Source organism: Artemia sp. Qi Xiang Cuo, chromosome 21 (genome assembly GCF_049724085.1).
Source record: "Artemia sp. Qi Xiang Cuo chromosome 21, ASM4972408v1, whole genome shotgun sequence".
Taxonomy (NCBI): domain Eukaryota; kingdom Metazoa; phylum Arthropoda; class Branchiopoda; order Anostraca; family Artemiidae; genus Artemia; species Artemia sp. Qi Xiang Cuo.
The window spans coordinates 44,316,760-44,447,069 of record NC_142814.1 but is presented as its reverse complement, the minus strand read 5'-3'; the positions used below and the strand labels follow the sequence as shown (position 1 = coordinate 44,447,069).

Sequence of the window (130,310 nt, the reverse complement as noted above, 5' to 3'; positions counted from 1 at the left end):
CATGCGTTGGAGAATAGGATCGTATGGATACACGAGTCTGTTATTTGCTATATCCAATAACACTTTATTAGATTTTAGGAAATCAGCACCAATTATAGCCTCGTATGGGAAATTTTTGCAGATTATGAAGTTTGTAGAAAAGATCCTATTGTCTTTTGTCACATCTAGACGTATGGAGCCTATAGCTTCCAGCCTATGACCCGTGACACTTTTTAAACTGGGAATGGTGCAGTTTTTCCGTCGCTTAATATACACTGCTAGTTTATTAAATACGCTCGAATTTATTATGTTAACTGATGCACCGGAATCTATTAACGCTTTGAAGTTAATACTTGCAACATTAAAATTATTTAATATAGGTAGTATATCATTATTATCACTAAGAGAAGGTACAATTACTGGGTGGGACCTATGAAAAATGCTGGCCTCCAGGGTCCCGGTTATTTTTCTTGGGGGCTTAATTCGTTTCCCTTTGCGCTTATTTGGTAAGTTGGGGTTTGACAAAGGGGTTCGGCGGGAAGTGAATTAGGTTCACTAGCAATTGAAGTGCCGAGTTGATTGATATTTGATTTTCTTGGTTGCCACGTACTATTACGTGGGTTAAAGTTTCTTGTGCCAACGGCTCGCGGCATTTGTTCATTTTGTATTGACAAAAAGTTTCTTTTGTTTTCCGTCGGAAAAAAATATCTTCTGTCATCGCTCGTATTCCTGTTAATTCTAGTCGGATACACTGTCCGTGAATTATATTGGTACATGTTTTGTCGCTTATTTGGGTTGGGGAACCGACAATTATTTTGCCAGTTGAGGGAAGGATTTGAGTAGGCAAATCTTTGTTGGTAGGGGGTGCGGAACTGTGGGAGGCGTGGGGGGTTATTTCTATAACTACCTGACCCATTGGCATTTAAGTTTGTTCTCCTGAACAAACGGTTATTAAAACTGGGGGTTGTTGGTGTAAAATTATTTCTAGCACGGCATTCCCTGGCAATATGTCCTTTTTTATTACATGCATAGCATATAATTGAGGGGTTCCGTACGTTGTTTTATATTTGTGGGTACAAAGCGTACTACCCTTTGACTGGTAGGGGTTGGAGATCTAATTTGGTTCTGTTTGGGTGAATTATCTCTCGAAAAGAAATATGGGGAAATTGCTCGTGATCGTCCCGGAGTTGAAATTTCTGCGTTATTTATTTTTGACTTATTGTGATTCGCCATAATTGAGTCAATTTCTATCATTCTCTCTACTTCCTGGACTAATAGCTCTAATGTTTCGATATTCTTTGATATCAACATTCGGTACAGTTTGGGGCTTAACCCTTGCATGAAAGCATTTAGTACAATTTTATCATATAAAGGACCAGATTCTTTTCCGTATTTAGCCTCAATGGATACCATTATTTTGTGCAGATATTCTCTAGCATTTTGGGTTTCGTCGAAACAAACCGTACCATGCTTTAGTTTGTGTGTTGAACTGGTTTCAACCAATCTCTCTCGGAAGGCTTTTAGCAATTTTTCAATTAAGTTTATTGGAAGATTGTTATCTTCCCCTATCGTATTTTCTAACTGTTTCAAGAATGTTAGTGCTTGTCCCTTAAGTCTCATCTACATCATGCCAACTAATGAATTTAAGTCCGTTTGAGTTACCTCCACAAATTGATTTAATTGGATAATAAATTCATCTACATCCGAATCTTCTTCATATGGGGGTATTGACATTGAAATTTTCACTGTTTTGGCAATAATTTTTTGCTTTAATAATTGTGCGTTTTGATCCAACGACATATTGATTTGTTTTTTTTGTTGGGTTAAAATTCGGTACTGGTTTTATTTGTTTTGATATTATTTAAATTTGATACTTTTTAATTATATGTAATTTTTTTTGCTACTATTTTTGGGGGATTTAGGTTTAACCAAATATTGTACTTCAAAATATGCAGGAATTATGACACTTCAAAGCATGCAAAAAAATATGACACTTCAAAGCATGCGGAAAAAATGGTACTTCAATGCATGCACGCTTTCCCTATGTGTAATATTTCTCAACAACCTTTTTTTTTCAATCTTGTCGTTATGTTTTTGCTCCTTTAAACAGGCTGTGACAATTGTAATGGGGGGTTTTATAAAAAAGTTATTTATTCATATATTTTCGGATGTTTCCTCATTAGGGAAATTTCAATTAATGAATTCAATGGGAGAAATTAGTTAAACTCCAAACTGGTGGTTCACGAGTAGCATACCTAGATGGAGGCGGGACTTCATGTGTAGGGAGCTTAAATTAACGGTACAGACTGGGAGCTTGCATTAACAGCCATACTGAGTCGAAACCAGATTGAATGGATTCATTTTCCCTTGGAAGCGAGTTGAGCCACAAGGACAAGCTAATTTCGAGAAATACTAGCATAAAGAGAATAAAATAAGAAGATGATGCATTTATTACTCACAGAACTGGAACAGAGCTCGGTATATCAAAATATTTGCAGTAAATGGCACTAAGTTAAAATTGGTCATTGGTTCAATACTATTGTTCTGAACTGACAATCGACTAACTAGATAAGACTCATTCCCAAATAAGACTGTCATAAGATTCCAAAGTTAAGACTCACACAATAAGACTGCTCCAAAAAGACTGCTTTAAAATTGCTAAGTTCTCGCTATCTACTCATTCCAATTTCACCAAAGGTTACGTCCGGGCGTTACTAACAAGTATACTATTCTGATCCTATTGGTTTCCCTATCCGTCATATGTTACTATTGGACCAATCAGCTAGTTGATTTTAATTAACTTTTGAACCGGCTTATGATTCTTCTAGAATTTCGCTTCGGAATTCTTCCCAGCATGGTACAATTTTTACTAGATACAGAGTTTAACATTGTATTTAATTTATACAATTTTTGACATATTTTATGCAAATTTCAAACCTAAGATTTATAGTTACAATTATAGCACAATGTTTCGCTACTTTTTAAATTTGACAATTAATTGTTACTTAAATTGTTTGGGTTTACATTCTGGGCATTATTACTTGGAAAATTTTAGGGTATTGGAAATTGACTCCATTACAAAAACCTCAATCAACAAATACCCCCTAACTAAACCGCAATTTTTAAACAACTTCAATATGGATCATATTACTGACTCAGAACTTAAAGATAAATTATGTGAATTATTATGGAATTTTAGATATGCATTTTCAGCGTTTGAATACGAAATTGTACTAATATCATTCTATTAACATTCAATTTTAACAACCAGCAAACCTGTCGCGAAACAACCATATAGGTTCCAGTATAAACATAAAGAGTGGCTAAAAAATAAAATTCATGAGTTAGAAAAAAAATGAGATTATACGCACTAGCATAAGTCAGTATTCAGTTCCAGTAATTTTAGTCCCAAAAAAGAATGGCGATATGAGACTCTTTGTCGATTATAGAGCTCTCAACGAGCAAGTAGTGAGTGACAAATTTCCCTTGCCGAGAATAGACGAAATCCTTGACTCTATTTCAAGCAAAAATAAAAGTTTTACTTCTTTGGACCTCACCCAAGGCTACCACCAAGTGAAAATAGCCGAAAAAGATGTCTATAAAACTGCATTTTGTACAAGCGAATGTGGTTCATATGAATATTTAAGAGTACCATTTGGACTTAAAACGAGTTCAAGTGCGTTATGTAGACCTTTGTTGCATTTGTTAAGAGGATTAAAAGATATCATTCATTTCGTTGATGATGTTATATGCGTGGGAGAAAATGTGGAACAACATCTAGCAAAGTTAGCTAAAGTGTTTGAAAAATTCAGAGAAGGCAATTTAAAATGCCGGCCTGGAAAAGTTAATTTATTACAACCAAATATTCAATTTCTAGGAATGGTAGTGACGCAAGGAGAAATATCCCCGGACCCAGATAAAATAAAATGCGTCGAAAAGCTCAAGCCCTCTAAGACTATGAAGGAATTAAGAGGAATTTTAGGCCTTACTGGGTTCTTTAGAAAATTTGTACGAAATTATGCCCAAATTGCGAAACCCCTCACGGAATCAACCAAAGGGAACTCCCAAAATGTTGCCTGGTCCCAGGAAGCCCAAACTTCCTTAGACTGTCTCAAAAAGACTCATCTCGGAACCCATATTAGCACTGGCTGATTTCGAAAACGGAAGGTTCATAGTTACAACTGATGCCAGTTCAAAGGGCATCGGCGCTATCCTTTCACATATAATCCCAGTAGAAAACCCCAATTCTCTAGAGGAAGCGTATAAACAAAAAGTATTAGAAAAGGTTATATGTTATTCAAGCAGAACCTTAACAAAGGGTGAAGGTAATTATTCTGCCACCAATCTGGAATTATTGACTATAATCCATTACTTGGATAAATTTAGGCACTATTTGATTGGTAGAAAATTCATACTACGTTCTACCACAAAAGCTTGCAGTATCTGCGCACATTTAAGAACCCCACGGGAATTTTAGCTAGATCGATTATGAAAATCCAAGATCTTAATTATGATTTTGAATACTTAAAAGGCAAACAAAATGCAGCGTGTGATTTCTTGAGTAGGTTTCCGGAAGATGTACTTTCGGAAACCGAACGGAAGGGAGTTAATGCTGTTAATACTAAGATTAAAAGTAAGAAAAACAAAATTAAAGACTCAGTGAAAGAAAATAGGGTTAATAACTGTCCCTTGTCTTTGGAAAATATGAAAATAAAGCAAAATAAACATGAAATGTGTTTAGCACTTACTAATTTTTTTGTGAATGATGATACGTTACCAGATAAATTCAAAACTCTTAGAAAAGAAATAGATAACTTTTACTATGATTTCGATGAAGGAATAATATGCAGAATCGCAACCGCTGAGGCAAATAGAAACCAAACTTCAATAACACCTGTATTACCCCAAAATTTAATAATACCTGCTTTCGAATATTTTCATTCGGATGTTGATGGACATTTGGGAATAGAAAAGACTTTCCATAAATTATAACAATGTATCTATCTGCCAACGGCGTTAGCAAAACTTAAAGAATACGTAAGTAAATCTGAAAAGTGTAACTTGAAGAAAAGTCCCCAAGCTTACCCTAGCCCCCCTATGGGACGAGTTCCGGTGTCGAGATTCCCTTTTAATATCGTTTCGTTTGACCTATATGGAACGAGTGGAGGTTTACCTGTTTCTAACAGGGGCCATACTTGTATTCTTTCGGTCATAGATCACTTTTCTGGATTTACCTTTGCAAAAGCTTAAAAAATCAAGGCGCTTATGCCACGAGTAAGGCGTTAGCGAAATTGTTTTTAAAATTCGGCATCCCACACAAGGTCATAAGTGACAACGGAAGTAATTTTGTTTCAAAAGTAACAAAAGACCTAATAAGCTTTCTTAATATAGACAAATTGGTAACATCTCCCTACCATCCCCAAGCTAATGGAAAAATAGAGAATAGACATAAAATATTTTTAAATGTATTAAGTATTTACACAAAAGACAACAGAAATGATTGGGACCTATTTCTACCTTATTTAACGAATGTAATTAACACTGCCTATTCAGAAGCAACTAAAGACAATCCTTTTTACTTACTCTTCGGTTGTGATTTTAGAATCCCATATGATGAAATTATAGAGTCCCGGCAATATTATAATTACTCAGAAGATTATAAACAAGAATTCATAAATAGGATGAGAAAAACTTATAAAATAGTAAGACAAGAGTTGCAAAAATGTAAAATAAATCAAGAGCTAAGAAACTTACCCAAAGTCAAAGGAAACATAAATTTTAAGATAGGAGACTGTGTTTACCTAAAAAATGAAGCAAAAACGGAAGGCAAGAAACTTTCTAATAAATATTCCGGACCGTACAGAATAGTAAAAACGTATGGTAACGATTTCACATTCAAGATGGTAAACCCCGATAATGGAAGAACCTATAAGGCACATGTTAGCCGAATAAAAAAAGCCAAATTTCTTGAAAAATGGGTATCGCGTCCCTCATCCACTGAGTCATCAGACGCAGAGTATGAGCCCCCTAAGTCAAGATTAGCAGAGCTAAAACCCTTCAATCTCAAACAAGATTATTTCGAAAACGAAAGTGATCAAGGGAACTTTGAAGAATTCTTAGCTATGAAAAACCTAGTTATTCCAAAAAGAAAATCCCTTGTACCAGTGAGAATAAAAACGCTAAAAACCCCAAAAAGTTCATCGTCAGAGAGTGCAGGAGAACTAGACTATACGATATCCCCTAAAACACAATTTTTCCCTGATAAAATTTCGACTCCTTGTCCCCCCCAAAGATTTCCAGACGATATGGTTTCCCCCGCAACACCAATAGAGATACCCCTGTCACTACAGGAGGAATTGAACAGAGCAGTGGAAACCCCGGGTATCATTGTAAAGAGAACTTCTCCTAAAGATTCAATTAGGACAAATCTGCGAGAAGCGATGGATTTAATAAATTTTCCCATAAAAACTAGGCAAAGTACATTGCCCTGGACTCAAACCCCCAAGGACGCCCAGGAAGGACAGTATCATGATATAACCGTATCCAAAGTTAAACCCAAACAATGGACTTCATGGAGGGAAACACTAATGCAGAGAATGCCCCATCCCCCTGAGGACATGGCATTTAAACAATGGAGAAACCCCGCAAAAACTTTTGATTCTTCCCAGAGTTCTCAAGAATCTTTCAAATCTCCCGAGTTGAAAACGCAAAGCGAGGAATTAGAGAATAAACCCTCTACCTCCAGAGGAGTAGAAATTTACGAAGGAAGGGCAGGTGATACCTCAAGAACACGAAGTGCCACCTCGAAAAGTTCTAATGTGGAATCATCGGAATCCAGTCCCGAAGAGTCTGACGACGAATCAGACCATATTATAACAAAAGAAATAGGTAAATCGAAACCTACTTCAGCGGCCGCAAACGAAAAAGAAACAAAATTGAAAGGTCAATAATTTTTTAAAAAAAAATATAAGAAATTTGACATCATATCACTACCCAAACATAAAAAGAAAAAACCACAACAAACAGAACAAAAATTAACGACACAGTCAGGAAGAACGGTTAAAAAACCTGACAGATGGAAATATCCCTAATCAACATGAAGTCAAATGTTCTTATCGTAGGGAGGTTGTGTCCGCAACCTTCAATTAGTTAGTTCTTTTTATTACTCGTTGAAGGGGGCGGATTTCAAATTCCTTATGAGAATCAACTTGTGATCATCATAATAGAGTTAGTAGTATGCAAATAAAGCTAACCAAGTCAATAGTGAAAAAAAATAAATAATAATAATACAAGTGATGTCAAAGCGTTGGCGATCAGGGAGAAAGGACTAACATGGGAAGCTCGTGGTTGGCCGAGCGTGACAAGTAGTGTTTTAAGGTCCTATTTGGCACATTCTGCCTACTAGGTAGCTACCATATGAAAATCAACTATACCCCTGCAAACGTGAATTAATCAATTTGATAATCTATAATATAACCGGTCATGGACATCAATGACAGAACTAGCATCATGGAAAGTGAACGTTCAGTTTCCCCCACGGACAGCGTTTTATTCAGTACTTGGGAGAAACTGTGCCTATACTCCTCCGTGGAATTCAACTTATAATCCTACAAAATAAACCATGGAAACCATCCCCTGCTCAGTATTGAGCTGTGTAGTCAAACCTAGATTGATATTATCCAAAACAAGAAATCACCAGTAAAAAAGTGTCTAATTATGGACTGAACATTTTCAGATCATGGCAACAGAATCAAGGCCTATCCGTAAAGCGATAATAAATACTAAATTTATTACAATAATGAATGCAAAGGAGAATATAATATATTCAGCAGCTTTCCTTGTTCGTCGTGGACGAACAAGGAAATCAAATATATGCGAATGAATGGGATTTAACCTACAACCTTAAAGGATATGCACCCCACACTTATAAGTACGGATTAGCACTCGCGAATACCCCTAAATATCGCCCAGCTAGAGTGGAAGTTAAAACAAGATATAGGAAAAGAAGCGCAAAACACCTTTGTTGTCTGCAGTTATAATAATGGGACGCTTACAAAAGAATCTCAATATCAAATATTTCTATTCTAAGGTACCTACTCAAAAAGACCTATTGCTCTTTGATAAATGTAGAGCTCCAAAAATTTATTATAATTTAGAGAAAAATCCCCAATGTGTTAAGTATAAAGGCATACATCATCCCCTATCAGAAATTCAATACTACAAACAATTTTTATTCGACCCGGAATCTGAGGAATACAAATCCCTAGGTAGTAAATTATTTCTGAAACGTATGAAAACACACCAAAGAAAAAGAGACGCATATAAGGATAATAGTAAGAAAATTAAAAGAAGAGTCTAAACTGTAAATTTAAAAAAATACAAAAAAAAACACAACAACAATAATCATCATAGAAACCCCAATGCAAGAGTTATTGTAGCTTCACCCGCAAAGTATTATTCATTAAAACTAAAATCAAAAACTTCTAGATATACGCTGACTTCTGACGATTGCTCACGCGTACAGCCTTCACCGAACCAACATAAAACGGAAATAATGATTTCGCCAGTCTCTTCGTCGAAAAATCAGAAAGAGATAACCTGCTTGGAATGTTACTAACCCTTTAGGTAGATAATTAATTTACTAATAACATGAAGAAATTTCCTAGTTGCCCGCAAATAAATCTAATGTCAGGAACAGTACATAATATTTGTCCACAGGGTTTCACGTATAAAAAATGTCATAGTCTAAATAACGTAAATGAATTATTAAGCGAATATGTATTAATAAGAGTAGTAGAAGAATTAGACTTTGTCACGCTGCATTTCCTCCTAAAACCACCTAGAAGTCCCCTAGAAGACAGTGTCATCTCAAGGATAATGGCAAGTTTAGTATATTGTAATTTCATTCCAAGGATAAGGCCCACAACAATAGAAAGAACCAGACTGGCGGCTAACATGACATTTAGAACTCTCTTACATAAAAACCCAATGTCAAAATATCCCCTAATTGCTGAATTTATCGCGGAAAATCTGTGGCAAACCCAAGATGAAAATGGTATCGCCACAATATGGCCCTTTAAATTTCTCACATTACTAATCGATCGAGGGTATAACCTGCTGAATGGAGGAAAATTCATCACAAGTTAATATAAAAATTTCTGGAATTTTGACGGCATAAACCCCGAAATAAAATCCAATACATTGGAAGTTACCACGCGAGATTATAATGACATAAAGAAAATCGCACTAAACCTTTTTGAAGAAGATGAAAGTTTTGGATCCAAAACATTTCCCAATTTTGATATTATCGTACGTGAACAAAAATGTTGTAATGCCTCACATATACAATTAATTTTTAGAGTAGTAAAAGTTTTAAATAATCCACTTTCCCTAGCCGAATAATGTCGAAAGGTAATTCGTAAGAATATGCAAAAGAAAAGTATATCGAATACGTTGATAAACCTAGAACTCCCGATTTATCTGTTGGTCTATTTAATGCATATGGACACAAATGAAAATAACGAAAACAACATAGTATTTGAATTGAAGTTTCTAAGCACAAATGTGTTATCATGGGAAGTTCATCGCCTCAATACCATGGTAGCACGATTAGAAATACACGAAGCACTACCGAAAGATACGGCAATATTGAAATTGAACATAAATGAACATGGAAGGAATCATATATACAAATAGAATTAAGATAATACGGAAATACAAAAATTAAAACAAAGTACGACGCGAATTTTTGAAGTATTTTTACGAAGAAGGAAATATCGGAGATCCACAAGCCTAATCCCCATCATCGGAGAACTCGCCTCCCGCCTTTTTGGTTTAACAACGGAAGAAGACCTGAATATCCTAAGGGAAATTGTGAAAAAGTTAAATAATGCCATGAACATAACGTTACACGTCCAAAAAATACAAGCAAGCATAGCTAACTACCAGAGAGATAAAGTCGAAATGATGTCCAAGAAAATCTCAAAAACTGTATATGTAATGAATTACTTAAGGAATAAAATGGATCGTGTGGTGACAGACGCGAGCTTCGCCTTGGTGTCACTTGATGTAATAACCATGTCATTACTAAATCTAGCGACAGATGTTAGCAAGTTCGAGTTCGCATTCTTTTCCCTCACGGGAGGAACTTTATCATACGACCTGGTAGACCCCTCCAACTTAAAAAGCATTTTAGATGAAATGAAAACACATCTAACGTTTTGTTTAAATTTAACCATAGAACAAGAAGTGTCAAACTTATTCCTTTATTATACAAAGCTAAAAGTTCACATCACGGAAATAAATGAACAATTGTTCGCAATGGTGACGATTCCATTGATAAGCCAATAATCCATATATGACTTATACAAAATCTCGACCTTTCCTGCTAATATACAGAAAACGAATTCATTTATGACTATCACACCTGAAGCAAATTACCTACTCGTTGATCAAGATAGACGAAAATATGCCCTAGCGAACCCCCAAGATTTAAAAGAGTGTGTGTCATTCAAAAACCTAGTTTGCCAACTCACGTTACCGATTTACAACGTCAAGTCAGGATCCTGTATGTTGGATATATTCTTAAAAGACACGCAACAGGAAGAAATACCCAATTCTTGTGAAGCCTTGATAGGAAGTAATAAACGAGAAATATTCATACATCTTAGAAATGACCTTTGGTTATTTTCTGTACCGAAGGAAACTGTTGGAACTTTATCTTGCTACAATAATGCCGAAAAAATTGATCCAAGTTACAGGACCAAATTACTACTACAAGATGTGGGTACGATAGCCATAAAACAAGGATGTCGACTTGTAACTAAAGAATCAACAGTTCAAACGCCGTTAATTAGCACGAGTACAAATATAATAAGTCCTAAAATAATCAATTTTAAGGAAATCGACCTGTCGTATACTATTCCCAATATAGAGCGTGAGGAAATAAAAACCTCAATATGGTCCAAAATAGAAAAGAATAAAGTAACGTTGCCACTTACAAAAATAAGAGAAGCATTAGACTCCCAAATCTCCCTATTTACTAATGAAGACCAGAGATTAATGTATGTAGATGAGAGATACGGATTATTCTCAACGAATTTGTGGTGGAACATACTACTGACTATATGTGTCGTATTAGCGATTTCCTTGACTATGAGAGCCTTACTGACTTTCGATTATGGAAGAATTTTGAGAGTAAGAAGGCAAATCCAAAAGGAAGACCACGGAGAAGTGGCAAAAATGCAAAAGTTAAGCCCAGAACCCCATTAAATTGTCTAGGCCAAGAAAAAGGGAAGACATTAGAAAACGAGTGTGTATAGAGGTCTCCATTCGTCCTTACTATGTCTATCTCCCTCAACGTAGTATCGTTTAAGTAAAAACGTGTGGCTATGAAGCAGCAACAAGCGTTTCTTATAAATTACGGACGTGCGTGAACAGTGCAGGCATGAAATGTGTTGTAAAGTCAGACCTTAAATTTAATGATGTAGCGTAGAATTTGTTTAAACGATTATTGTAAATCTATGTAAAAGTAGTTAGGCGTTAAAAGAGATCTAAATAAAGTGTATACAATAGCGTATGCTAAGGAGCATAATGAGAAACCTTATTTCATAAAAATTAATCTCCTGTATTGTTATTATATCATGATAACCTAGGAGAAATTTCTAAGTTTAAGAAGTTCCAATGGAAGCCTCATAAGTGTTTCCACACATGTAATAAAATGTCATTTCGTTAAGAATCAATGTGTGTATATAATAATGTCTGTGCATTTAAGTTGCCTTATAGAGCAAAATGTACCCAATCGATGCATGACCTACTTGTGTCGTGACTACTCATCTTAAAGAACATGTGATTCTGCCGAGTTATTTTATTTCAGAAATTGGAACTGCATGTCAAATACTAATCAGGCCAATGCATAAGCCAGTGCAAGTATAGCCCAGTAGCACCTATTTCAATCACGTCTCGACCAACGAAGAGTACTCGCCATAAATCCCAAGAAACTCTCATCCAAGCTTCGCCCACCAAATTACGGATACCTTTTGATCATGGAAACGATGATCGTTCAACGAAGAATAATGTCTTCAATTACAAATTGTATTGTGTATCAGGTAACAAATCTCAGTATCCAGTACTTTATAAGAATAACAATCCTGAGAATTCAATAATCAAACATAAAATGTAAATGAATATATCATCCTTAACAATAAGATTGATGAACCCAATTTAACATACCTAACGTGTTGAAGAACACAATTCAGCAGAATTTTTACATGTCGACGATTCACATGTCAAAATCCCTTCGACCATGTCTCCATTATAAACTACAGAGACAACCGAAATAATACATTAATTATTATGAGATAAATTTTGACAATGCCTTGGAGACGTTAATCGTTTCTTAAATTCAAGTTCGTTAAATGTTACAATGGTAATCACAGTAAATGACCCCTGAGAGAAAATGTATTCCATCCGCAAGTCGAAGACAATATGTTAAAGGAGTTATTGAAGTTTGTTGTTGACCCACCCCAAAGTCAAACATCATTTTCCCGCGATTTACCAGGGAGCCACCATATAAGTTAAGGGATAATAGCCATGCTCGAACGATTTCATCAATTACAATATTTAAGTGCAAGAAGGACCAGTATTACATGAAAATTACATTCTCTACATAATTGAAGATAACCCAAAGACGATACGCTATATCCCGTTGTCTTCAAATAATCAACATTTCTGTCATCAACATAATTCCAGTGCTCAAAACTTTAACAACAAAGCGCCCTACAAGACATTTAAAAACAACAGGTGAGAACCAACCCTATTGGCGAAATTCTACGCACCTGCAATCAAATTTAATAATTAGAAAAATCATTTTGTCTGAGATGAGCGCATCTATAATGTGATATTAACCTGTGGAAAAACTATATATGAAGCATCTTAAAAATTCTGTTTCAAAAAGACTAGCGGAGGACCATAATTTAAAGTAGAAAAAGTGAGTATACTAAAAGTCCCGTATAGTGGTATAATAGGTGTGGACTGATATTACGTTTTATTATCCTTGACAGCGCAACGATATTAATATTATATTATTGATGTTTACATAACAAACGACCCCAGTGAAAGTGTTTCTATTACCAGTGAAAATGGTAATCTAATATTCAGTGTTATAAATTATACATGTGTGTATTTCTATATGTTCAGGTAGAGTTATGTGTAATATTACAATGTTATTCGTATAATTTAGCATAAGATAGGAAACATGATTATTCCGTAGCTAGCTTAAGATAGAAAAATATATAAAAGATGAACCTTGAAAAAAAAATTTTAGTAGTAGTAGAATAAGATCAAACTTACCAAATATTGTTAGAAATATAGCAAATATCAGTGTTAGGGTGTAGAAAAATCAAAAACCTTGGTGTATGTAGCCATCTTAGTCTGGTAGAGGAAACTTAGCAGACTATATGAATTAAAGTAAGAAAAGTAATATAGAAAGAATTTTAATCGCTTCTGATTAAGATCAAATAGACTTATAATAATATAAAATCAGTTAAAATTGTATGAAACGAACAGTAGACAAATTTCAAAATAATAAAAAAAAACCTAAGAACAAGCAAGTCATAATGACGGGACGTCATTCAAAAACGGGAGGGGTGATATGTACCATGTACAATGTTTACTTTAAAATATGAAAAATTTATATTATTCTAAATACATTTCCGAGGTAGATCAAACTCCCTTAATTAAGTCTCAAATTCTGTTTTAAACTCTCATTTATTTATCAGCCGAATATCCCTTTAAAAAGCTCAAAGCAAGAGATAATTAATTCAGAAGTATTTCATGGCACTTTGTAGAACTTTTGTTCAACGAAACAAAAGGCTCTTGAACATTCCTGACACTATTGACAAATTTCAAAGGCGAAAAACTGCGTGCTTTTGCACGCACCAAATTAATGAAACGGGTTGGAATCTAGCTGAAGTATTTTCAAAAAACAAAGTAGGACATTGTTTAAAACTTAGTTTGGTAGTTTTTAGAAGTACTCTCGGGAATGTGTATGTTTAATGATGAGAATTTTACAAATAAACTATTGGGTAATCTGTCAGCATAATAGTTTGATTTTGTCAGCATAAGAGTAAAGTGGCACGCCCTCCATGAGGAGATGAGCCAATTGGAAAATAGTGATTATGGCTCAGAATCAGAGTTCACGTTATATGGTAGTGAAGAAGTGTTTTTAGGATTATTCTATTCAATCCTATTCTAGTATCAGGATCACAATCATTCTTGTATTGAACATTCTTGTATTAATTCTTGCATTACGAAGTTCGATGCTGTATCATTAATCATGTAAGTCTAATAAACCTATTACTTTTCTATTTTTACAGTTTCATTTTATATGTTCGTATCTAGTTTTCAAGAGTAGCCTTCTAGTTCGAATGCTGTCCATTGGTAACGCTCCCAAGGTATCTGACAATTTCATGAAGGATGTTTACGTGCCTGGATTGATGGCTCTCTGGCCAAGTTGGTCACTTCACAAGGGAGTTCGAATTTATTAATTAACCTATTTTTATTTATCCCAATAGGGAGTGGTGCGGTCAAATATATTACTCTCTCCCCCATAATTGTAACGCCACACATGGCGCTACCATAAACTCAATCATAACATTAATTAACGCAAAACCCCACGTAGCATCTAGCATCGAACACCCCCCCCATAACAGTGTTTTCAAAAAATCATGGCGTAATTGCTTTGGACTTGTCGGGGACCCAGGATATGAGCATAGTACGAACAGGGAATGTACGTTTAGAGTGTACATTTGCCGTTGCTTTGACTGAGAGTATCACGCTAATATCATTGAGTCAATTTGAAATCTATTGGGAAATCACACCCGACGGCAGTGTCCTACTAGACCTAGCACCATGAACACAAACCAAATAATCAACGTATTTAATATGGATCCATGCATGTCCCAGTACAAGTCCTATTGCATACCATCGGACTTCATTGAAAAATTCCAAGTGTTAACAATACCCTAATCATTGTTAATAGCAGTCCATCGACTTTGAAGACAGGCCATTGGCTATGCATCTTTCAAACAGCGAAGAATATTGAATTTTTGATCCTCTTGGCCTATCGTATAAATTCTACACTCCATACATCAGCAACTTTATTGAAATCAGTGGAAAAACTATTATTCAAAATCAAAGGAGAGTACAGGATTTAACGACTAAGACATGTGGCTTTCATGCTCTACTCTTTTTCATGTTCAGATGTTGTGGCTATACCTATAAGCATTTTCTCAACATTTACGTTGACTTACCTCGATTGAATGACTTTCTAGTGGAAAATATACTTACAGGCGTGTTTAATATTGATTTTAGTGCCCTACGAATAAAATGTTCTAAAAATCTATGTGAAATTGTTTATTAATAAGAATAGTGTATGTACATGATAAAAACGACTTTTCTACTCTTTACATTTCATCTTCTACTAGGTATAGGTACTTGTCAAGAACAACTAATGCAGGTAGATTATCCGAATTCACGGTATACTGATCCTGATGTGCTGCAATGTCATGGTTACATTTTCTACAATAGAGTGTAACTTCACTCTCATCATATCTCTTTGTATAGTCAATGATACTATTCTCATTCATTTCATAGAATTCACATGTTTCAATTTGTTTATTTCAAGCAATGTCACAAACACTGTCCTCAATTAGCGAGTCACATTCCGTCAGATATAATGAAAAATCACGGGGATTATAATCATAATACCCATTGTTTTCAGAACGATGACGTAGAAACCGAATTCTTTTGGTGTTCCAACAGCCGAATCGCTGACCCGTCTCCTCCTCCCAAAAAAATCTAAAACCACGACGATACCAATCTCTTAGCAATAAACTAAAATCACGCTTAGGATTCTTTCCGATCATACCAGGATATGTATTCTCCCACTGATTACATTTATCAAAGTGGCAATTTGAGCTTAGGTACCCTCTAGGATGAGAGTCACACACCTCTTCAAGACAGGAATTACAACCTTTAATTTGTACAGCATATTCTCTATGCGATTTACACGGGTTGCATAATCTGCATTTTTCATCATGCTCGTCAATCATTTTGCAATTCTCTCATGATGACCAGCTGCCCCGTGCGGACATGCATAGTGGACATGTATGGAAAATTTTTTCATGCGTTGACACTCTCATCGCCAAAATAAAACTGAGCGACTATCAAAAAATTTAGTGGGATTGAGAGAGAAAGAGAGAGGAGTCTATTATCCTTGAACTCCATCTTTCTAATGAAAAAAAAAAGTCCTAAATTTCTAAGTTAGTGTTTAAAAGCATATCCACAATATCTTTTGCTGTGTCGTGATTAATATGTCAATAAATTGTGTAAATGCTGTTGGTCCATGACGTAAAAGCTTCATACAATAGTCTAATGATGGAGAATCAGTTTTCATTATATCAACAAGCATCCCCTGAGAAAATTTCTTCCTTTGAATAGACAGCTATACAAAATCACAATCTAAAATCAAACGTTTTTCCATAAAAGCAAGATTCTCTATAATTCACTTTTTTTCAGATCCATCTATTTTTTTAGATTCGTAACAGTGTCACGGCCACCTTGAAATTGATCAGATTTTTTTTCTACTCTAAAAATACACGCTTACCTACAGTAGAAAGAAAAATATAATCTACGTAGCAACAGTTATGTGGAACATAAGTACAACAATAAAAATAACCGACTAAATTTATTTTTGTCAATATATTTCACTAGTATATTTAATGCCACCCGAAGTCTATTTAAGTGCAGAATGTTCAGTTTCGCAGCAAAACATAAATGCTCCTCCATTTTAAATTTACTCAATGATATCACGTATCTACCATACATATCGTCCCATTCAAGGCTTAGTCTACTTCCTCATTTTATTTCAACAACCAAGTTTGGTACTCTTGTATCATTGCTGCTACTACCTGCTCCACCATCAAGCTCCAATAGTGTAAATGCTCCACTCATTTTCTCTACTAATATCATCTCAAATAAACTATTCTCTCTGAATTCAATTCTCTTACTAATATGAATTGCAATGAAAATCACTCCTTTCATTTGAATCCAATTACTAATCAAGTTATCGTATGTGGAGTAACCTCCACTCTCTGTGATTGGCCCTAAAAAATGGTTGTTGCCTCAAAAACCAGTCTGGTTGCATTATGCAATCTCAATTATAGTTTCAAAACGTGTTTGATCACTTTGCTTGGAAAGGTACCAAGAAACATAGGTGTGAGAGGATACTCACTCTCTTTGAAAAGGTGTAGAGCCTCAAGCAAATAACATGGTCCTATGGCCGTCAGCAAGTAGCATGGTAATTCCTAGGGCCTTCAGCAAAATGGTACTTAGTACTCTACTGTCATCCTTTGACCATGCTGAACAAAATGGCTATCTCATAATTTTGATCGGGTGACTTTGGGAAAAACATTAGCGTGAGAGGAGGCCTAGTTGCCCTCTGTTTTTGTTCGGTTACTTGAAAAGGGCACTAGAACTTTTAATTTCCGTTCCAATGAGCCCACCCACGATATTCTAGGACCACTGGGTCAATACGATCCCCCCTGGGAAAAAAAACAAAAACAAATAAACACGCATCCGTGATCTGTCTTCTGGCAAAAAACGCAAAATTTCACTTTTTTGTATATAGGAGCTTGAAACCTCTACAGTAGGGTTCTCTGATACGCTGAATCTGATGGTCTGATTCTTAAGATTCCAATTTCACTAAGATTCTACGACTCTCATGACAATTTCCCCCTTTTTTCAAAAATTAGTTAAATTTTCTCTTTCTCCTAACCTTTGATGAGTAAAACTAAATTTAATGAAACTTATATATTTGAAAGCAGCATAAAAAGCCAGTTCTTGTGATATATTTATTGGTATCAAAATTCCGTTTTTTAGAGTTTCGTTTACTTTTGAGCCGGGTCGATCCTTGCTTACAGTTGGTTAGGACGAACTGTTTGATTTTTCCGAATAAAATATGCACACAAAAAAGTTTTAATTTAGAAAACAATGAATTTAATAGAAATATGATTTTAAAGAACTAAGTAAAACTATTACAAAAAAGCACGAATACAGAACCACCAAGTGCTTCAAGTAAAATCACAAAAGGGTAAAAGACCCAGGACTCGTTTAAATACGGAGAGGAAAGAATTTTAAAAAGATGAAGGCTATTCTTATATGGACCTTAAATTCAAATTAAATAAAAAAATTGATGTGTTCAAAAATTATTCAGAAAGAACGGAAGAATTTACGAAAATTAGGAGATTTCTATGGGGTGGACCCCAAACCCACCCTCATTCCTCATCCCTTCACATTGCATTGAAAATCGGTTGGAATTCTACTGCCAAGCCCACTCCAAAGTGTCGTTTATATTACTAATCTCACTGCTTTTTTTCCCTTCAAAGAAAGCCAATCAGGCTGTTTCCCCGTGTCACACAATTGGGTTGTTGTTGTTTTTTTAAATTTTGATAATGCAAAATTTGAGAAAGGGCAAAATTTTGAGAAGAGCAAAAATGTAGTATTTGTTGTCCTTCTCATTCCTACTGTTTTAATCTTGTGCTCATACACTCCTTATTTATTACTTGAAATTTTGTTCTGGAGACCTTAGAAGGAGGGGGAGAGATTTAAGTTTTCTTGGCATTAACGATTTTTTTCGAAAAATATTTTTTGGGGGTTTTTGAAGTGCTGCAAGTAATTTTGTTTTTATGTTCTTCAACCTATCGGCATAAGTAAAAAAGAAATATATCAACCCTTGAATATTTCTATAAATTCATAAACAGAAACTTTAAAAGCTGTACAAAAGCTTTACAAAAGCTTTTAAAGGCTGTACTTTAAAAGCTTTAATTCCAACCATTATAGAGCTAAGGAAATAAATCGTAAATTTGAACAATAATACCGAGTAAATGCACAGAAATTTGAACGGTGGTTTGCTTAAAAATTATAGAATTTACAGGAGAACAAAGAAACTGAAAAACGTCAGTGTCATTTTTGATAATAACAATTTTAATTGTCATTGTTGAACCTCTGTTTGTACAAAGAAAGTTCATTTGGCTTTCATAATAAGTCAAAAATTGTTTTTAGATTCAAGGCTCAAAGTTTTGAATTTTCTTGCTGTTTGTGAAAATAGATGTAAGACATTTGGGAAACGTGACCCATTTGAGACCCAAAAAGCAATTGTCTATAAAACTAATATACGGTTATGTAAATGTCTATAAAACCCACTGATGATAAATCCTCATGTATTCAGGACTATTCAGAACTAGCACTTTACTGAAAACACAAAATAATATATGATGTTTAGTACAGTAGAAACATGAATTCATTTAGGAAGTTTTTTTGTAACATAAAAGTAAACTATATATCGCACATAGCTTTTTTTTTAGCAAAGAACCAGTTTTCAAGATTCAACGCACATATAAACAAATCTTTAGTCAGTTGTTTTTTGTTTTTGTTTTGCACAAGGGCTGCAAATGTATGTCACAGAGGCGGCAAAACAATAATTTTTGTCGATTTTCAGTTTCAGCTTCGCTCTTTAGTTTCCCCCAAAGGACTTTTCCTTATTAATTTGGCTTATAATCATAGACTAGACTAACTGTCTTAGCGCATTTTTTCAAGTAGGGCGGGTTCTAAATCCCCCATTTAAAAGAGGGTCATATAGTGCCTATTGAGTTATACAAATTAGCAATATTGCATCGCTGTGGAAGAACTAAAAAGTTACTTTACTAATTTCACAAGAGTGATTTCTGATACAAATTAATTCAGATTTATCTCCATAGTGATAAGCTTGAACTGAGATTCTATTTGTCTCCATAGGAAATAAAGTATCCATGCCTACGAGAACCTCAGATTTTGCTATATAAAAGTTAGTCTAGTATTATTTTATGTTTAGAAGATAATTCATATCTGAACCTACAATTGTGAAATATACATAGTATTGCTTCAAGGAATATGGATAATAGAGAACTCGGCAATACGTGTTTGTAATTGTACATAAACACTTTTAGTCCCTTTATTTTTTCCTTGAGCACCTTGATACGTGCGTCTGTTTTGGACTTCTATATGCAGAGTCAATTGAGAAATTAAAGTTTGAAGTGCTGTGTGGAGCTTCAGCATTTTTATCAAACTCTTACAGAACAAGTCATTTCTGAACTTAATACCAAGGAATTTATGCAGTTCTTTAGTGCTTCGTAGAATATGGACAATGTAACATTTACGAACTCGGTGTATGGAATTACATGTAAATAGTTCAAGCCTCAATTTTTCTCAATACGTTAAGAGGAGACAGATCGTAAGCCTTGTTAAAGCTTGCAGATTATCAACAATTTATGTAAGTCAAACTTTCACTTGTGAAACCAAAGTGGATTAAGGCCTGAGCTAAGTTTAAACCTGAGATATTGGATGGAGTTTAAGTGTTTTGATCGGTTACTTTTCAGCATATTCAGCTTCAATCCAAGTAAAATGTTTTAGCTCCTATATCTCTGAATATTTTAAGAATAATTAGTTTGTATAACCTTGTTAAAGCTTGCAGATTATTAACGTTTAATGTGAGTCAGATTTACGCTTGTGAAGGCAGAGTGGATCCTGGACGGAACTAAATATAAATCAAACCTGTTGGGTGCAGCTTCAGCGGTTTTCATCAGCGATTCATCAGCTTATAGCCAAGTAAATAGTTTTATCCCCAGCATTTCTAAATTCTTTAGTAAGGATCAGTTCATAAGACCTTATTAAAGTTTGCAGGTTATTATCAGAGTGGATCAATAATCTAAGTTTAAATCAGAGATAGTGTGGCGTTTCAGTGTCTTACATCTGCTTATACATCTTGCTTATACATCTCTTGCTTCTTACATCTGCTTATACTAATCAGCTTAATGGTTTTTATCCGCTATTTAAATGTCTCTATGGCTTTCCATACTTTAAGCAAACCACAGTTTATAGAATTATCTATAAACTGTGAAGCAAACGGACTATCATAACATTGCTGTTTTAACTATTCCAGTAAAAAAGCGTGAAGTAAGTGTTGAGTGAAGCAGACTGGACCTCTAAAACAATAAATAGCAAATAGGTAGCCTATCCTTGTGGGTATTAACCTCTAAGTTTACCCCTGCGAAACTTATGTGAGAAATCTTGTTTTCGCAATGCCAGTCAACAACCCTTATCCAAGTGTAATTTATTACACAAGGGCTCAAGATGATGTTGGTTTGAACTGGGTATGGTTTAGAACTATTCCAACACCAGTAACTGGAGAGGATCGACTTCCTGTCGTAGACTTATCAAATAGTAAAACAGATTACTATTCAAATGAACATTCATCAGTATTTATACCCTTTACACAAACATTTAATGATAATGCTGATAATGAAGCCTCATACTTTTACGCCAGTAAGCCTTTCATACCCACCTCATCTGCACATGAAACTATTCTTAGTGATGAGACGTATCTTGTGACGAACTTTGATGCCTTAGAACCAAATCAAGTTGTAATTTACGCCATTTTGTGCTTCTATATATTGACTACTATAGCGTTTTTAGTTAATATCTTAATCGCGTTTGTTTCATACCAAAGAAGAAACTCGCAATATGGACTGATGAAAATATTTTTTACCCAGTGTGTATGTGGCTGCACAATATCGTTCTTGAATATTTTAAATTTTCAACTATTCTTTATAACAGAAAATGAATTCATCTTAAAAGGTTTACTAAGCTTGTGTTTATGTTTGAACTGCATAATATCACCACTTCTAATTGTGTTGCTTAATGTCATGTCAATCAAATTTAATTCAAAAATTGAAATTGAGCCATGTCGTTGTAGAAAAACAACATTTTTATTTATATATATCATATGTTTGCTCGGAGTAACTATATCCTCACTATCGCTCGTATATCACCTTAAGTACTCACTACCTTCAAAAACTGTAGTACCTCCCTTTGCTTTTTTGATTTTGGTAGTATCATTGTCATTGGCTACTTTAACATCTGTGTTCCGGGGTGTACTTACTTTTACAAATAAAAATTCAGCCAGGGTATATCCCTTCACGGTATACCATAGTTGCAATGCAGATTGTCCTTGCAGTGATCCCCAGTCTTTGGAAGACCTTTCCAAGATTCCACAGATAGTCTTGCCACTAAACGTCAAGTCGAAGTTATTTACGGCAATCTGGACGCCACTAGAGTCTCTTCAGCAGACGGAACTCCTAAGCACTGAACAGGAAATGATGGAGGTGAAATCTATTAGTGACATTAGCGGATATCTAGGTGATATAGAGGTGGCTACAAAAATATCTAGAGAAGTTAAAAAAGAAAAATTCACAAAGAAACTAACGCAATCAAAAGAATATGATATTGAAAGCATAAATGAAGTTGTTAAAGTAAATAATTTCGAAAGACGAAGATGTAAATCACGACTAGCTGGACTCCTAAAATTTGGAAATCTTTTACAATTTAGAAAGCCATTAAATTTTGTGTTTCTGATTGGCACAACTGTGAGTTTCTATCCAGTGATTTTTGCTATAATAATCCTTAAAAAAACTGAGGTTTCATTTTCAAACCATATACTGATTACACTTATTCTCAATTCCTTCAGTGTTCTATTGCAACCGTTTTTATTTAGCCTATCGAATCCGATGCTACGAACACAAGTGAAAAGACAATTGAGAATAATTTTAAGAATTGTTAAGAGACGTTTACATTTGTCATGATAGAAATTTTAAAATAGAAGAAATTTAAACATAAATTTGTGATATTTTTGGCACCGTCATCTATAGGATTATAGCACATTTAAATAGCAATACTGCTATTACTACTACTGACAACAACTTACTACAGAATCAAGCTGCCAGAGGTCAACACAGATCTAAATGCTTCTGTTCCGATGCAATTTGTTTAAAGCTTCACTCTTTACCCCTCCTTGATGAAGGGCAAATATCTTTTAAGTTACTCTTCATGATTTTTTCCAAACTTATTCGAGGTCGACAACTTTTTGTCTTACCCTAGATGGACCAATCCGATCGATGGCATTTGAGACAGAGTTTCACAACAGAATTTTTTATTGATCTTACTGTATATTAATTGTATTGTCTAAAAATAATAGCTTTTGAGCAAGGAATATTTATTAAAATGGTCAGACAAAGCTGAAATTATATTAGATGCAGAGACAGTTTTTAAGGAGAAAACAGAGGAGGTAATTGTCCCCGACGCTTCTTTTTAGTGGCACAAAATTTACAAAAGAGTCTAATATTTATAATCATTTGTAATTTTGAAATTTTGTTTCTATTAAAACAAAGTAGAAGGCGCAATTAAAGTAAAAGGTAAGTAGAAGCAAATTGAATCTGAGATTTTAATTTTCCGATGTAAAGTAAGAAAAGTCAGATTTGAATAGGCCTAAATGATTTTTTTTTTCATAAATCAATATTTTGTTAATAAATGTAAGGTTTGTTAAAATTTGGCATGAAGTTTTTTGGGAGACAAGGGGGAGGCATATATCAGGATTTTATCCCGGATACAAGATAGACTAGAACCACCACTGGTTAAGTGAGCATCCCACTATATAAAATGGTGTTGCAGGCTAAATTTACTCATTATCACAATTTTACTACTACTCTGATAGCTAATGCTACAACTACCAAAGTAATTACTGCTACAGTATCTACTTTTACCTTAAGAACGACTACTGAGGAATACTGAAATTACTACTTATACTGACTTCACAACAGCTACTAGTGCTGCTACTACCAATACTACCATTAAATATGTAGATATTTGAGAGATTTAGCTTTATTTTAGTGTTAAATCAATATGTAACGTATTTTTGTAAGTCACTCCTCTGTGGAGAGACAGATAACCCTGCTTTTTATAATCTCACTAAACATTCATTTAGGGCCTAGCATTATGCTAAATATATATAAAGCATCCAATTATAAAAAAAAAAAAAAAAAAAAAAAAAACAGAAAAAAACGCAATATGCTTCCATGTTTAATCAATATGTGTTTCAAAGAATGAAATTTTGATGTAGCAGAATTAAGTAATACAAGACAAAGAAAGCCCTTGAAAAGTCTTTATAAACCGTTGGACAACATCGAAAAGAAGGTTAAAGCGGTGGGTGTAACAAAGGGGATAATGGTGACAAAAGTAAACACAAGGGTATGAAATTAGGCTTCATAATGGTCCTACGATTGTTATTACTATTCCGAGCCCAAATAAAAATATTACTTCAATTAATATACAAATGTCACTACTATTAATATAAAATAACTTATTTCTGTAGTATATGAAAAGCTACGGTACATTAATTAGCAACTGAGGAACAATTAACTTGGAAAGATTACATCCTGCCTTAATGAGAAGCATGCTTGTCTTGCTATAAAGCGACTTTCCTTGTTTCTCAATATGAGAAAACCCAAAACCTCATTTTGAGGGTTTTAGACCACGCGAAACTGATTGGCTACCTTAGAATTAATTTACACTGCCATTTTAACGCTCTTCAGGTTCCGCACCGCAAAATAGCATCAACAACGTAAGTAGTTACTGCAGCATTCATGACATTATCAGATGACAATTTATGAATAAAAACTGAAATTGCCTAGTAAATCATTTCATAGTCCTAGTCTGAATACTAGAGCAATTATTTTAAAATGGGAGGCTGGAGAATTTTTGTTTAGGCTTTAGACCTTGAAAAGTCTATTGACTATCTTATAATTGAAATTTCCTGGCATTTAGACCCTCTTTGGGGAAAATTAGATATTTTGGGCATCAAATAGTAGAAAATACCACTTTGCTTTGGAACAGTCTCTTTTGTTACTGAAAAAGTAATCAGTTGCTGAATATTTATTAAAAACCTTGGTAATTAAGGCATTACTCCAGTCAAAATCAGCAGACGATGTTTGAATATGCACGGAGCTCACTGCAGCATTCACCTTTTTATCTGAAAATTTTCAACCGTGAACTTAATAGCGGTATCCTTTTCATATGTTCCTGCCTTTCATGGTTGCAGCAGTTGCTGCAAGCTAGTAAAGATCGAACCACGACCTTTAATAACCAAAGGTTTAAAAATGCACTGTTTAAAAAAGTGTCAAGTGAAAAAAATTGCCATTTAGGTATGATAATTGTTATGTCGATTGATCTTAATAGTAAAATGTTATTTTGAAACCAAATTTACAGAAATTTTGAAAAAGAGCTAGAAACCCTCTCAATAATGGCTTTAGATCAAAACAAAGTATACCATTGGAATCATCATTGTCGAAAACATTATATGAGAAACTTACAGCCTTTTGTTCTTTTCTTTTTCTTGGTCACTGGTGTGATGCTAGAACATCATAGAGAGCTTTTCCAAGGTACATATAAAATCAAAATTTCATACTTGATTGCTTAGTATAAATTGAATTTAATAAAAACACATCATAAAGGGCCTTATGGTATCCACAAAGTGTGCTGTGGTTTGTTCTTCCAATTTTTTCATAAAAAAACGCCAAAACAGGGCTTTCTCTAATGAAAAGAACTAAAAAAAAAAATTCTTTTCCCAAAACCTAAGCAGCAAGAAACCAGGGGCACTGGAGCACCCCCAGTCAATTGTTCCCACTTGAACTAGGACCCAGGCAACGACTTTGAAAGATCTTAGGCTAATTTAAAAACCAACTTTTGGGCTTTTTATAATCACTTGTTATAAATTTGGCATGATAATACTATCATAAAGTGTCATACAGCACCCGAAAAGTGAACTCTGGTTGCCATTTCCGGAATGGAAAGGCTAAAAGGCTAGAAGAAATCTAAGGGATTTCAAGATACAGTGTGAAACCCCTCAAAAATGCTCTTACATCGAGTGCTCGTGATTGTGCTCTCTTCTTTATATGAAAGGGGATGTCCCCTCCTCAACACCTCGCTCTTTACGCTAAAGTTTTGTATTGTTTTAAAAAATAGAGTTGCGAGAAAGAGTCTAACTTTAGCGTAAAGAGGGGGCGTTGAGGACGGGACAGCCCCTTTCATATACAGAATAACTTCTGTTCATTTTAAGTTTTAATGTCGCTCCTTACTTTCAGTTAAAGAAAACTTTTTTTTTATTTAATTTTTGAACGTTTTGAATTAATTCAGCTTTGATTTTGCCTCACCGTACATGAATAATTAAAACATAATTTGCATATTAATTTTACTTTTTTGCTAAATAGCTTTCTCGAAATTTTGTTCTGACGTAACTTACGAATTAACTTACGTAACGAACTTCTATATTCGTATTTTTATTATGTATATTAGGAAGTTTGCCCCCTAGTCGATACCTTGCTCTTTACGCTAAAGTTCAAATTTTGTTCGAATCACAAACCCCTGAATCACAAAGGCTGGTTAATTAGAATAGATAGCTCTTTTGAAAATACTAAAAAAAAGCTTTAGCGAACAGGGCAAGGTATTGACTAGGGGACGAACCCCCTCATATACGTAATAATTTCTGTTTGTTTTAAGCTTTAATGTTGCTCCTTACTTTCAGTTGAAAAAAAACTGGTTTTTTTTATTTAATTTCTGGTCGTTTCTTAAATAATGTTTCAGGTTTTTCTTCGTTTCTTCTTTGTTTCAGGTTTTTGTGTTTTTGGTGCCTGGTTATGGCCCCATTATTTCCTAGGACCTTGATGGTATAATGAAAATTGGGGGTAAGTTAAATGGTTTTGTTTCTCTCGCTTCATTCTCTTGCCCGTCTTTGATGTTTGATTTTGGTTGAGATAAATTTGAATAGATTGGGGGAACTTGAGAGTCGTCGTGTGGATTTTTCAAAGATGAGTGAGGGTATCATGAATGAAGACCAGGTTGAGGGTGGAATGAATGTTGAGTGTGCTGATTCAAAATATGTGTGCCTGAATGAATTGAATGAATGGAAAGTTATGCAGGAGCTGAAAATGTATGGTATGAATTGTCGTGGTTTAAATAGTTCGTTTAATTATATTAATGAAGTTTCATCTAGGCTGGAGCCTGATGTAGTGTCTTTGACAGAAACTTGGCTGAAAGACCATAACCCTTCATTATTGGATATACCAGGCTATAGGTTGTTTCTTCGGAATCGAGTGGAAAGACAGCATGGTGGTCTTGCAATTTCTGTGAAAAATAGATATAATGTTAAGCCAAGGCCGGATATTGCTGTATATCGAAAAATGATTTTTGAATCAATGGTGTTAGAGGTTTCATTGTCTGGGCGTAAGTTATTTCTTGTTGTTGTTTATAGGCTCCCTTCTGGAAATGTGGATGAGTTTTTGGACCTGATGGATAATATGTTGGATAAAATACCGGATTCGCGAGTGCCTTGCTTTATAAGTGGTGATTTTAATATTGGTTTGAATACTGTGCAACGTGTGAACTTGAAGGCAAGAAGTTTTTTGAATCTTATGTATAGTTATGGTCTTTCGCCTTCTGTTAATATTCCAACTAGAATAACTGGAGCTGTTGCATCTGTGATTGATAATCTGTTTTTGAATGTTAGCTGCAACTTGTTGCGAGTGTTAGTGAACAACGTTTCCGATCACTGTGCTATTGTGATCCGTGCAGCTATTAGTTGTTGTCGTCAAGGAGGTGGTATGACTGGAGTTAAACAGCCTGTAATTGATAAGAAAGCTATATATAAATATAGGACTAAACTTATGAATGAGTCATTTGAATGTCTTGATGGTACTGATTGTGTTAATGATAAATTTGGTAAATGGTATGATAAACTGATTCAGATGTTATATGAAAGTCTAGAGTTCAAACAAAAGCGTACACGTTATGATGTTGCAAAGAAACCATGGATATCGAAAGCGCTACTTAAATCGATGGATAAAAGACAAGAGCTCTATGAAAGTTCTACTAAAACTGGATCTCAATCAGATAAAGATATTTACAAAAGTTATAATAGAAATCTTAACACCCTTCTAAGACAGGCTAAAAAGCTCTACTTTGAAAATAAATTTAAAGAAGCAGAAGGCAATCCTGCGAAAACGTGGAGAATCATCAAGTTGGTAGTGAACCCTCGTGCTGCCCCGACTATCCCTGACATTCCTCATGCTCACTCGGATAATCAAGTTGCTAATATAATGTCTGCACATTTTACAGATATTGGTAAGAGTGTATCTGATAGTGTTGCGCAGTCACCAAGTGATGGCTCTTATAATGATTTTCTCGATGAGGCAGCTGAAGTCTCTATATTCTTAAGACCAGTGACTCTTGCAGAGCTTGAGACGACAGTGAAGTCAATGAAAAATTCAGCAACTAGGTCGAATTTTTTCAGTGTTAGAATTCTTCGTTTAGTTTTCTCTACTATTTCAGGTCATCTGTTGTATTTGATTAATTCATGTTTTAAGAGTGGAGTTTATCCGGATTGTTTGAAAATTGCTCATGTGGTACCCCTGTTTAAGAGTGGTGATAAGAATGATATGAATAATTACAGACCAATATCAATGCTCCCAATAATATCGCGTCTGTTTGAAAAACTGATTTATGTAAGAATGGTAGATTTTTAAATACAAATTCTTATGTTCACCCTACTCAGTTTGGATTTCGACATGGGATGTCAACAGAGCAAGCTTTGCTTTTTTTAACAACCTTTGTCGATGATTCGTCGGATGCAGGGTTGAAAGTTGCGTCTATATTTCTGGATATTATGAAAGTATTCGACTCTGTTGACCATAGTATATTATTATCAAAATTAGAGCATGTCGGTATTCGTGGTAATTTCCATAGTTTGATTTTGTCTTTTTTGAGTGGAAAAAAACAGTGTGTTGGGGTTGGGAGTTTTTATTCTGATTATATGAATGTGGGATATGGAGTATCACAGGGTTCTGTGCTTGGACCTTTGTTGTTTTTAATCTATGTGTATGATTTGAATGCGTGTCTTAAAAGGATATTTAGTCATGTGGGACCTGCAGCTAGAAGGTCAAAGATGATATTGCCTAGCTTCGCTGATGACACACAGTTTTCTGTGGCATCTGTGACTGAGGCAGATTTATTTCTGCTTTTAAATACAGGAATGAGTTGTATTGAAAGATGGATGCGTGTAAATAAATTTTGTTTGAATCATAGTAAAAGTAAATTTATTCTATATGGAAGAAGTACTAATTATTATCCTTGGATCCATGGTATTCAACTAGAAAGTGGATATCTCCAGAGACATAGTTATGTTCAATATCTTGGTGTCCAAGTTGACGAGTGTCTTAAGTTTAAACCTCATATTGAGTGACTGTGTACAAAAACTGTCAAGAATGTTGGAATGCTGCGGAAATCGAAGTATTTTTTCCCGCCTAAAATTTTAAAAATGTTGTATTTATCGCTGGTTCATTCGTATTTGTTGTATTGTGGAAGCGTTTGGTCGGCGACGTTTATTACTTATATACTGCCACTGAGGGTTCTGCAAAATAAAGCTGTTCGTGTTTCATCTGGAATGCGAGGTTCTGATTCCGTTCAAAGGCAATACGACGGTATCAAGATTCTGCCACTGTTCGGCCTAGTTAAGTTTTACACGGCATTATTCATGTTTAAAAGAATTAATAACCTGCTACCTGCATGTTTCTCGATTGCATTTACCGAAGCTAAACACAGGTATGAGACAAGAAATGTCCATTCAATACGAACCCCGTTCCCTGTAACAACAAGGTCTACATTTTCTATCCGTTTTTCTGGCCCGGCTGTCTGAAACAAACTTCCCAAGGAGGTAAAAAATAAGACAGATCTGGATGAATTTTGAAATTCCGTCAGAGTAAGCTGTTTTTCTCAATATGTAAGATTTTAGTGGTTATGTGTAGAGAATGATTGGTTGAATGTTGTTGGTGAGATGATTGTTTGGGTTTTGAATGGATGAGTGATTTATTTCCTTTTTTTATTTATTTTTTTCTTCTCTCTTTTTGTGAATGTTGTGAGTTGTGTTAGGTTGTTTTCTTGGATGATTCTCAAGTTCCCACTTTTTTGTTGGAGGGATGGGAGAGGGAGGCGAGAGAAGATATTTATTTGTTTTTGGGTTGGACCCTTTTTGGGTTATATTAGGGTCCGAGGAAATAAAAGATAATAAAAGAAAATATTATATATTTTTTTAAAGGGTTTTTCTTTTTTTTCGGGTTTTTGTCCGGCATGCAGTAATGCATTGGATTGTGTTTTTTAAATGAGAAATTTGTTTATTTATTTATTGTAACCCGTTTGTAAATAAAAAAAAAATGCTGGAAAATCCAGCGCCACCTTCATTGAAATGTTACTTCCCTCAAGGAAACCTCCCCCATGGAAGGATCCTCCCCCGTAGCCCCTCCTCCGACCCCACCCCCATCAGAAAAAAAATACCTCCTGAAAAGTCTTTATACTTCCCATTAACCAATACTATATGTAAACAATGGGGAAATTTCATAACTTCCAGCCCTTCCCCCGGGAACTGTGGGGGATTAAGTCATCCTCAAAGACATATTTATTAGATTTTCGACTATGCTGAACAAAATGGTTATCTCAAAATTCTGATCTGATGGCTTCGGGAAAAAATGAGCGTGGGAGGGGGCCAAGTTGCCCTCCAATTTTCTGGTCACTTAAAAAGGGCACTAGAACTTTTAATTTCCGTTCAAATAAGCCCTCTTACGATATTCTAGGACTAATGGATCGATACGATGACCCCTGGGGAAAAAAATAAATAAACACGCATCCGTGATCTTTCTTCTGATTAAATAAAAAACAAAAGGAACGACGTTGAAACTTAAAACAAAGAGAAATCATTCCGTATATGAAAAGGGCTGTCCCCGACTCAACGCGTCGCTCTTTACGCGAAAGTTTTTTATTGTTAAAAAAAATTTTATTTATAAAGAAAAAATTTAGCTTAAAGAACGAGGGGTTGAGGAGGGGACAGCCCCTTTCATATACGGAATAATTTCTCTTCGTTTTAAGTTTTAATGTCGCTCCTTATTTTCAGTTAAAAAAAACTTGTTTTTTTATTTAATTTTTGAAAGTTTTTGAATTAGTGCAGGGTTTGATTTTGGCTCACCGTACATGAATAATTAAAACAAAATTTACATATTGATTTTACTTTTTTTGGTTAAATGGCTTTTTCGAAAGTTGTTTAATTTTATTTATGAACATTTTTATTAGTAATGAATATACGTAACTTACGAATTAACTTACGTAACGAACTTCTATATTCATATAATTTTAAAACATATATTAGGGGGTCACAAAGGCCGTTATTTAGAATAAATAAATAATAAATAGGTATTGACTAGGGGGTGAAGCCAATCATATACGTAATATTTTCTGTTCGTTTAAGTTTTGATGTTGCTCCTTACTTTCAGTTGAAAAACTTATTTTTTTATATTTAATTTCTGATCTTTTTCTTAAATAATGCTGGAAAATCTGGCGCCCCCTTCATAGCAATGTCCCTTCCCCGATGAAAACTTCTTTCATGGAAAGGTCCTCCCACATAACCCCCCACCTACCCACCCCCCGCTACCAGAAAAAAATGCCCCTGAAAACGTCTGTATACTTCCCAGTAACCAATACTATATGTTAACATTGGGTAAAGATCATAACTTTAAGCCTTCTCCCCAGGGACTTCGGGGGATTAAGTCATCCCACAGGACATATTAATCATATTTTTGACCATTCTGAACAAAATGGCTATCTCAAAATTTTGATCGGGTGACTTTGGGAAAAAAATGAGCGTGGGAGGGCCTAGTTGCCCTCCGTAATTTTTGGTCACTTAAAAATGGCACTAGAACTTTTAATTTCCGTTCCAATAGGCCCTCCTACAATATTCCAGGACCACTGGGTCGATACGATCACCCCTGGAAAGAAAAAAAAAAATAATAAAAAATAAAAACGCATCCGTGATCTTTCTTCTGGCAAAAAATGCAAAATTCTACATTTTTGTAGCTAGGAACTTGAAACCTTTACAGTAGGGTTCTCTGAAACGCTGAATATGATGGTGTGATTTTCATTAAGGTTCTAGGACTTTTAGGGGTCTTTTTCCCTTTTTTCGAAAATCAGTCAAATTTTCTCAGGCAAGTAACTTTTGTTTGGTAGGAATAAACTTGATGAAACTTATATATTTGAAATCAGCATTAAAATCTGATTCTTTTTATGTATCTCTTGGTATTCAAAACCCATTTTCTAGAGTTTCGGTTACAATTGAGCCGGATCGCTCCTTACTTACATTTCGTTACGACGAACTGTTTGACAAAAAATACAATATTCCACATTTTTGCAGATAGGAGCTTGAAACTTCCGCAGTAGGGTTTTCTGATATGCTGAATCCGATGGTGTGATTTTCATCAAACTTCTATGAGTTTTTGGGGGTGTTTTCACCTTTTTTTGAAAATAATGCAAATTTTCTCAGGCGCGTAAATTTTGATTGGTATAGTTAAACTTAATGAAACTTATATATTTGAAAGCAGCATAAAAATTTGATTCTATTGATGTATCTATGGGTATCAAAATCTGGTTCTTAGAGTTTCGGTTACTATTGAGCCGGGTCGCTCCTTACTTACAGTTCGTTACCACGAACTGTTTGAAAAATTTTGATTCATTCGATAGCGCAAAGACAACAGAGCCTTATATCTTCTTTGGGCTCCATTTTCCGGCTCTTGAATCAAGGCCTTGCAATTATAAAACTTGACTTTTTTCTCCCTTCTATTTTTATTTTTCTTATACTTTTTTTTGTTTTAGGGTTCCTAAAATGCTGAACCCCAAGAAGTGAAAATAGCGAACGTATACTTTCTTCTGAGAAGCGCCAATTTTTACGTTGTAACGCAGCAGAAACTTGCAATGATAATGACATAAATTTTCGATATTACATTAACTACGCATCCTAAATTTGTTTAATGTGCTTCAGTTTTCTAAAATCTTTATATATATATATATATCCCATTTTTATGAAATATATATATATATATATATATTATATATATATATATATATATATATATATATATATATATATATATATATATATATATATATATATATATATATATATATATATATATATATATATAATATATATATATATATATATATATATATAAAGAAAAATATAAAAGATATATATATATATATATATATATATATATATATATATATATATATATATATATATATATATAATATATATATATATATATATATATATATATATATATATATATATATATATATATATATATATATATATATATATATATATATATATATATATATCATACACAAAAATATTTCATAAGAAATGGGATTTGCATCTTCATATTTGTAAAGGTTCCAGGGATAATATAATCCTTGGACTCTTTGTTTCACAAAATTCAAGATTTTGTGGGGAAAGCTTAAGAGAGATGTGGTTCAAAACCTATATATGAATAATGCCTTATTTTACCAAAAGCTCTTGTAACTTCTTTAGTTCAAGCGCCTCGAAACAAAAATGTTTGATCTAAGGCTTGCTTAGTATATTTTTAAAACCTGAAAACAAGCGCTGATTAATTAAGAAAAAACAGTTTTTTGATGAAAGCAAAGTTGAAACTTTGCTTTCAACGAATAAAAATTATTGCTTTGCAGTCTGTGCAGCATATATCTGTCATATTGCTAAAATTAAACTGACTCGTAATATGTCCCGAAATTTTTAGAATTCTCAAAAACCAGTACTTCGCTGAAAACACAAATTTGACGCAACAAATCAAGTTTAAGACTAGAAATTAAGTGCCCTACAAAAAATAAAAGACCAATTTATAAGGTTCTCAATAGTCTTTCAAAAATTAGTTTTAATTCTTTCAAAACCGTTGTAATTCTTTCAAAATTTAAAGTAAGTTAAGTTTTATCTTTGGTCTTTACTTTCATCAGGAACAATTGTTATTATTTTTTTCTAATGAATCAAATCAAGAAGCGGCACCAAAAAATGTCATTTTTGGTCCCTTCTAACCCTTATGATGGCGTTAGCAAGAAGAATTTACAAAAGTCAGATAAATAAGATCAAGAGCTATGAAATGATCTGTTAAATATCTCTTTATGATACTGCAGCAAGGTTCCCACCAGGTCTAATACAAAATCATTAAAATCTTGAGAAAATAATCAAATGAGTCAAAAATCACTAAAATTGTTAATTTGACTGCTTTTATCGTGTAATTTTCGATTATCTAAGCATTTAGAAAAGTTCAAGGCAGTTCCCCTTAGGAAATATGAGGTATTTTATATGGAGATCAACACTAGCGTCAACTCACGAAAGTTATGGACGGGGGCATTTTTTCTCCAAAGATTTGGAGAAAAATTTGGACGGGGAGTTCGTTTGTTTTTTCTAATTCTAATTTGTCTATTTTTTCAATGAAAAACCTAAAAGGAGATTTTCAAATGAGAATGCTAATATAAAACATTTTCCAAAATTTAAGGAGGGCAAAAATTAATCTAAAGGGGGTTGCGCATGCCCCCCTCCTAATTGACACCAATGTACACCAAAATAACATGTGCTTGTTGATGATGGTGATGCCGTTCTGTCAGAGGATGTTAGTCGGAATACTGTCATCCAATTGGGGGATAAATAAAAGTACAGAAATAATGACCGCAGTATGCCTCAAAGAGTTCACGTTAATGCCCAAATACCCTAAACCTCGTTGATCCTTCAGGTAAATTAATTAAAAAACTTTTTTTCCACAAAATAAGTTTTTCAAAGAAAAGTAAAGAACTCCATTAAACAAAAAATGAGCAAAAATAAAATCAAATAATCTACCAAGCGAGAAATTACCTTAAACCAGCATCGATAAATAAATAAAACCCAAAACCAATAGAAAATACAATAAATAAACGAGTCAAACTCAAAAGGAGCAGAAATTAACATAAGTTGGGCTCAAAACTCCTTTGTGTTCCCAAGGCCAGAACAAAATTTGCACTTTACTGAAAAAAATATAAATGTATTTACTTTTATAACTTTAACACTACTACTACTAACAACTCACCGCATCACCAAGCCGCCTGAGGCCAACACAGCTACGCACGCTTCTCCTCCATCCCAATCTATTCAAAGTCTCCCTTTTTACACCCTTCCGGGAAGTTCCCATTTCCCTTAAACCTTTATTTGTAACTTCTTCTGACCCCAGACGAGGAGGACCTGCTTTCTGTTTAGCTCTAGATGCTTTTCTAGGAAGGATACTCTTTGGCAATGTATACCCTTCACCCGCAGAACATGTTCTAGCCACTTAAACAATTCTTTCATTACAGCCCTAGAAAGCAAGATTGACCCACGCTTTTCGCACATTCTGCTCTTTGAAAAACAATACGTTCAGTCAGCCGGGCACCTAGAACAATCCTTTAGCAATTTCTCTGGAAAACATCTAGCAAATCTTTGTCCGCTTTTCGGAGCGCCCATGCTTCGGAGCCATATTTGACCACTATCATCACTGTAGCTTCTAATATTCTAATCTTGGTTTGCAGACTTATCTTCCTATTCTTCCAAACTTTTTTTAACTGTAAAAAAAACACCCTGGGCCTTGACTATTCTACTTTTGACATCTTCACTGCCCCCACCATCTTTACTAATGAAACTACCAAGGTAAGTGAAGCTGTCCACCTGATCAATCTTTTCATTACCCAACTTCACCGTTTCATCTTCACTTACTCCTAGCCTTAGTGACTTAGTCTTCTTAACATTAATTTTCAAACCTATTCTGGCACCCTGAACTCGCAAAACCTCTAAAACTTCATTCATTTTGCTCACACTTTCATCTAGGATGCTTAAATCATCAGCATAATCTAAATCCAGGAGATGTTTTCCTCCCCATTTATTCCGTGGTCACTCATTGCCTTTCCTGTGCTCCTTAAGGCAAAGTCCATCAAAATAATCCATATAAATAGGGATAGAACACAACCCTGCTTAACTCCTGATTATACACAAAACAAGCTGCTAACATCATTTCCTACCTTAACCGCTGCAGTGTTATTCTCGTACATAGCACTAATCACTTTAATGAATTTGTCTGGTATACCATATAAGGATGAAACCTTTACTAAAGCTCTTCTATCAACAGAATCGAACGCTTGCTAATAATCTATAAAACTGAGGGACCAAAGGTATTTGGAAACTCAGGCACTTCTAAATTATTAACCTAAGAGTGAAAATTTGGTCGACATATCCTCTACCTTTTCTAAAACCACACTGTTCTTCTTTTAAAACTTTGTCTACGGCATCTTTCAATCTAAAAAGCATCATGTTACTAAGTAATTTACTATCTACAGACACCAGACTAATCCCTCGATAATTACCACACTCACTTTTATCACCTTTCTTATAGAGTGGCATAATTAAGGTTTTCCTAAAATCGTTAGGTACTTCCCCTTTTTCAAAAATCATATTCTAATCTTCAGTAACTTATTTCTAACCTCAGAGCCACAAAATTTAAGAGACGACTCATTTACCACCCTATCAGCACCTAGAGCTTTATTATTTTTTAGTCCTTTTAGTACTGTCACTAATTCCTCCTCACAAAACAAATCTTCTTTCACATCCAAGGTATCACAAACTTTTTCATTTTCCTCTATATCTCTTCCTTCAACTCTATGGTCAACTCTATAACTTTAATAAATCAAATAATATTAACATTTTTATTACTAAATTTCAGTATATGCATATTAAACTGACAATGCGCATTCCTTTGTATTTTTTTCAGTAAAGTGCAAATTTTTTTCTGGTCTTGGTAAGGCATAGGGGTTTTGACCCCTTCTCAGGATGATTTTTGCTTGTTTTGAGTTTGACTCGGTTATTTATTTTAATTTCGATCCGTTTTGTTTTTACTTTATTTGTCGATGCTGATTTGCTGTAGTTTCAATCTTGGTAGATTATTTTACTTTAATTTTGATCATTTTTTATTTAATGGAGTTCTACTTTTCTTTGAAAAACTTGTTTTGTGGAAAAAGTTTTTTAAATTAATTTCTGTTCGTTTTTTATTGGCATAGTCTTTTCAGGGAAAAAGAAAATAATACTTTAAATCTTTTCTTTTTTTTAAGACTTTATAGTTTGGCCTGCTATTTGAATGCTGGTGAAAAATTTTCAGCGATTTTTAACAACATACACCCTTTTAAAAATCTGGACACAAATAGTAGTGTTTAATTTAGTGTCACACCTCTTCTAGTTGACCTGAAATGAAAAACTTGATACCATTCGCAAAAAAAATCTGTTTACTTTCTTTGATAGCTTGGATACACTTACTCTATTTTGATTTGGTTAAATTTTAAGAGCAGAAGTAGACCCGAAAGTTTGAATATAATACCCTCAGTCGTTTTTGGGATACTGTTGAAATGCTTTATTGGGAATTAGCATTAACACAGTGCATTTTTATTTAATCTTAAGGTAACATTTATTTTTTAAACATAATGGGCAAAAAGGGGGGGGGCGTGGGAGGGGAATTAGTTGCATTCCAATCACTTTTGACTATTAAAAAGGGCATCTGCCCTTTTTATTTTCAATCGATTGAGCCCTTTTTGAAGTTTCCACGGCAACTCCTTCGATACGAAGTGCCCTGGTCTAAACAAACAACAACAACAAAAATGATACTTTATACCCACATCGATATTTGCTATAAGAATGTCAAGCCGTCCAATCATTTTCGACTATTGAAAAGGACACTAGGCCTTTCTATTTCCAATGGAATGAGCCCTTTTTGAAACGACTACGCTTTCTATAAACACCTTAAATGCCCCCAGGGCATAAATTACAACCCATACCCTAAAGGCTGTTAGGGTGGTTGCCATCCTCTAAGACCTAATTTCCAGAACTTTCGCTACGTTAAACAAAATGGCTATCTCAAAATTTTGATTGGGTGTGTTTGGGGAAATGGTGGGCGTAAGAGGGGCGTTAGTTGCTCTCAAATCACTTTCAACTATCAAAGATGGCACTAGCCCTTTCAATTTCCGATCAAATGAGCCCTGTTGAAGTTTCTACGACAACACTTTTAATAAAAACCTTATTTGCCCCCAGGGCAAAACTTACAACCCTTGCCCTGAGGGGGGGGGGGGGTGTCATTATAAAAGACCTAATTTCCAGAAAATTCTACTAGGTTGAACAAAATGGCTATCTGCAAATTTTGATTTGGTGGGTTTGGAGGAGTGGTGGGTGTGAGCGGGGGGTTAGTTACCCTCACATCACTTTGGACTATTGAAAAAGGCTCTATCCCTCTCAATATCCGATTTAATAAACCCCTGTTGAAGTTGTACGACAACTTCATCTAAAAAAAGCCTTATATGCCCCCAGGACATAACTTACAACCTTAGCCCTTGGGGCTCTAGGGGTTTGTCATCCTTAAATACATAATTTCCAGAACTTTCAACTATGTTGAATAAAATGGCTATCTATAAACTTTGATTGAATGTTTTCGGGGAAATGGTGGGTGTGAGAGGGGGGTTAATTCCTGTCCAATCACTTTCGGCCATTAAAAAGGGCAATTTCATTTTCCAATCAAAAGAGCAATTTTTGAAATTTCAACTTTCCATATAAACCTTATATGCCCCCAGGGCATAACTTACAACCCTTGCACTGACTGCTCTGAGGGGGTTATCATCATAAAAGACCTAAATTCTAGAACTTTCAACTACGTTGAACAAAATAGATATCTCAAAATTTTGATTGGATGTGTTTGGGGAAATGGTAGGCGTGAGAGGGGCGTTAGTCGCTATCCAATTACTTTCAACTATTAAAAAAGGCACTAACCCTTTCAATTTCCAATTGAATGACCCCTTTTGAAGTTTCTACGACAAAGCTTTCAATAAAAACCTTATATGCCCCCAGGGCATAACTTACAACCCTTGCCCTGAGGGCTGTGATGGGGAGGGGTTGTCATCCTTAAAGACGTAATTTCCCAAACTTTCAACTACGTTGAATCAAATAGCTATCTAAAATTTTGATTGGATGTGTTTTTGGAAAAAGTGGGCGTGAGAGGGGGTTATCTGCCCTCCAATCAATTTTGAATATTAAAAAGGACACGAGCCCTTTGAATTTCCAATCGATTGAACCCTTTTTCAAATTTCTACGACAAAGAATTCAATAAAGACCTTATATATCCCCAGGGCATAACTTATAACCCTTGCCCTGAAGACTCTGGGGGAGTGTCCTGCTCAAAGGTATAATTTCTAGAACTTTGAACTGTATGGATCAAAATGGCTGTTTCAAAATTTTTATTGGATGTCTTTGGCGAAATTGTGGGCGTGGAAGGGGTGTTAGTTGCCTTCCAATCACTTTTGGCTATTAAAAAGGGCACTAACCATTTCAATTTCCAATCGAATGGGCCCTTTATGGAGTTTCTATGACAGCGTTTTCTGTAAAAACCTTATATACCCTCAGGGCATAACTTGCAACCCTTGCCCTGAGGGCTGTGTGGGGGGGGGTTGTCACCTGATTTCAAGAACTTAAAACTACGTTGAGTAAAATGGCTATCTCAAAATTTTTATTGGATGTCTTTGGGGAAGAGTTGAGCGAAGAGAGGGGGGTTAGTTGCCCCCCAATCACTTTCGAATATTAAAAAGGGCACTAGCCCTTTGAATTTCCAATGAAATGAGGCTTTTTTGAAGTTTCTACGACAATACCTTCTATAAAAACCTTTTATGGCCCCAGGGCATAACCTAAACCCTTGCCCTGAGGGCTGTGGGGGAGTGTCATCCTCAAAAACATAATTTCTATCTAGAAATCAACTACGCTGAACAGAATGGCTATCTCAAAATTTTGATTGGATGTAATTTAGTAAATGGTGGGCGTGGAGGGGTGTTAGTCGCCTTCCAATCCCTTTCGACTATTAAAAGGGGCACTAGCCTCTCTAATTTCCAATTGAATGAGCCCTTTACGAAGTTTCTACGACAACTTCTTCGATACGAAGTGCCCTGCTCTAAAGGTAAAATATAATAAATAATACATTGTGCAACATCGTTCTTATATGCCCCTCGGACATAACTTGAAACCCTTGCCCTGAGGGTTGTGGGGGAGTCTCCTCCTCAAAAATATATTTTCTATCTGGAAATCAACTTCGCTGAACAAAATTTCTATCTCAAAATTTTGATTGGATGTGCTTGGGGGAATGATAGGTGTGGGAAGGGGGGCTAGTTGCCCTTCAATCATTTTCGACCATTAAATGGGCACAACCCACTCCAAGTTCCGATTGAATGAGCCCTTTTCGAAGTTTCTAAGACAACTCCTTCGATACGAAGTGCCCTGGTATGAAAAAAAAAAAAAAATACTTTGTGCCAACATCGTTCTTTACTTAGGTAGCGTGATTGCACTGCCTATGAAATAGAATCAGCTATAGGGAAGTGTTTTAAAAATTGATCTATAATCCCTCTTGATTCCTTGGAATACTTCTGGTCTACGCCATTGTTATTGGTTCTGGGAGCGGGTGGGTAAAAATGCTCCATTATTACGAAGATTTTTCTTGTGTAGCATAAAACTTTACATTCGCAGATCTACGGGGACAGAGATGGCTAAAGGAAGACGGAGCATTGTGAGCCCCACTAGAAAATTTTTGGGGGATGGAGGCAGAAAATTCTACCAGGAGCTTTATTTTCAGCGATTTTAAAAATATATGTATATATCGTATTTAAGCATTAGAGAACTCTATTGTAGAGGTCGTGATGGCTTGAGCCGCTTAGAAGATCAAAAGTCACACTACTTAGAATATCAGAAGAACAAAAGCTCCAATCCATATAAACGTCCTAATCGTCCGCCTGGCTTTCTGTTGCAAATATAATGTTAAGAACTTATTCAACAAAACTGCTACTAATAGAAAATTTTGACGCAATGTTCAAATTTTTTCCAAAATTTTTGAAAGCACTAAATAATCTTAGTGTAACAACCGACATGTTAAGGAGGGGGCAGCCTTCCTTATATACGGATTATTTCTGTCCGTTCTAAATTTGAGTGTTCCTCCTTATTTTCAGTTGGAAGAACTGGCTTTGTTTTTTGTTTTTTTTTTCAATTTGTCCTATAGGATTTATTTTTATTTTAATTTTGCTTTTGATGTTTTTGATCGTTGGGGGTTGACTAATGATTGCAGTATAAGATAAAGGTTCAAGAAATTAATTTGCTTGCTTATTTGAAATAAGGAATTCAGGTCATTTTAAAATTTTCTATGTTTGAAACACAGAAAATTAACTTTTAAGAAGAAATTATTCTGACGAAAACAAAGAGCGAAGTTGAAATATAAAATAAACAGAAATTACTTTTTGCCGTTTATTCAAAGTAAAACAAAACCGACCCCTTAGACAAAAACCAACCCAACAAAACAGGAATAGAAACAGGAAAATCCTTCGGTGACCGTTAGACAAAAACAAAAACAAACCCAACAAAACAGGAATAGAAACAGGGAAATCGTTAAGTGACCGTTACAAAATGTATTGTCGTAGAAACTTCAAAAAGGGCTCATTCGATTGGAAATTGAAATGTCTAGTACCCTTTTTAATAGTCGAAAGTGATTGCAGAGCAACTAATCCCCCTCTCATGCCCATCATTTATCCAAAAACATCCAATCAAAATTTTGAGATAAGCATTTTGTTCAACGTAGTTGAAAGCTAATGAACTTAGGTCTTTGAGGATGAAACTCCCCCCAGAGCCCTCAGAGCTAAGGTTATAAGTTATACCCTGGGTGCATATAAGGTTTTTGTTGAAAGCTTTGTCTTAGAAATTGGAAAAAGGACTTATTCGTTTGGAAAATTCAAAGGGCTAGTGACTTTTTTAGTAGTCGAAAGTGATTGGAGGGCAACTAACCCCCCTCTCCCGCCCACCATTTCCCCAAACTTATCCAACCAAAACTTTGAGATAGCCATTTTGTTCAGTGTAGTTAAAAGTTCTGTAAATTAAGTTTTTGAGGATGACACCCTCCCCCTCCACAGCCCTCAGGACAAGCGTTGTAAGTTGTGCCCTGGTGGCATAAAAGGTTTTTACAGAAAGCGTTGACGTAGAAACTTCAAAAAGGGCTCATTCTATTGGGAATTGAAATGGCTAGTGTCCTTTTTAATGGTCGAAAGTGATTGGAGGGCAACTAACCCCCTCTCATGCCTAGCTTTTCCCTAAACACATTCAATCAAAATTTTGAGATAGCCATTTTGTTCAACGTAGTTGAAAGTTCTGAAAATTAGGTCTTTGAGGATGAAATCCCCCCCCCACAGCCCTCAAGCCAAGGATCGTAAGTTATGCCCTGGGGGAATGTAAGATCTTCATAGAAAGCGTTGTCGTAGAAACTTCAAAAAGGGTCATTCGATTGGAAATCGAAATAGCTAGTACCCTTTTAATAGTTGAAAGTGATTGGAGGGCAACTAATCCCCATCTCACGCCCACCATTTATCAAAACACACCCAATCAAAATTATGAGATAAGCATTTTGTTCAACGTAGTTAAAAATTCTGGAAATTAGGTCTTTGAGGATGATAACCTCAGAGCCCTCAGGGCAAGGGTTATAAGTTATGCTCTGGGGGCATACAAGGTTTATATTGAAAGCTTTGTCGTAGAAACTTGAAAAAGGGCTCATTCGATTGGAAATTTAAAGGACTAGTGCCCTTTTTAATAGTCGAAAGTGATTTAAGGGAAACTAAACCCCCTCTCACACCCACCTTTTCTCCAAACACATCCAATCAACACTTTGAGTTAGCCATTTTGTTCAAGTAGTTGAAAGTTTTGGAAATTAGGTCTTTGAGGATGACATTCCCCCAAGAGCCCTCAGAGCTAAGATTAAAATTTATGCCCTGGGGCATATCAGGTTTTTGTTGAAAGCTTTGTCTTAGAAACTGGAAAAAGGACTCATTCAATTGGAAATTCAAAGGGCTAGTGCCCTTTTTAATAGTCGATAGTGATGGGAGGGCAACTCACCCCCCTCTCACGCCCACCTTTTCACCAAAATTATCCCAGAAAATTTCGAGATAACCATTTCGTTCAACGTAGTTGAAAGTTCTGGAAATTAGGTCTTTGAGGATGAGACCCCCGCCCCCCCATCCACAGCCCTCAGAACAAGGGTTGTAAGTTATGTCCTGGTGGCATATAAGGTTTTTATAGAAAGCGTTGTCGTAACAACTCCAAAAAGGGCTCACTCGATTGGAAATTGAAATGGCTAGTGCCATTTTTCATAGTCGAAAGTGATTGTAGGACAAGTAAGCCCCCTCTCACACTCACTTTTTCCCCAAACGCATCCAATCAAAATTTCGAGATATCCATTTTTTTCAACGTAGTTCAAAGTTTTGGAAATTAGGTCTTTGAGGATGACAACCACCCCCGCCCCCCCACAGCCTTCAGGGCAAGAGTTGTAAGTTATGCCATGGGGACATATCAGGTTTTTATGAAAAGCATTTTTTACAAACATATAAGTATGTTTTTTATAGAAAATAAAAGCAAGCCAAGCAATTAATGCAGATGAAAATTACAATTTTAACTGCTTCCCCGATGATTTTGTTTGGTGACTCTTTCAAACTAAATTGAACTAATACCCTGTTTTAAACGTATGTTCTGACACTTGGTATTTTAGTATGACGGTGCTTCTAGATCCTCCCCTGAATGATTTTTCTTCATAGAAAAAAAGATTATTTCATTTTGTTCTCAAAGGATCTACTTTCGAGAGCAGTAGAAAATGTAAAGTTTAAAGGTTTTTGAATGCTGTTTGCACAAGAAGCAGCTGTTTAGTCTTTGCAGAGCCCCGTAAACTGAATTTTGTGTTGGTTTTAGCTACTGAGATAATATGGGAACATTCTGAGCTCCAACAGTTCTTAAATTCTGTTATCTAAACGAGAATATTACAACTCCTTAATAATCATTTGAAATTTTTGAAACTCTAAAGAAAATTTATCTAATTCAACAAAAGTCTGATAAAACCTAGAATTCACAAATAAATTATACCGAATAAATGAGATATGCTAGCATTATATTGTGGGTTTCAACCTGAATAATTATGAAATATAAATACATGCAGCACGTGATTTGGTAGAGAGTAAGGTTCAGGTTCAGATTCTTTTATTTACAGACTAAATACAACTACAAAAACGGTATGCCCGGCTGAGAGTCTAGCTCGTATTACTGGGTAACCAATAGCAAATAAATACAAAATACTATATTACATAATATATTACTGTAATTACACACAATCACACTCTTTTATAAATGAATAAAAAGAAAGAAATATATGACTTACCAAGCATCACCCCAAGCCAGCAGCTAAGTGGAGAAGCTACCAAAACAAATCATCAAAAATAACCATAACTAAATATATATATATATATATATATATATATATATATATATATATATATATATATATATATATATATATATATATATATATATATATATATATATATATATATATATATATATATATATATATATATATATATATATATATATATATATATATATATATATATATATATATATATATATATATATGAAGTATACATAAACATATATGTCCTCTCATCCTGGAATCTCACTTCTATAGTGCCCTCCTTAAATCTCGTGGAAGTGACATCAGGACCGAAGTCTATATTGCCTTCCATGTTTTTGGCCTCAACAACTTCCATCAACAGGACAGCATCCATCTCAAGGAAGGGTTGCCAGTCACTCCTGCTTACCCTTACGGGATCAATTTGGCTACTTCAGCAAAGCCCCTCTTTTCTAGCGGTTCCCCATGAGCCTCTTTCCTTCTTTGCTCTACCTTAGAACGCTGTTTTACCGGAGCACCCTCCGGGGTAGCATTTTGATACAGGTTAGCCCTATCTATTTTCCTACCCTTTGGTTGAGGTTGGTCGCTGGACAGGGTCGTATGTCAGGGTGACCTTTTGCAGACAACCCGCCTCAAGCCCTCTGGCTTTCCTTCTTTCCCTCTGGTTGGGCTTCTTTCTGTGTCGAGGCTTCTCCAAGCACTCATTCTTTTGATTTTTAATCGGGTGTGCTCCTGATTCATGCTTGCTCTGTTCTGGGTGACAGCAGCAACTTCTGTTATCCACGCTTGTCTAAGCCTCAGAATTCTTTGAGCTCTCTACCATTTCTTTCTCCGGGCTCTGGGAGCCCATGATTGTTGACAAGGATTCACAGTCACTTTTCAGCAGCTCCTCCTTGTCCACTCTCATAGCCTTCACAGATGGGGATTCTCCACCCGTGATTTTAACTTTAAATTCCTTATTTTCCATTACATAAAAAAAAATCCTCTTTACTTTTGATTCTGTCTGCCAGTTCAGGGCCCTCAATCTTAATAAAGTTTTTTCAGACTCAGATCAGGAGACGGCCTCAAGAGAGCCCTCCCCTCCCCCCCGCACACCCGAAGCCATTTCCTCTGGTCTGCCATTCAGTGCTTATTCGGTGTACGCAAGATTATTCACCATATGACGGGGCAGCCGCGTAAGTGACGAGCTCAAGGTATGACTTAAACGCCTGGGGCCCTCTCTAAACGGTGACCTTGGGCACGGAAAACCCGATTTTTGTCCCTCTTACCCTTTCCCTTAATCCTCCTCCAGAACTTCATTGCAGTTTAAGCCCCTTCATGACTTACCTCAATCTCGATAATTCCATCCCTCAGCAGTGCTCCTCACTCACTGCTTCAATGGCCAACTAAGGGTCAAGGAGCACTCAAAACTGCAGGTGGCTTAGCTTAGCTGTATTAGGCCCTCATAAGTGGTTATGAGGGTGCGACTGGCCCCATGGGATGACGTTAATCCAAAGACGCATGTGGCCGGCATGCAGGAGGGAGCGTCCGACTGTCGTCTAAAACGTGCACTAGATCCCACTTACTAATATCTCTGCCCTCCACCTCTGGCTCTCTCTCACCCTCCACCATTTCTGGTTTCAGGTTTAAGATCCTTTCCGTTGCCCTCCTCCATTTCTGGTTCCCTTATTCCGGGCTTAAGATTTCTCCTAAAAGGCTCCTGGAATCCGTCACCAGTCCCTACGCATACTTCTAGACTAGGACGCCCTCCCACCAGCACCCACTAAAATCCTAGTACACTCAGGAGCACCACGAGAAGGTGGCCATCTCTACCCCCTCTTAATCTACAAACCATCAAACCTGTTATAAAACGTGACTGCGATCTTAACGCTTTACAAGTCTTATTTATGGGTCAAATAAACGGGTCACTGCTTAGAAACGAGAAGTTGAGAGTCCTTAATCAACATTTAAGTTTAAGAATCTGTCTAAGACAAGATGGACGTCCATCTCAGAAGGTTTGACATCATTATGGGCCAGCTTTGACACCATTGTTGAAGTTTGAGCTAATAGAAAAGAACAAAGTCAACATAATAAAAGAAAAGTCCAACTCCTGCATCGCCATATTACCTGTTTTTTTTATTCTTATTCTTATGTTCATACGCCAAGTCCTACTTAAGACGAAGAATTTTACGGAAAGGCTTCAGACTGAACAGCTTGATCTGGTGATTGCAAACACAAGACTCAGGGAGACATTTGACATTTTATATGCTCTCCTCCGAGACTGATCAGATAGAGGAAAATCGAGGCATCAAAAACAGGAGTGGAAAAAGTTGGTACACAAGCCAAAGACAAGTTCCAACTTAATTAGAATCCTAGGCGTCCACCTCCTCGTTATTCAGAGATCCAAAGCAGGAGTGGAAAAAGCTGGTAAACTAGCCAAAGACAAGTTCCAACTTAATTAGCATCCTAGGCGTCCACCTGCTCCTTATTCAGAGGTAATTTGAATCCTGGAGCCGATCCACTGGGTGAATGGATACTGTTCTATGCCAAAAAACTCTAATGCATCTTCGGAGCCCTTTACGAACAGCTTGGATGATACAATCTATGATAGCTCTTTTTTCTGGAGCCTGGGTACCGAAATATACTGGGCCAAATGGACAAAGGCTATAAATCCCTTTTGGAGCCACAAAAGTTTTTCCTAGAAAAGACCTAGATTTTGCGGAACTCATGCAAGAGTTATTTGCCTGAACTAAAGTTGAAAGCTATAAAGTCATTGATCATACTATCTTTGAGACCCTATTCCGTGAATGTCTTTGCAGCTAAATCAATATCCCCGACTTTCGGGTCAATTTACCAGTGAATTGCGACAGCATCACCAACTTTGGCCATGGTGAAAAGCAGCTAAAGCAAACTGAATATAGTCATGGCAAGTTCAAGTACAGCGATAGATGACGAATGTTTCAATCATGTCGTCATGATATGCAATGAGAGTGCCAAACCAAGACGTTTGAATTTTTAACTGAATTTTCGTAGTTGCATTCTCTTCTTTATGTGATTAATCGGTATATCTTAACTGCAATTGTAAATTTCTCACTTCTAAGTTCTGTTTTTATATAACACACTATTATCGTTTTATTCCTCATTTATTACCCTTTTCTCCGCTAGTTCAACAAATTGTTGTATGCATCCTTCTTACATGAAATTGAACTAATTGACTAATCTTCTTTAAGCTATACAATTCTTTTGGCTGAACTGTGCCTTGAAGTTTCGTATTCGAAACAAACATTATGGTAATTATTAATAAAAATCAGTAGATAAAAATGACCAATCAGTTGGTGAAATCTTTTGCCCCACCTCCACACTTTGGTTAGTAACGACCCTGCGGGGAGGGAATTCTTCCTTAGTACAAACAAACAAAGATTTGTCCATTTCCTTTTAGTTAATTATAGTTCACATAATTCTTCAATAAAACATAGGAAGTTGGGAACTAACCGTAATGAGGCTTACTTAATGAAACAAGCTTTTAGATCAAATTCTGAATAGATTAGCGGAATTTTTGGAAGGAATGGCCCATTATAAAATCATCCTCATTCGACAAAAATGACCTAAAACCTAAAACGAATAAAATAAAATATTAATATTAGTCCTGTCCAAAGGATGAATTTCAAAACATTTCTTCTAAAACTTGACATTAGATTCGTATAATTAGAAATTTTGCTCAATGATGTTCAGCTTTAACGGCTTTGACTAAAAATAGAGCAGCGCTGAAAGAAAATGTTTGTATTGCTGTCGCATCATCAAACATTAGAAGAAAGCGAAGAAAAAAGTAATTGGTGTCCTTCCTAAACACTCCGAAATTTAAGCTTAATATGGCAAGTGGACCAAGCAAGCTGGAAACAGAAAAAATATTCCAAAGACTGAAAAGTATACCTGCTAATAAAGTGAGTCATTCTGGTAATTTTTTGTTATCACCTAGGCTAAGGCATATAGGCTATTTAGAATTTTTGAAATTAATTTTCTAAAGTTTATTGTGTTTCCTTTTGGAGAATAGTAGGAAATAACCTACTGCATATTTCAAAGCAAGGATTTCATCCTTCAGTTTTTATACTATCCCTAGGGCCATATCTTGGACCATCTGCGGTGTGGGGGAGGGTGCATATTATCAGAAAAATAAACTTAATATTTAGATAAAACATAGAAATAAAGGTAGGTAAATTTTTACTAAATCATATTACTTCCAAATAAAGTGAATATACCACTTGATGCTTTTTTTATGCTCTTTCCAAATATAGGCTAATGACCATTTTGTCAGAAATGAATTTTACCCTTACCCCTATATACCAATTCAGGGTATATATTTGTACATTATGGGGGCAGGGTAAAGTTTAAACTTACCTCCCATTTGCATCAGAAATAGAATTTACCCCCCCCCCCTTATGTGCAAATATATAGGCCTACCCTGAATTGGTATATTTAGGTGTGGGGGTAAAATTCATTTCCAACAAAAATGATTAATATATTTAGAAAGAGCATAAAAAAAGGCATTGAGTGGTATATTCACTTTATTTGTAAGTCTAATATGATTTGGTAAAAATTTACCTACCTTTAAATCCTAAAGGTAATTGTCTATTATATAAAACACTTGAGAAGTGAAATTTAGTGACAATAAAATATGATGAAAATAGAATAGCCTAGGCTACTTTATTTGCAAAATTGTGAAGGTCATTTGTGAATTAGGCTATTAAGTTTGGAGTTTTGGAGTCTGCTGACCATCTCAAAGATAAAGGAAAGCTGGTAAATTTCTGGTTGGTGCTATAGTTTAGCTAAGATGAAAGTGAAAATGTCATTTGATGCCTTTTTTATGCTCTTTCCTAATTCAATAGGCTAATTGCTTCTGGGGCTAACTGCATCTTGAGCCTTTAAAGGGATCCCAAAGGTATTTCATTGGTGTAACCCCACAAAAGAAGTTATCACCCCTAGTTAAGTTATTGAAAAGTGGTTAAAAACATATCACTAGCTTATAAATAGCCTAAGTTGTTCAAGAGTAGGCCTAATATATTCCAAAGTACTTTCTTTATAATAATTCAAACCTCATTTATTAGGGAACTCAAATATAAACTGTTTTCCTACCATTTCAAGTTTTTCAAATGCAGTTGACAAAAATAGCACTGAACTTTGCAATTTGAAACTGTGCTGTCAACAATTCAAGGTATATATGTACACATTAGGGGGGGGGTTAAATTTACAGGTAACTTTACAATGGACCATATAATTTAACTAGGATAAAAATGAAAACATCATTTGATACTTTTTTATGCTATTTCATAATCCACATAAAATACATTTGGGGCCTCTTTAAGGGCTCAAGATCCAGTTAGCACCAGAAGCAATTATTAAATTATGAAAGAACATAAAAAAGACATCAAATGACATTTTCACTTTCATCTTAGCTAGATTATAGAGCCATCTAGAAATTTACCAAAAAGTTCATTATTAATGCTATTCTTGACCTAGTTCATTTTGGTTCTTTATTAACAGAATTCTTGAGGACACCAGTTAATTTGCTTGGTAAACTTCTAGGTGGCCCTATAATTTAGCTAGGACAAAATGCCTTTTTATATGCTCTTTCATAATTCAATAATTGGTTCTTTGGCTAATTGCATCTTGAGTCCTTAAAGGGGCCCTGAAGGTATTTTATATGAATTATGAAAGAGTATAAAAAGCATCAAATGATGTTTTCACCTTCATCCTAGCTTATTTTATATGGTCCACTGCAAAGTTACCATGAACTTCACCCACCCCCCTAATGTGCAAATATATACCCTGAATTGTCAATAGCAAAGTTTTGAATTGCAAAATTCAGTGCTATTTTTATTGACTGCATTTGAAAAACTTGAATCAGTAGGAAAACAGTTTATTTTTGAGTTGCCCAATAAATGAGGTTTGAATTGTTATAAATAAGTATTTTTGGAATAAATTACTCTTGAACAACTTATTTATAAACTAGTGATATGTTATTAACCACTTTTAAATAACTAACTAGTGTTGATAACTTCTATGTGCAGTTACTGTAGAATTCCTATTGCTGAAGTTGAATTGACTCTTTAATATGACCCAAGCACCTATTAATAAAACAATTTGAGCACACAAGCACAGGAAAGAAAAACATGCTAAAAACCTGCAAGCAATTATTAAGCAAGCAAGCTCAGCAGGATGCTACATCTTCCTTCTTCTGAACATCCTGCTGTTTCTATAAATTTAGTCTGTTGGGTTTAGCTACTGTCCTACTGGATCTTGTTTGTATCACTTTAAGTTTATATCACTATATAGTTTATATCACTGATCATTCAGTGGGAGAAGAGGCAGTGGAGGTTCAATTGGGAGCTGTTGACTCAAGAGCACTACAGGTCTGGAGGACCTTAAAGCTCTCAAATGGATTAAGGTGATTAAGGTAAGGTGATAGGTTTGTATCACTATATAGGTGTTAGTAAAACTATAAGTTTAATCTATTGGGTTTAGCTACTGTCCTACTGGATCTTGTTTGTATCACTCTACCACTGTTGGTGGCACTATTTCCACTGTGTTCAGTGGGGGCTGCTAAGATGGGTGAGACTAAGCTACTAAGCAGGGTTGTTTTCAGGCACCACCTCAGACAGTTGGGTGATTTCTACATTTGGTCATCATATTTTGGATTGATTGCTTTGTCTGATTTCATGTGGGATGATCTAACCTGATTATGTCAAGCATCAATCTGTTGTCAGTAGCAACTGTGTACAATTGTGGCTGGGGGCAAATTTTAACAATGGTTCCCCTCTTCCAAGGACTGCTAGGTGTTGCTGGGACACTCACTCTTGACCCTACTTGAATTTTGGGCAGGGATTTAGCATACCTATCATAGTACTTTTTCTGTCACCTTCTTCATTCAGTCCACCTTCTATGTTTCTCTCTTTGAGTCTGAAAGCTCTCTTCAGACACAATTTTCTTCTCTAGATGTTTCTGTGTGACAGGGAGGACTGATTGCAACTGCCAGCTCATGAGTTGCTGAGCTGGTGCTGCCATACCATCAATGAGCATGTTGTGGTATTCCAGGATGCCAATATATGGATCTTGTCTGCTGATCCTGGACTTGTTCAAGATTCTCTTGCAGGTTTGCATGTATTTCTTGACAAGCCCATTTGTTGTTGGATGGTAAGGGCTAGATGTTTGATATTTGATGCCCCAGTCTTTTGTGAATAGTCTAAATTTGCTGGAACTGAACTTTGGCCTCTTATCAGAAGTGAGAGTGGCTGGTATTCCATGGCAAGCAAACTGACCTTTGAGTTTAGTGACAACTTAAGAAGTGGTGGTGGAGGTTTGGTTGTCCAATTCAAAATAGCAGCTGTAATAGTTGACCATTATTACATACTGCTTCCTGTTCCATTCAAACAAATCACACCCAATGTGTTGCCATAGTAGTGACAGGATTGGCATGGAAATCATTGGCTCTTTTTGATTGTTTGACATAGTGTGCAGTGCAGGCATTGCATCTTTGGATAAACATTTCAATATCTTTTCCAATACCAGGCCAGTAGATGGTCATTCAGAGCTCTTTGCTTGTTTTTTTTTTCTGTGCCCAAATGAGCAGAGTGTAGTCCCTTCAAGGCATCATCTTGTAGACTAGTAGGGATGATGATTCTTGGGCTTTTGAACATCAGATTATCATGTGTTGAGAGATCTTGGCAAATAATACATTTTTGAGTTATAGTGTTTGGGCACTGTCTCCTGTTTTCAGGAAATCCCTCCAACATGATGGTCTTCAGCACTTGTAGTTCATGATCTGTTGTTGTCTCCTGTTTGATCTCCCCAAGTCTACTGCCAGTTGTAGGTATGGATTTCACAAACAAATTTACAAAGATTTTGATCTCTTTGTGTAATTCTTTGTCAATATCTGAAATATGAAGTCTTGAGAGTGTATCTGCAACAGAAATTTCTGTACCAGCCTAGTACTTGAAAGTCAAGTCATAAGGCTGTATATACATCATCAGGTGTTGAATCCTTGGTGATACTGTATGGAGGGGTTTGACTAGTATGGACTAAAGTGGTTGATGATCTGTATGACTTGTACTTTTCTTCTATATATGTAGTGGTGAAAATGGCAACATCCATATACTATGGCAAAGAGTTCTTTCTCCAGCTGTGAGTAGTTCTGTTCAGATTTTCTCTGCAATCTTGATGCATAGGCAAAGACGTTGCCACTCAAAGAGATTCATGTTCCTAGTCTATATCTTGAAGCATCCGCTTTGAGCTCAAGGGTTGGGCTAGAGCTGTTGAAGAAAGCCAAGTTGGTGATTATGGACTCTTTGAGCTGGTTGAGACTGGTGGTATGAGCTCTTTCCCCTCAAACTCGTCTGCTTTAATCAGGTCCAAAATATTGGCTGGTTCTGGGTTACCTGGTTTGGAATATATCTTAAGAGATAGTTCAGCATTCTGAGGAGAGTCTGGAGCTCCTCCTTCAACTTTAGGGTAGGCATGTTGTTGATGGCATGGAGTTTCTCAGAATCTGGTTTATTGCCAGCATTACTGATGATGTGACCAAAATAGCAGACTGACTGGACTGTAAAGTGGCACTTTCATTGGTTGAATTTCACACCCTTCTGTCCAGCTTTTTCTAGAATGGCTGCATGTCTTCTGTCATGTTCTACTCGGGTGTCGCCATAGAAAAGTAGGTCATCTACAAGTATTTTCAGACGTTCTAAACCTTGAAATATCTCTTCCATCTTCCTCTGGAATTTGTCCTGTGCAGATATCAACCCAAAGGGGTATCTTGTCCATCAATATCTCCTGTAGATTGTGTTGAATGTTGTGAACACTGAAGCTGCTTTTGAAAGCACAAGCAACCAGTACCCTGAGGCGGCATCAAGTTTTTAAGAATAATTTGCACCACTCAGATTGGTAATGGCATCTTCAAAAGTTGGGATTGGGTAATGAGGTTGCCTGATGACCTTTTTGAGGTCAACTGGATCAATCCAAAGCCTCATGCCTCCATCCTTCTTTTCAACAAGCACCATTGAGTTTACCCACTCTGTGGGTTCTTCCACCTTTTCTATGATCCCCAGACTTTTGAGTCTGTCCAGCTCTTGCTTGAGTTTCTCACACATCCCAATTGGTACTTTTCTGGCAGGATATGCTGTCGGAATAGATCCTTCCTTTAGATGAATCTTGCACTTGCCTTGTATTTTCCTGATGCCCAAGAACAGATCTCTATGTTGTTTGAGGAGCAGCTTCAGATCTGGCATCGACTTCCCATTGCCTGAGGTATCTAAATTAGGGACGATTTTCACTAGGTTCATGTCTTTGCTAGACTTCAATCCTAACATAGGAATAGAATTGCCTCCAACCATAAAAAACCTATGCTTCTGCTTAAAGAATCCATTATAGTTGCATGATAGGAGGCATGCTCCAACTGTTGGAATTATAAAGCCACAGTGGCTGGTGAGCTTTTACTTTGTTGGCTGTATAAGCAGCTTTGGAGCAAGGAGATCAAAGTAGTGTTGTGCTATGATGTTTGCTGGACCTCCAGTATTGATTTTGAAGCTTACAGTAGTCTGATTATTGATCTTTAGTGGGACAAATGCCTCATCTTCACTCCCATTTTGCTGCACAGCATATAGCAGTATTTCATTGTCTTTGGCACTTTCTGATATTTGACACTGCTTGTCATTCTTGATGGCATTAACGACTTTACTACAGCATACTTTGACAAAGTAGTTTAATTTTCTGTACTTGGAGCAGGTTTTAACTTTTCCAGTGACAGCTGTGTCTGGGGCCATAGATTCCTCCACAGAAGTAACACTCTGTGCCCTTTGCTCTTGTTCTTGCATCTGCTGTTTTGGTGTTTTCTGTATACAACATTCACTTCTTGTTTGACTACAGGATTTTGGCTGGGGTGGTTTTGAATTGACTTCAGCTGTGCTTGGGTTGTTTCATAGATTCTACTGCTCTTTTCAATGTTAAAGTGTTACTTTCAGCCAAAAGTTTCTCCTGTACTTTCGAATTTCTGATGCCACAGACGATTTTGTCTCTGGTCATCTCTTTTGGATCATGATATTTACATGGCTTGACTAACAACTTCAGTTCTGTTATGAATTTGTCAAGTGTCTCTCCATCATGCTGATTACATTTCTGAAAGATATATTTGGCAAACACTTTGTTCTTTTTTGGAGCAGCATATTCATGGAACTGCAGAAAATAAGACTCAATTTTATCTGTATTTGCCACTTATATATCCTGGGTTTTGAAAATATATCTCTTCCCTTTTTGCCAATCCATATGAGTAGATAGGCACACTGAATCTTCTCTGATTTACCAGAAAGAGGGCCAAGAAACATGAGTCTTGCATGTTCTTCAAACTTTGACCATTCTTCATCAAGATTCTCTGATTCCCAGTTGATTGCTGGAGGGGTTGCTCCATCCATGCTTGCTGTTCAATTTCCTGCTTCTGATACCATGTAGAATTTCTATAATTCAAGTTGATTTAACTCTTTAGTATGTCTCAAGCACCTATAAATAAAAAAATATAAGCATACAAGCAAAGCAAAGCAAACCCCAGAAGCAATTATTGAATTATGAAAGAGCAGAAAAAAAGGCATCAAATGACGTTTTCACTATCATCCTAGCTAAATTATAGCACCACCTAGAAATTTACTATTTGCTTTGACTAGTGATAGAATATATTGCCTCACCTTGGATGTTAAAGAATCATTTCAGATTGTTGGAAGGGCTACAACGCAACTGAGCTGGAACAAACAGGTTTCACTCATTTGAAAGTGAACCATAAAAGTAATTTTGTCAACCCAGAAATCAGCACCTCTACCCAAAAAGTAGAGAGAATGTGAGGTTCTGCAAAGTGGAGGAACAAATGACACCAAGGGCCATCCCACTGTCATTTACATTCATACTTAGTAGATAGAGTAAATGTGGTGGGCAGCAGTAAAGGCAGAAGACTGAGTTCATTTTAATGTGATTCTTGAGGACATTTCTGCATTCTGGGAGCATATTTCCAAGGTGTAGTTTTTGCAATTTTGCTAATAAAGTATTTTATTTACATAATTGTTTTTCCATTATGTTAAATAGGTTTGGTTAGGTTAAAATAGGTTTGTTTAGGCTATGTATTTAATATATGCTATGCTTTACCCCCACCCCTAATGTGCAAATATATAGCCCAAATTTGTCTATAAACTATTATATTTCCATCATAATTTTGTTTTATTTCATTAGCATTCACCAAACTTCACTTCTTGAGTTTGTTTTATATAATGGACAAGTACCAAAATAAATCTAATGGTACTACCTCAACTTTTTTTGTAGATGTACTTTAGAAGCCAACCACTATATATTTACCAAAATCTCTAACTTCCTTATAGTCTATCTAATGCCTTGAAAATTGCATAGATGATTGGTCAACACACAGGCCTACCTAAATTTAGAGAAAAAAAGGTTTTACCTAAATTTTGGGTTTTAGTCTTTTTTTTGTTGGCTCTAGCCCAGGCTTCTTTTTGAAAAGGTAACTCCAATTATTTCAGGAGGATTTTGGGTAAATTCATAGTTGACAACATAATTTGGCTAGGATCAAAGTTAATGCATCACTTGATACTTTTATACTTTTTCATAGTTTAATAATTGACTCCTGGCAGAAATTACATTTTGGGCTCGTAATGGGGCCACAAAAGGTAAAACAGTCCATTTTAAGCAACAGTTTAAAAACATTTTTCTAATAGAAACTGTCTATTGAGAAAAAATTGCCATTTGTAGCTTATTTAAAATAATAATTGTTATTTTCCTTAGTTTAATATAAAAATGTTATTTTGAAAACAAATTTGCAGGAATTTAAAAAAAAACATGAAGCTTCTTGAAAATGACATCACAACAAAACTGCCATAATTTTCAAGGGGATTCCAGCTTTTCATAGACAATTTGCAAGTTCCTTTTCAAAATAGCATCATACTATTAAGACTTAGAAAAATAATAATTGCTCTCCTTGAATCACCTACAAATGATAATTTTTTGTACTGGTCTTTTTTCAACATTTTTAAACTTTTTGATGGTACTTGTAGCCTATGATATACACCCTACCTAATGTTCTTCTAATAAGTTTCTCTGACACTCAATTATGATGAAATGTAATAAAGTAAGATAAAATATAATACTTTAGAAAAAAATTTGGGCTATATATTTGCATATTGGGGGGGGGGTAAAGTATAATGGGTATGTATGCCTAATGTGTTAGGTGCAATTACTCTGCATATTATGTAGTAAGAATAGTTTTATAATTTCACACTGTCCAAATACTTTACCCCCACCCTCCCGAATGCGCAAATATATAGCCCAAATTGTATATTTTCTATCTATTTTGTCACTTCTCTTTCTTTTGTCTCACCCTAAGCTGAAAAAACTAACAAAAAAACTAGTTATTATAATGCAATAATGAATGAACAACTTAAGTGGCAGGGCATTTATCATACAAGTGCCATTTTGGTTACTATGGGTTGTAGGGCTTAAAATGTAATTTTCTCCAGAAGTGATTATTGTATTATGAAAGAGCATAAAAAGGCATGAAGTGGTGTATTCCCTTTTATCCTAGCTATTTCCCTTGATACCTAGAAATTTCATGGATTTAGAGGCATAGACTATCAAGGCAATTAAAATTTACTAGTCTTTAAACCCTTGTCAAGTGGGATTGAGTAAAAGTAGTCTACTTGGCTCAAAGCACTTTCCTTGTGCCTTATTTGAGCAGTAGTCCATATCTATTCTCTAAAGTTTCCTGTTTTTGTAACATGGATTAGAAAATGTCATAGTAGTATATATTATATTAGAGTAGTATATGTGCACTGGCACTTAAAGCAACAGAAATAAATGCTTTTTAGACACGGTTATGTAAAAGAATGAGTATAGAGGAACACTAGACCAATTTTGGGTTTGTTTATAAGGAACAGCATTAGAAATAGTAGTTTTATAGGTCTCATGATTGAAACTTATGAATTTTACTGCTGGTTTTATATTCTTACCATGAGTGTTGCTCTCAACCACAGTTTATAGAATTATCCAGTAAGTTTATCGCGGATCATTTCTGGTCTTCATTCTCGGTACGAACAAAAAGCTCCTCCCACTTCTTTCTGCATTAGCGGGTTAGTCTGTTTCCGATTGTTTCCAACAAAGTGCATTATTCGTAATAGCGGGTTTCCACTTGTTTCCGATTAGATCACAGTCTGACTTGTCTACCCGTGAAAAGATCTGATGCTGCTTATGTTTCTATCTGCAAAAACGTTCTCTGGAGCACTCGCACCTTGGTCCGGGTTTTTATAATGGGTGAGATTGGGAAAGATCATACTGGATAATTATATAAACTGTGCTCTCAACTGAGATATTGGGTTTGACTTTCCAAGTAATAATCCATATTGTGTATGGTCAAGAAAAAATGAATTTGAGACATTTTGAGAAATACCACTCCTTTATCCATTTCTATTATCTGAATTTCTACGAAAACAGAGGGGTAGTCTTCAAGAGCGGATCAAGGATTTTTGTTGGGGGGGGGATACCCGATTTTTTGCCGTGGACTTAGTCTAACATCCTGTGTAAGCTGGTCAGAGCCGTTTACCCACAAAATGCAATAGGATTTAGTATGGGAGCATATTTTTTTCTGGTAAGGTTTTGTCTTTACAGGTATTTTTTAGACTAATTTTCGACTCGGTCAAAAATTTCGGGGGTAACCCCCCCCCCCCTGGATACGGCCTTGGTAGTCTTTTAGGGTATAGGTTCTTGTTATGGCATCAATTGTTTTATTTATACTATCTCTTGGATCACAGATAGCTAAAACTTGATCTGTGCACTGTGGTTCCTGCTTCTGGAGTTACCTTGCCACTTAATTGTAAATTATATTCAAAGATTTCATCACATTTTGTGATGCCATATCTTGGAAAACACAATTTTACAATTTAGATTGTAAATTGAGAATCCAGATTTGTCATTTTAATTTATGATTAAAACTTTGGCATCTTGCTGCTGATTTTTGTGCCCTTGCTCTCAGCTGGATTTTCTGTTTTGACTATCCAAATAACAATTCAGAGTGTATACTTGTCAAGTGAAACTGAATTTGGGAAACTAGATTGTTGTACAAAACAAAATTTTTCAATTTGCATTCCAAATTAAAACCTTGATAGTCTCTATAATCCATAATGAAAACTTTTGGATCTTGCTGCTGGTTCTTGTATTCTTGCCATGAATCTTGCTCTCAACTGAAATTAATATTTTGATCAGCAGCTGATCAGCAGCTTCCGGACACACAAACTAGATGGCGGATATTTGTGGAAGCAACAAATAAGAAAAAATTTAATCAGAGAAGCCAGTTTAGTTACATAAACAGCTCCCTATCCTCGCGGTATGGAGTTGCTAGTCCAACATCTGCAGTCGAGAAAAGAAATGAGAGATATTGGGGGCAGATTGTTGGTGAAAGCACCTCTGAAATTGTCCTTTGTTGATCATGCGTTTTGTTCTTATATATGACTGCCCTTATTTGTATTTTTTTTCCTGTCAGTTCTTCTTTGTTTTGGATTTGTTTGTATTCGTCAAAATTTGTTTGTTTCTTTTCCTTTTCTTTCTTTATTACTTCATCATATAATCATTCACTTATTAATGTGAAAACTTTACTTTATATTCATATGATATGGTCTCTTACAAACAAATCCATTCTAGGCACGCTGGATCTAGGGGTGCTGCTAGATTTTAAAGTTTGGAGAAGGGATTTAAAGAATGTGTCAACAAAATTGTCCAGTATGCTGACAAATTTGGACACACAAGCTAAATTTCCATGGCAAATTTTCCAAAGTGTTCACATGCAATCTGTCACACATTGACACTCCCCAACCCCGCCTTAAAACACCCCTTCTCTTCCTTAGCTAAGCCCCTGACTGGATATTTCGGTTTTTACCAATTGATTCTTGGATCTTTCACCCATGCAAGTGAAGATTCATGGTTTATTGTATTCTTTTTAGTTTTTTTTTGGTAGATGTACATTTTTGAAGTCACCATGCATTTAGAACACTGCTGCACCAGGTATGTATTGACAACAAATTTGTTTTGACTTCATTTGACTCTTCTGTGCTGCTCTCTCCACCATGGTTCGTTTTAGCTGGTGGCTCCGCCTCCAAGGACTAAACAAGCAAAAATTACCTGAGGAAATCTGGTGCCATCTTCTCAGCAAGTTGCACATAAAAAAATATACCAGCTAAAAACGAAATTTTTTTCCTAATGAATCACACTGAAACTCATATGTGCCTAATAATATTGGTTGGCTGATATATTGGCTGGGCCTTAGTTTACATTATTTATTAGTTACTTATGAAAGCTCATTTCATTAATTACTTATGAAAGCTCTTTACTATGAAAGCTCATTTAAAATGTGACAATTAGTTTTCAGCATATTATTATTTGGAACTTGAGTTTTTATAATATGTTTTTTTCTTTGTCAAGAAAGATCCCTTTCCTCAATGCCTTTCCATTTGCATATTATGATAAAATATGAAATGTTGAAAGCTGAAAAAGTGCGATGAGCTACATCCATGCTTTTTAATGTAGTTGTACAAAGAAAAGGTTCAACTCTGAGAATCTTATGTAAAAAAAAATGGAGCTCTTGCCATGAAAATTTTGGAATGTCAAGTTTTGAACAACCAAATATCATAAATCAGGTTTCGTGAAATTTGGTACTACAATGTTTCGGACGAACCACTTGTTATGGTCAATTAAATATGTTGTTAAAATCAAATTTTAAATTAACGTAGACGATTCCCTTGCTGTAACAAACACAGCTGCGTGTCTGCAAATATAATCACAAGGCCTTTTTTCTCCTGCAGCCATCTCACAAGATTGATCTGGGGTTTTGGGGTTCCCTTGATTCAGGGTTAGCTTATCATCTGTGATGTTGGGTGATGGAATGTCATTGGTAATACTGGAATAGCGTCATTGTACTAACTACAGCAGGATTCACATAGGTGAGAATCTGTAAATGATAACCAGTTTCTCTCCTGTGTGCACTCTTCTGTGGTGGTTTGAATTAACAACATAATTTTGTTTCCATTTTGACTTCCATTCATATTATAATCCGTAAAATGAATAAGCCTCTCATGAGAGGTACAGATCACGTTTGCGCAAAACACCTCCTTCTTGAAACCCCATCTCTTCTTTCTCACCTTGCTCTACTTTTCCAAACGGTCTTCACAAAAGGAAGAAGTTCTCCTTCATTTTCAACTGGCCGTCTTATTCCTGTCCTTAAGAAGAACAAAACCTTTAATGAATGTTCATCATACCGGCTAATAACAGTACCTACAACTTTTGGTAAAATTTTTGAAAAGTTGATAAATGTTGTATGCCCCCATTTTTTTGGTAAATTTTTTTGTACTTTTGGTAAAATTTTTGAAAGTTGATAATGCCTGAACTTATTGATAAATGTTGTATGCCCCCATACCAATTTCAATTCCAGAATAGAATAGGATGCCCTCATGCAATGATGACACCGTCATCAGTTTTGATGGATGCTGTAAATCGGGAAAGTCGTTTGTTCTAGGGAACTGTGATGTCAGTCGTGCGTTTGATTCGATAATTCCCTCGCATATCCTAATTGAAATTTACAAACTTGGGTCATTACTTGTCTTATTCGTGCTTCGTATGATATGCAGGGCTGTGAATAAGCACATCGTGCTCATTGTGATAAAAATAAAAGCTAAACTATCCAGTGATCACGCATGATTTCCTATTGTTTCTGATAGTACCAAGGAAGGGACACTTTTTAGCTGACTCAGAAGAAGCATTTAAGCTAGTATAGGTGGTGGATATTGTAACAGATTCTAATCATTTAGGCTTCTTCCCCATCCTCCCCCTATCCTACCCAGACATTCTGTTTAATTTTTAGCAAGCTTATGTGTTTCTAATTGGCCACCAAAAGTTGAAATTTCCACTAAAACAATTTGGCTTTTTCCTTTTTTGGAAAAAAAAAGACTTTCATTTTATAAGAAATTGAAGTGCTCTTAATTTGTGAATAGGTAGTAATATCCTAATCAGAATAAGAATGACTGGTTTTAGATATAGGAAAGAGTAGAGGAGGACAATTTATTATATACTTATAATAATTATAGAGGAGGGTATAATAATTATATACCCTCCTTTAGGTATTTAATAATTATATACCTAAAGAATATACCGTAATAATTATTATATACTTATAAGAATTATGTATAGATATATACTTATTTATATATAAATAATAAATTATTATAATTATAATAATTATAATAATATATAATAATTATTATATACATATAATTAATTATAAAGGAGGGCTATTGATTAATTATATACCTATCCAGGTTTCAAAGAAAGCAGCTCATGCACAAATGAGCTTCTGCAAATGTACAAAATAACAAGAAATTTTTTGTAGTCTCTTGTGTGGGAACTTTTCAAAACTTTTTCCCTTCTGACATTGTGGCTCAAACAGTTTTTTTTTCAATCCTACCTCCCCTCCAAGAATTGAAGTATTGACCAGTTACATTTTCACTACTTATTTTTTTATCACTCTTATTTCTCTTATCACTTATTTATCACTCTTATCACTCTTATAGAAAAAGTAGAACATTGTGGTCTGTTAACTTTTCTGTACTGGTCTTTTTTTACTTTTTTTTTTAATTTATGCTTAGACTGTAGCATTAAAATACTGTTCTCATTTATTGTATTTTAAGTTAAAGCAATGTTATCATGAGTAGCTATTTACTTTATTAGTTACTTTTATTATGCTTTTACTTTTATTATACTTTTATTTTATACTTTTTTATTATACTTTTTACTTTTATTACCTTAAATCGCATTGTTCAGTGAATTAGGTATTATTTTGTTGGTGCATTCTCGAAGCCATGACTTGGATGCCCAATCTTTTTCCACAGCTCCCTTGAAGGCCTCCACACAAGGGGCTGAGAGTGCTTCTTGACTTACGGAGTTCCAGAGCCCCACGACTCTTTTTGGGAAGAAGTTGTTCTGTAGTCTGGTGTTGGCTTGTTTACACCATGTTGTTGGTGTAGTCTTGGTGTTGTCTGGTGTTGTACACCAAGATGGCATCTCCATGCTTCCTTCGATAGGAGAGTGTGGATAAGATAGATAAGATAAAATTTATTCTCCATTAAATACACATACAATATGACATGTCACTATTCCCCCAAAAGCTCATTGCCCTGTAAAGAAGGGGAAGACAAATGAGTTACTTACTCAGAGAAGAAAAACAAAACAAAATTTAAAATGATCACTTACTCACAGACAGAAGAGCAAAAAGGAGAAGAAAAGAAAATATAAATAAAATAAAAACTATAGAAAACAAAATTAAATAGAATAAATAGACTAAATTAATTAAGTAGATTAAATAGACTCCATAATAAATAGATAAAATAGGGATAAAATCCTTTTTAATGAACAGTGTATAGAAATTAACAAAAATACCAGATATTTCGGTCACATATACAGTAACCGTCATCAGTAGTAAAACTAAACTAAACAATTTGAAACAAAAGTTTATATACAAAATCAAATAAAACTACATATTGTTTAATTCTCTAATTCTTTTCAAAGCAAAGGGGGAAGGTAGCCTCTTTGAATCCAAGAAGGTCAAAGAGGCTATCTTCCGCCTTTGCTTTGAAAAGAATTATAGCCTTACGAATATCCAGGAATATAGCAGCCGGAATCAATCCCGAATCTAACGCTGAATGAGTAAAATTCAAAAGGGTCATACAGGCATGTTCAGTGGAGTTCGTCATTCGGAAACCAAATGGGAAAATCATGAAGAAAATTTCTAGATTTTAAGAAAGTAAGGAGACGAGAAAGCATAGCCTTTTCAAATATTTTACTAAATATTGATAAAATAGAAATTGGTCGATAATTTGCCGGATCATTTCTTGGTCCACCTTTATACAAACGATAATCCGAGCACGCTTGAGAACATCCGGAAAAACTCCACATTCAAATGACAGATTAATAAGTTTTGTTAGAGGCAAAACTACTTAAGGAAGAATAGATTTAACTACCTTAGTAGGAATAGAATCTGGCCCAGATGAGGACGAGTTTTTCAAGCAACAACAATTTTGTTAATTTCACTTATTGTTACTGGTTCTAGAAACATAGACTTAACACAAGACGGTTCAAGATAAGATCTAAAGTCTGGCTTAGGCAGAGACAAAGTAACTGTAGAAGCAATATTCTTACCAATATTAGCAAAGAATGCAGTGAATGCCTCTTGAACATCACCCTCACCCTCTTAAGCTCACCCTCTACAGCTTCATCACCAATGACCAGACTCATAGAGAAGAGCTAGATAGAGAACCGGGTTTAAGTACAGAATTTATTACCTTCCAATTTACGAATATCATTGCCATACGCAGCAAAATTATTTAGATAAAAGAGAGATTTGGCTTTCTTACACAAGGAGTTATATATATTCCGGTAGACCTTTAATTGACAGAGACGAATAGTGCTCCCTGAAAGTGTAGCGTATTTTTACGGTCTCGAGAGATTATGTTTCCTTCTCCAGCTTTTGAGAAGTCTGGATGTCATCCATGGGTTTAGAGGAACAATCTTTTTAGACCTGTGATTAGAAGGTGGTACTTTACAAATGCTAAGAATAGCCTCTTTTATGGTTCCATAAAAGGACTCAAATAAACAAGAAAACTCCTTATCATTATCAAACAAGCTCCATGAATTTTCCTCTAGTTTAGACCCCAGAAGAGATAACTCTTTCTCACTAAACTTAATAGAATAGGAATCAAACACTAGAGCCCGGTTACTCTTCCCATGTTTAAAGCTGAACCGAGAATATATTGGAAAATGATCGGAGATATCACTAACTAAAATTGAGTTTTCCTTCAAACTAAGCATAGAGAAAATATTGTCAATCAAAGAAGATGTAGCATTAGTTACTCGTGTGGGGATGAATGTAGATGGTAGAGTTCCTGTGGCAAGCATGGTTGAAAGAAAATCAACTGAAGCCGAAGAGTTTGAATCCATCAAATTTATATTAAAGTCGCCCATTAGGATTAAGTGACACGGACGTTTCAGTATTATGTCAAGTATTTCCTCAAGATTCTGAAGAAAAAGCGGAACCGCACCACTAGAAGAACGATAAGTATCGCCAATGATGAGATAAATACCATTAGATCTAATTTCTATAAATTGGGACTCGAAAATACCTTCAAAATTCCTTGATAAGTCATCCCGCAAGCAATAATGCAAATTATAAGATATATACATGGCAAGACCTCCTTTAGCCATGTTGCAGCGGCTTATATGTTCTATTTTGTAACTGTGGATATCCAATAGCATTTTATTGCCAGAATCCAAAAACGTCTCACATAAACCGACAACATCAGGCTGTCCATCCGAAACAATTTGTCTTAAATTTTCTATTGACAAAGAGAGACCCTGAATGTTAAGCCGAAGTGCAGTCAGAGAAAAATTTCCGTTGATAACTTCATCCCCCCCCCCCAAATCTAAAACATATTTACTATTACAAATAGGGTTTATATTAATCGGATTTCGATTAGCCTGGCCCACAGAATTATTTACGATACTAATTGCATCAAAAGGATTATTTTCCAGTTTGCAAAGGCGACTCTCACGGCTTAAAATATTGACATAAACAGGTTTTACTTGGAGTCCATTTAAGTCACCAGATGAACCAAAAAGAATTCTTTACTTAAACCTATTGCAAAAGAAAAACCTGTCAAAGGAATACAAACAGATAAATAACTAATTGCACACCAGGTATTATTAGAAGAAACCATGAGCACTGAAAGAGAAAAAAAAAAAAAAATAAAAAAAAACAAAAAAATGAAACGAAATGAAAAAGAAATTGTGAAAAAAATATGAAAAGTAATGACCCGAGGAAGGCATTTACAAATCAAGAAAAATATTAACAAGTCCCATATTCATGCAAATAAATTTTTTTTTACGTATACGAGTATCCCACGGAGCTTTGGCTAGAACTTGTCCATGATCAGACTAAACACTTCTTGGGCCAAAAGGTGCTACGAGCAGCGTTTAATAGATCACGACGCTTTTTAGTTGGGTTTTCAGACACAAATACACCTGACTTAGCCAACTTACTTTTTTCTGCAAACACTTTTCGAGCAATATCCAAGTTTGAAAATTTTACCAGGATGGGGGCAATTTTCACATTCACAGTTTGAGTAACAGGCATACGGAATCGATTATCCTTTAAGGGGTCCATTTTTTTTAAATCTTGCAAGCCCATTATTTGTTTTATCACTTCACAAGGCCGTATCCAGGGGGGGGGTTACCCGGTTTGAACCCCCTCTCCCCCCCCCCTGAAACATTTGTTTGACTCGTAAAAACGTAACAAAAATGGACATAAACAAATTTTGTATGCGTTTTTCGAGTTTTTTTTATGTACCCCCCCCCCCCTAAAAAAATAGTGTCTGATACAACAGAAATGTCATTCATTAGGTTGAACTTAGTATTCATTAGTTCGACTTGAGTTACATTTATTATTTCCTTTAAAGTTGATGCTGTTGCAGAAGTTGGAGATGACGGCGCTAGGATGGGTTTTGCTTTAGTTTTTGTGGGTAGTGATAAGCAGGTTTTGCTCAGAGTCTTGAAAATATCAGGGAATAAGGGCTGCTCTTCAAAAGCCTTATTTACACCTTTATCTGTCCTTGTACAAGCTTCTTTAAAGTGGTCTTTCAAGTTGCGAATATATGCTTCAGCTGTATTGTGCTCCGAGTGGGTACCTTAGCAAAATTACTAGATACCTAGCTTGATTTTTCTGGTCTTTTCTGGTTTTAATAACCATAGATGGTCATATGGGGTATCCCTGAAATGAAGCTAGGACAAGATCGAACGGTTTGTATTTTGTCATTTTACTATCTGCAATCGCGAGGGGGGGGGGGCACAAGTCAGGTAACAAACTTCAACAGTAAAATGTTACAGTTTACTACCCCAAACTACTGACGTTTTTAATGTGCGCTTGGTTTTTTTCAGACGAGTTGAACAAATTTCTGCAAGGACTATATCCGATTCAATTGAAAACTTGTTTAGCTCTTCACTCTCTGAACTCTGACAGTGAACTGAATCTGTAGTTCACTTTCTGTAGAACTGAATCTAGGAATTTGTAAGTTCTCCAGGTGGGATAGGTAGTCCAGGCTTTTACAACCCTCTATTGATTTAGTTGCTCGCCTTTGGGCTCTCTCTAGTTTTTTCTTGTCGCCTTTGTTTAATGTGGTTGGCTCACATATATCGAATTCCAGTTTTGCTCAAACAATTCCTTTATATAGCTTTGACATCAGCTCTGGTGACCTACTACAGAATGTTCTTTTTACAATTCCCAGGGTCTGGAGCGGTTTGGTGGTAACTGACTGAGCATGTTGGTCAAACTTCAATTCTTCATTCACAAGTATAACCAGGTCTCTTTCAGCATGGGAGGAATCAATCATCTGCCCAACACCGTCTATTCCACACGTGTGATACTGACCCCTCACATTTTTTCTGCCAAAAGGAATTGTCCTGCATTTCTTAATGTTGAATTCTATTCTCCGGAGTTTTGCCCAATTTTGAGAGTTTGTCTAGGTCAGCTTTTAATAAGGCTCGCTCTTCAGCTCTTTTTGCAGGGCTGATGATTTTTGAATCATAGCATACAGGTTCATTTTATTTTTGACAGATTGTGGGACATTGTTGATGTAGATGTTAAATAATGTTAGATCAAGGATCGTTCCCTGTGGGACTCCACTTTCCACTTCGGACTATCTGAATGAAATGCCTGACCGTTTTCTCCATGTACCTTTACGCTTTGCTTTCTATCTTTCAGGAATGGCATCACCCACTCAACAACCTCCTGACCTACCCCCTAATTTTGCCCGTAGTCAACGATGACATACTTTGTCAAATGCTTTGGGAAACTCTAGAAGAATGAGATCTATTGGGATTCCTCTATCTAGGAGCTCGGCGACAAAATCATACGCATCTATCAGATTTGTATCAATGCATTATCCTTTATCTAAATCCATGCTGACTCTGCGTAATAATATTGTTGGAGTTGAGGTGTCTGACAATGACAGGATTCCTTCCAGAACTTTCCCAACAACGGATGTAATACTAATGGGGTGGTAATTTGTTGGGTCTAATCGGCTGCCACCTTTATGACTAGGGGTGATATTAGCATTCCGTCAGTCCTGTGGCACTATCTTTGTATCCTAGGACTTTTGGAAAAGTGCTGCGAGAGGCAAGGCCAATTCTGCATGAGCCTCCTATTATGTCCGAGGGTGTATTCCGTGAGGCCCTACAGATTTGTTCTGATTCAGGTTTTTCAGTTTAGCCTCAACGTCATCTTTACTGACATTAATTAATAACATTGGTTTATCAACTGCATGTTTAGGTTAATTGGGAAATGGATCACTATCTGGGGTAGTGAAGACTTTTTGGAACTGATTGTTCAGTGTCTCAGATAAGCTTTTAGGGCTGGTAATAGATGTTCCATCAGCAGAAAGCTCAGTTACTGAGCGTCTTCTGGGGTTTTGTAGGGAAGCATGTCTCCAAAATTTCTTGAGATTTGATTTGGAAGCATCTACAATTACTTCTTCATACCCTCTTGTCAGTTTTCTTGGGAGCTGTCGAGCTGCCAGCGACAGTCTAAATCCTGGTTAAGCACAGTCCCCTAGGTATACAAATTCTCTAAGCATGAGACTTTAGAGTTGATCCCCGTATAAGGACTGTCAGTCACCATTAGAAATAAAGTATTTAAGGAGAATAATAGGAGCTGCCCAATTTGCAATTTTTTAGCTATATTCATATGCAAAAGCATGGTGGGAGGGCTGTGGGATAGATAGGATGTAGGTATTTATCGTAATTTGCCTGTGTTAGCATATTTTTATATTTCTTCCACTGCTTTTTGATTGCCTGTTTAATACCATGGGTGAGAATAGGAAGAGTTCTTGGTTTACGGATCCCCGTAATTGTATTATGCTTATCACAAGATGATACAAGAATCTCACTTTACTCCATGATTCAGGAGCATCTGTGTTCTCAGTGAATGACCAATCTTGTCTTGATAATTCTTGCCTAAATTATTTGTAATTTGGTTGTCTTAAATTCTGATCTTTCTTTCTTACGAAACAACCTAAGCCGGTAAGCTATTGCAATATGGTCACTCGCTCCAAACGGCGGTTCAGGCTTGATACTAACAATCGTTTCTGGGTTTTTTACTAATACAAGGTCAAGAACTGTTGGGGTTTGCCCATCTCGATACCTAGTTGGAAAATTAACTGCCTAGTACAATGAGTGATTTTGTAGGCATGCGAGAGATGAGCTAATATGACCAACCTCTTCTTTTAAAGCTTAAGCCTCTATCCATTGCACCTGGGTAGATTAAAGCCTCCGGTTATGATTACGTTTTCATTAATAATGAAAATTCAGCTTAGATTCAGCTTAGCTGACCCTGTTTTAGCTGTAGAATGTTCTCTATTTGTTTCTCTAGAGTTGTATTTAATTTTTTATGCTCCGTCTTTTTTTTTTGTATGATGAGTTTTGAAGTAAATTTTTATTATTAATAAAATGGATTACAAATAACTAGATTTTTGCTTGAGAACCAATGTTTCATATAAATGACAACGGGGAGCACAACACGGATTGGGCTTTCTGTAGCTGGTCAACTGATCCTTTCTGAAAACTGATAATAACCTGATCAACAGAGCTGGTTAGTGCTTTTATTGATCTGACTTGGCAGGGGGCACTAGGGCTTCTATACAGACATCCTATTACAAGTTAATATATTTAGTATCATTATTTTTATTTCATTTTATTGTTATGTTTACTATTAATAGGTTTATTGTTTTTTTAGGTATGTTTTGATTGCACCATGAAAAATCCAACGTGGGCCAGCGTGAACCTTGGAGTCTTCCTTTGTTATAATTGCTCTGCTGTCCATAGAAGCTTGGGTGTCCATATTAGTTTTGTTAGGTCTACTGACTTAGATTCATGGACATGGCCACAAATTAGGAATATGCAAGTGGGTGGAAATGCAACAGCAGTAAGTCTTTTTCTTCATTTTCTTTATCGAAGCAGCATTGCCAAGTTTTTGAGGCATTGATAATTTTAGGGATGACAAACTATTTGAATGGTTAAACAAATTATTTTAAATTTTGATGCATTTTATTTTAGATCCTTCAAATCTTTGAATCTTATTCTCTTCTTATTTAGGCTACCCATTTCTTTTGTTTCGGCTTCACTTGTTCCTTTTCCTTTATTATTTTTCGAAATCGAATTTTATGTAAGGAAAGCATACTTTAGTTCTTTGCAAAATTTCTGCATTACTTTTTTTATTAACAAGTTTGCATATATGGTCCACATGTCGTTTGTGTAAACTCCTGGTCTTGCTATTTTTGACCATTACGCTCGCCCACTGTGAAGGTTTTAGAAACTATACCAAACATCCCAACGTTGAAACAACCATGGGTGCCCATAAGGGGGGCAGGGGGGGGGCGTCTGCCCCTCCCCTTGGCCGAATGATGCTGTCTTTTTTTTTATCTATTTCTATTATATAGCATTAAAAGTTCTAATTAGACGAGGTTTGTCCCCCCCCTGGAATTCAGCTTATGGGCGCCCATGAAACCAACAGTACGACGAAATTCTGATTTTTTCGGTAAATAATCATACTTCAGTTACTCAGTCCAGTTACATTTTTCTCTTCAGTTACTTTATAGTTTGCAATGGGTTTCAGGATCTAGATATACTCAAACCATGGCTCTTCATAGATACAAATTTTAACTATAGATCCCTCTCCCCGATGGATAAAAAAAACACTGAACATGCCAAAACATACAATAAGTGGAAATCAAATGCTAGCCATCCACGTTGTAGACGGTTGTTTTACCATTGGACCAGTCATCAGTAACCGGAAATTAATTAACTATAATATAAGCATGGATTCTTCCATGATTTTTATTCATTATAGAGAGGAGGAGGAGAACCTCCTCCTTGTTACCCTCCAGTCACTTTTGACTAATAATTTCTATCACATCTAAAAATTTCTATCAGATACATTTCGGGAAAATACGAGGTGTGGGGGGGAGAGTGGGGTTTATCCATCCTCCGATGACATTGAATCTTAAAAAGGGCACTAGAACTTCTGATTAACAATCCAATGATCCCCCTCCGAAGTTTATACAATCACCCTTTCTATGTATAACTAGGGCATAACTTACAGGAGGAGGAGCAAAAAATTTTATGTCAACGAAAAGTCATGTTAAAGTTCTATCTGAACCCTGATCCCCATTAAAAGTATAAAGCAATTGAGCATATGAGTAGGAAAAAGTAGGCTATGTTTATTTATCATAAAATCAGAATTACATTGGACTGTTGCTTCCAATGTTGGGACGTTTGTACAGTTTTAAATCTTCACGCAAAGTGGTCAAAAAAGCAAGACTGGGTGGTTACTTTGTTAAAGTGACCGTAGACCACATTTACCACCCTGAATAAGGTGGTGTACCTGTTTCTGGCAGGCTGCTAATTCACTACTATTATACAACTAGTGTTTTTTTTTGTTTTTTTTTACAATCAGCTATGGATAAACTAGCCAAGCATACCTTCTTGGCTGGATTGGCTTTTTGCCACCTTTCTTGACTTCCTGCTCACATATTCAGTGACCGCCATCAGTAATGATACTAAACTGATGCCATGGCCGTCATCAGTAGTGATACTAAACTGATGACGATCACTGCATGTATGACCGAAATATCTAACATTTTTGTGAAAATTTATCACTGCCTATAAAAAGGATTAACCCTCATTTGAACTTTTATTTATCGTCCCGAAAAGGCAGTGTGATCTTCAAAATTATCTGCAAATCAATGAAGTCACAGGAACAAACACTTCTAAATTACTCTTATCATTGCTGAAAAAAGATTTCTAACATTCCACATTATTGCAATTCATAATTGGATAACGATACACTTTGTATATGTAAGTTTTCAAAATTACCAATGCGTCTACTTTACAAGGGTGTACCTTAGTAACCAAACTGAGTTTTTTTTTAAGTTGGAACCATGTTATAGGTACCAACATACTGGCAACTGGTGCAGTATCTTAGTTATTAATAAAAATAACCAAATGGTACACTCAGGGCCGTCACGTTTGGGCAGGGGGACCCCCCCTCCAATGTTTTTGGGCACTCGGTAAAAAAAAAAATGAGTCGGTAAAATTTTGAGCTTGATCGATAAACGCAGCAGTTTTACCGACACCTGCTGTGATTTTACAGATGGTGCTACAACTTTCCATTTGGTTAAACAATCAGCATTAAAATAGTGACATGATATGTACCCAAATCTAAATCTCGGTTGGTAAATGCAGCGGTTTTACCGATTCGTACAGTGATACTACGTATTGTATTCGAAACAGACCTTACGCTAATTATTAACAAAAACAGTCGGTAAAACCCCTTGCACCCCCCCCCCCCCAACATTTTGGCTAGTTACGACACTGGGTGCACTGTATTATAATTTAACCCACTATATGACTAATGTCTTACCCAAATGGTATTACTTAAAAATAAATTATTTTATATGAGTTACAGTAATTATTGTATTTAGATGATCAACTTTCTCAGATGTCCCAAAGATAACAGTTGAATCCTGTTAAGTTACCCTAGTTGTTCAAAAAATTATGTGGTTTTATTCTTTTATAAATAATTTTGAGGATTAAAATGGATAAATTCATGATAAAAATATGAAGAAAGATAGCGCAGAGTACATAATTCCTGATCTGATTTCCATTTTCACCTATTTTTTCTTTGTTTGTTGAATTTGAGACTTTGATTCGTTGATATAAATACCTTTAGTATTCTAATTGAATAACCCTGCTTGTTCTTTCAAGCTTCTTTGTCTTTTATTCTCTCTTTCACTCTCTCTCGCTCTATCTCAGTCTCTTTCTTTATATCACTCTAAATGTCTCTTGTCTTTGAATGATTGCAATTGAATAACCCTGCTTGCCCTTTGAAGCTTCAATGTCTTATTCCTCTCTTTCGCTCTTTCTTTTTCTCTCACTCTCTGAATCTCTATCTCTTTTTTTCTATATGAATCCCTCTTGTCTTTGAGAGATTGCAATTGAATAACCCTCCTTGGCGTGTCAAGTTTCTTTAACTTTCTCGTCTCTATCCATCTTTCACGCATTCACAAAATTCTTAGGGAATTTTGCTTTCTGTTTGACGTTTTTTCTCTTTTCTTGGCTAAACATTTTTCCTATTTTTGGTATTGTTGCTAAGTTTTTATTGCAAAACAAGAAAAAAAGAATTTTTCCAAGCCTCCCAAAATATAACAAAGATTGCTTGGATAATTTTGTGAAGCATAAATCCCGCAAAGCTGTTGTGTAATAACAAAACAACTGTTAGTTCTGGCAATAGATTTATTACCTGATTAGATATCAGATAAAATCTAAAAAGCACCGTTTTGCGTGATCAGGTAAGAGAGCCGCCATGTATCTAGCAAGAATTGTGGAAAAAAAATATTAACAATATTCCTAAAGGTCAATAAAAAGTAAAAAGAGAGAAAGGAAAGGAACTGGTGTGTATAGCAAAAAGAGGGGAACTATTGGGATGCTTTGATCATTTTTTTAGTAGTTTCTTTTGTGACGTTATCTGGATGACCTCATTAACTGGTGTGACAAAATCATGCTGTGACATAATTATGACAGTTTATCTGTCAATCTCCAAAGTCTTTTTTTTTGTCTTGAAGTACAGCAGCATATGAAGGACAAGAATGATACAGGCTGAGGAATAGTACGGGACGGGCGGAAACTAGATTAGCAGTGTTTGTTTGGGACAATGTTTTCTGTGTCTGGGTTTCATACATCATTTTTTGAAAAACGGAGGCACAGTGGAATTCTCCCATACTCAAGCATTTCTTACCTCGCCTATCTAGATGCAGAGAGTTATGGGACTTTAGCGTCTTTACAAATTGTTGCTTGGACCTTTTTTTAAGTGTATTCAGCTTTATTCGACTCTTCCCAGAAATTGCCAGGGTTTTCAAATTTTCCTGTAGATGGAAAATAAAAGAAATATAAATTCTCAAAGACTGAGAAGGGGTGCTCGATTTATTAAACAGCTTAAGGAAGGGAATAGAAGCAGTAGTTTTGTGAACGATTTCTTTTATTCCGCTTTAAATTAGCAGAAGAAATTACGACGCCAAATATTTTCATGGAAAATCCAGAAATTTTTGGAGGGATAAGATTAAGAAAAAGCTTGGTAATTTAAAGAAACTATTGGTATTAACGTGGATTTATCCAAGATGTTGTCGTCTTTGAGCATGCTCATTAATTAACTGTTCATTAATTTTTTTAATAGCATTTTTAGGTCATTGACAAATTTCTGACTGTTGTAAATACATTCTTAGACCACACTGGCTATACATGACAAATGAAACTCAGAGAGGAAAGAAAATAACAAAATGAAAAATAAAATTAACTGCTTGGTAGTTTTCTTTTTAATTGATTCTAACCTGGTTCTTGTTTAGCTTCTGTTTTGTCGTTGAAAAGTAAACTTCGAAAGGTTCGATTTTCGTTGGTTTCTTTTTCTTTTCCTTCTTTTTTGTTGAGCACTATTTGCTTATTTCTTCTTCTTCATGGTTCGCCACTGGCTGACAAAATCCTCGTTTTTTCACCTTTTTTTATTTTATTTTTCATTTTGTTATTTTCTTTCCTCTCTGAGTTTCATTTGTTTCTGACTGTTGGTAAATTTTTTAACTAAGCTGTTAGAAAAGGGCCTAGAAGATTACCTTTGGGTACCTCATTGAAGACAAGGGGAGGATTAGAGTATTGATTTGGATATTTCACTGCTTCTAGTTTATTTAATGAGAAAGTGGCCTGTTTCACTAAGTCAATATTGGATTCAGTGTCAAGTTTCTTAACTGATGCATGTGATTAATAAGGTGCAGCTATGCAGTTTTTTTGTGTATGCTAAGTTTAATTAAAGAACGTGTACAAATAAGCGAAAAATTAGCTAAAATGCGTTGCCGAACGGTTCAATAAGGTGTAGCTTTCCTTTCTAGATGCAGTTGTCTTTTTACAGCAGCAGGTTGTTAGTTTGAATTTTTAGAGCCGAAAAGCTAGTTTTCCTTATTAATTTTTAAGGCTCAGTTTGACAACACTGACAAAAAATACGGTACTTTCCTAAAACTTCCTAATTTTGACACAATCGGTATAAAATCTTAGATATTCGCAGTTTTTTATATGAATAGATAGGTCAAAATTGAGCTGCTCAAATCGCCTGGCACACAACACAACAATGCTGTTTATTGTGTGCCATAAACTCACTAGCTGAAGAGCCTCTTAATTGCCACATAAAAGAAAAAAAAGGCCAATATGGATTTTATTTCGTGAGGACTGGAGAATAATAGTTTACCCCCTTCCCTTCAACAAAAATTATGAAGTTTGTTTACCCACCCCCTAAAAAAAGCTGAAAGTTTCGTACAAGTCTAAAAAATGGAACTAATTAATTTTAAATTTGAGAGCCTCGTGCATGCTTTTGGCCTTTTTTGGTTTAGTTTATTTACTACAAAGCAATTATTTTGTCATCAACCTGGGCTGGTAATTTTCATTATGCTTTTCTCACTAGGGCTGATCATTTTTTTGTTTTTGTTTTCCAGCTGATTATCAGGTCGGCCTTGCAACTGCTAACATCTTAAAGAAAATAGCACTGAAATACAAAAAGTATGGTTTTATTGTTGGGCCTCTAGCTGCTTTTTGTAGTTTTTGGCCCTTTTCCAATATTGAGCTGAGAATTTCCTCGTGAATAAGATCAGTTGTGTCTGGTTTCTCAAAGCAAACATAAAAATAGTATTTTAAAAGTATTTAATTTTGTCAATCATTATTTTTTCACTTTCCTAATTAAGTTTTCTTTTTGAAGCAATCCTTTTTTCGTCAACATAACGTGAATATGACGGATGCCCAACAGAAATATAAAAGTCGAGGTGCTCAATTATACAGAGATAAGCTTGCGTTATGGTCTGGACAAGCTATGAAGATGTATGGAACACAGGTAAGCTTATTTAATTCTTCTGTTGTTTTTACATTCTAATATATATATTCCTTTCAGTAGGCTGTTCATTGCACATGCGTTATTCATATTATATCCTGTCACTACTTGTCGTAAAATTTAAAACCATATTCTGAAATTTGGAATTGATGGTGATAGTAAGGAAATGGGGGATTAATTCGAACAAATCCCTAGTGGCGCTCATCCTCTGCAGGGCTAATTGTAATATCTAGGATAATGATAAAAAACTTTGAGAAGCTATTAAATAATGTTCCTGATATCAGTGGGCTACCATTTCATCCGCATTGTCTTATTGGTTTATCTGTTATGATAAATTATCGTCACTTGTTGACAGGTCTTTGCGGTCTTTAGTGATTTTTAGTAAGAGGTTCAATTTTGGGCAATTGGAAATCGGGTGACAATGCTGATTATTGTTGTTGGTGTCACAACTGTTGTTCGACTGTTCTCAAAGGAAGGTTTTGCAGGATGAGGTAAACCAGGAGAATGAAAACAGTATAATATATATATATAAATATATATATATATATATATATATATATATATATATATATATATATATATATATATATATATATATATATATATATATATATATATATATATATATATATATATATATATATATATATATATATATATATATATATATATATATATATATATATATATATATATATATATATACATATATATATATATATATATATATATATATATATATATATATATATATATAATGAAATTTCTTATTATTTTTTTCTTCGCAATGAATAAACATAATACAGCTCCATCTTATTAACCCGACACATGCTGTTCTAACGCAATGTCGAATTATCAAATTTTTTTGATTGTCGAGGCTATCACTTAAACAATAAAAAATAATTATATAAATTATTAATACTGAACATGGAAATCGTATATTATGATATTTATTTGTGCATACTCATTTTACGTAGGTTACATGTTGGTTAATGTAAATAAAGATCGCTGGAAAATGGAAAAAAATCTTATCTCACAAGTTCCTTTAGACTGAGAACAGTTCCTGAGACCAAGGCTGTCTTCCTGAGACCAGTATAAAAGGGTAGCAGCAGTTGACAAGGCCTCGTCTCACATAGCAGCGGAGAAGTTTGCAGCTTGGTCCTGTTTCCGTTATTTTGCAGCACTCTCTGTGTTTTTCCACCATCTTTCGTTATTGTTTTGCCACGTTTTGTTTCGTTTTCCTTTCATATTTTGCCACCATGTTTTGCCATCATGCGTTTTGTTCATCATCTTTCGTTTTTGTTTTGCCATGTTTTGTTTCGTTCACGTTTCATGTTTTCCCGCCATCTTTAGTTTTTTTTTGCCACGCTTTATTCTGTTTTCGTTTCATATTTTACCACCATCTTTCATTTCTGTTTTACCCTGTTTTGTTTTGCTTTCGTTTCAGGTTTTGCCACCATTTTTTGCCACCATCTTTCGTTTTTTTTTGCCACTTTTTGTTTCGTTTTCGTTTCATATTTTGCCATCATGTGTTTTGTTCATCATCTTTCGTTTTTGTTTTGCCATGTTTTGTTTTGTTTTATGTTTTACCACCATCTTTAGTTTTTGTTTTACCACGTTTTGTTTTGCTTTTGTTTCATATTTTCCCACCATCTTTCGTTTCTGTTTTGCCCTGTTTTGTTTCGTTTTCGTTTCATGTTTTGCCACCATGTGTTTTGTTCATCATCTTCTGCCACCATCGCGTCAATTATTTCTTCATCGCCTAAATCAGCTTTCAAATTTGCCTCAAGTAGCTCGGAAATCAAAGGGATGCTAAAACCCCACCTGGAAGGCTACAAAGGCCCTTGAGAGTGTATCGAACTACCGAACGTGTCGGGTCGGTAAATGTTGGGATGATCAAGATTGGACAAAGTAACAAAAAACAAAAAAGGGTTTCAAAAAACCTTCCTTTTTCTGCCGACCCTATTAAACGTACATCTTTATCCAAAATGTTCATTGGGACTGTGATCCTGTCAGAAAAGTGACATTTCATCCTAAATTCCATCTAAATATACTGAATTTACTGTCTGTGCTTTCTGCTGCAGTTGTATGACTGATTTTCAAAGGATATGGTTTGGGTAGTCAGTCAAATCTCAGACAATACCGCCTTTACTAATAATCGATAAAACCCATATAACAAGCCAACGAAAAAGATTCTAAGATTTGCAATTACTTGTTGATCCAATTAATCAACAATTTTTTCCACTTTTTTCAATCAAAACTACAAACAATGTAAATAGAATTGGGAGCCGGTGTTTACCCCTGTAAAATACCGTCCCTCCCCAGAAAATACCTCCCGCAGATGGTTGGTCTGCAATCACTTTCAAATTATAAAAAAAGGACTAACTCTCAATATCTAATTTAATGAGCACCCTCCGAAGTTTCTGCAACTGTGTGGTGGAGGGGGGATCAGGAAGGGGCAGTCCCACCTCCTATACGGAATAAATTCAGCTTATTTTGGGGTTTAATTTTACTGTTTACTTTCATAATAACAGCGTAAACCAGAAATATTCCCGGAAATCAAGAGGGATTAAATATGAATTTCCCATTTTTGATTCGTTTTTTAATGTTTTTGTGCCCCCTCCCAAACAAAAATCCTGGCTACAGCCCTGGGGATTATGTATCAAATTCTACCTCACCCTCCCCTCGTCTCTCCTTTAGAACTAAATCTGCATTTGTCTGTGAGGGAGGGAGGGAGATACCTCCCAGCTCTCATTGTTTCTTGAAGTAAATACATAATTAGTTCTCAAGAGGAAACCGGGGGAGAGTGGAGATGAAAATTGATGTATAATCCCCAGGGCCGTAACCAGGACTTTGTTGGGGGAGTATTTTCTTCGGGGGGGGGGGGGGGAGAAGGCACAAAAAACATACACTTTAAAAAGTGCATCAAAATGTATAATTGATATTTATTCCCTCGTGATTTCTGGGGATATTTCTGGTCTACACTGTTATTATGAAAGTAAAGAGTAACATTAATGTGAAGGATGTAAGGAAAGGGACTGTCCCTGCCTCATCCCTACCTCATGGTCTCAGAAACTTCGAAGGATGCTCATTACATCAGAAACTGAGAGTTCTAGTCCTTTTTTTATAATTCAAAAGTGATTGGAGACCAACCAGCCGTGGGGGGGGGGGACGCCTAGACCTAATATAATCATTATCAAGATAATAGCCTCACTGTACGGAACATAACAAAATGTAACCGCAAAGACACTTAATCATGAATTATATGTGTATAAAATGAGGTGCGCAGGAACGGAAAACAAATCTATAAATTCAACAAAATGAAAAGGAAAAATAATAAAAACCCAGGGAATTTTCTTATGAAAATACACTATTTTCTTGTTAGTACAGAAGACCGACAATTACGAGCAGACGGTGGAAGTGCATTCTAGATAATGGGTACACGCAATTAAAGGTCTAATACATAGGGAATTAAGCCTTATAGGTCTAACGTAGGGAATAAAACCCACCCGAGTTGCTTATAAGTTTTAGATGATGATTGGAAGCAAATAAAGGGGTGCATTTAAGGTCCTGGGGAAGGTCCCAATGGAAATGTCGGACCATAAAAGACTCAAAGGTGATTTAAGATCAAGCGGCTGTTTAGTCATCGAAAAGTGATCGATATTAAGTATTCTTTGATATCAAAATTGATATCAAGCCTTCATCGATATCGGTAAATTTCTATAATAAGATTTCTTGTTTTATTATAAATCATTGAAAGTGGCTTTAGTAACCAAGAAAATGTTGCCGTTCTGTTAATTCGATTTGAAAACGGAATGGAAGAGGTTTCTCAGGATTCAACCATTTGAATAATATTATATATTATTCAAACTTTCTTTAAATATCTAACCCTCTAAAACTTTTGATTTTATGAAATGTATGATGAACTCAAAAGTTCGATTGAGTTATTCAAGAAAAATATATATGAATATTTTGTCTTTTTGCTGACCAGTAAAAGTACATGGCAGATAGATCTCTGATTAAAGTAGACGTTTAAGGATCCCTTGATAAAATAAAGAAATTTGAGTTGGAAGCATCTAGGGTAAGATAATGCATCAAACAAGAGTATCCTCCTGCAAGGTTAAGAGGTGCAGCTCATCATAGGCAGCCCAATAGTGCTACCTATGTAAAGAACGATGTGGGCGCAATGTATTATTTATTTTTAGTTTTGTGTTTTTTTTTAGACCAGGACATTTCGTATAGAGTTGTCGTAGAAACTTCGAAAGGGGCTCATTCGATTGAAAATTGAAAGGGCTAGTACATAACAGTATCCTTTCACACATATCTGCGAAATTTGAAGAGACCTGAGAGTCCATTCTCCTAGAAGGTCTAGAGGTGCTATCATCATAGGCAGCACAAATTAATTATAATCAATATATTTTAATCAGATATTTCAATTATTACACGAGAGACGTGAGAAACTGGAGAAATATTTATTATGTTAACAAATAACAAGACTTTGGCAACAAAAAACGAACAGAAATTAATATAAAAAAAATTCCGAAAAAGAAATTTTTCGCACAAAAGTAAAGAGCCATTAAACTTAAGACAGGCAGGAAAAAATTCCTGTAATAATTCAAACTCAAAACGATGTCAGGACGAACTCAAAAGGATGTCATAAAAAAAGATTTAGGGGAAATAGGAACTTCTTGGGTAGCTGTGTTGGCCTCAGCCGGCTGAGTACTGTAGTGAATTGATAGTAGTAGTAGTAGTAGTATATTATTCTTTATCGATAAATAAAAGTTCAAATAGGGATAAAATCCTTTTAATAGACAGTGATGATGATAACAGTGAGAGAAATTCACAAAAATACCAGATATTTCGGTCACATATGCAGTGACCGTCATCAGTAGTAATAATAGACTAGGACAATTTAAAACAATAGTTTATATACAAAATCAAATAAAACTACATATTGTTTAATTCTCTAATTCTTTTCAAAGCAAAGGTGGAAGCTAGCCTCTTTGACCTCCTTGGATTCGGTTCATTAGCGTTCGATGATTAACACTTGGACAGAGGTCAACTACATTGGGTGAATTGAACTTTACTCTGTCAGATTTTAATAAATTATCGTAGATAGAATTTAGCCCAAATTCATGTATGTCCCGATTCAAAGGAATATTCTTGAATAAGACTTTCTTTATTTCAAGAGTTTCACGAAAATTTTGCTTTAAACCCCGATCCCTAGAAATCAAAGAGACATTATCGAACAAAATAAATTGCTCTGGAAAATTGAAAATATGTTCTGAAAGGGCTGAAATAAAATCTTCAGACTTAGAATCCTGCTTTAAAGCCGAAGAAATAGAATCTTTATGCTGTAACAATCTCATTTCCAAATTCTGGCTAATGCGTCCCACATATGAGCTTCCGCAAGTAAATGGGATCTGATAGATCCCACTTTGTAGCCCCAATGAAGTTAGATCCTTCCCAGAATTTAGAAAACTACCCTAAGTATTATTACTCTTTAAAGCTACCTTTAGACCATTACTCTGTAAATTTTTTTTTTATTTTTCACTTAGCCCGGGTACATATGGTAAGGAACAAAAAACATCCTTCTCCCGGGTTGTTTCCAAGACTTTCTTAGAAATCTCTAGAAACCTTTTTCTTCTTTTTGAAAAAGTCTGGTTAATTAACCACTATGGATACATATTGCTTATTAGTATTTTTCTTACAAAGGACAACTCCCCCTCAATAAATTTGGGAGAGAAAATACTAAAGATCCGGTCAGTTAAAGAAATGATCAAGCCAATTTTTACTTTGCGAGCGTGACCGGAACCATGAGACAAAAATCTATTGCTAATTGTCGGTTTTCTGTTAATTTTAAAATCCAGACTATTTTCGTTTTTTAAAAGAAGAACATTAAGAAAAGGAAGTCTCCCATTCTCTTATAATTCAACAGTAAACTTTAAATCCCCCTCCCCCCAAACAGTTAAGATGTTCCAAAAACCTTTTAAACTCCTCCCCATAATTCCATACTGAAATTATGTCATCCATATACCGGCCCCAAAAATATGTTTTAAAAAATATGAACCTAACGCAATTGTTTCAATATTCTCCACAAAAATATTAGCTAATAAAGGAGATAAAGGGGCACCCATAGGTAAACCATTTATTTGTCCAAATATTAAAAGGATTTGTCTATTAAAAGGATTTATCCCTATTTGAGGTTTTATTTATCGTCATGGAGTGTGGTATCCCAAATTATCTACATTCTTTATGCTTTGTTTTGTTGTTATTCACCTTCAGTATTTTTTCTTTAATTATTTTCTCGTTGATTATTTTATTATTCTCTCTTTTTGTTTACTTATACTATTTAATTTTGATTTGTTTTTACTTACAGATAATTCAAAGATTTTAAAACAGCTATTCTCTTTGCTTTTAGCTTCATATTGAGAATTTCAACTCTAGCCTGTCAACTTTACATCGAGAAAAGGAAACCGAAGAAATTGAAGAGGAATCAAAAGAATCTGTAACTGTTCCTCCAAGCTCTCAGGTAGATTGATAATTCTGAATCTTTTGCAAAAATTTTTACTCGTATTCTAGGCGAAAGTTTTACTAAGGGACGGTGTTGGCGATACGAATTAGAAATCAGGGTAAGGTCTGCCAAAAATTGCATAAAAATAACATAATCACTTAAAAGCAACATGAAAATCAGAATTTTTGGATCCAAAAGTCATCTCATCTGGCATGTATAAAACTTCGACGTAGAATTTGTTGTGGTTTATGCCAAGTCTCTACAAATTTGAGCCAATTATAAGGATTTTTGGACGACAATACAAAACGGCCAAAACGGGCAAATCGTTTGGCTAAATTGGTCGGTTTGTTTGTATAACCCAACTGCCGTAGGAGTAAGCGGAGTAGCTTGTGGACCGGAATAGCGTCCTCTAAACAAAATAACAGTTGCTTGGTTGTAGTGATTGTACTAAGTAACTAGCTTACTCTTGCTTAGCTAGTTTTTTTCTGTAAAAAGTCAGGTTTAAAGTTTAAATAGATGGCTAAATAAAAAAGTAATTAAAATATAAGCATGATAGGTACATGGTAAGCGTGCGTAGCTGTGTTTTCCTCAGGCGGCTTGGTGCTGAGGTGATTTGTTAGTAGTAGTAGTTTGATAGGTGTATTAAACCAATAAGTAAATAAGTTCAAATTTAAGTTTATTAAAATTAATTTTAAGTTTAGAGAGTTTTTTGTGGGTTGTGCAAAGTTTCTATAAATTTGAGCCAGCTGAGGTTTTTGGGACGATACAAGCCAAAACGGTCAAGTCTTTCGGCTAAACTGGTCGATTTGATTGTCCTGCCCAAATGCCGTAGGAGTAAGCGGAGTAAATTGTGGAGCGCAGTAGCGCCCTCTAAACAAAATTATAGTGGCTCGGTTCTAGTGATTGTACTAATTAACCTTACTCTTGATGAGCAAGTTTCTTTCGTAAAAATCATGATTAAATAGATGGCTAAATAAAGAAGTAAATAACAAATAAGCAGGATAGGTGCATGATGAGCGTGCTTAATTGTGTTGGCCTCAGGTGGCCTGGTGCTGCGATGAGTTGTTAGTAGTAGTAGTTTGATAAGTGTATTAAATTAATAAGTAGATGAGTTTAATTTTAAGTTTAGAGAGCTTGTTGCAGTTTTTGCAAAGTTTCTATAAATTGGGTTAACTATTAGGATTTTTGGACGACAATACAAAACGGCCAAAATGGTCAAATCTTTTGGCCAAATTGGTCGATTTGTTTCTCTAGCTAAGTTCGTAGGAGTAAATTGTGGAGCGCAGTAGCGCCCTCTAAACAAAATTATAGTAGCTCGGTTGTAGTGATTGTACTAATTAACCTTACTGTTGATGAGCAAGTTTCTTCTGTAAAAATCATGTTTAATTAGATGGCTAAATGCAAAAGTAAATAATAAATAAACATAATAGGTGTATGAAAATTATAAATAAATAAGTTGAAAGCTAATGTAAATAAGTGAGTAGAGAGCAAAGTATCATTTTGCTTTTTTCTATGATTACTATGTATTAACATATATTAAATTATATATAATATTTATATATATTAATTAAAAAAAACCTTCCTAAATAAATTTTAAAAACAACACTAAAAACTCATACTAAAACTTAAGATGAGCAGAAATAAAGTCCTATAATAATTCAAACGACCATAAATTTCGATCAAAGAATAAATGAAAACCAAAAGGGAGAGAAATTAAAATAAATAATTGCTTCAAACATAAATACAATAGATACTGATGTAGATGAATAATTAAATTCTAAGACGGGTAGAAATTAAAATGAATACTCGAGTCAAAAACGAGCAGAAATTACTGGAAATAAAAATTTGTCTACTGCCTAATTTTTTGATACATTAACAAAAACCGAAATAAATTTCTAAAATGATCAAGAAAACTGGGAGGAACTAATGAAAATAAACTGAATGTTAACATTCAAAATAGTAAAATATAATGTTACTAGTTCCAGGAAATCTCAGCAACTCAAGGTTTTTTTTTTTTTAGTGCTATTATTTCCAAAAAAATGTTTTAAGCATGTTTGGTTTTCAGCACAGGGCAAATGACGAAATAGAATTTAGAAGTTTCATGGGTAGGATGAGGGGGGCGGTAGCTAAACTATTGTTCATAGTAATGTCTATTTGTTTTAAGCTTGACTTCAGACTTAAATAAATCTAAATTAAATTATTCAGCTTAGTTTCTACCTGCATTTGGATCTATTTATTTATCTATTAGTATCTGTAATCTAAACAAAATCTCAAAATTTGGGTCGAATGTCTTTGGAAGATAGGTGCCGTACGGAAAAGAAGGGCAGGGGTAGGGGATGGTTATCCTTATGGTAATTTTTTACTCTTAAAAGGACACTAGAACTTTCAATTTCCATTCGGATGAGCTCCATCCATAGCTTCTAGGACCCCGTGTATGTGAAGTGGATCTGAGAAAAAAAAAACATTGAAGGCTTATGGCTTTTTACTTGAGGCAACACTAGAGTGGTGGCTCTGATGTTCGTTAGAAGTACCAATTGGAAGAGACGGTGATACAATATAGCTTAGAAAACTAACGTTTATATTTATTTTCGACTTTAAGTCTTTTTTTTCCATTGACTCGCACTATTTGGTGCCACTCGTCCTTAATTTTTTGAGGTATCTTCTTTCATGAAGTTGTTTATGTAACTCTTATATGAATTTTTATCTTCCCCCAGACTAGAAGGTACGATTTGTTGAGCTTTTCCATTACTTTAGGGGATGACATTTCGGACGAGAGCCGTATACTTGGACATTGAAGACTGCATTTAGGAGGTGAATACTTTCTGTGCACTGGATTTATCCTAGCCATCAAAGTTATTGCAGTTTTATTCTGTTAAGGAGGGTTTATTAGACTTTGAAGAAGCTCCATGTTGGAGGTTGTGTCATTGAACCTGATACCGCCAATGTGTAGCAGTGATTTTGTTTTGAAGTCGTCGAGGCGGTACGGCACTGATTATTTGCTTTCAAAGTCCAAGATTCACTGGCATATATGGTAACAAGGACGATAAGTGAGCTGAACGGTCTTGACAATGTTGACATCTTCTTGTTCTTCCGAGTGAGAGCTTTAAAACTTGACTTTGTAACTGCCATCTTTTTCATAATGCCTTGGGAGTGGTTATGGTCGGTAAGTATGCTGCTAAGGTTGCTAAATGCTGTGACCCACTCAGCATTGTCTCTTTCAAACTGGAGGCAGAGTTTTACCTTGGAATTTGGCTGACATCAAAGGGACATGGATTCGTTTTTGAAGTGCTGATGGTCATCCCAAAGAGGTTGATGATTGAGAGATTGATGGTATCAGCACGGAGACTGAAGATCTTGAGTGGTTCGGTTATTTGATCATATCATAAGTATAGGTGATTTTGTTTATAGCCTACGTGGCACCCGACAGCACCAGACTCCGCCTACGAGGGCACCAGGCGAGTTAAGGGATTGAATTAGTAAGAGGTTGCGGAAAATACTGTGCAGGGTTGTACTTTGGTTTTTCTTGTTCTTTTTTCCTTCTTTGTGGTGCTAAAGATCCTACTGAAAACAAAATCATGTAATTTGACACCAAAAATAAATAAAATTACTGATGATAAATAAAAGTTCAAATAGGGATAAAATCCTTTTAATAGACAGTGTTTCACAAACAGTGATACATAATTCACAAAAAATACCAGATATTTCGGTCACATATGCAGTGACCGTCATTAGTAGTAAAGCTGAAATATCTGGTATTTTTTGTGAATTTCTATCACTTTTTGTGAAACACTGTCTATTAAAAGGATTTTATCCCTATTTCAACTTTTATTTATCGTCATGGAAAGGCACTGTGATGTCCGAAATTATCTACGTCAAAATTACTGATTGACTTAAATTCAGTATTTAAAAATTGATTAAACCTATTCTACTTCTGAATGGCTCATAAAATGTCTTCTCTTCTTTTCAGGTGAACACGAACGATTCCCTGCCTCCACTAGTTAGTCTAAAAAATGGAAATGAGAAGCCAAAACAGGAAGAAACATTACCAGATTTCAGCATCGAAGGTCTTCTCACTGGTTGTGATGCAGCTATGCCTACCACAAAAACAACATATATAGGCCAGAAAAAGCCAGCTGCCAAAAAATCTGGTCTAGGTGCAAAGAAGGGATTAGGCGCAACCCGGATGAAACATTCGGTAAATCAGTTCGGTATTTTGTGCCTCGTCATGCCAGCAAACAGGGATACGAGGACGAATTCCTCGCACAATTTTTTCAACTTAAAAATGAAATGATAGCAAGGTTATATTTTGTTTTAACAAAGGAAAGATTAAATGAAAAGCCCTATATTTTCGGGAAGCGCTATGGACGCTTTTGTTCAGAAAAAAAAAATCTTTAACTTGTCAAAAAATAATGCTGTAGAATCACGATAGGCTGAAATAGAAATGATTCTAAACTCACCGCTGAACATAAACAACGTGCTGTTACGACTAGCAAATATAAAAAATTTTGCTTAAAAATTAGCAGAATAAAAACTGGAAAGTAAAAATAAATTTGAAAGATTAAAAGCATTGTTTACTTAAAAAAAGGACTTTGTGCAAGTATCGTAAATAAAAAAAGGAATATCAAGTTTTACATAGTCAAGTTCTTCAGAAAGCTTATTTGAATAAAAAGGAAACTTAGTATTTGCATATTTTCTTTGTTTTTTATCTTGGTGAACATGTTCATATATATATATATATATATATATATATATATATATATATATATATATATATATATATATATATATATATATATATATATATATATATATTCTCGGTCAGTAATTTTACTAACCTTATACAATGCATGCCTCCTCTTGATGCTAGTCAAAAGACTGGGGGATATCCCTGGCTTTTCTGCACTTGTTTCATTTTTTTTCTTTATAGTTATATTAATACACACTTTATTGATCAAATTTGTGACTTTTTCATACCACAGTGCAAACATAACACTAAGCCACCTTAGGTCAAGACCCTTGCTCCTCCTCTGCCAAGTTCATTCAAAAGTCCAACCGTTTAATTCTCCAATAATTTATTAATTTCCGTCAAGTTCTTTTTATGACCTATTCCAAACCTATTCGGGGATGTCATGTTTTTCATTTGGCCCCAGATGAATGGCTAAAAAATACAATCAGGTTCTTTTTATGACCTATTCCAACCCTTTTCGGGGATCAATTGCTTTACATTCGGCCCAAGAAGAATGGCTAAAAGACAATATTTAGTAATCTATCACCCTTCATCCATAATACCTGGCCTACTCGTCTTAACATTTCTTTCATTATTTCCCTGGAAAGGGGGATCGAACCTGATAGCAAAATAATCGTCTTGCTTTGTAATATTAAACTGTAAGACGAGAAAATAAGATACCAAAAACTTGCGCAAGGAATATGAACCTTAAATGAGGAAGTATGCTCTTTAACTCGCCGCACTTTTTTACGCTCTCATTTTTATTTTTAACTTTTAAATTTTTTTGAATTTCTCGCTCAGAATCTATTAACAATCTCTTCCACAACATTTTGAGAATTTCACTAACAATTTTCTGTGGGTTTGTGAGAACTTAATTTTTTGTAAAATTATTAGAACAATTTTTAAATGGGATAATGTAAATAATCTGGGGAGTCTATAAAGTCTGGAGATTTAATCTGTGGATGATCAGAAATTCAAAAAATCGAATTAAAAATAAGTAAAAACAGGAGTCTTAAAAACTAAAATGCTTTTGATAAAAAGAGGGATTTTTTGGGCTACATTACATAAAACCCTTGCCTATTTCTGAGGAGTTTTTAAAAATTAGTTTGTTAGCTCTGCAACCCTTCAAAATTTTTTCCTCATTTTCTTAGGTCAAGAATGTAAACCCAGAGTTTATAATTTGAGAGTCCAAATAACAATTGGATTGTATGACTTAAGTTAAATCAGGGTCTCCCAATCAGGTCGTCACTTGAAATAGTGATGGAGTTCTTACAGCAATTCTTGTCTTATTCTAAGGTAACTTATTCCTGGTACAGGGGGGGGGGCGCGGGCCCCCCAAGATTTTTCTGGCGTCCTCATTTGTTTTTTCTCTTTTTTTACCCTATTTTTTATAAACTAGTCAATTTCGTTAATTATTGGTGCCCTTGTCATATTCTCCCCCCCCCCTAAGATTTTGATCCGCCTTTTCCCTCGCATCTTGTAGCATATACCTTTGGAGGTATGCCTTCGAATGTCTTCGAAGGTTTCTGGTTTGAATTTCGCCTTTTTAAAGTCATATCTAAACCGTTTTTATTCACTATAAACAGAAGAAATGAAGCAGTGCGCTTGTCAGTTGATTTCGGTCCTAAAAAAGTTCGGTTTGGGGAAATTCTTAGAAAGCTCTTATTTTTTTTTTACGATTTTTTTTAATGCAATATCAGCAACAATTTGATAATTTCAGCATTATTCCATTTTCGCTGATCATAATTTATTTAGCTTGTTCTTTTGAAGAAAGCATATCTTTGTTTTTAGGTCGATTTTGATGAACTTGAAAAGCGGTTAGAAAGGCCTCAAACATCTCCTATAGTGCCATCTACTTCAGATCAAGACGAGAAGAAGATGGCGTCGTTAAGACTAGCTTATGAAGATTTAACAGTTCAGCCTATGAAAGAATCTGAAAAGCTGAAAAATACTGACTCCAAAAAGACAGAGCAGATTGAAAGGCTAGGCATGGGAATGGCGGGTGGATTTCAACGGTCGTAAGTTTTTTTTTATCATTATTAACTGTAATTACAGACGCAATGGACTCTGACAGAATTTTTTAAGATTTATTTTCCTTGTGTATGTTTTGGGTAGTGTTGCAGAGTTGCTGCTTTAATACTTCAACTTAAACCGAAAATTTTGATTTTATTTGATAGGTGAGATTAAGCTTATCCATACATCGAACTAGGTTTTTGAAATTTGCTTTGCATTTTTTTTTTTTTTTTTCTTTCTCGAGAAGGTATAAAAAACCTGTGAAAATAGGGAAATTATCCTATTTTTTAAGTAACTTTTCTTATTTCTAAATTCATGGTGCCTGGTATGATTAAATATCTGGTTTACCTCTAGTTTTTTATAGAGGTTCTAAATGATTGTTGAACCTTCTTTTGTAAGAGCCGGCGTAGAAACTCTTAGGGATAAATTCTCCGGGAAGGTCAGTCCAAATCGAAGGGTCACTTTGAATGAAGCTGTTCTTCAAACACTCTGTTTTCGGCTGGCCAACCTCAATGTAATTGGACCGAGCTGTATGCCATCGTTTCTGCCTTGTTGGCAGAAACGAAAATGAGGCAGAAAAGGAAAATGGGAGGGAGGATACGAGAGAGCTCTATAGAAGGAGGTAAATTTGTTTCTTGTAGAAAACAGACAACTTTGGATCATCATCTAAGAAAAAGCTCATTATCTAAAGAAGTAGTATTTTAAAAATAACCTTAATCACGAATACATTGTGATAGTAACAAAACTTACGTTATATAATTTAATATGTAAATAAATAATATGTATGTCGATATATAGTACATGTGTACATAATATGTCTAAAATATATATTATAATATGTTTTTGTTGTTGGATGTAAAATAATAACAATATACATTTTATTGATTTCAAACTAATAAACTGCTCTCAAGTCATAAATTAATCAATTAAAAACTTAATGAGCCAAATTGAATATGTATGCTATGTTCTTAGTATGCTTTTAATCCCCTAGAATTGGGGATTAAAAAAATACAGACATATACTGACTAGTTCACGATTACGTAGTACATTTAAATGAGCCCCTGCTTACCCAACAAAAAATGTGTATGGCGAGAATTTCTAAGGAATACTACTATTACTACTCACTGCAGCACCAAGCAACCGGAGGTGAACACAGCTACGCACGTTCATCCTTCACCCAGATCTATTCAAAGCCTCCCTCTTTAGACCTACCCAAGAAGTTCCCATCTTCCTTAAATCTTTCCTCGCGACGTCCTCCCACCTCATTCGGGGACAATCTGTTTTCGTTTGGCCCTAGACGGTTGTCCAACAAGGACAATCTTGGACAATTTGTCATCCATCCGCAGAACGTGACATAGCCATCTCAATCCTTCTCTCATTATAGCCCTAGAAAATGGGATTGGCACACATTTTTCGTACAGCTTACTGTTTGAGACACGGTCACTCAGTCGGGTACTCATAGCAATCCGTAGGAAATTTCTCTGGGAAAACATCAAGCCTCGGGCAAAAAAAAATATGTCCCCTTTTTTCTGGAGTGCCCACGTTTCAGAACCATACTTGACCACTGTCATCACTACTTACTTAATACCTAAGTCCCATACATCCTCATGGGACGTCTTGGGGCCACTCCTTCCAGAATCTTATGAGCTAGGGCTGGATATGCTGTTCTGTCAAGTGCAGTTTGGGATAGTTTGGCAATGCGTTGTCGGTCAAAGTTTTCGATCCACCTTTTGCGCGGTCTTCCCCGTGGTGGAAGTCCTTCAGTTTTCCCTTCAAGTGTGATCTTGGGCAGGGGTTCGGGATTCATTCACTTTACATGGACGAACCAGCGCAGCTGCTGTTTTTGGATTTTGTTCAGGATAGTGTCTTGCGACTTCAGCCTTCTTCGGACTGGCATCACTGTAGCTTCCGATATTCCAAGTATGGTGCGCAGACTTATCTTTCTGTTCTTCCAAAGTTTTTTCAACTATGAAAAACACCCTGGCCTTGGCTATTCTATTTTCATCATCTTGACAGCACCCATTGTCGTTACTAATAACCTAGGCAAGTGAAGCTTTCCACTTGATCCATCTTCTCCTTACCCAACATCACCTCTTCGCCATCAGTTGTTCCTAGTTTGGCGTCTTAGTTTTCTTATGATTAATTTTCAAATTTATTCTTGTACTGTGAACTCGCAAAGCCTAAAAAAAATAAGGATAGGACCTTTGCTAAAGCTCTTTATCAGCTGAATCAAATGCCTGTTCATAGTCTTAAAACTGAGGACTAAAAGTGTTCGATGACTCAGGCGCTTCTCAATTATTAATCTAAGAGTGAAATTGTGGTCGATGCATCCTCTCCCCTTCCTAAAACCCAGCTGTTCTTCTCTCAAAACTTTACAGCATCTCTAAGTCTAAAAAGTATCATCGTACTAAGTAATATGCTTCCTACAGAAACCAAGCTGATGCTTCTATAATTACCACACAACTCAAATCACCTTTTTTATAGAGGAGTTTAATTAGTTTTGTTAAAATTGCTAGGTACTTCCCCTTTTTCAAAAATTGTATCCATATTCTTCAGTAGTTTATCTTTAACTTCATAACTACTATATATATATATATATATATATATATATATATATATATATATATATATATATATATATATATATATATATATATATATATATATATATATATATATATATATATATATATATATATATATATATATATATATATATATACTCATTTGCCACACTATCTAAGTAAGTTAGATCATCCTCTAAGAGAGGGATCTCCTGGGGGAGGGTTGCCCCCCCCCTAACTATTTTGGCGTTCGGTAAAGGCGAAACTTTCGGCAGAAATTTTGCAAAATCGGTTGAAATTTAGCAAAATTCTTGATTTCTGCAGAAAATTCGGCATAAATCAGGTTGCGATTTGGTAAAATTTACGAAGATCGCCCCCTAATGAAATGAGCCTCGGGACGCTCCTGCTCACCTAGGCTATATATTATGATTGATAATTTACTTACTAGGTTTAATATCATTTTACGTTCTATTTGCTTATTAGATTTCAATTGTAATAAGGTTGGGGTATGGGATATAAATTTGGATGGGAAAATCCTGTATGAACTTGGGTGGAACATCCTTTTGTTTCTGTACTCAAATGTTTGTCATGCTAAAACTTATCAGCAAATACAAATACTACTTGTGAAATGCTGAAATTTAGTCTTAATCCTCCTAATAAAATGAACGAAAAAGGGCAAGTAAAGAAAATCAAAGATAGAAAAGATCCCTATTAAGAAACGATAACATTTTGGTTTGGAAGGTAGCTAAAGCTCGTACAATATTATTTTTAACTATTCATCTAAACGTTTGTTATTTTATATATTTATTCAAGGTCTGTAAGCCATTCTGCATTTTCTAATATGCAAGTTATAGAGCAAGAAGGATCCAGAGAGAAGCTGGCAACCCTGCCTGGGTCCTCCCGTACTGACATCTTTGAAGATTATAGCGATGATTTTGTCCTCGTTGGAACAACCTCTTCTTCTAAGTATGTTCCTCTCTTGTTTGTAGTTGAGGTTACTGCAACTACTAATAACTCGTTACAGCATCAAGCCGCTTGGGATCACACCGTTGTGTGAAGCGCTTCGCAATCCTAACCCGTTCAAAGCTGAATTCTTTACTGCTTCTTATGAAACTTCATAGTCCTTTAAGTCCTTTAACCTCTTCCCACCTCTCTTCCCAAAGAAATAGTATCTACAGTTGCTTAAGTGAAGAATAAACCTCTTCAACTTTTCCAGCTTTCTAAAGAAATAGTTTGATATGATTAAAAAAAAACAAAAAAACTTCCAAATGTGGTAAAGAAAAATAATTTTCGGTTGCGCTAAGATATTTTAACTGTCAATTTATGTAAGTAAAACTTACTGATTCTATATTAACTCATTAAGATTATCTCATATTGCATCCCTTTATATTTAGAGCAGGTAAAGAATTGTTTCCCATCTCTGAGTGTCATTCAGATATTTATTGAAATATAATTTCAGGTCTATAAGCAGAGTAAAGTGGCCGTGAATAATGTGAATCTAAGACTATTCGACTGTGAGATTACGGCCTTACTTGGCCACAATGGACTGTCAGAATTCGGACTTAATATTTTGTTCCACTTGTTTTTAAGTGTTCTCCAAATAGTAAACTTTTCACATGCGACAGGGTTTCATTTTTGGGGTGGTCCAACTACTGGAAAGGTCTTATTGGCCCTTATATGGCCCAAGTATGAATACAATTTTCTGTGTTGGATCTATTCTGCTGGATATTCACATATAGATGGTTGAAAAAGCTGAAAATAATCAGTAATCAGTCCATTTGGTCATCAGTTGACCAAAAACGCTATATTTTATTTTTCAAAAAGACTATCACAAGATCTGATAGTGTCGGCCTTGGTCTATACGCCGCTTAAAAAAATCTGAAAAAAAAAATTAACAGCATTTACATTTTTGCCTCTACTTTTTCTTCTGTTTTCCCTTTCTTATGACCTCTTCCTACTCCATCTGGAGATTACATTTTGCCCCAGATGGTTGTTCAAAAGGGACGTCCGAGATCTTCCTCAGAATATCATCCTTCGTTTGTAAAATGTTATATTTTATTTTTCGAAAAGACTTACACAAATTCTGAGAGATTCGAATTCGGTTTATACGCCAACGTAAAAATGTGGGGGAAAAAAATTGATAGCATTCACACTTTTGCTTGTCTCTTCTTTTTCTTCTGTTTCCCTTCTCTTATTCCTGTTCTTTTTATTTTTATTTTCTCTTTTTTTCTTATCTCTCTTTTTTTTACTTTATTGTTAGCCTGGTCAGACTATAAAATAACTCATTTCAGCTAGAATATTTTTAGGGGCAGTATATAAGAATAAATACATGTAATTACCTTACTGAACATTGATGTCCATTAGGAATATATTCGTATTTGTTCAATAGCGTGAACATTTTGCTTGTATCAATGTAAGATGTTTTTAATACACATGAAAAAAACAGAGAAATAAAAACAGAACTTAAAAAGACTTAAAAAGCCAAGCAATAAACAAGATAATAATCCAAAAATCAAAATTATCATCGAAAATAAAATAATTCAAATACACAATAGTAATTAGATTCACCACTAAAAGGAAAAATCTGAAAAAGAAAAAAGACGAAAAAGCAAAAAATAATTGTTGTACTACCTAGTTTCGTAGGCAAGAATATCGCTTATTTATTCGTTTTATATTTTGATTTTCATTAATATTTTGGGTTTCTTGGCTTTTTTGGCTTTTTGGGTTTTGCTCCTTGTTCAACTTTTTTGATTTCCTGCTCTTACTAGTTTCTTGTTTTTCCTCCCTGTCGAGGACTACTTTATCGAAACAGATAAAATTCTCCGTTTATTTTTTTTACCCTTTTCTGTGTTTCTTTTTCCGTTTATAGTTCCATTTTGTTTTTATTGTTAAACTATTTTCTTCATTATGTAATTAATTATCTATTAAGTTAGAATATTAAGTTGTTTGTATAATAATTCAAAATTGAGTGCAATTTTGTAATTTAGCATGAGTAGTTTTTTTTAAACAGAGTGTATCTGTTGGGATGATTGAGTTTAAAAAGCTGATCTGAAACCGAACTAATGAGAAATAAGCCGAGTATTATCGATACGAGCACATTGTATAACTCGGTATGTGAGTCACTTTTTGAAGACAAGTTTTTAAAATTGATTCACGTGAGAGGCTAAAAGAATGTGCAAAATTGACCTATGTTGTCGACTGACGTTAAATTTGAATGAAGGGGTTATGACAAGGTAAATTCCAGGAATCTAACTTTAATTTATTCTCGTATAGGAGTAGTCTGAGGTCAATTGATGATCTTCTGAGGCAGTCTTACACCTCAAAGACTTCGGATTTCCCTGGGAGTGGTCGATCATCAGGAAGTGCTGTTAGAGAAGCTCCTCGTTCTAACTTCAGCTCCAATTTCGCAAACAGCGATGAAGCAACGAAGAAATTCGGGAATGCTAAAGCAATCTCAAGTGAACAATTTTTTCAAGATAATTCTAGTGCCGATGTAAGCATTATTTCATGCATATTTTATGATTAATTTCTGTTTTGTTTTATTAATATAAGACTGTTGTAGAATATAGCGTTGAAGCTCTGGTTGGCGGCAGGGTTGCCATTTTCTGACTTCTAAAAAGAGTGCAAATCAAGGCCAAAATAGAGTGATTTTTGCTCAAAAAGAGTGCAAGTAAAAAAATTAGCGCATCCCCTCTTCTGCGCCCCCTCTAAAGTCAAAAAGAGTGCATTTCACACCAAAAAAGTGCAAGATGGCTACCCGTTCCTTGGGTTAAATTTACTTTTGACGAATATACCAACTACTGACGTTAAAAGCGAACGAAAACTTACACCCAAAAAGAGTGATTTTCACTCTTCTGCATACCCTCTGAGGTAAAAAAGAATGCATTTCACATGAAAAGTGTGAAAGTTGGCAACCCTGCTTGGCGATGCGGGACCAAGGACCGATCCACGTGACAGCTAGGCTGGGTGACAGGCTTGCTACTTGTCCCTTTAAAGTCACAGCAATTAAACCGTCGAATCAAAGTCCTATGTGCCAGCAATGGCTCTGGAGGATATTAATCTTTTTTTTATCTTTATACAGTTGTTTTGTTATAATATAGTTGTTTGTTATGCTATATTATTGTTTTGTTTTTTATTATTTTATGAATCTTTTATTTTGCTTCATCAAACTTTGGTGTCTTATTCAAGACCGTAAGCCTTCTTTTTCATCAAGGGTGGTAAAAAAAAACAACTTTAAAAACACTACAAAAAAGTTTTTATAAGCATTTTTGTTATGTTTTTACGAATCAGATGAATTTTTTTTTTTGGGGGGGGGGGGGTGTTTAAAGTGTAGAAAAGTGAACTGCATCCACTTTCTTGACTTGAATTCTAGCAGTGTTTCATACACTAAATTTTGATACCTCATCATGTCGCATTTTTTTTTTTTTTAATTTTGAATGAAATTTCAAAATATTCCTTTTAGCTGCAACTGTTTCTCAAAACATATTATTTCAGTTTTTTCTCTTCAGTTTTTCTGCAAAGTCTATGCAAGGTTGTATACTGCCTTCTGTATTCCCTTGACCGATTTTATTTTGATCAAAATTACATCTCTTATTACCATACCCAGAATTTGTTTGGTTCTTGAAGGTGCAATAATGAAAAAGAAATTTTCGGAGACAAGATACAAAAAAAAACAACATTTTACTTGGTAATTTGAATAAAAACTGCCCAGAAATTCAGAAAAATTTAGGATTTGAGGAGGAAGGTGGCCTCTAAAGCCACCCTTCCTGGGTGCGTCCCCAACTCTAATCGAACACATAGAATATGCTTTAAAACATTCTAAGCACTTAAAGTAAATGAAAAAAGAAAAACTATAACATTTTCTTTGCAAAAAAATGCACCTTATTATTTGAACTGATAATAATGTAAAGTTAAGTGGCTTTTTTTTATTTTAGCTCGTAAACTAAAATTGTTTGTGCTTTAAAATAAGAATAAAAAGTAGTACCCTAAATTAACCTAAAGTTTTTCTTAGTTTTTTGGCCATTTTCAATTTTCTTTCAATTGCTTTTTCTATTTGCTTTAGATTATATTAAACTGCTTTAGATAAAAATCTCTTGAATAATAAAACCCTCTTGGGACCTCAAAAAACTGTTAGCTGGAAAGGGTGCTATTACAGTGACGTTGAGCAGGGAGTCTAGAAAGGCGACGTACTTTATGTAAAAACTTGATTTTAAATTTGTCCTATTTATTTCAATTCTCGTGCAATTTAATATTTTAATATAAATGAAAATTTCGAATTATACTTTTGAGGAATTTTTCTACAGCAATGTAAATATGCCCGTAACAATAGATGGTTATTGAGAAATAAATCATCTTTTTATCATTCTTTTTATTTCTTTTATCGATGTTGAAATTGTTTTTATGCTTGGACAAGTTCGTGTTCAAGGCGCGTTTTAGAGTTTAAAGTAGCAAAGATTGTAAAAAAATAAGGTTTGATTGTTTGTATTGGTTTAGTGGAAACTTACACAACCATTAATAAGGAAAAATTTGGAATAAAATGTTAATGAGAAAGACTTTCATATACTGTTATGCCTTTTTAGTAGTAGTGGACGTCAAACAAAAGAAAAAGAAACGTGGACGAAAAATAAGTCTATAAAATAGTCTAGATAATGCTTTTAGCTAGTTTCTTACGGGGCTAAGGATCTATTTATTAGACACTCCCCTCCCCCCTTATATGAACAAATTTGGACTGTGGTATCTTTTTAACAGCTCTCGAAGCAGAGCAATATAACCTGACTTTCAGGTAATAAGACCCTGACTCAGTATCCTTTTTTTTACTACTATCAACTCGTAAATTTATCGAAAGAAGAGGATGTACCTTGCTAAATCGATATTGAAATTGTATTTATACTTATTCAAGTTCATATGGTGTTTCAAAACACGCTTGAAAATCTAAAGTAGCAAGGATAGTGCAAAAAGATCTGACTGTCTGAATGGGTTGATTTGTCACTTATAAAAGTCTTTTGTATCTTAATTGGTTAGAAAAATTGGGGGTCTTATTGAAAAAGAGCTTCGTAAAGCTATTATGCATTTTTTCATAGTATTGGGCGGCAAATAAAAGGAAATAAACGTGGGTGAAAAATCAGCAAAAAAGAATCCAAAACAAAATGTGGCATCAAACTCCTTAAAACAAAGGAGGATTCAGAGCAAAATACGGGGGAGGGCGGGCAATTTGACAAGAGCGCTAATAACTGACCAAATTAACGGTTCATTTAAAACAAAACGAAATGAGGGTGCCAGGAAAAATCTTGGGCTCCTCCCCTTTATCCGTCCCTGGCTTAAGAAGGAGCAGCTTCCCTTTAAAGGTTTAGCTATTTTTTTAATCATTATTTGTTTGACAAAAGGTGTTTTTGAATTTAATTAAATACTTTTGTTTATTTTTTTTCACGGTTCAACTTGGCAAGACTAACGAAAATATTGTGCTGCGCTAAAAACTTCATAATTCTGAAACCGCCAAAAGAGCTATTGGCGCTTAAAAATGTGGTTTGGCATAGTGATATATTTTTTTACAGACGTTTTTGTATATAAAACAAAATTCGTCCCCTTACGTCAGTTGCACGGATAGTCTCATACATTTATCTAACGTTTTGTTTTAAGTATGAGCGTCAAACCAACAACAGTCGCTTTGAAGGATCTTCCAGCATTTCCTCTGCCGAATATTTCAACAGAACTGAAGTCCTTCCTGGATCAAGATACCCACTGAATAATATGTCCTTGCAAGCCCCTGATATGGACGAAGTCCGGGAGAGTGTTCGTCAAGGTGTGACCAAAGTTGCTGGAAAATTGTCCTCTTTAGCCTCTGGAGTCATGAGTCAAATACAGGTAACTTTTGGAAAAAATGCTTAATAGTTTAATTACTTATTAATTAAATTTCTTTATCAAATTATTTAATTATATAACGTTAAATTTATTGTATTTAACTATTATATTTATTAAATGCATTAATTGTATGTAATTTAATATGTAATTTATTCAATGTAATTAATAAATTAAATTTAGTTAAAAGTTTAACCTATAACTACTTAAAATTATTAAAAAACCGTTTGCCGGAAAAGACACTTTCTTTTGAATGTGGCTATCATAAGTGGAAATTGTCGAATTTGTCTCTTGGGTTTAGCTAAAAATCACTTAATAAAGCAAAACTGTCAAATCAACATCTTAATTGGTGTGACAATTGTCACTTGGATTTACATCTTGGTTAGCAAGTTGCGGAGAGCAGATTTTGTCTTGTCTCAACTCAGGATTAAGCTGATTAAAAGACGCCAGGCCCTTCTCTCCTCTCTAGTCTCTTTATTAGTTTTATATTTTTTTTTAAATACCATTTGCAAAAAAAAAACACAAACTAATTTTCCCTTCTGGCTTTCCCTCGAAGGGATTCCACATAAGCAAATCAATTTTCCTCTCACCTTTTAAGGGAATTTCCAAAAAAAACTTAACAGCACCAGCAGATATCCGGCAACAATTTTCCTTTCACCTTTTAAGTGAATTTCCAAAAAAAAAAACTTAACAGTACCAGCAGATATCCGGCAACAATTTTCCTTTCATCATTTAAGGGATTTTACAAAAAAAAAAACAACTTAACAGCACCAGCAGATATCCGGCAACTATTTTCCTTTCACCTTTTAAGGGATTTTCCAAAAAAACTTAACAGCACCATCAGATATCCGGCAACAATTTTCCTTTCACCTTTTAAGGGAATTTCCAAAAAAAACTTAACAGCACCAGCAGATATCCGGCAACAATTTTCCTTTCACCTTTTAAGGGAATTTCCAAAAAAAAAACTTAACAGCACCAGCAGATATCCGGCAACAATTTTCCTTTCACCTTTTAAGTGAATTTCCAAAAAAACTTAACAGCACAAGCAGATATCCGGCAACAATTTTCCTTTAACCTTTTAAGTGAATTTACAAAAAAAACTTAACAACACAAGCAGATATCCGGCAACAATTTTCCTTTCACCTTTTAAGGGATTTTCCAAAAATAAAACTTAACAGCACCAGCAGTTATCCGGCAACAATTTTCCTTTCAACTTTTAAGGGATTTTCCAAAAAAGAATTAACAACACCAGCAGATATCCGGCAACAATTTTCCTTTCACCTTTTAAGGGACTTTCTAAAAAAAACTAAACAGCAACAGTAGATATCCAGCAACAATTTTCCTCTCACCTTTTAAGGGAATTTCCAAAAAAAACTTAACAGCACCAGTAGATATCCGAAAACAATTTTCCTATCATCTTTTAAGGGATTTTCCAAAAAAAGAATTAACAGCACCAGCAGATATCTGGCAACAATTATCCTTTAACCTTTTAAGGGACTTTCTAAAAAAAAACTTAACAGCAACAGTAGATATCCAGCAACAATTTTCCTTTCACCTTTTAAGGGAATTTCCAAAAAAAAACTTAACAGCACCAGCAGATATCCGGCAACTATTTTCCTTTAACCTTTTAAGTGAATTTCTAAAAAAAACTTAACAGCATCAGCAGATATCCGGCAACAATTTTCCTATCCTCATTTAAGGGAATTTCGAAAAAAGAATTAACACCACCAGCAGATATCCGGCAACAATTTTCCTTTAATTTTTTAAGGGATTTTACAAAAAAAAAAACTTAACAGCATCAGCAAATATCCGGCAACTATTTTCCTTTCACCTTTTAAGGGACTTTCTAAAAAAAAATTAACAGCAACAGTAGATATCCGACAACTATTTTCGTTTCACCTTTTAAGGGATTTTCTAAAAAAAACTTAACAGCAACAGTAGATATCCAGCAACAATTTTCCTCTCAACTTTTAAGGGACTTTCTAAAAAAAGAATTAACAACACCAGCAGATATCCGGCAACAATTTTCCTTTAATTTTTTAAGGGATTTTCCAAAAAAAACTTAACAGCACCAGCAGATATCTGGCAACTATTTTCCTTTCACCTTTTAAGGGACTTTCTAAAAAAACTTAACAGCAACAGTAGATATCCGGCAACTATTTTCCTTTCACCTTTTAAGTGAATTCCTAAAAAAAGAATTAACAGCACCAGCATACATACGGAAAAAATTTTCCTTTCACCTTTTAATGGATTTTCCAAAAAAAAAAAACTTAACAGCACCAGCAAATATCTGACAACAATTTTCATTTAACATTTTAAGTGATTTTCTAAAAAAAAACATAACAGCAACAGCAGATATCCGGAAACTAATTTACTTTCAACTTTTAAGAGACTTTCTAAAAAAAACTTAACATCAACAGTATATATAAATCAACAATATTAATTTCACATATTAATGTAATTTCCAAAAAAAACTTAACAGCACCAGCATATATCCGGCCACTATTATCCTTTCACCTTTTAAGTGATTTTATAAAAAAACATAACAGCACCAGCAGATATCCGGCAACTATTTTCCTTTCACCTTTTTAGGGACTTTCTAAAAAAACTTAACAGCAACAGTAGATATCCAGCAACAATTTTCCTCTCACCTTTTAAGGGACTTTCTAAAAAAAGAATTAACAGCACCAGCAGATATCCGGCAACAATTTTCCTTTCACCCTTTAAGGGATTTTCCAAAAAAAAAAAACTTTAACAGTACCAGCAGATATCCGGCAACTATTTTCCTTTCACCTTTTAAGGGATTTTCTAAAAAAAAAAACAACTTAACAGCACCAGCAGATATCCGGCAACTATTTTCCTTTCACCTTTTAAGACACTTTCTAAAAAAAACTTAAAAGCAACAGTATATATACATCAACTATTTTCATTTCAACTTTTCAGTGACTTTCCAAAAAAACTAACAGCACCAGCAGATATCCGGCAACAATTATTCTTTAACCTTTTAAGTGATTTTCCAAAAAAAACTTAACAACACCAGCAGATATCCGGCAACAATTTTACTTTCACCTTTTAAGTGACTTTCTAAAAAAAACTTAACAGCACCAGCAGATATCCGGCGACAATTTTCCTTTCACCTTTTAAGGGATTTTCCAAAAAAGAATTAAAAACACCAGCAGATATCCGGCAACAATTTTCCTTTCATTTTTTAAGGGATTTTCCAAAAAAAAACTTACAGCACCAGCAGATATCCGGCAACAATTTTCCTCTCACCTTTTAAGGGATTTTCCAAAAAAGAATTAACAACACCAGCAGATATCCGGCAACAATTATCCTTTCACCTTTTAAGGGACTTTCTAAAAAAAACTTAACAGCAACAGTAGATATCCAGCTACAATTTTCCATTCACCATTTAAGGGAATTTCCAAAAAAAAACTTAACAGCACAATAAGATATCCGGCAACTATTTTCCTTTCACCTTTTAAGTGTATTTATAAAAAAAAAACTTAACAGCATCAGCAGATATCCGACGACAATTTTCCTATCCCCATTTAAGGGATTTTCCAAAAAATAATTAACACCACCAGCAGATATCCAGCAACAATTTTCCTTTAACTTTTTAAGGGATTTTCCAAAAAAAAAAACTTAACAGCATCAGCAAATATCCGGCAACTATTTTCCTTTCACCTTTTAAGGGACTTTCTAAAAAAAAAACTTAACAGCACCAGTAGATATCCGGCAACAATTTTCCTTTCATCTTTTAAGGGATTTTCCAAAAAAAAACTTAACAGCACCAGCAGATATCCGGCAACAATTTTCCTTTCACCTTTTAAGGGAATTTCTAAAAAAAACTTAACAGCACCAGTAGTTATCCGGCAACAATTTTCCTTTCACCTTTTAAGGGATTTTCCAAAAAAAGAATTAACAACACCAGCAGATATCCGGCAACAATTTTCCTTTCACCTTTTAAGGGACTTTCTAAAAAAAACTTAACAGCAACAGTAGATATCCAGCAACAATTTTCCTCTCACCTTTTAAGTGACTTTCTAAAAAAAGAATTAACAGCACCAGAATATATACGGAAAAACTTATCATTTACCATTTTAATGTAATTTCCAAAAAAAAAACTTAACAGCATACGCAAATAACCCGCAACAATTTTCCTTTAACCTTTTTTGGGATTGACTAAAAAAAACATAACAGCACCAGCAGATATCCGGAAACAAAGTTACTTTCAACTTTTAAGAGATTTCTAAAAAAAACTTAACAACAACAGCAGATATCCAGCAACAATGTTCCTTTAACCATTTAAGTGAATTTCCAAAAAAAAAAAACTTAACAGCACCAGCATATATCCGGCCAAAATTTTACTTTCACCTTTTAAGGTATTTTCTAAAAAAAAACATAACAGCACCAGCAGATATCCGGCAACTATTTTCCTTTCACCTTTTAAGGGACTTTCTAAAAAAAAACTTAACAGCAACAGTAGATATCCAGCAACAATTTTCCTCTCACCTTTTAAGGGACTTTCTAAAAAAAGAATTAACAGCACCAGCAGACATCCGGAAACAATTTTCCTTTCCCCCTTTAAGGTAATTTCTAAAAAAAAAAACAACTTAACAGCACCAGCAGATATCCTGCAAAAATTTTCCTTTCACCTTTTATGGTAATTTCTAAAAAAAAACATAACAGCATCAGCAAATATCTGGCAACTATTTTCCTTTCACCTTTTAAGGCACTTTCTAAAAAAAAACTTAACAGCAACAGCATATATCCGGCAACAATTTTCCTTTCATCTTTTAAGTGATTTTCCAAAAAAGAATTAACAGCACCAGCAGATATCCGGCAACAATTTTCCTTTCATCTTTTAAGGGATTTTCCAAAAAAAACTTAACAGCACCAGTAAATATCCGGCAACAATTTTCCTTTCACATTTTAAGGGACTTTCTAAAAAAAACTTAACAGCAACAGCAGATATCCGGCAACAATTTTCCTTTCACCTTTTAAGGGATTTTCCAAAAAAGAATTAAAAACACCAGCAGATATCCGGCAACAATTTTCCTTTCATTTTTTAAGGAATTTACCAAAAAAAAATTAACAGCAACAGCAGATATCCGGCAACTATTTTCCTTACACCTTTTAAGTTAATTTCCAAAAAAACTAACAGCACCAGCAGATATCCGGCAGCAAATATTCTTTCAACTTTTAAGTGAATTTCCATAAAAAACTTAACAGCACCAGCAGATATCCGGCAACTATTTTCCTTTCCAAAAAAAACTTAACAGCAAAAGCAAATATCCAGCAACAGTGTATATCCTGCTACCTTTATCAAAATACCCAATGCTCAGCTCCTTCCATCAAATATAAAATATGAAAAAATAAAATGGCTAAAAAAATAAATCACAACATTGTTGCATATTTTGTCTTTGTTCTGATCTGGATCTCTTCAGGTAACCAATTCTTGGAAAAGTTTTGGTAAATGCCTCGGACTTGGGAACACAGGAAAGAAGATAAGCTATGACATCAAAGCCATCTGTCTTAGTCTATGGATTTAAATTGAATTCTAAATAAACTATAAATTCTAAAAAAAATTCAAAATTTTACAAATTTAGAAAAATAATGAGTTAGTTTATTTGACCCGGTATTGTAGATGTATGTTGCGAAATAATATTTTTGTTTGTTTAATTTTCGCTTTTTAGATTTTTTTATTATTAATTCATGGTAAAGCAGGCAGTTGTTGTTTTTCGGATCTATAGAAATTTGTAAACAAACGAGGGGCAAAAAAAAGACTAGCTAATAAATATTAAATTTATGCATAATATACCTGCTTTTATCCTCTTATTGAGAAGTTCAAATCCAGTGTAGCCTTGCTGGGACAGAAGGGTGAAGATAGTATTAATAAACTAATCTGATTATTTAATTAATAAAAATTAATAAAAAAAATATTTAAATTAAATCGAAAAAAATCAGTCCTAAAAAAGACAAATAATATACATATTATATGCAAATGTGTGATATTTGAATTTAAATTTTGATAAACGATTGAACTCCGCATTTTAAATTAGCCACCCTCCAGCCTTTCTTCTAAACAGTTGGGAGTTTGGGAAAGGGCTCGGATGAATTCATTTATAGAATTCAGTGTAAATTACTGTCTTTCGGTCAAAAAGTAGATTGGTGATGGGGAAGTTAGTTCTTTTATGTAGTCAAATTAATTTATATAAAACATAGTTGAAACAAATTATTACTACTCCTACTAACTTGTCACTCCCGCACCAAGCACCCATAGGACCAACATAGCTGTGCACGCTTCTCCTTCATCCCAATATATGCAAAGCTTTCCTCCTTACACCTACCCAAGAAATTTCAATTTCTCTTAAATCCTTTCTTACGACCTCTTCCCATCTCATTCAGGGGTGAACTGCTTTTCGTTCGGCCCTAGATTTTTTGCAAGGACGATTTTTCGTAATCTGGTATCCTCCATCAGCAGAACATCTCGTAGCAAACACTCCCTATGTCTAATTATAGCTCTAGAAAGCGGGATAGAAACACCTGTTTCTAACTGTGTACTACGGGTATCTGAACTGCAGGCAATCCCTCCGGAAAACATCCAACAATTTATCCTCTGTCTTGCATAGCGCCCACGTTTCAGAACCCTGCTTTTCCACGGTCATCGCCGTAGCATTCAATGTTCTAATCTCGGTTCGCAGACCTATCTTCTTGTTCTTCCTAACTTTTTTCAACTGTGAAAAAAAAACACCCTGGGCCTTGGCTACTCTACTTTTAACATCTTCACCGCATGCACAATCTTCACTAAAAATACCACCTATGTACGTGAAATTATCAGGTTGATTGATCTTCTTTTTATCCAACATCATCTCTTCACCACCTTTTGTTCCTAGTCTAAGCGACTTAGACTTATCAACATTGGCATATTCATCTAAGACGTTTAAATTATCAACATAGTCTAAGTCTAGGAAAGTTTATATTTCTATTGATTCCATTCTCCTATTGCCTTTGCCGTGTTTCTCCGAACAAAGTCCATCAAAATTATCTATACAAACAGGGGTAGAAAGCAACTCTGTTTAACTCCTGATTCGAAGCAGAACCAGCTATTTCTTACCTTAGCCGCAGCAATGTTATTTTTTTACATATCACTAATCACTTTAATGGATTTCTTTGGTGTAGTATACAAGGATAGGATATTTGCTAAAGTTCTTCTATCAGCTGAATCAAACGCTCGCTCATAATCTGTAAAACTAAGGACTAAAGGTGTTTGATGACTCAGCCACTTCTCAATTATTAACTTAAGGGTGAAAATTTGGTCGACACATCCTCTACCCTCCCTAAATCCGCACTGTTCTCCTCTTAAACTTTGTCTACAGCACCTCTAAGTCTAAAAAGCATCATCATTCGAACTAATTTGTAACCTACAGGCTAATGCCTCAAAATTACTACATTCTTTCTTATACAGGGGTTTAATTAGGGGTTTCCTAAAATCGCTAGGTACTTCCCCTTTTTTCAAAAATCGTATTCATAATCTTCAGTAACTTATTTTTAGCCTCATATTCACTATATTTGAAAAACTCATTTACCACAATATCTGCACCAGGCGGCTTATTATTTTTTAATCCTTTTATTAATGTCACTAATCCTTCCTTCACACCCAAGGTGTCACAAACTTTTTCCTTTTCCTCTATATCTTTTCCTGTAACTTTATCCCGGTTTGGCAAATTCTCAAATTGTTCTGCCCATCACTCTTTAACTCTTTTATATCACTAATTGTTGTCCTGTCCCTGTCTTTAACGGGGATAAGTCCAGACTCCCTCTCAATTTATCAACATGCCAGTACAGTATTTTACTATTTACGCCATCTAGGTGCATCTTCCAGATCCTCGGCAATTGTTATCCATGGACTCCACTTCACACTTTTTTCACTCTTATTTTAATGCTTTCTCCACTTTCTTTACATTCTTCTTATTTTCATAATACTTATCACTCAGATAATTCTTATATTATTCTAATTAATATAAGAATTAATGAACCTAATTTGATATTAGGGTTAATTTAATTCCTCTATTAATCGAAGAGTGAAAATTTGGTCAACACATCCCCTCCTCTTTCTAAACCACACTGTTTATCTTTTAACTCTTTATCTACATCTTCGTTTCTAGGATTAAAAAGTATCATCATAGTAAGTAATTTACTTCCTATCATGTTAATGCCTCTATAATTATCAGGTTAATGCCTATATAATTACCACACTCACTCTTATCATCTTTCTTATAGAAAAGTCTAATTCAAGTTTTTCTGAAATCGCCAGGTACATCCCTTTTTAGAAAAATCATATTCATAATCACCAACAATGAATCTCTAATTTCTTAGGCACCATGTTTTAAAATTTCATTTACCACGCTATCAACATCTTATTATTTTCTTAATCTTTTTAGTGCCAGTGAAAAATTTGCAAAAAATTGTCAGGGAAAATATGACACCGAACAGTTTAAGAAAGTTCAGTTGTGTTTGTTAATCAACTGATTGTCGAAAAAAAGAGATAGTTATAATTGTGGTTCAATCCCGCTTTTTAGGGCTATAATAAGAGAAAGGATGAGATGTCTAGGACAAGTTCAGCGGATGAAGGATGACTGATTGCCAAAGGTTGTCCTTGTCGGCCAACCGTCTAGGGCTAAGCAAAAAGTGGGGTTTACGAATGTGGTGTGAAGAGGTTGTAATAGAAAGATTTAAGGGAAAAGGAAGCTTTTTGTGAGGGTATAAAGACAGAGGTTTTGAATAGATTTAGATGGGGAAGGGAGCTTGCTTAGCTGTTTTGGCCTCAGGCGTTTTGATGCTGCAGTGACTTGTAGTAGTAGTAGTAGTAGTAGTGGTGGTTTTTTAATCTAGCGTCGGAAATTTTTCATTTTTCTTCACTCAATTATTTTTGCTAGTTTATTATTTATTATAATTACTATTAATTATTTAGTGTATCCAAAAAGCCCTGGGTAGCCCTGGGTATAAAAGGGTAGTCTTCCTCTTGAATAGTAAGTGTTTCCCTAAAAGTAGCTTTCTTTGGCGGGGGAGGATCAAAATAGCGAATGTCCAACTTGAATGGCAACTCTTTCCGGGTCCATTGGCTTCTCACTCCTGCAAGTAATGACAAGTTATGCAAGGCAATTACTTGGGTGTACAGTTGGGGGGGGGGGATAAATATATCCCTTCCAGTTGTACATTCACATGGCTGCATTTTTACCTTTTTTCTGTTTTTATGATGTCCTGTTTGGTTCTTGCCTTTCCATTTGATGTTATATTTAACACACTTGATATTCTTATAATTATTTTTCATTTAGACTAAGTCAAAAGTTAGGGGATGTATGTGTATAGTCTACGGCATGTAACAAAATCAACAAGTTTAAGTATATATTTCTTTATTTTGTTTTTTCTTTTTTTTTGTGGCAAGTAACTTTATCTTTCTTTTGTAACTTTTCTGTATTTTTCCTTTTTGGCATATTTTACGGCATGTAACGAAATCAACAAGATTAAGTATATATTCCTTTATTTTTCTCTTTTCTTTTTTTGCCGCATGTAACTTTCTTTCTTTTTTCCTTTTTTTGTAACTTTTCAATATTTTTCTTTTTTTTTGCATATTCCACGGCACAACAAGTTTAAGTATATATTCCTTTATTTTTGTTTTTTCTTTTTTTTGTGGTATGTAACTTTTTCTTTTCTTTTTTTCTTTCTTTTGTAACTTTTCTGTATTTTTATTTTTTTTGCATATTCTACGGTATGTAACAAAATCAACAAGTTTAAGTATACATTCCTTAATTTTTCTTTTTTCTTTTTTTTTGCGGGATGTATCTTTTTCTTTCTTTTTTTGTAACTTTTCTGTATTTTTCTTTTTTTTGCATATTATACGGCACAACCAGTTTAAGTATATATTCTTTATTTTTCTTTTTTCTTTTTTCGCGGCATGTAACTTTTTCTTTTATTTTTTTCTTTCTTTTGTAACTTTTCTGTATTTTTCTTTTTTGCATATTCTACGGCATGTAATAAAATAAACCAGTTGAAGTATATATTCCTTTATTTTTCTTTTTTGCCTTTTTTTTGCTGCATGTAACTTTTTCTTTTCTTTTTTTCTTTCTGTTGTAACTTTCCTGTATTTTTCTTTTTTTTTGTATATTATATGGTATGTAAAAAAATCAACAAGTTTAAGTATACATTCCTTAATTTTTCTTTTTTTTGCGGCATGATACTTTTTCTTTCTTTTTTTTGTAACTTTTCTGCATTTTTCTTTTTTTTGCATATTCTACGGCACAACAGGTTTAAGTATATATTCCTTTATTTTTCTTTTTTCTTTTTTTGGGGCATGTAACTTTTTCTTTTCTTTTTTTCTTTCTTTTGTAACTTTTCTGTATTTTTCTTTTTTTTTTGCATATTATACGGCACAACAAGTTTAAGTATATATTCATTATTTTTCTTTTTTCTTTTTTTTGCGGCATGTAACTTTTTCTTTCTTTTTTTCTTTATTTGTAACTTTTCTGTATTTTTCTTTTTTTTTGCATATTATACGGCACAAAAAGTTTAAGTATATATTCCTTTATTTTTCTTTTTTCTTTTTTTGCGGCATGTAACTTTTTGTTTTCTTTTTTTCTTTCTTTGCTAACTTTTCTGTATTTTTCTTTTTTTGCATATTCTACGGTATGTAACAAAATCAACAAGTTAATTATATATTCCTTTATTTTTCTTTTTTCTTTTTTTTGCGGCATGTAACTTTTTCTTTTCGTTTTTTCTTTCTTTTGTAACTTTTCTGTATTTTTCTCTTTCTGCATATTCTATGGCATGTAACAAATCAACAAGTTTAAGTATATATTCCTTTATTTTTCGTTTTTCTTTTTTTTGCGGCATGTAACTTTTTCTTTTCTTTTTTTCTTTCTTTTGTAACTTTTCTGTATTTTTCTTTTTTGCATATTATACGGTTTGTAACAAAATAAACAAGTTTAATTATATATTACTTTATTTTTCTGTTTTCTTTTTTTTGCGGCATGTAACTTTTTCTTTTCTTTTTTTCTTTCTTTTGTAACTTTTCTGTATTTTTCTCTTTCTGCATATTCTATGGCATGAAACAAAATCAACAAGTTTAAGTATATATTCCTTTATTTTTCTTTTTTCTTTTTTTTGCGGCATGTAAATTTTTCTTTTCGTTTTTTCTTTCTTTTTTAACTTTTCTGTATTTTTCTCTTTCTGCATATTCTATGGCATGTAACAAAATCAACAAGTTTAAGTATATATTCCTTTATTTTTCTTTTTTTGCGGCATGTAACTTTTTCTTTTCTTTTTTTCTTTCTTTAGTAACTTTTCTGTATTTTTCTTTTTTTGCATATTATACGGCACAACAAGTTTAAGTATATATTCCTTTATTTTTCTTTTTTCTTTTTTTTGCGGCATGTAACTTTTTCTTTCTTTTTTTCTTTATTTGTAACTTTTCTGTATTTTTCTTTTTTTTTGCATATTATACGGCACAACAAGTTTAAGTATATATTCCTTTATTTTTCTTTTTTCTTTTTTTGCGGCATGTAACTTTTTGTTTTCTTTTTTTCTTTCTTTTGTAACTTTTCTGTATTTTTCTTTTTTTGCATATTCTACGGTATGTAACAAAATCAACAAGTTTAAGTATATATTCCTTTATTTTTCTTTTTTCTTTTTTTTGCGGCATGTAACTTTTTCTTTTCGTTTTTCTTTCTTTTGTAACTTTTCTGTATTTTTCTCTTTCTGCATATTCTATGGCATTTAACAAAATCAACAAGTTTAAGTATATATTCCTTTATTTTTCTTTTTTCTTTTTTTTGCGGCATGTAACTTTTTCTTTTCGTTTTTTCTTTCTTTTGTAACTTTTCTGTATTTTTCTCTTTCTGCATATTCTATGGCATGAAACAAAATCAACAAGTTTAAGTATATATTCCTTTATTTTTCTTTTTTCTTTTTTTTGCGGCATGTAACTTTTTCTTTTCGTTTTTTCTTTCTTTTGTAACTTTTCTGTATTTTTCTCTTTCTGCATATTCTATGGCATGTAACAAAATCAACAAGTTTAAGTATATATTCCTTTTATTTTCCTTTTTTCTTTATTTTTATATAGTACACGAGTATTTCTTTGCGCGGAATATTCTGTAGTATTTTAAAACATGTTAGTTTTTTATTAATTTCTTTTCTAGCCTTAGCTTGCCCCTTCTTCCTTTTCACTACATTTCTGATTTTTTCTTCTTCGGAGGGAGCCGTTTGAACCAATAAAAGGAGAAACATTCCTCAATTGTGTAGGTTTGAATAAGAAAACCATATCTCCATATCTATGCATTGATAGAAGAACTAACTGCTATTTGATATCAATACTTCTACCCTAGCTTCTTTTAAGGGAGTAGGGGAGTACGAATCTATCCAGAAAATATAAGGTATTAAAATTTATGAAAATAAATTCGCTGCGTCCCAACTTCATATTTTCGAACAGTAGATGATCGATTTTGCCATGTTTATCAAATCAAAAATAACAGCCCAAGTCCTTAGACTGTATAATCCATGCCTACTCCAAAGTATTTCTATTCATATTCCCTTGAAGGACAACATCTACTATTTGTTTTCTTTAATTTCAGGACAAATATGGAGTGTAAGCATCGGTGCCAGATAGAAGATGAAAAAGACCAGGGTTTAGTTTATTTTGAATTCTTTGCTTTTGGATTTCGGGCTATTTTTAATTGTTATTCTTAGTTTGATTGAAAAGAGTTGCCGCTTATATCATGTTTTGTATGATTGGACCTAATGATAAATAAATATTCTTGTCATTATCACTAAAATGGCTATATTATTGTTTTTTTTTGTTTTTTATTGATGTGGTTTTATTATGTGTTAATTAGGGGGTTCTTACAGGAAAATTAGGGGTATCCTTACAGGAAAATTAGGGGTATCCTTACAGGAAAATTAGGGGTATCCTTACAGGAAAATTAGGGGTATTCTTACAGGAAAATTAGGGGTATCCTTACAGGAAAATTAGGGGTATCCTTACAGGAAAATTAGGGGTATCCTTACAGGAAGATGTAAGGATAGGAGAAAGTATATTTTTCCAATTTCTTTTTTAAGATACAAAAAAACAATTATGTGACAAAATTCTAGAAAACAGCCTCTTAGACTACACTGCTTTTCTATTCGGAACTGAATTTTAAAACTTAAATAAATGAACCAAAAGAACTAAAAGAAACATGATATAAAAATTGTATTCCAGCTAAGTATGATTTGTGAATTTGGGGAGGAACGATCCAACGAACTATGAGATCTTTACTAAGTACTGGAAAAGATGTAACACCAGAAAACGAACAAAATGGTTTTTATCTAATACCACGTTTTTGTTGAAAATTTACGTCGGATGAACCTACCTAAATTTAGAAAATAGGCTCCAATAGACTGAAATTGCAGTAAATTTCTCTTGAAAAGAAATTTTAAAAATTTGAATTTTTGACTCAGCTGTGGCATATTATTCCCTTGATCTTCGAATTGTGTTGGGTATTAGGGAAACAGCAGAAACGAAAAATATTGTCTAGGGAGGGTTAGTAGAAACAGGAATTTTACTTATATCCTTCTCTTTTAAGTTATACCCGTTGCTATGAATTTTAGATTTTCATTTTATTTAATAAATCATTTATTTATTAACTATGGTCGTAAGAAACTATTCACTTAAAAAGCATTTTTTGAAAGAATCGACACTCCAGATCACAAAATATCTAGTCAAGGTTAGTACATTTTTTATATCTAGCGGGGGCTTATTTTAATGAAAATGCTAAGAAAAGGTAATATTAAAATTTTGGCTCCAATGCATTGGAAAACCAGCGGTGTAACAATTCTGAATCCTAACAATTTATATATTTACAATTATATTTTATATAATATGAATATAATATAATTTAAAATATAATTATATTTTAGAATGATGGATTGCCAAAGACTGTGCTTCTTACCCATCTTGGGCAAATAGCCTAAATAAATATTAGCCTATAAAATAGTTCCTGCTGAATGGGATGGGCAGAAGTCAAAAGAAAGGATTTCAAGGAAATTAGAACTTCATGAGATAGTTAAAGAGTAAAGTAATTAATAGATAAGGGCGGAGAGGAACGTGAACAGCTCGTAGGTCTCGTGTGGTTTGCTACTGCATTGAGATGTTAATAGTATTAATGTATAATAGTTTTATTATAATGTAATAATACTATTATTATATTATTATTATTTTAGTATTATTATTTATTCGAGTTTGGAAAGGAATCTGCCAGGATGATGTAACTTCGCCACCATTGTATGATAATAGTGTGGTTGCACTCCAGAAAAAGGCTAGAATTAGTTTTGTTATTAAAGGCTTGTACCTTTCCATACTCAATTACGCTGGCGATATCCTGAATTCAAGCAGAACTGTATCTTCTGCTGAGGAGAATTTTTCTGTGCTTAGTAGGGAGTGCTGCCAAAATTGGTTTCAATTTTAATGTTTCGAAGAGCGAGGTCCTTACTTTCGGAAAATCTGTTGGTGATGTTGGATGCGTACAGTTAGGAAATCAGAGTGTTTAATTATCTGTCTGTATTAAGTATTTCGGTCTTCCTATTGAGTATAGTGTAAAACGGCAAGGCTCTCCTTATCTCTCATCTAAGTGAGAAACTTAGAAAAGCGTTTGGTGTGCTAGTTGGCTGTAAAGCTTGCTAAAGCAGGCGTATTCTCGCCCGTGTCTACAACGCTTTTGCGGTGCATCATGTCCTCGCATTGACTCTATTTTGGAATTTGTTTACGGCGACTGATAAAAATACTGTTAGATCCGTATATTTTCGTTTCTCGAAATTTCTCTTGTGTGTACCCCTATGGGCTAGAAACAAAAGACTAGTGTCAGCCTAGGGGTTAACTGAGCGACTAACCGTGGCTGAGCTGCGTCGCTGTCGCTATTTTTCTAGGCTATATAGGACAAACAGCCTACATCCTGCTATGTGTTAGTATAAATATTGAATCTATTCTCGGTAGTATACTTTTTTTGTGTGTGTTCTTCTTTCTTTTGTTTTTTTTTCTTCATCTACTCCATATTGAACCCTTGTGTGTTTTTTTTGGGCAATAAAGATATTTATTGATTGATTTTTTTTGAATACTAATGTTTTTCTAAACTGGTTTTTGTCTCTAAAGCCTATTGAATGGAACAAGGGTGGGATGACTAAAAGGGTATGAACGGAATAAAATACTGAAGACCGGGAACTTGTTAGCTGTGTTGCACCTTGATATAAGAATAGCAGCAACAAAATTTCGCTAATGATCTTCGTCTGATGAGGATGTGGGGAAGGAGAATGCTTTAAATTCCTTGATTAACAGCTCGTCTGTGAAACAGGGCTAGTGCAATTGTTCATGGAATAATATTGTTAATGTTTTAATTAACTAAAAATGTTTATGCAACTGTGATGCGCTTTTAGTAAACCCTACAATTAAAATAAAAATAGGTAGAATTAAAAAGACTCTGTGCCATCAAAAAGCGTCATCGAACACAAGGGAAAGAAATATAACTGAACAAGAGAGGAAACCCAGAAGAACAAGGGGATCTCCAAAACAATCAACTTCGTCTTTACTTTTTTTGTACTCTCTTAATTTAATTTATGTACTTTACTTTATTTATGTACTTTACTCTTTTTGTATTCTCTTAATTTAATTTACATAATCTATCAGATTATGTATAGCTGTAAGCAAGGACACATCCAAAATTAATGTTGTGGGGGAAGGAGATTTTGCAATAAAAAATTTCTAATTTTTTTCGTATGCATTTTTTTATGATATTCCGATTTTTACTTTTTTTTCAGGGGGAGGGGCGTTCAAACCTCGTGCCCCCCCTGATACAGTCTTGACTTTAAGTATGGAAATTACATTTATTTATTTATCAGAATGGTTTAATCGACTTACAAACTAATCAGTATTTGGCCAAATTTTGGGAAAAAAATAAATTATTTTGGACAACATATATGTAAGGGTTTTTTTTTCATGGTTTTCTGCTTTAGAGCTAAATTTTCGAATTTGCAATTTAAATTTCAGACATTTTGAATTTTAGACATATTGTTTGTGCAACTGTCTTTTATGCAAAATTACAATAAATAACCGAGTCAAACTCCCAAGGCCAGAACAAAATTTTCACTTTACTGAAAAAATATAAATGTTTTTACTTTTATAACGTTAATAAGTAAAATAGTATTAACATTTTTATTAATTAATATCATTATATTTATTTTAAAATGACAATGAGCATTAATTTGTTTTTTTTTTTTCAGTAAAGTGCAAATTTTGTTCTGGCCTTGGGAAGGCTTATGGGTTTTGCGCCCAACTTATGTTAATTTCAGCTCGTTTTGAGTCTGGCTCGGCTATTTATTGTAAATTCTGTTTGTTTCGGGTTTCATTATTTATCGATGCTGATTTGTGGTAGTTTCACGCTTGGTAGATTATTTGATTTTATTTTTGTTCTTACTTTTCTTTGAAAAACTTATTTTGTGGAAAAAGTTTTTTTAATTAATTTCTGTTCGTTTTATATTGACATAGTCTTTTCAGCGAAAAAGAAAATAATACTTTAAATCTTTTTGTTTTTTTAAGAATTTATAGTTTGACCTGCTATTTGTATGCTGGAGAAAAATTTTCCGCAATTTTGAACAACATACACCCTCTTAATAATCTGGACACAAATAGTAGTGTTTGATTTAGTTTCATACCTCCTCTAGTTGACCTGAAATGGAAAAATTGATACAATTCGCAAAAAAAATCTGTTTACTTTCTTTGTATGCTTGGATACACTTACGCTATTTTGATTTGGTTAAATTTTAAGAGCAGAAGCAGCCCCGAAAGTTTGAACATACTACCCTCGGTCGTTCTTGGGATACTGCTGAGATGCCTTATTGGGAATTTGCATTGACACAGTGCATTTTGATTTAATCATATGGCAACATTTAGTTTTTAAACAAAAATTCAAATTGGAGGGAGGGCGTAAGAGGGGGATTAGTTTCCATATAATCACTTTCGACGATTGAAAAGGGCATCAGCCCCTTCTATTTTCAATCGAATGAGCACTTTTCGAAGTTCCTACGACTCCTTCGATACAAAGTGCCCTGGTCTAAACAACAACAACAAAATAATACATTATATCCACATCGATCTTTACTATAAAAATGTCAAGCCTTCCAATCACTTTCGACTATTAAAAAGGGCACTAGGCCTTTCGATTTCCAATCGAATGAGCCCTTTTTGAGTTTCCTAGGTTACCTAGGCTACCTAGGTTAGGTTAGGTCACGCATTTAACATATGATATGCTTTGCCCCCCACCTACTTCATAACTTATAACCCTTTCCCTGAAGACTGTGGAGGGAGTATCCTGCTCAAAGGTATAATTTCCTGAACTTTAAACTGCGTGGAAGAAAATGGCTATCTAAAAATCTTGATTGGATATGTTTGGGGAAATGGTGGGTGTGGAAGGGTGTTAGTTGCCTTCCAATCACTTTTGACTATCAATAAGGACACTAGCCATTTCAATTTCCAATCGAATGAGCCCTTTTTGAAGTTTCTACGACAACACGTTCTATAAAAACATTATATGCCCCCAGGGCATAAATTACAACCCTTGCCCTGAGGGCTGTGGGGGAGTGTTCTCCTCAAAAAAATAATTTCTATCTGGAAAGTCACAACACTGAACAAAATGGCTATCTAAAAATTTTGATTGGATGTGTTTGGGGAAAAGGTGGGCGAGAGAGGGGGGCTAGTTCCCCTCAAATAGCTTTCGACTATTAAAAACGGCACTAGACCTTTGAATTTACAACTGAATGAGCACTTTTTCAAGTTTCTACGACAAAGATTTCAAAAAAAACTTATATGCCCCCAGGGCATAACTTATAACCCTTGCCCTGAAGACTGTGGTAGGAGTGTCCTGCTCAAAGGTGTAATTTCCTGAACTCTAGTTGCGTGGAACAAAATGGCTATCTCAAAATTTTGATTGGATGTGTTTGGGGAAACGGTGGGCGTGGAAGGGGTGTTAGTTGCCTTCCAATTACTTTTGACTATTAAGAAGGGCACAAGTCATTTCAATTTCTAATCGAATGAGCCCTTTTTGAGGTTTATACGACAACGCGTTCTATAAAAAATGTATAAGTCCCCGGGGCATAACTTTCAACCCTTGTCCTGAGGGCTGTGAGGGGGTTGTCATCCTCACAGACCTAATGTCCAGAACTTTCTATTACGTTGAACAATATAGCTATCTGAACATTTTGATTGGATGTGTTCTGGGGACTGGTGGGCGTGAGGGGGGGGGGGGTTAGTTCCCGTCCAATCACTTTCAACTGTTAAAAAGGGCACTAGCCCTTTCAACTTCCAATTGAATGAACCCCCTTTGAAGTTTTTACGACAGCTCTATCATTAAAAACCTTATATGCCCCCAGGGAATAACTTACAACCTTTGCCTTGGGGATAATGGGGGGTTTGTCATCCTTAAGTACATAATTTTCAGAACTTTCAACTACGTTGAACAAAATGGCTATCTCTAAACTTTGATTGAATGTGTTTGGGGAAATGGTGGGCGTGAGAGGGGGGTTAATTACCTTCCATTCACTTTCGACTATTAAAAAGGGCCATTTCCAATCAAATGAGCCTCTTTTGAAATTTCTACAACAACTTTCTATATAAATCTTAAATGCCTCCAAGGCATAACTTGCAACCCTTGCACTGAGGGTTCTGATGGGGTTATCATCCTAAAATACCTAATTTTCAGATCATTTGACTACGTTAAACAAAATCGATATCTCCAAATTTTGATTGGATGTGTCTGAGGAAATGGTGGCTGTGCGAGGGGCTTAGGGTGGTTTCGACTATTAAAAGGGCACTAGCCCATTCAATTTTCAATTGAACGAGCCCTTTTTTATGTTTTTACAACATCGCTTTCTATAAAAACCTTATGCACCCTAAGGGCATAACTTACAACCCTTGCCCTGAGGGTTATGGGGGGATGGGTCGTCATCCGTAAAGACCTAATTTCCAAAACTTTCAACTGCGTTGAATAATATGGCTATCTAAAAATTTTGACAGGATGTGGGGGAAAGGTGGGCGTGAGAGGGGGTTTAATTGCCTTCCAATTATTTTCAACTATCAAAAAAGGCACTAGTGCTTTGAATTTCCAATCAAAAGAGCCCTTTCTCAAGTTTCTACGACAAAGATTTCAATAAAAACTTTATACGCCCCCAGGGCATAACTTATAACCTTTGCCCCAAAGACTGTTGGGGGAGTGTCCTGCTCAAAGGTATAATTTCCTGAACTTTAAACTGCGTGGAACAAAATGGCTATCTAAAGATTTTGATTGGATATGTTTGGGGAAATGGTGGGCGTAGAAGGGGTGTTAGTTGCCTTCCAATCACTTTTGACTGTTAAAAAGGGCACTAGCCATTTCAATTTCCAATCGAATGAGCCCTTTTGTGAAGTTTCTACGACGACACTTTCTATAAAAACCTAAAATGCCCCAGGGTAGAAATTACAACCTTTGTCCTGAGGGCTGTGGGGGAGGTTCCTCCTCAAAAACATAATTTCTATTTGGAAATCCACAACACTGAGGAAAATGGCTATCTAAAAATTTTGATTGGATATGTTCGGGGAAAAGGTGGGCGAGAGAGGGGGGCTATTTGCCCTCAAATCACTTTTGACTATTAAAAAGGGCACAAGCCCTTTGAACTTCAAATTAAATGAGCCCTTTTTCAAGTTTTTATGACAAAGATGTCAATAAAAACTTACGTACCTCCAGGGCATAACTTTTAACCCTTGCCCTGAAGACTATAGGGGGAGTGGCCTGCTAAAAGTTATTATTTCCTGAACTTTAACTGGGTGAAACAAAATGGATATTTCAAAGTTTTTATTGGATGTGTTTGGGGAAATGGTGGGCGTGGAAAGGGTGTTAGTTGCCTTCCAATTACTTTTGACTTAAAAAGGGGACTAGCCATTTCAATTTCTAACCGAATGAGCCCTTTTTGAAGTTTCTACGACAACGCTTTCTATAAAAACTTTATATGCCCCACGGGCATAACTTAGAACCCTTGCCTTGGGGGCTGTGAGGGGGTTATCATCCTCACATACCTAACTTTCAGAACTTAAAACTATGTTGAATAAACTGGCTATATCAAAATTTTGATTGGATGTCTTTGGGGAAAAGGTGGGCGTGAGAAGGGGGTTAGTTGCTCCCCAATAACTTTCGACTATTAAAAAGAGCACTAGCCCTTTGAATTTCCAGTCAAATGAGCCTTTTTTGAAGTTTCTACGACAAAGCCTTCTATAAAAACCTAATATGCCCCCAGGGCATAACTCACAACCCTTGGCTCGAGGGTTGTGGGGGAGTTTCCTCCTCAAAAACATATTTTCTATCTGGAAATCAACTACGTTGAACAAAATGGCTATCTCAAAATTTTGATTAGATGTGATTGGAGGAATGACGGGAGTAGAGGGAGGCTAGTTGCCCTCCAATCACTTTCGACTATTAAAAAGGGCACTAGCCCTTTGAATTTCCAATCGAATGAGCCTTTTTTGAAGTTTCTACGACAACATCTTCTATAAAAACCTCATATGCCTCCAGGGCATAACTTAAAACCCTTGCCCCGAGGGTTGTAGGAGAGTGTTCTCCTGAAAAACATATTTTCTATGTGGAAATCAACTACGCTGAACAAAATGGCTATCTCAAAATTTTGATTGGATGTGTTTGGAGGAATGATTGGCATGGGGGTGGGTAGTTGCCCTCCAATCGTTTTCGGCTATTAAAAGGGCACTAGCCACTCCAATTTGAACATAATACCCTCAGTCTTTCTTGGGATACTGCTGAGATGCCTTATTGGGAACTAGCGTTGCCTCTGTATATATATATATATATATATATATATATATATATATATATATATATATATATATATATATATATATATATATATATATATATATATATATATATATATATATATATATATATATATATATATATATATATATATATATATATATATATATATATATATATATATATATATATATATATATATATATATATATATATATATATATATATATATATATATATATATATATATATAAAGCGAGATCTAAGCGAGTCTAAGCGAGACTCGCTTTTAGTTAGATCTAAAAGCGAGTAATGCTTCGAATGAATATGAAAATCAAGCTTAAAACGAAAACAAATATTTTGCTATTAAAGTATAAATGAAACTTAAAACGAACAGAAATTAAATAACAATCAATGCGAACAAATATACAATATATATTAATGTAAAGGAATAAATAAATCTTAAAACGAGTGAAACCTAAATTGAATATGCAAATAAAGTTTGAATCGAATAAAAATAACTACAAACAAGAGTTTGGGTGTCGCCTCACTTCAGAAGCCTAAAACCTACTGCGTCATTGGCGCTTTACTGAAAAAAATTCTTTCATTAATTAAGATTTTAGGGAATAAATATCAGCATATGTATATTAAATTGACAGTGCACATTTTTTTTCAGTAAATTCATTAGAAATTTTTTTCAGTAAATTACAAATTATATTCTGGCTTTTAGCAAGCATAGGGGTTTTGAACCCTACTCATATTAATTTATGCTCGTTTTGAGTTTGACTCTAATATTTATTTTAATATTTGTTCGTTTTGGGTTTCATTTATTTATTGATACTGATTTGGGGTATGCTTGGTAGATTATATGATAGTCCGGACGCCAGGTGTTGAAAGTATGAATTACACCACGACGGAATGGGGCTGCTACGAGAATTAGCCTACCCTCCACCCCCTAAATTGACCGATGTGGATTCAAAAATACCAATGGCACTTGCTTGCAAGCGGTGGAACACGCCGAAACTTGACATTTTATTATATTTTGGTGTTTCATGCAAGAAAATGCATGTTCCACAAAGTTTGAGGGGCAGTTTTCCGCTCAAATAGAAATGCCTAGAAGCCATAGAATGTTTTCATAACAAACAACACGATTAGTTAAAAAAATGGCAAAACTCTATGAGTCTTGAATAGTCTTGGAAAGTATAAACAAAATCAAATTGAATATTAGATAAATAATGATATTAATTGTTGAAAGATCCATCAGTTCAAGATTTTTTTTTTTCACTGTAATTTTATTTTCATTTTCATCTGCTGTAAGAACTGGAAAATAATAAATTTGTAATATACGAGTAATTCGTCTTCAGTGAAGCACCAATGACGCAAAAGGATTTAGGTTTTTACAGTTAAAGAATGTTTTTACAGTTAAATAGTATCCAAATTTTGTTTGTAGTGAAACTATATTTATCTTGACTAATCTTGAAAAGAACTAATAAATTAAAATGAATATTTGATGCATAATGATGTTAATTGCTGAAAACTCATCAGTTCAAAATTTTACTGTAATTTTAATTTTTATTTTCAATATTAAGTACAAAAGAGAATATTTGTAATATAATTCGTTTTCAGTAAAGCGCCAATGACGCAGTAGGTTTTAGGCTTATGTAGTGAGGCGATACCCAAACTCTTGTTTGTAGTTATCTTTATTCGATTCAAACTTGATTTGCATATTCAATTTAAGTTTCACTCGTTTTAAAATTTATTTATTCATTTACATTAATATATATTGTATGTTTGTTCGCATTGATTATTTATCTAATTTCTGTTTGTTTTAAGTTTCATTTATACTTTAATAGCAAAATATTTGCTTTCGTTTTAAGCTTGATTTTCATATTCAATCTAAGCATTACTCGCTTTAAGATTTATTTATTCATTTTTATTATTACCTGTAGTATGTTTTTTGCTATGACTGCTTATTTGATTTCTGTACGTTTTGTGTTTCATTCATTCTTTAACAGCAATTTCTGGTCGTTTTGAATTTAAATTTTAAAATGTATTTTTATCTGCTGAGCTTTGGTTCAAAATGACCTTTACTTTTCTTTGAAAAACTTATTTTTCGGATTTTTTTTAAAATTAATTTTTGTTCGTTTTTGATTGCAAAAAGTTTCAAGTTTTTATGGCATGGGGGGGGGGTCTTACTGTCCGATTATTCAGGACTTTAAAAAACGGATCTATAATTTTCAATTTAAATCAAATGAGGTTTTTTTCAAAGTCTATGCGATTACCTCTTTGATAAAATCCTTATATATGGACAATAGACAGCTTGCATAAATTGTGGACAGCGATTGACAACAATGAATGGATTAAAAAAAATAGCTCCAATAAGGGGCTTAAGACCATTTCACTTGCTGACAAAAAGGGATCATGACTCTTTGGAATTGACCATAATAGGATTTTGTGTGCCAAAGCAATTTTACATCTATCTCAGAGTATGTATTTTAACCTTATAGTTGGACAATCATAATAGATTTCCTATGTATTCTTACCATAACAAACCCCTTCCCATAAGTTAAGAACCCCTTTTAATAAGTTATGCCCCAGGGCGTAACTTACAACGCCTACCCCCGGGCCCTGTTGGGCTGTGTCAACACCGGAGTTTTTTGTTATCAGAACTGAACTATTTTAACAAAATGTCTATCTCAAAATTTTTATCTGATCCATTTAAGGCGTGGAGGGGGGGGGGGATAGTCACCCTCCAATCTCTTTTGACTCTTAAAAAGTGATCAAGAACTTTCAATTTTCAGTCAAATGACACCTCTACAAAGTTTATACAAGCATCCCTTTCATAAGAAATAATGGGAAGGATTCGGAGAATCCTTAAATTACAACTCTGAGGGCTGTGGGCTGTGGGGGAGTTGCCATCCTCAAAGACCTAATTTCCAGAACTTAAAACTACATTTAATAAAATTTTGATTGGATGTGTTTGGGGGAAAAATGGGCGTGAGAGGGGGGTTAGTTGTCCTCCAATCACTTTTTACAAATAAAAAGGACACGAGCCCCTTGAATTTCCAATCGAATGAGCCTTTTTTGAAGTTTCTACGACAATACCTTATATAATAGCCTTATGTGCTCACTGGGCGTAACTTACAGCCCGGGCCCTAAGGGTTGTGCGGGATTGTACTCCTTAAAAATATATTTTCTATCTGGAAAGCAACTATGCTGAACAAAATGGCTATTTCAAAATTTTGATTGGATGTGTTTGGGGGAATGATGGGCGTGGGGGGGCTAGTTGCCCTCCAATCACTTTCGACTACTAAAAAGGGCACAAACCATTTTAATTTCCAATCGAATGAGCCTTTTTTTAAGTTTTTACGACAACGCCTTCTATAAAAACCTTATATCCCCCAGGGCATATCTTAAAACCCTTGCCCTGAGGGTTTTGGGGGAGTGTCCTCCTCAAAAACGTATTTTCTATCTGGAAATCAACTACGCTGAACAAAATGGCTATCTCAAAATTTTGATTGGATGTGTTTGGGGAAATAATCAGCGTGGGGGGGGGGCAAGTTGCACTCCAATCACTTTCGACTATTAAAAAGGGCACTACCTTTTTGAATTTCCAATCGAATGAGCCTTTTTGAAGTTTCCATGACAACACCTTCTATAAAAACCTTATATGCCCGCAGGGCATAACTTGAAACCCTTGCCCTGAGGGTTGTGGGGGAGTGTCCTCCTCAAAAATATATTTTCTATCTGGAAATCAACTACTCTGAACAAAATGGCTATCTCAAAACTTTGGTTGGAAGTGTTTGGCGGGATAATGGGCGAGGGGGGGGGCTGGTTGCCCTCCAATCACTTTCGACTATTGAAAAGGGCACTAGCTTTTTGAATTTCCAATCGAATGAGTCTTTTTTGATGTTTCTACGACAACACCTTCTACAAAAACCTTTTATGCCCCCAGGGTATAACTTACAACCCTTGCCCTGAGGGTTGTGGGCGAGTGTCCTCCACAAAAATATATTTTCTATTTGGAAATCAACTACGCTGAACAAAATGGCTATCTAAAATTTTGATTGGATGTGTTTGGGGAAATGAGGGGCGTACGGGGGGGGGGGCTAGTTGCCCTCCAATCACTTTCGACTATTAAAAAGGGTACTAGCCCTTTAATTTCCAATCGAATGAGCCTGTTTTGAATTTTCTACGACAACGCCTTCTATAAGAACCTTATACGTCCCCAGGGCATAACGTAAAACCCTTGCCCTGAGGGTTGTGGGAGAATGTCCTCCTCAAAAATATATTTTCTATCTGGAAATCAACTACACTGATCAAACTGGCTATATCAAAATTTTGATTGGATGTGTTTGGGGAATAATGGGCGTGGGGGATAAGGCTATGTTGCCCTCCAATCATTTTCAGTCCTATTAAAAAGTGCACTAGTAACTCTCAATTTCCAATCAGAATGAGCCCTCATTTGAAGCTTCTACGACGGCCCCTTCCATGTACTAGTTGCCTCTGGGAAAAAATAATAATAATAAAACGTGGAGCCACTGGCTCACTATAGGCAACGCTACGCGTTGCCTCTGATATATATATATATATATATATATATATATATATATATATATATATATATATATATATATATATATATATATATATATATATATATATATATATATATATATATATATATATATATATATATATATATATATATATATATATATATATATATATATATATATATATATATATATATATATATATATATATATATATATATATATATATATATATATATATATATATATATATATATATATATATCAGAGGCAACGCTGTAGCGTTGCCTATAGTGAAGGCCAATACGGCTCCAATGTTTTATTATTATTATTTTTTTCCCAGAGGCACTTCATATGGAAGGGGTCGTCGTAGAAGCTTCAAAGAGGGCTCATTTGATTGGAAATCGAGAGTTCTAGTGCACTTTTTAATAGACGAAAATGATTGGAGGGCAACTAGCCCCCCCCCCACGCCCATCATTCCCCAAAATACATCCAATCAAAATTTTGAGATAGCAATTTTGTTCAGTGTAGTTGATTTCCTGATAGAAAATATATTTTTGAGGAGGACACTCCCCCAAAACCCTCAGGGCAAGGGTTTTAAGTTATGCCCTGGGAGTATATTAGGTTTTTATAGAAAGCGTTGTCGTAGAAACTTCAAAACAGGCTCAATCGATTAGAAATTAAAGGGCAAGTGTCATTTTTAATAGTCGAAAGTGATTGGAGTGTAACTAGCCCCCCTCCCCCCACGCCCATCATTTCCCAAACATATCCAATCAAAATTTTGAGATAGCCATTTTGTTCAGCGTAGTTGATTTCCAGATAGTAAATAATTTTTTGAGGAGGACACTCCCCCAAAACCCTCAGGGCAAGGGTTTTACGTTATACCCTGGGGACGTATAAGGTTCTTATAGAAAGCGTTGTCGTAGAAAATTCAAAACAGGCTCAATCGATTGGAAATTAAAGGGCTAGTGCCCTTTTTAATAGTCGAAAGTGAATGGAGGGCAACTAGCCCCTCCCCCACGCCCATTAATCCCCCAAACACATCCATTCAAAATTTTTAGACAGCTATTTTGTTCAGCGTAGTTGATTTCCGGACAGAATATATATTTTTGAGGAGGACAATCCCCCGCACCCCTCAGGGCAAGGGTTTTAAGTTATACCCTGGGGACGTATAAGGTTCTTATAGAAGGCGTTGTCGTAAAAACTTCAAAACAGGCTCAATCGATTGGAAATTAAAGGGCTAGTGCCCTTTTTAATAGTAAAAAGTGATTGGAGGGAAACTAGCCCCCCCCCCCCCGCACGCCCATCATTTCCCCAAACACATCCAATCAAAATTTTGAGATAGCCATTTTGTTCAGCGTAGTTGATTTCCAGATAGAAAATATATTTTTGTGGAGGACACTCGCCCACAACCCTCAGGGCAAGGGTTGTAAGTTATACCCTGGGGGCATAAAAGGTTTTTGTAGAAGGTGTTGTCGTAGAAACATCAAAAAAGGCTCATTCGATTGGAAATTCAAAGAGCTAGTGCCCTTTTCAATAGTCTAAAGTGATTGGTGGGCAACTAGCCCCCCCCCCCCGCGCCCATTATTCCGCCAAACACTTCCAACCAAAGTTTTGAGATAGCCATTTTGTTCAGAGTAGTTGATTTCCAGATAGAAAATATATTTTTGAGGAGGACACTCCCCCACAACCCTCAGGGCAAGGGTTTCAAGTTATGCCCTGCGGGCATATAAGGTTTTTATAGAAGGTGTTGTCATGGAAACTTCAAAAAGGCTCATTCGATTGGAAATTCAAAAAGCTAGTGCCCTTTTTAATAGTCGAAAGTGATAGGTGTGCAACTTGCCCCCCCCCCCCCCACGCTGATTATTTCCCCAAACACATCCAATCAAAATTTTGAGATAGCCATTTTGTTCAGCGTAGTTGATTTCCAGATAGAAAATACGTTTTTGAGGAGGACACTCCCCCACAACCCTCAGGGCAAGGGTTTTAAGATATGCCCTGGGGGCATATAAGGTTTTTATAGACGGCGTTGTTATAGAAACTTCAAAAAAACCTCATTCAATTGGTAATTCAAAGGGCTAGTGCCCTTTTTAATAGTCGAAAGTGATTGGAGGGCAACTAGCCCCCCCCCATGCCCATCATTCCCCCAAACACAGCCAAACACAATTTTGAAATAGCCATTTTGTTCAGCATAGTTGCTTTCCAGATAGAAAATATATTTTTGAGGGGTACACTCTCCGCACATCTACAAGACAAAGGGCTTTAAGTTATACCCTGGGGGCATATTAAGTTATTATAGGCGGTTTAATTAGAGAAACTTCAAAAAAGACTCTGTCGGTTAGGTATTAAAGAGTTTGTCTTCGTGGTAATTGCCAAAGACGATTGGAGGACACCCAACTCCCCTCTCACGCCCACCTTTTCCCCAAACACATCCAATCAAAATTTTATTAAATGTAGTTTTAAGTTCTGGAAATTAGGTCTTTGAGGATGGCAACTCCCCCACAGCCCACAGCCCTCAGAGTTGTAATTTAAGGATTCTCCGAATCCTTCCCATTATTTCTTATGAAAGGGATGCTTGTATAAACTTTGTAGAGGTGTCATTTGACTGAAAATTGAAAGTTCTTGATCACTTTTTAAGAGTCAAAAGAGATTGGAGGGTGACTATCCCCCCCCCCCCCTCCACGCCTTAAATGGATCAGATAAAAATTTTGAGATAGACATTTTGTTAAAATAGTTCAGTTCTGATAACAAAAAACTCCGGTGTTGACACAGCCCAACAGGGCCCGGGGGTAGGCGTTGTAAGTTATGCCCTGGGGCATAACTTATTAAAGGGGGTTCTTAACTTATGGGAAGGGGTTTTTTATGGTAAGAACACATAGGAAATCTATTATAATTGTCCAACTATAAGGTTAAAATACATAATCTGAGATAGATGTAAAATTGCTTTGGCACACAAAATCCTATTATGGTCAATTCCAAAGAGTCATGATCCCTTTTTGTCAGCAAGTGAAATGGTCTTAAGCCCCTTATTGGAGCTATTTTTTTTAATCCATTCATTGTTGTCAATCGCTGTCCACAAGTTATGCAAGCTGTCTATTGTTCATATATAAGGATTTTATCAAAGAGGTAATCGCATAGACTTTGAAAAAAACCTCATTTGATTTAAATTGAAAATTATAGATCCGTTTTTTAAAGTCCTGAATAATCGGACAGTAAGACCCCCCCCCCCCATGCCATAAAAACTTGAAACTTTTTGCAATCAAAAACGAACAAAAATTAATTTTTAAAAAAATCCGAAAAATAAGTTTTTCAAAGAAAAGTAAAGGTCATTTTGAACCAAAGCTCAGGAGATACAAATACCTGTTAAAATTTAAATTCAAAACGACCAGAAATTACTATTAAAGAATAAATGAAACCCAAAACGAACAGAAATCAAATAAACAGTCATAGCAAAAAACATACAACAAGTAATAATATAAATGAATAAATAGATCTTAAAGCGAGTAATGCTTAGATTGAATATGAAAATCAAGCTTAAAACGAAAGCAAATATTTTGCTATTAAAGTATAAATGAAACTTAAAACAAACAGAAATTAAATAAATAATCAATGCGAACAAACATACAATATATATTAATGTAAATGAATAAATAAATTTTAAAACGAGTGAAACTTAAATTGAATATGCAAATCAAGTTTGAATCGAATAAAGATAACTACAAACAAGAGTTTGGGTATCGCCTCACTACATAAGCCTAAAACCTACTGCGTCATTGGCGCTTTACTGAAAACGAATTATATTACAAATATTCTCTTTTGTACTTAATATTGAAAATAAATATTAAAATTACAGTAAAATTTTGAACTGATGAGCTTTCAGCAATTAATATCATTATGCATCAAATATTCATTTTAATTTATTAGTTCTTTTCAAGATTAGTCAAGATAAATATAGTTTCACTACAAACAAAATTTGGATACTATTTAACTGTAAAAACATTCTTTAACTGTAAAAACCTAAATCCTTTTGCGTCATTGGTGCTTCACTGAAGACGAATTACTCGTATATTACAAATTTATTATTTTCCAGTTCTTACAGCAGATGAAAATGAAAATAAAATTACAGTGAAAAAAAAAATCTTGAACTGATGGATCTTTCAACAATTAATATCATTATTTATCTAATATTTAATTTGATTTTGTTTATACTTTCCAAGACTATTCAAGACTCATAGAGTTCTGCCATTTTTTTAACTAATCGTGTTGGTTTGTTATGAAAACATTCTATGGCTTCTAGGCATTTCTATTTGAGTGGAAAACTGCACCTCAAACTTTGTGGAACATGCATTTTCTTGCACGAAACACCAAAATATAATAAAATCTCAAGTTTCGGCGTGTTCCACCGCTTGCAAGCAAGTGCCATTGGTATTTTTGAATCCACATCGGTCAATTTAGGGGGTGGAGGGTAGGCTAATTCTCGTAGCAGCCCCATTCCGTCGTGGTGTAATTCATACTTTCAACACCTGGCGTCCGGACTATCATATAATCTACCAAGCATACCCCAAATCAGTATCAATAAATAAATGAAACCCAAAACGAACAAATATTAAAATAAATATTAGAGCCGAACTCAAAACGAGCATAAATTAATGTGAGTAGGGTTCAAAACCCCTATGCTTTCTAAAAGCCAGAATATAATTTGTACTTTACTGAAGAAAAATTCAAATGAGTTTACTGAAATAAATGTGCATTGTCAATTTAATATACATATGCTGATATTTATACCCTAAAATCTTAATTAATGAAAGAATTTTTTCAGTAAAGCGCCAATGACGCAGTAGGTTTTAGGCTTCTGAAGTGAGGCGACACCCAAACTCTTGTTTGTAGTTATTTTTATTCGATTCAAACTTTATTTGCATATTCAATTTAGGTTTCACTCGTTTTAAGATTTATTTATTCCTTTACATTAATATATATTGTATATTTGTTCGCATTGATTGTTATTTAATTTCTGTTCGTTTTAAGTTTCATTTATACTTTAATAGCAAAATATTTGTTTTCGTTTTAAGCTTGATTTTCATATTCATTCGAAGCATTACTCGCTTTTAGATCTATTTATTCATTTATATTATTACTTGTTGTATGTTTTTGCTGTGATTGTTTATTTAATTTCTGTTCGTTTTGGGTTTCATTTATTCTTTAATACTAATTTCTGGCCGTTTTGAATTTTAATTTTAAAAAGTATTTTTCTCTCCTAAGCTTAAGTTTAAAATTGCCTTTACTTTTCTTTGAAAAACTTATTTTTTGGAATTTTTTTTTTTTTATTAATATATGTATATACCCATCATGCCTTACTGATAGAATTTGGCTCCGTTCAATTATCAAAGAAAATCCAGGTAGTTGGCAAACTTTTCTCCCTCTGAGTGGTGGTGAAGCCCTAAAGCAGTTTCTAAGAGATATATTTGAGGGGTCTCTAGCTTTGCCATGGTGGTTATATTACAATCAATGTATACTATCAATCCATAATCAATTCTTTCTACTATGGTGCGGGGGAGGAACTATTTGTGGGAAAAGTTTTCCACAGAGGAGGGGATTTCTGGCACGATTTTAAAAACAATAGAACTTAAAGTATTTCTCAAATGAAAGTGAGCTAAGAAAATGTTTTCAACCGAAATCATCAGTAGAGATGACCCTATAACTCCCACGAGAACACCCTGCTGCCACCTACAACTTTTTTTTACATAATTTATGTCTGTTTTTATGGTTTTTGTCTGTGAGAATGAAAAAACAGGAATTTTGTCACATTTATGGATTTTTCATGGACGGTTGTGTGCTGGTCAATTTATTTGATGTTTTTCATGGATGTCAACAGTAATTTATGTCTGTTTTATGGTTTTTGTCAGTGAGAATGGAAAAACAGAATTTTTCTCACTTGAAAAAACATGAATATTCTCACTTTGATAGTTTTCTTCTTGGATGGTTGTGGGTGTTGGTAAATTTATATGATGTTTTTTCATGGATTTCAAAAGCAATTCATGTCTGTTTTATGGTTTTTGTAAGTGAGAATGAAAAAACAGGAACTTTCTCAATTGAAAAAACAGGAATTTTCTCACTTTGATGAACGTCTTATTTGACGGTTGTGTGTGTTGGTCAATTTATTTGATGTTTTTTATGGATGTCAACAGCAGTTCATGTCTGTTTTATGGTTTTTGTCAGTGAGAATTTGAAAAACAGGAACTTTCTCACTTTAATGGATGTCAACAGCAATTTATGTCTGTTTTATGGTTTTTGTCAGTGAGAATGGAAAAACAGGAACTTTCTCACTTTGATGGATTATTGAGTCTAATGGGGACAGAGTCAATGACACTTCCTTCAAGATCTTGTTGTTGTTTTGGGCAAGTACATGCTCGACGCGAATGTTATGAGTTTCCAGAAATAGGAAACAGTTAGATTACGTGTTTCCTTCTCAGCCAATCAGAGGGCTTGTTACATATTAGCGGTGGAGGGAATATAAGGAAAGGATTTTTGCTATAGTTTTATTAGTCTGTGAATAGAATTCAAAGGAGTGAGAAGAACAGTTTTGACTTTACTCATTTGGATATATATTTGTGACGGCGATGAGTGGAATGTTTACCCTATTAGAAGTTGATAGTGGAGTTGATGGGTAATAATACAAGAGCACCAAACATTGCGGTGGAAATCACGAAAGGATCGCGGCTTTGTCTGGAATGGGATGCAGTATATGCAAGATATGTGATATCTTTGAGCAAATTTAAAATGGAGGATCAATTATGTTTCGCCGCTAAAGTTGATATAGTATATGGGAATAGACTTCATGGTGATTTAAGTTCGTTAGTGAAACTAATCGAAGGCAATATACTCTATCACTGATTATACATGCTTTTCTGGTCAGAACTAATAAATCTGAGTCAGTCTAGAGTCAGCAGTCAGAATGAAAGGATTGCAAAATGAATAAATTTGAGAAAGAGAGAATTA

General features: G+C 34.7%; 2 protein-coding genes and 1 pseudogene across 2 annotated transcripts; all 3 read left to right on the top strand.

Moving 5' to 3' along the window:
• The first annotated feature begins 6,101 nt into the window (after positions 1-6,101).
• Positions 6,102-7,070, top strand: LOC148939605 (uncharacterized; annotated as a pseudogene).
• Positions 7,071-26,771: 19,701 nt separating this feature from the next.
• LOC148939604 (uncharacterized) lies at positions 26,772-40,682 on the top strand. The gene is made up of 2 exons (XM_089106924.1): positions 26,772-28,300; positions 40,559-40,682. Exons 1-2 carry the CDS (start codon positions 26,772-26,774, stop codon positions 40,680-40,682), a joined length of 1,653 nt encoding a protein of 550 aa, XP_088963050.1.
• Positions 40,683-47,933: 7,251 nt separating this feature from the next.
• Positions 47,934-110,703, top strand: ArfGAP3 (ADP-ribosylation factor GTPase activating protein 3). Its single transcript, XM_089107182.1, has 10 exons — positions 47,934-48,055; positions 69,025-69,213; positions 75,079-75,210; positions 81,629-81,739; positions 85,689-85,916; positions 88,239-88,465; positions 91,838-91,990; positions 94,298-94,517; positions 97,661-97,885; positions 110,512-110,703. The coding sequence occupies exons 1-10, from the start codon at positions 47,984-47,986 to the stop codon at positions 110,527-110,529; spliced, it is 1,575 nt and encodes a 524-aa protein (XP_088963308.1). The 5' UTR covers positions 47,934-47,983; the 3' UTR covers positions 110,530-110,703.
• The last annotated feature ends 19,607 nt before the right edge of the window (positions 110,704-130,310 follow it).

What these genes read in the sequence shown, in the direction of transcription:
- LOC148939604 (XM_089106924.1), top strand. Translation starts at nt 26,772, where the DNA reads ATGAGTGAGGGTATCATGAATGAAGACCAGGTTGAGGGTGGAATGAAT. An exon ending in ACTATTTCAGGTCATCTGTT is followed by an intron (nt 28,301 to 40,558) that starts GTATTTGATTAA and finishes ACTCTATTGTAG; the next exon opens with AGGTCGTGATGGCTTGAGCC.
- ArfGAP3 (XM_089107182.1), top strand. Translation starts at nt 47,984, where the DNA reads ATGGCAAGTGGACCAAGCAAGCTGGAAACAGAAAAAATATTCCAAAGA. An exon ending in CTGTTCCTCCAAGCTCTCAG is followed by an intron (nt 81,740 to 85,688) that starts GTAGATTGATAA and finishes TCTTCTTTTCAG; the next exon opens with GTGAACACGAACGATTCCCT. An exon ending in GGAACAACCTCTTCTTCTAA is followed by an intron (nt 91,991 to 94,297) that starts GTATGTTCCTCT and finishes ATTCTCGTATAG; the next exon opens with GAGTAGTCTGAGGTCAATTG.